This window comes from Onychomys torridus, chromosome 8, assembly GCF_903995425.1.
Source record: "Onychomys torridus chromosome 8, mOncTor1.1, whole genome shotgun sequence".
NCBI classification, from domain to species: domain Eukaryota; kingdom Metazoa; phylum Chordata; class Mammalia; order Rodentia; family Cricetidae; genus Onychomys; species Onychomys torridus.
The window spans coordinates 62,993,178-63,134,741 of record NC_050450.1 but is presented as its reverse complement, the minus strand read 5'-3'; the positions used below and the strand labels follow the sequence as shown (position 1 = coordinate 63,134,741).

At 47.5% G+C, this 141,564-nt stretch overlaps 5 protein-coding genes and 3 non-coding genes across 22 annotated transcripts in view; 3 read left to right on the top strand and 5 right to left on the bottom strand.

Moving 5' to 3' along the window:
- Positions 1-8,780, top strand: part of Srr (serine racemase) — a 22,587-nt gene extending 13,807 nt beyond the window's left edge. For 10 of the 12 annotated variants that reach the window (XM_036196850.1, XM_036196860.1, XM_036196858.1 and 7 more), the window contains 7 exons: positions 1,901-2,072; positions 3,415-3,541; positions 3,728-3,831; positions 5,668-5,787; positions 5,881-5,955; positions 6,362-6,571; positions 6,836-8,780. In XM_036196850.1, the coding sequence (XP_036052743.1) occupies positions 1,901-2,072; positions 3,415-3,541; positions 3,728-3,831; positions 5,668-5,787; positions 5,881-5,955; positions 6,362-6,571; positions 6,836-7,051 (1,024 nt within the window). In that variant the 3' untranslated portion in view covers positions 7,052-8,780. Of the gene's footprint in view, positions 1-1,900; positions 2,073-2,728; positions 2,934-3,414; positions 3,542-3,727; positions 3,832-5,667; positions 5,788-5,880; positions 5,956-6,361; positions 6,572-6,835 lie in introns of those variants that run through there. The other 2 variants (XM_036196862.1, XM_036196861.1) reach the window with 2 other exon arrangements.
- Positions 6,191-20,236, bottom strand: Tsr1 (TSR1 ribosome maturation factor). The gene is made up of 15 exons (XM_036196849.1): positions 19,309-20,236; positions 19,045-19,148; positions 17,985-18,204; positions 17,759-17,893; positions 16,788-17,212; positions 15,111-15,270; positions 14,597-14,754; positions 12,592-12,785; positions 11,359-11,521; positions 11,045-11,155; positions 10,089-10,221; positions 8,303-8,419; positions 7,724-7,864; positions 7,553-7,627; positions 6,191-7,449 (listed from the first exon to the last, which is right to left on the bottom strand). The coding sequence occupies exons 1-15, from the start codon at positions 19,403-19,405 to the stop codon at positions 7,274-7,276; spliced, it is 2,409 nt and encodes an 802-aa protein (XP_036052742.1). The 5' UTR covers positions 19,406-20,236; the 3' UTR covers positions 6,191-7,273.
- On the bottom strand, positions 9,887-9,979 carry LOC118590536. The gene has a single exon (XR_004945825.1). It is a non-coding gene; the product is annotated as a small nucleolar RNA SNORD91 family (small nucleolar RNA).
- On the bottom strand, positions 10,870-10,961 carry LOC118590537. Its single transcript, XR_004945826.1, has one exon. It is a non-coding gene; the product is annotated as a small nucleolar RNA SNORD91 family (small nucleolar RNA).
- On the top strand, positions 19,520-60,828 carry Sgsm2 (small G protein signaling modulator 2). Of its 2 annotated transcripts, XM_036196847.1 has the most exons (24): positions 19,520-20,714; positions 25,301-25,376; positions 39,310-39,472; positions 39,692-39,853; positions 40,151-40,218; positions 40,317-40,462; positions 40,718-40,852; positions 41,351-41,475; positions 41,846-41,913; positions 42,871-43,031; positions 43,182-43,308; positions 44,821-44,955; positions 48,619-48,772; positions 49,797-49,861; positions 49,943-50,088; positions 50,516-50,644; positions 50,931-51,113; positions 54,720-55,109; positions 55,391-55,515; positions 56,100-56,182; positions 56,339-56,448; positions 57,991-58,087; positions 58,852-59,019; positions 59,235-60,828. In XM_036196847.1, exons 1-24 carry the CDS (start codon positions 20,658-20,660, stop codon positions 59,318-59,320), a joined length of 3,159 nt encoding a protein of 1,052 aa, XP_036052740.1. In that variant the 5' UTR covers positions 19,520-20,657; the 3' UTR covers positions 59,321-60,828. The 2 variants fall into 2 exon arrangements, with proteins under 2 accessions (XP_036052740.1, XP_036052741.1); XM_036196848.1 differs by lacking the exon at positions 44,821-44,955.
- Positions 60,829-66,483: 5,655 nt separating this feature from the next.
- Positions 66,484-79,496, bottom strand: Mnt (MAX network transcriptional repressor). Of its 2 annotated transcripts, XM_036196378.1 has the most exons (6): positions 79,193-79,496; positions 73,606-74,167; positions 73,059-73,100; positions 72,789-72,900; positions 67,549-67,741; positions 66,484-67,358 (listed from the first exon to the last, which is right to left on the bottom strand). In XM_036196378.1, the coding sequence occupies exons 1-6, from the start codon at positions 79,263-79,265 to the stop codon at positions 66,556-66,558; spliced, it is 1,785 nt and encodes a 594-aa protein (XP_036052271.1). In that variant the 5' UTR covers positions 79,266-79,496; the 3' UTR covers positions 66,484-66,555. The 2 variants fall into 2 exon arrangements, with proteins under 2 accessions (XP_036052271.1, XP_036052272.1); XM_036196379.1 differs by lacking the exon at positions 73,059-73,100.
- A 13,189-nt stretch (positions 79,497-92,685) lies between these two features.
- Mettl16 (methyltransferase like 16) lies at positions 92,686-139,848 on the bottom strand. 2 transcript variants are annotated; one of them, XM_036197902.1, is made up of 10 exons: positions 139,718-139,848; positions 137,198-137,325; positions 127,717-127,916; positions 123,444-123,584; positions 115,526-115,641; positions 112,428-112,570; positions 103,119-103,188; positions 101,535-101,624; positions 94,602-94,775; positions 92,686-94,472 (listed from the first exon to the last, which is right to left on the bottom strand). In XM_036197902.1, exons 2-10 carry the CDS (start codon positions 137,323-137,325, stop codon positions 93,873-93,875), a joined length of 1,662 nt encoding a protein of 553 aa, XP_036053795.1. In that variant the 5' UTR covers positions 139,718-139,848; the 3' UTR covers positions 92,686-93,872. The 2 variants fall into 2 exon arrangements, with proteins under 2 accessions (XP_036053795.1, XP_036053796.1); XM_036197903.1 differs by lacking the exon at positions 139,718-139,848 and adding an exon at positions 138,378-138,429.
- LOC118590464 lies at positions 97,405-97,511 on the top strand. The gene has a single exon (XR_004945766.1). It is a non-coding gene; the product is annotated as a U6 spliceosomal RNA (small nuclear RNA).
- Positions 139,849-141,564: the final 1,716 nt, after the last annotated feature.

Below are 141,564 nucleotides of genomic sequence, written 5' to 3'. Positions count from 1 at the left end.
AATCCCAGGGATCGGGAGGCCAAGGCAAGAGGACTTCTGTCAATTCAAGGACACCCTGGTCTACACAGTAAGTTGTAAGCTAGCCTGGACTACAGAAGCAAGGCCCTTTCCCAAATGAATAAAATTTAATAATATAGCCAGGCTTGGTGGCACATGCTTGTAATCCTAGCATCTGAAAGAAGGCAGAATGATCAGGAATTAAAGGTTGTCCTTGGCTACATATCAAGTTTGAGGCCATCCTGGGCTATAAGAGACAAAACAAAAACAAACCTGTGAACCAGAAATACTGGCCCATGCTGTAATTCCGGCTATCAGGAGGTGGAAGCAGGAGGGTTGTGAGTTGAGGATCATACAGTGAATTACATGCCAGAATCATCCAAAAAGTAAAAATGAGATTGGGAGTACTCGCTGCCACTCCTGGTGACATGAGTTCCCAGCAACCATACCGGGCAGCTCAACACTAGCTCCAGAAATCCCTTGGCCTCAGTGGGCACATGTGCACATGTAGCATACATTCACATAGACACATACAATTTTACAGCTCAACACTAGCTCCAGAAATCCCTTGGCCTCAGTGGGCACATGTGCACATGTAGCATACATTCACATAGACACATACAATTTTACATCTTTTTTAGTATATGTGCTGCCAAAGTGAGCACAAAATTTTTACATCTTTTAAAAATAAAAATCAGCCAGGCAGTGGTGGCTCATGCCTTTAATCCTAGCACTTCTAAGACAGAAGCTGGCAGATCTCTGAGTTAAAGGCCAGCCTGATCTACAAAGGGAGTTCCAGGACAGCCAGGCCGAGAGAGAGAGAGAGAGAGAGAGAGAGAGAGAGAGAGAGAGAGAGAGAGAGAGAGACCTCGACCCTGTCAAAAAACCAAGGAAAAAAAATAATTTTCTTTTCTCAAAATAACTTTTGTTCATTTATTTACTCAGAGTCTCACTGTGTAACCCTAGCTAATCTGAAACTTACTTTGTTGGCCAAACTGGCCTTGGACTCACAGAGATCGACCTGCCACTGCCTCCAGAGTGCTAGGATAAAAAACATGTGCCACCGTGCCTGGATACGTTTGTGTGAGTGTGTGTATGTGTTGGCCATGCATCCCAAGGCACATGTGTAGAAGTCAGAAGGCAACTTGAGTCACTTCTTCCATCCTGTGAGTCCTGGGGACCAAACTTAGGTTACCAGGCCTGGTAGTAAGTAAGTACCTTAAGCTGCTGAGCCACCTTGCCAATCCCAATATTTGTTAATTTTTGAAATAAAAATATAAGCCAGGTACAGTGGCACACATGAGTAACCCAGGAATCAGAAGGCTGTGACACGAGGATCCCTTGGTTTTGTTTTTTGTTTTTTTTTTCCTTTGAGACAGGATTTCTCTGTGAAGTTCAGGTGCCTGTCCTGGATCTCACTCTGTAGGCGAGGCTGGCCTTGAACTCACAGAGATCTGCCTGGCCTTGCCTCCCGAGTGCTGGGATCAAAGGCATGTGCCACCACTGCCCCACTCCCTTGGGTCTTATACCAGCCTGGACAACATAGTGAAACTTGAGACTCTGAAAACAGAAGATGGAGTGGCACAGGCCTCTAATCCCAGTACTTAGGAGGCAGAGACAGGTGCATCTCTGTAAGTTCAAGGCCTGGCTATACAATGATGAAAAGGTACATACCTGTAGCAGTGCCAAGAGGTGTGAGTGGAGGCTGATAACTTCAATTTCAGTAGGCACAAAAATACATAGTTGTACTACAGCTGTAAAGAAGCTCCTCTGAACAGAAATCCTAGCATGCTAGTAATAGGAACAGATCTGCACAGCACCTCAGCCCCCAGCTAGTCTCAGTGCTTTGAATAGACATTGTTTGGCCTATGCTTTACCCCCTTGTCTTGTTCCTGGGTTTCAGAACCATGTGTGCTCAGTACTGCATCTCCTTTGCTGATGTTGAAAAAGCTCATATCAACATTCGAGATTCTGTCTACCTCACGCCGGTGCTAACAAGCTCCATTTTAAATCAAATATCAGGGCGCAGTCTTTTCTTCAAGTGTGAACTCTTCCAGAAAACTGGGTCTTTTAAGGTAACAATCCATTTTGTTTATCGTATTGTTTTCCAAATCTGTTTGTTTTATTCTCCTGTCAATTAATGGGGTGGCTGGAAGTAAACAAATGTCTTTTTGCAGTTGGAAACAAAAGGTTGCACTGTTTTCATGTCCTGGGTGCTAGGCTTATAACATTGATATGACACTTCTTTCACACATCCTAAAATGCCTTATGATTATGGTCCCATGAATCTTGTCTAAATAAGTTAAACGTATGCACCATCACACCTGGCTGTATTTTTGCACAGCTGTACAAAGTTTTTGTATTTTAAACAGAAGAGTCAGAAATAAGATTGTCCTGGGCCACATGAGATCCTGTCTTCAATTTTTTTTTTTTTTTTAAACAGGATTTCACTGTGTAGTCCTGGCTGTCCTAGAACTCACTCTGTAGACCAGGCTGTGTTTGAACTCAGAGATTCACCTGCCTCTGTTTCCCAAATATTGAGATTAACCCAGCTAAAAAAATTTTTTAACAAAGTAAAGCAGTTATAATAATTTACTATTGTTAAAAATACTCTTTAAACTTGGTATAGTTCAAGTGTACAATGTTTAGTTTACAGTACTATATAGCAATGTCTTTAGATCTTCCCAGATCTATCTTCTGTCCCACAAAACTCTCACTAAATGTTCTTTAGAGGCAGGTGTGGCAGCTCATCCCTGTAATCTAGCACGTGTGAGACTGAGGAAAGAGGATCGGCATGAGGTCAAAGCTATTCTGGACTACTGGGTTAAGTTCTAGCCCAGCTGAGGCAACAGAGTAAGACTCAAACAGAAGCGGGCATGGAGGCCCATGGTCCTGCAGTGGAGAGTACTTGTTCTTCCAGAGGACCTGGGTTTCAAGTACGTACTCACACAGTGGCTCACAACCATTTATAACCCAGCTCCAGAGAATCAAACAGGCTCACACATCATATAAATAAATAAAATAATAATAATAATAAAGGGGAGAAATGCCCTGTGTAAGTATTATAGCATGTAGTATTGCTATTTCTTTTCCCCCCTTTGGTTTTTTGAGACCTGTCCTGGAACTTAACTCTGTAGCCCAGGCTGGCCTGGAACTCACAGAGGTCTGCCTGCCTCTGCCTCCTAAGTGCTGAGATTAAAGGCGTGCACCACCACCGCCACCACTGCCTGGCATTGCTCAGTATTTTTAACATGCTTCAGCTTATTGCTTAGGAGCAATAGGCTCTATCACATAGCCTGGGTGCATAGCAGGCTGTTTGTGTAAAAACTGTCTACAGTTTGCACAATGAACAGATGTTCTCTGAACATGTCCCCATTGTTAAATGAGGCACCATTTATAATTCACCATCTCTTCCAGATTCGTGGTGCCCTTAATGCCATCAGAAGCTTAATTCCTGACACTTTGGAAGGGAAGCCCAAAGCTGTTGTTACTCACAGCAGTGGAAACCATGGCCAGGCTCTCACCTTTGCTGCCAGACTGGAAGGTACTTCATTTTGTCAGGGTGCATGATAGTGCCAAAGGGGAGTGGGGAAATACTCTGATTTCAGTAACAGCGATGACAGCTGTGGAAAGGAAGTTCCAAAGGAATCCTTGTTTGCTCATAGGAAATGATCCAAGTTTCTATCCTAGAAGCTCCTCATACTATCTAATCATGTTCTTCCCCTCCCAGGGATTCCTGCTTACATAGTGGTGCCTCAAACAGCTCCCAACTGCAAGAAACTGGCAATTCAAGCCTATGGAGCCTCTATAGTATATAGTGAACAGAGTGATGAGGTAAGGAGGAAGTGTTCAGCATCACTTACTAGCTTCACTTGACAGACTGCCTCCCTCCCTTACTGGAGGCTTCCTCTTTGCCTTAGCATGGCCAACCTTTCCCATCTATCCTTACTTGATGTCATCAGTCTCAGCTTAATGCCACTAAAGCCAGGCATGGTGGCATATGCCTAGTCTAGTGTTCAGGAGTAAGAGACAGAGTGGCAACTTCCAAACCAGCCTGAGCTACAAAGGAAGACTTCTCGAAAAATTTAGCAGCTGGAGCTACATGCCTGTAGTCTCAGTACTTGAGAAGTACAGGCAGGCAGGTCAGGATTTCAAGGTCATCCTTGGACCCAAGTTCTAAGACTAACCTGAGGACAGACAGACACGGGTAATTTTATTTTTAGACAGGAGTCTGTCTACATAGAGCTGTCCTGAAACTCTATATAGCCCAAGACAGTCTTGATTTGAGATCCACCTGCCTCTGCCTCCAGAGTCCTGGGATTAAAGTCATGTGCATCATGCCCAATCAGAAATTAAACTTTCTTTTTATGTGCAGTTGTGTTTTGCCTGCGTGTATTATGTCTGAGGGTGTCATTCCCTAGAACTAGAGCTACAGTTGTGAGCTACTGTGTGGCTGCTGGGAATTGAACGCGGGTTCTCTGTAATTACATACAGCCAGTGCTCTTAACCACTGAGCCATCTCTCCAGTCCCAGAAATTAATTTTTTTTTTTAAGTTTTTCAAAACAAGGTTTCTCTGTGTAGCTTTGCGCCTTTCCTGGAACTCACTTTGTAGACCAGGCTGGCCCCGATCTACCTGCCTCTGCCTCCACGCCAGAAATTTAAATTTTAAATAAGTTTCACCTATGCTCTAGCAATGCAGCTAGCTCTCCTCCCTGGACATCAATGATTTTGTCTAACACCAGTGTCCTGACCTTATTCCCTACTCCCCATTCCAGTCTTCCTCAGCTCAGCAAATAGAAACATTTATCTTTCTAGTTTCTCAAGAAAAAAAACCAATTCTTTGATAAATTCCAAACACCACATTCAGATCTGTCCTCTCAAATTAAACACACACACACACACACACACACACACACACACACACACACACACACACACACACACACACGGGCTGTGAAGGTGGCTGGCGAGTAAACACCTGCTGTCAAACTTGATAACCCAAGTTTAATTCCTGAACTAAACAGCGTTAAGACGGAACTGACTCCGGTTATCCTCTGACTTCTGCACACATGCCAAATTGTGTCTGATAAAATAAGTTTTACAGTCCAATCCCTTAACAGCCTTTACCATTATCACCCTGGTTCCATCCAGCATCAGTTCTCACATAGACTTAGTAGCCTAATTTGTCTCTGCTCCCACCCAAGCCCCCTACAGTATGTTTTCAATAGCAACCAACTTGTCCATTCAGACTGTTTCTCACCTCGAAGTTTGAGGGTTGTTTTTGATTTGGTACTGGTACCTTGTACATACCAAGCACTCACTCACTATCCCCAGTCACCAAAGTTCCTAGGATGATTTCACCATTCCACCTTTCTGCCAGACCACTTCCTATATTATCGTCTCCCTTAATAATTCTTTAGAAAAGCCAAATATTTCTATCTTGTATACCTTCAAACATTTTTTAAAAGATGCATCGCTTGTTCTTGTCACATAATTAGAAGCCCCTCAGCCAACCAATGAAAAATCTATTTTTTCTCACAAGTACTCAGACATTCCATTTATTAATAAAGAAATATGAAAACCTCATTCTCTTTGAAGTGTTAAGCGACTGAATTGTATTTGGGGGACTCACTGTAAGTCACGTAAGCTACATTAATGCTACCTTTTAGTCCAGAGAAAAGGTCACTCAAAGAATTATGCAAGAAACAGAAGGTATCTTGGTCCATCCCAACCAGGAGCCTGCAGTGATAGCCGGACAAGGGACAATTGCCCTGGAAGTGCTGAACCAGGTAAAATGCCATCATCCTGTCTAGCCACCAGGAAAGTGGTCTTGCTGCATATATAAAACTTTATTAACTGGCCTATTTATAATCTTACTCCAGGTTCCCTTGGTGGACGCACTGGTGGTGCCAGTCGGGGGAGGCGGAATGATTGCTGGAATCGCCATTACAATTAAGGTGAGCCAACAGTTAGAGCACTTCCTGGATCAGGAACATAGGACCTATATCACACCGCACTGTGGAAAGTCTCCATTCCACCAAAATACCATCTGTTCATGGCCTCCTGTGCTTCACTGTCCTTTTCATCTATGATATCACAACATGAAAGCAGCTGACCATGGGTGGCACCCTCGCTTCCTCCCAAGTCCACTTCACTAAACTATCAGAACCAGTCATAACTTAAGACAATTAAGTCAGTTATCAGGTATTTATTAAAATGCTTCAAGGTCATATCCCCATTTCCGTATATAAGGAAAGACCCTCTGTAACACAAAAAAGATGTGTTGTATGCCTCCTTTATTGCAGGCATAGGTTTGCAGGCAAAGACTGCCAGTCTGTGTACAGTCTCTGTTCCTCTTGGCAGGCCCTGAAACCCAGTGTGAAGGTCTATGCTGCCGAACCCTTGAATGCAGATGACTGCTACCGGTCCAAACTGAAAGGGGAACTGACTCCCAATCTTCATCCTCCAGAGACCATAGCAGACGGCGTCAAGTCTAGCATTGGCTTAAACACCTGGCCTATTATCAGAGACCTTGTAGACGATGTCTTCACTGTCACAGAGGACGAAATCAAGGTAAGACTGGGAGGAGAAAAACAGTGAGTCTAACTTCCTAGGCGAAAGAAACTATTACGAACAGATAATCAACCAGGCGACCTGTGATACATGGGCACCCCGACAGTAGCAGAGCTAGGCCAAGTTGTATATGCATACTTTATTAGCAAGCACATACTCATCGCAACAAACCCAAACATCTCTTTCATTTGGTGTTCAGCATTTAACCCACTAAACTCCAGCTCTGTCTGTTTCATTAGTCCTTCCTCCTTTCTGTTCCAACAGTATGCAACCCAGCTGGTGTGGGAGAGGATGAAGCTGCTCATTGAGCCTACTGCTGGTGTTGGACTGGCTGCAGTGCTGTCACAGCATTTCCAAACCGTCTCTCCAGAAGTGAAGAACATCTGTATTGTACTCAGTGGTGGGAATGTAGACTTAACCTCTCTAAGCTGGGTGAAGCAGGCTGAAAGGCCAGCTCCTTACCAGACTATTTCTGTTTAAATTCATGAAAGAAGTTGTCTCTAGATGAAAAAAAAATTGTTTCCCATCTTCACTTTTTTAATGGTTTTCAAAGTCCTAACGGAGTATTTTCAGTAAGAGTTAGAATTTGGAGACATGAGCAGCTGAAATAGAAATGCACAAACTGCCTAGTCACAAGCCAGACTCCCACCCACACTGGAGTCCTGACCACAGTAGAGACGGAACCACACTGACTCCATTATTTTACTCCATGTCCACTTCAGAGGCTGTTGAGATCTCACTTTTCACCCATGGTAGTGGTTCTGGTACATATGGATCATAAGTCCATTTGGGGAAAACTCGCTTATAGAGGTTCATTAATACTGTATCCTGAGATTTTAGCTTCCCATCAAAACTGCACTTCATATGGCCATGGGTACCTAGAAGGAAAACAGCAAATTGGTCAAAGTAGACACTTTTAAACAGTGAACTTTACAGCCCAGTATAGTCCACTGGTAACACCGGGGAATCCCAGACTCTTACCTAGAGGTTCCTTGATGTGTCCCCTGCGGCCCCACTTGGTTCTCAGTTCCACAGGCTTAAACCACATCACGTCCTCTTAGAATGAACAGAGACACAAAATAAAACCCACAGCATCACGCCAGCCCTCCTACCATGGGGAGTCAGATCCCACTCTCCTTCATCCGTGCCTACCTCTGCTGAAGAACATGTAGCGCACTACTGCCATCTTAGTAAGAATTTTGAAAGGATGACCACTCAGAACAACTCTCTTGATGACCATCCTGTCTGGATCCACTGATAACAGATGGCCTGTAGCAATGAGACTGTGCATTCCTAGGAAAGGAGAGCAGCTGTTAATACACAGGCCAAACCCTTCAGCTACTGCTCTAATCTATTTGTTGTTGTTTTGGTTTTTCAAGATAGGGTTTCTCTGTGTAGCTTTGCTCTAATCTATTTTAAAGACCCATGCAAGATTATCTTGGAGAAATGCACTGTTACCTTTCTGAGGCCACAAGGACTACTGGAAGGTATTACTATTGAGCCAGCCCCCCAAAACCCACCTTAAATGTAATACTCCAAGCAACCCCTACTGAAGTGTGCCAACAGTTAAGAACTAGTTATCACCCTGGGCTTACATATACCCTCAATGAGTTTGAAATTGGTATTTTTGAAAAACCACCAGTACACCTTAATACAGTTAGACCCCAGGTTTAATTACAGAAAAGTAACGGTCTAGTAGGTTCAATATTTACCATTTAGAAATCAACATACCATTGCTTCTCTGCTTGAAAAGCAGCACAGATGCAGGAGGAAAAGTGATTGGCGCAAACACTGTCACCACTACGGCCGCATCAGCAGTCAAGAATCTCTGAAATTTATGTTTATCAGCTTCCAACGTAAGGGTCCCAAATAAATAGAAAGAAGAGTGAAAAGCCTTTTGAGAAACCGTAAAGCAATCCAAAGGCTGTTAGGAGCCATGATGCTGCCACACATAGCTCCACCTTTTACAATTAGAGTAAAGGAGACCAAGCACAGGGCCGTGTACACACTAAGTGCTCTGCCATAGTTCTGTCGTATTCTCAGCCTAACTGTAACTTAACCAAAAGCAGTGGTGTTTAAGATTCATGTTTTTGTCTCGGTATATCCTCATGGTGTGTGGGTATGCATGTGCAGATGCCTCTAAGCTGACCAGTGTAGCTACTGGGAATTGAACCCAGGTCCTCTGTAAGCCCTAGTCTGTTTTGTTTTGTTTTGAGGCAGGGCTCATGTATTGCAATGTACCTTCCTCCATCTCTCAAGGGCTAAATTACCAGCCTCATCTTGTGTTTCTTTACACTACTAACTCTCGGACATTTTTCCCCTGCATCAATACAACTAAAAAGAGAAAACCTAGTCCCATCAGTGATTTTTCAACTAGAGACAGAATTAGAGCTTAGACTATGGTTGGCATTGAAAGAGTCATCCAGGTGATCTGATATCACTACAACCGATACTTTTACTCAGACTGACTGTGCAGCAACTCAGTCTTGAGCAGAAATATTTTCTACCCAGAAAGCCAAGCTCTTGTGTGCTGGATACAGGACAGTAAGCTAGCAGGAAAGCTCTGTTCATCTGTAACACAGCTATTACATTCTTAAAGTAATAAAAGCTTTCTAATACATTTTGGTTTTATTTTTTTTGGGGGGAGGGGGTTGGCATATTGCTACAGCACTAGAGTAGAAGTCAGGGGACAGTTCTTCCCTTCCATCATACAGGGTCAGGGTACCCACTGAATGTTAGGTCCTCAGGTTCAGCAGCAAGTGCTGAGCACCTGACCAGCTTCCAGTTACTTTCTATTCCAGCTACTCAGGTATCTCAGTGTGCCTTCATAACACCATGCCAGCTGGGCATGGTGGTGTACCCCTCCCCACAGTCCACCATTCTGAAGGTCAAGGAAGGCCAGCTTGGGCTACATATTAAAACCTTGCCTCTCAACTCTCACAAGACAACCATACACAATATAGTTAGATACTTAATAACAAACAGGCAAAAAAGAAAAAAAAGAAAAAGAAAAAGAAAAAGAAATACTGGGAGGTAAAGGTTGGAGAACCCAAAGTTCAAAGCCCTCTTAACCCTGTTTCAAAGAGCATCCCCTCCACCTCAAAAATCAAAAGACATGCCATGTTTCAGTAAAACTGTTTACAAAATGATGTGATGGATGAGAAAATTGACCCAGAGCACCAATTATGCTGTCACCATCTGTCTCCTGTCACTGAAAGGCAAGTGAGCTATGATACTGTTCAAAAGCAGGCAACACGTATTCCTACTCCTAAAGCTACCAACTCTGGTTTAAAACCTACTCTAGAACAATACTCAGAGCAGAGAAGCCTCAGCACAGCACAGTTTGCATCACTGGGATGCTTCAGACAGGTTCAGACATTTTGAAGAAAAACATCATTGGCTCCTAAGTCAGAGTACTGAAACTCTCTCACCCTAGAGACTTCAGAGTTTCACACTGTATTCTGCCTTCAACCATGAAAGACAACAGGTGACAGACCCCAGCAGCTTCTGTGCTAACCTGCTGTGTGCTGAGAGAATAAAGGCGAGGCCCGGAAGCGCCTGAATCCACAATGGAAGATCAATTCTTCTTTGGCCTTCACGGGTTCTGTGTTGCCAGGGTTCCGACTCACCACCATGTTCAATACTGACATCTGAGGACCAAATAAAAAAACGTTTCATAGTCTACGCATACAACGGCCTAACCTGAAAGGCAAGCCAAACAAACATCAGTTTCACTCTAAGAACTGACTGTGCTAGTTACTGACATCATACAGATGTCATATAAATAGTCCTTTTTACCCACTACCAACTGACATTACAGGTGACATAGGTCTTATCAGTGCTTCCACACACATGTCTAAGCTAACTTACTGGTCCACTTCTAACATAAAAGCTAAGCCATAGTCAATGACCTTCACATTACCGATCACCATACAGCCTCCCAAGGCCATAATCATCCAAGCCTCCACACCTTTATAGCAGCTGCCCACTCCTAGTGGCCATGACTACTGGCCACCTAGAGAGAACAGATCTTTACACTGGCATAAACATTTACTTTCAAGACTGCTAGCCCCGGGCAGGCTCAGAGGTTAAGAGCAAAGAGGTTAAGTGCACAGACTGCTCCTCTAGAGGTCCTGAGTTCAACTCAACTCCCAGCAACCACACAGTGGTTCACAACCATCTATATAATAAGATCTGGTGTCCTCTTCTGGCCTGCAGGCAAAACACTTATACAGTATACCTAATGAAATCTTGAGGGGGGGAAAAAAAAAGACTGCCATTCTGATCTGAAAAAACATACTTAGGGAAGTCTCAGAACCACACAGACTGCATCACTGAGATGCTTCAGACAGGTTCAGACATCTTGGTATAACCATCATTGACTTCTCTCTATTCTGATTCCTCAATCAAAATGGCAGCCTTTCACCCCAATGAGCAAAATGTTGTACACCTTGGAAAAAAACACTGATTTACCTTCTGTTCATAAGGTAGTAAAGAAAATGCAATCAAGGGCGCTCCTTGCCTGAAATACTTAACCACTGAGACAGGGACATCAGAGACATGAAGTGTGACATACCAGCCAACCTGCCAGAAAGACACACACAACAATCACAGAGTTACCCTTAATGTCCCAATAATGGTAAAACCTTTCTCCAAGTGCATGCCAAGTGTCATCATTCATAGATGTGTCAACTATCCAGATCTACCTTCTCAGTTAATTATCTCTGATCCCTCTGTTCCCAAACGAGGAAAAAAACAAATGACAAGGTGGACAAGAAGGCAGTTACCTCAGCTCCTTCAGCTTCTTTTTCTTCAATTTGTTTAAAGATTCTTTTTCTAGTATTAATAAAATTCTGAAACTGAAAGATCCGAGCATAATCTCGAGGAAGGTTTTCCTTAGGGTCCCAAGGAGATGTCCTGAAGCTCTTGAGGCCTCTATATTTCTGAAATCTAGAACACATATTTTTGAAGAAAGAGGTTTAGATGGTGCTACATAAGACTCACCTCACTTCTAAAATGGTCAATGCTCTTCTAGCTTTTTCTTTTTTTAAGATTTATTTATTATGTATACAGTGTTCTGCCGGCATATATCCCTACAGGCCAGAAGAGGGCACCAGATCACATTACAGATGGTTGTGAGCCACCATGTGGTTGCTGGGAATTGAACTCAGGACCTCTGGAAGAACAGCCAGTGCTCTTAACCCCTGAGCCATCTCTCCAGTCCTCTAGCTTTTTCAAAGTACTCTTATCTAGGAAAGTAACTCAGTGGTATAATGCTTACTTAGTATACACACCCTGGGTTCCCCGCACAGCACAAACACAACAAACCACACATGCCTTTAAAGTCTTTTATATACCTGTAGTACCATCACTGGGGAGACTGGGACAGGATCATGTGTTCATGTCTGCCTGAGCTACAAAGGAAAACAGTCTGAAACTAGAAATTACTCACTAGAAATCAAAATATCCTAATGAGCTAAAACTGGGCATGGAAATATACAGGAAGATCCAGAATACCTTGCTCTACATGAGACCTTATCCTCCAAACAAACAACTACAAACGAATAGCTTTAGCAAAAACCATGTCCTAAAACAGCTTCTAACAAGTATTGCAGAACCAACTCAGGCTTTCCACAGGGGACAAAAATTTATAATGCCCGCCTGGTGCCTGCCTATCAGGGAATGTGGCTCTTCAACCTGCCTTAGAACTCTAATACCCAACACTCACACTCGCTTTTAGTCAGGCTTACTTCAAGAAAAATCACCTGTATTTTCTTGCCTTTTTTTTTTCTCCCAGTTTTTCAAGACAGGGTTTCTCTGTGTAGTCCTGGCTGACCTCAAACTCAGAGAACCGCATGCCTTTGCCTCCCGAGTGCTGGGATTTAAAGGTGTGTGGCATCACTGCTCTGCCTTCTTGCTTTTACTTTTATGAGCGTTGCTGCTTTTCAGATAGCATGTTTTCTCTTCAAGGACAAGGACAATGTTTTTCTTCATTTACTTCCCACTCCCATAGTACTAACCGAATCCTAGCGGCCACATCACGGGGGGTATCGATTTCATCTGGAAACATCTCTTCCAATCTTTCTTGTTTATATTTCTCCAACATTCTCTCCTCGGCCTCTTCATCTACTTTCTCATCATAGAGATCATCACGCACAGACTCCCCTAGAGTCATAGTTTCACAGTCCTCCTCCTCTTCCTCACCACTCTCATCCTGTAAAACGAGGGATTACAACTATGCATTATGAAACACACTTATAGTCTTAGCATTTGGGAAGGTGAGGCAGGAGATTCATGAGGAGTTTGATGGCAGCTTCGTGACGGAGTAAGTAACAAAACCCAAACAAGGCAAAGGACATAGCTCAATTAGTAGAGTGCTTTCCTAGCACACATAAAGCTCTTGGTTGAATCCCCAGCACTGCCTAAAACTGGGCAGATTTCACATGCCTGCATGATCAACACTTGGGTTCAAGGTCATTCTCAGCGAGAGTTCTAGACGAGCCTGAGATTCATAAGACTATACCCTCTCCCTCCCGCCGCCCCTCCAAAAAACAAAAATCATAGCACCAACAAGGTGGCTCAGTGAGTAAAGGCACTTGTTTCCAAATGCCCTTATTTCTAGACCTGAGTTCTATACAGAGAACCCAAATATGGAAAGGGAGAAATGACTCAGAAAGCTGTCCCTGACTGCCTCCCTCCCGCCACACACAAGAAAGCACTGGATGTAGTAATAAAACTTAGGAAGCAGAGGAAGGTGGATCTCTGTGAGTTTTAGGTCAGCCTGGTCTACACAGTGAGTTCTAGAACAGAGCAAAATAATGAAACTCTACCTCAAACACCGCCTGCCAAAGACATACACCCTAAAAACAATGTGGGGGCCATGGTTCCTGGGGATGTGGTTCATCTGGTAAAGTACTTCCCTAGCATTTGTGAAGCCCTGGGAATTGATATCAACACACAAAAACTAAGACACAGGATGCCAGAGTATAATCCAGGCACTTGGGGACGTAGAGGCAGAGGCAAATTAAGGAGTTCAAAATCATTCTCTGCTACACATTGAGTTCAGGGCTAATACATGGGATACATGAAAACTTGTCAGGAAAAAAGGGCAAAACTACCCAACAACAATAATAAAATGATGTGCCAAAGTCTTCAACAACAACAAAACCAAACAAACAATCACATGCCTATGATCCCAGCTCTGGGAAGATGAAGGGAGAAAGATCGCTTGAGTTCAAGGTCAGTTATGGGCTAATAAGACTATCTAAAAAAATTGCAGGTATTTCAGCAGAAACCTACCCATCTCTACCCCAAAAGCAATTAAACAAAGATTAATTTTCCTAGACACCTATCTGTAAGCAGTATATGAATGAGTACAGGCACATGTGGAGGCAGAGGACATTTTTGATTGTCCTCACCTTCCACCTTGAGACAGGATTGTGAGAGACCAACCCCCATACTTCTTTACCCCAGGAACTCTTGAGGATAAAGGGATAAAAGACTTAGAAATAAAGGGGAGAAAAACAGAGAAAAACACAGGATAGATCCTTATCCACTGGCCGGCCCAGAGCTTTACTCCAAAGGTCTGTTATAACAATGCCAAGGGATGGAGCAGAAGCCCTCCCCCTTGCTAGTTACAGTCAAGTGTAGACAAACACCTGTACCCAGGCCCGTGGTCCAATCAACCTCCTATGCAGTCCTGCTGGGGACAGCCCCCACTAGGAAACCCAGTGGGCGCCAACACAGGATATTTTTGTTGTTTGTTAAATCATGTTTCACATGGGCCCTTAACTCCTAACATTTATGTGGCAAGCACTTTATACAAAACAAACTAACAAGAGAGGAAGTCACGAAAACATCCTTTCCATAATTATAGCCATTCTTTTTTGGGGATTTTTTTTTGTTTTGTTTTAGACAGGATTTCTCTATAGCTTTGGAAATTACAGCCATTCTTAAGCAGCTGACTTCACACAGCCATGTTTTTGAAGTTGTTCACATAAGTGGCCCAATGGCCCATTGTCTTACCTGAGACTCCTCTTCCATAAAGCCTTCATGTTGTAGATCATCATACTCATCACCTTCCCCACCACTTTCATCTCCTTCGTCCAAAATCCATTCAGCCTGGTAACTGGATGTTCCTTTAGGGACCTTCTTTACCACCCTGGAACGTTGCTTCAGTAAGTCTGTAAAACCCAAACAATTCACTAATTCATATTATTTATATATTAATTACACTGCCTTTCTGTGTTCTCACCTATGCAGACACTGCTACCAACACGAGACTAGCAGTTACAGACTACTTCCAAATAATATACTTCAGTTAGCAACCAATACTCAGCTAAATAAACCCTGTAGTGGATTTAGCATCATTTATTATTTAAAAAGGCTAGCCTCTAGTGATTTGGAGACAGGAAGTAGAGCTGTGCCCAGTGTTTGCTTAGTACAGTCATGGTATCTGAACCTCAGTCATTTCTTCATCTAGCCGTATAGGCAGGCAGTGACCAAGTAAATAACTACTAACACATTGGCTACCACTGACCATTTGCCTCATCCAGTTCCTCCTCAGTAGGCCAGGTTTGTTCCCCTTCCATTGGATCTGGAAAAACCTCTGTTTGTAAAGTTTCCTGTTGATCAGGGTCTGCTTTCATCAGAACCTTAAGGTCTTCTTCCATGTCAGCTACAGCATCTGTAGCACAAATCTAAACCAAAAGCAGGTAACAGCGTGTCAGACATTAACCAAGTCCGGTAAATCTAACAATAACCTGAGAGATCCACAAATTAAACAGAAACATACTGAAATTTCCAAATGGCTGTCTTCTAGCATTTCAACTCTGCTCCCCTGCTTAACTCTTGAGATCATTTCTAAGAAAATCTGACAACACTCTCCTACCTGCTTATTACATACACTCCCTTTCAAACTGCTCTCTTCACAATTCAAGCAAACCCTGCATGATGTTGCACACCTTTTATGTCAACACTTAACTGGCAGAAGCAGGCTGATCTCTGCAAAGTTTTTGGTCAGCCTGTTCTATACAGTAAGTTCCAGGCCAGCCACTGCTACAATGGTGAGGTCCAGTCTTTAAAAAGTTCAAAGAAATCCTCTATTCCATCACTATACCTAGGCTCACATACTCCCCAGATATTCTTTCACCTCTGTGGAGTTTACAAGTTAGTCATTCTTCCAAACACCAGGTTGACTGCTCTCTCCTGTGTAGCTGCTAGTCTAGTGTACTCTCAATTTCCACAGCAGGTCTGCACCTGCGCGCGCGCTACTATAATTCTTAAATTCACAAGTGTTCGTTACTTTTTTCCCAATTCCAATAAATTCTGAGTAGAGTCCACATCTGCCACAAAGGAAGAGCCAACTGTGCAGAATACCTAGAAAGTACTGGATAAATACAACTGATCAACATGTCTAATTGTCCACTGCCTTACACTTCAAACTAGCAGTCTCCTCACTTGCCTAAGTGTGCAAACTATCTTCTCTAAAAATTAAATTTTCCATCCTGTGCCAAGTTATATATACAAATCTACATTCTTTAAAAAAAAAAAAAAAAAGCCGGGTGCTGGTGGCAGCGAACACCTTTAATCCCAGCACTTGGGAGGCAGAGGCAGGCGAATCTTTGTGAGTGCAAGGCCAGCCTGATCTACAGGGCAAGATCCAGGAAAGGCTCAAAGCTACACAGAGAAACTCTGTCTCGAAAAACCAAACACAACACACACACACACACACACACACAAACACGAAGCCAGGCAGTGGTAGCACACACCTTTAGTCCTAGAACTTGTAAGGCTGAGGCAGGTGGATCTGTGTGAGTTCAAGGCCAGCCTTGTCTACAGACCAAGTTCCAGGACAGCCAGAGCTATACAGAGAAACCCTGTCTTTAAAACAACAACCAAAAAAAAACAAAACAAAACAAAAACAACAAGAACAACAACAAAAAAGTCTGGGCCCCAAACTCAATAACCTGAGTCTAATCCTCTGGGCCCACGAGGTAGGAGAGAACCAAACCCTGGCAAGTTGTCCCCTGCCCTCCACACCAGTAATATGCTCCCTCTCCAGCATACAAAAACAAATTCTGTAAACAAACAAACAAACAAACAAAAAAAAAAATAGTTAAAGCCAACAATCTCGGGCAAGGAATGTAGCCAAGTAGTAGAGTGCCTGCCGAGGCCTGGGTTCAATTCACAGGAATGAAAACCCTATCAACCTTACCTCCATTGCCATGCTTGGTTTCTTCTGGGATTTAATCACTCTAGGATTTAAAGGGAAGGGGTCCACAGGGGCATCTATCTGATTCATTTGGAAATCACCATGTCCGACAATATGCAGCAAACTGTTTACATTCAGAGTCCTCCCACGAACATAGCCTGAGATCTTCAAGGTGCCCACTAAGTTGCTCTCCTCACTAGGCACAAAGTCAGCAACATGGGCAAACAAGTACGCTCGCCGATCTCGAAAAGCAAGATGCCGCTGCTTCTGGTTAGCCAACTGTCTAAGCAACACTGCTGCTTGCTGTGGGGTGTCTAGCAACAGGATTTCATCCTCGGAAAAGCGTTTCAGCACTATTTTACTTAGCTTCTTCCTGGCATCTATGTGTTTCTTTAGTGGGAGGCCAGAAAGCCCCTGGACAGCAAGTGCTGAAAGAAGAGAAAGGAAGAATTTAGTGACGTACTGCTTCACCACTGAAAAATTCATTCCCAATCACAACAACCAAATGGTCACTGGGAAACTCAAGACTTAGCTAACACTAATGAAACGTCAAAATGAAGTACATCCTCCCAGTTTTTCCCTGGGCAAAACCAGCCCAGATATAAAAGTTCTCTTTAAGCCAGATGGTGGTGGCACACGCCTTTAACACCATTGCACGAGAGGCAGAGGCAGGCGGATCTCTAAGTTCAAGGCCAGCCTGGTCTACAAAGTAAGTTCCAGGACAGCCAGGACTGTTACACAGAGAAACTCTGTGTCAAAACAATATAATAATAACAATAATAATAATAAAATTTTTTAAAGTAATAAAAATAAATGTGGGGTTGGGGATTTAGCTCAGTGGTAGAGCGTTTGCCTAGCAAGCACAAGGCCCTGAGTTCGGTCCTCAGCTCTGGCAAAAACAAAACAAAACAAAAAACAAAAACAACAACAAAAAAAGCTAACTAACTTTCTTTGCTGGTCTCCAACACACTTACTATAGGTGGGAAGGCCCTGAGCAAAGAGGCAAGACAGACAGTATTCCCCAGTGCTGTCCCAGCCCTCTAGTGGATCCAGGAGGAACAGGATGGTATCAGCAACTTTAGCCAGATCTAAGACAGTATGCAGATCCCCTGGAAACAAGCAGAGGAGGTAGTTAGCACATTATAATCAAGAAATAGAACTACTTAAACATAATGTCAGAAAAATATTGGATATTCTAACCTGGTCTTGCACATGTAAAAAACCACCGATGTCTCACTACGTGGCTTAGAAGCATAAAGCCTCGGGTGCTTCCGCATTCGTTCAAGTACACTGTTCCCAAGATTTCATTCTGAAGTAGTGTAAATGCCTCTGGAAGGGAAATCTTGTTGTGGAGAGGCACCACAAGCACCTGATGAGGAGGCCCATCCTTGCTGCCCAGCTGCCTTTTCTCTGCCAGAACCTAGCAAAACAAAGGTTCAGAGACTATCTCATTCATTTGCTTCACTATTACATCTCCAAAAACACAGATGTTGCCATGCCAAAGCACAACCCCCCAACCTCTTTGTTGGCTAGTAGAAGTAGCAAGGGAACTTGAACGTAAAACATTATAAAACATCAGAAAAGCTGGGTGTGGTGGGCCAGGCCTTTAAATTGAGTGCTCAAGGAGGCAAGGTCAATCAACATACTTGACAGTTCTAGACCAGCAAGGGCTACATAGTGAGACCCTTTGTTTAAAAAAAAAAAAAAAAAAAAAAAAAAGCCACAACAACAAGCCGGGCGGTGGTGGTGCACACCTTTAATCCCAGCACTCTGAGGCAGAGGCAAGACGATCTCTGTGAGTTCGAGGTTAGCCTGGTCTACAGAGTTGAGTTCCAGGACAGGCTCCAAAGCTCCATAACGACAACAAAAAGCCCAGTAGTGGTGACGCACGCCTTTAATCCCAGCACCTGGGAGGCAGAGTCGAGTTCGATGTCAGCCTGGCCGACAAAACTAGTTCCAGGACAGCTAAGGCTGTTACACAGTGAAACCGTCTCGGAAAAAACGGGGGGAAGGGAAAAAAGAAAACATAATAATCAGAATGCCCTGCAAAAGAAGAGCAGGCCAAATAAATGAAGATGCCCAGGAAAAAGGGCCACGTATACGCGTTGTCAAGTTTGGCAGGGCCTCGGACTAAAAAGAACATGGCCTGAAGGTACCCTGGGTTTACTCTCCATTTTCCGCCCATTTCTAGTGTGAGGCATAATGACCCACGTAAAACCCTTCAGAAGCCGCACCGTTTCCCAACCCCCACTCCTCTCACCGCCTCCCGTTTCTGCTTGCGGAGCTGGTTGGCACGATGCCTCTGGTCTACTCGGCTGAGCTGCTTCTTCACCTTCTTGCACAAGACTTTCGGTCCTACACGGCCTGGAAGGCAGATCAGAGGTGGCTGCTTCTGTTCCGCACCATGAGATTAGCGAACAGGAACCTTTCTGCGCTCCTTAAAAAGAGCCTTTGGCAAGGGTCCCAAGTCCAGCCCGGGTCTAGGCACGGCTAAGCAGCCCTCCCTCCTCCTCTGACTACTCACCTTTGCTGCCCACTTGTGCGGACCCACCACCGCTGTGCCGCCCGCCTTTATGAGCTTTATTCTGCTGCTTCAGCGGGCCGGAGCGGTGAGCCGCCATGCCGCGGCCCACATGCACCGAGGAAGCACTACTTCCGGGAGGAGCCGAGCGCTTCCGGCCCCGGGGCAGGACCTCAGTCCTGGACGGACTCTCGCGCCTTCTCGCGAGGTTTTTTCCGCTAGCCAGTGAGCCCCGGGTGCTTGAGTCCCCGCAAATACGTCGTGGCAACTTTTCCCACGCTGCAGTCCACTGGTGAGGGCTGCCTGAAAGACTCCGGATGTAGCCTCCAGGCTCCGGCCCTTGATACAGGGGCCTACTTTGCGACCATATTTCATATTTTTGCACGCTAAAGTGGTATCACGTGGGAAGAAATAAAAGTCCTCCTGTCACGTAGATTTTGCACGCCGATCTCTCCGGTCCCATTGATTTCTATAAGGTGGTAAAGTTTTATGACTGCGTAACCTTGTCTTTCCCCGATTACTCTAATTTCCAACGCGAACCACTCAAAAAGGGTTTCGCCTCACCCTCGCCGGCTCCGTTCCAGCCAGTCTCTTACTCCAACTCGTGCCCCCTCTTCCCACAAATCTGCAAGGTGTGCCAAACGGGACGTGAAGAAGAGGGTGAGAGCTTCCTCTTGCGCTCGGGCTCCGGTTCTCCGTAGCTCGCGGCTGGATTCTTGCTTTTCTCCCGCAAGCTTTGCAACTAAGAGCGGCAGACAGGCCACGGGATTCGGAGGAGTGAGAAGACCAGATTCGAACCACAGGAACGCAGGGCCGGGAACCCTGGTCTCCTAGCTCCTCTCCGAGGGGCCAGAAGTCGGGAGCAGTCACTGAGGTTGAAGCCCGTCCAGACACAAGCACCTTTCCAGAAGTCCGTCTGTCTGGCTCCGCAGCCTCTGGCCGAGGAGCTGGCGGCTCCCAGCGCTCACAATGCGGGTTCGCGCCCTCGGGGCGGGAGCCTGCCCGTCGCCATGACAACCGTCCCTGCGGCGCGCGCCCGGGCCCGACGCCCCCAGGCGTCCGCACCCGCCCTGACCCCCCCTCCCCACCCAGTCGCGGCGCACACACCCCCTCCCTGCCGGCTGCTGTGGGAAGGGGCCGGGCCTGCTGCCTGACGTCTGCGGGGCTCGGAAGATGGCTGCGGAGCTGAGCACCGGGCAGTGGCTGCGGCGGCGGCGAGCGGGGAGCGCGGCGGGCGGGGGCTCCGCCTCACGCGTGGGGCGCTGAGCCGGGAGGCGCGGAGGCGGCGAGGGCAAGCGGGGGACCGGACCGGGGGGCCCGCTGGGCGCCGCCTGCCCGCCACCTGCCGCACCATGGGCAGCGCCGAGGACGCAGTCAAAGAAAAGCTGCTGTGGAACGTGAAAAAGGAGGTACGGTCGGGGGGCACGGACTCCGGGGCTCGCGCCGCCCCCCGCGCTGCCCGGGGAGCAGAGGGGTCACGGTTCCCACGCCCGCGGCCGCCAGCCCACCGTGCTGGGGGGCCAGGCGGGGGCGGGTCCGGTGCGGGCCGGGCCTCACGCCCCTCTCGGCGCCCCGGGGCAGCGCCCTCGCCCTGGGTCAAGCAGGCGCCCTGGGGCTTGTTTGCTTCGCGGTCCTCCCGCTCCCCGCCCTGTGACGGCAGCAGCGCGGGGGGACCGCGGTCGGGGGAGGGGAGGCGGCGATCGCAGGAGAACCCGAGTTGCCCATTCATTGCCGGTACTGCCCGGGGGAGGGGGCGGGGTCCCCGCGGGCCTGCGGCGGCTTGGAGCCCGAGAACTAGGGGCTTCGCTCGCTGCTGTCCTACACCGCCCTCTTGTATTCCTCTGGCAAGTGAGTCGTGGCTGGCGGAGGGTTCGCCGCACACCTCCCTGCCTCTCCCTCCACGCCCACCTCCTTCCCCAGGAACCCGGGTATTTTTAAGAATGGTTTTTAAGACTTCGATTGTTTTTCCTCTTTTGAAGGAAATCCTTCAGAAACAAGAATGTTTCTCTCTACAAATCCCCTTTACCTTGACCCTGCATAAAGCTCATTTCAATTTCGGGGGTGTGTTGAGGGGGGGGCGGGGAGGATTGCCCATATGAATGACTCACCAGCTTGTGAGAGAGCCTGCAGTGTAGATGAAATGAATGAGGAGGCCTCCTTCTCCAGCCTGCCTCTGTGGCTAGGTCTGCCGGGTGTGAACTACATGAGGGGAAGGAACCTGTCTGCTTGGTCACTATTACATATCCAGGGCTTGGCACACTTGTGGGCGCTCTATTTGGTAAATATATCTGCTGACCTTGGAAATTGAGATCTGGTGGGAAAGTCTTGAATAGTCCAGACTTCTGTGTGAACTTGAGTAAAGTTATTTAAACTCTTTCAAGTCTTGGTTTCCTCATCTCTTTTTAAAATAGGATAATGCTATTTATCTCGGATATATAATATACCATATTGTCTCATTCACCCTTAGCGTTTCAGGCTTTGAGAAGACTAAGCTCGCATTCTGCATTAACCCTTAGCTTGTGTGAGCAATGTCAATGTGCTTTTGCTGTGAAGTGGCCAAGGGAGGGTTTCTTAGCACCAACCTTGTCCCCAAAGAGAAGAGAAATCTCAGTGATTATCCCCAGGAAGAAGACAGTGTAAACAGAGTTGGGGCAGTGTAGGTGTACAAGAACTATGTGCGGGTTGCTAGCATTATTTGAGACCCAAATTTGAGAATTGGTTAGGTGTATTGGGAAATACTTTTGAGAACATGATTTTCTTCCCAGTGCTTAAAGACTCTATTTCAAGAGTGATTCCTTTGAAAACTGAATGTGTGCCACAAGGATGTATCTTCCTGGCAAAGGCTGACCTGCTCTGAACTCCACGAATTTCCCCCATAGTGCTTGGCTTAGAGAAAAACCATACTCTTTCTCTCCTACAAGAAGAGACAGCTGAGAACTGTAGGCAAGCTTGTTCTTACAGAGGACCTCTGGATTAATCCAGAAAGAATCAGCAGGTCCTCCTAACCCAATGTGTCCCTCCAGCTGCCTCAGGTACCTGTAGATCTTTAGTTGTGAGTTTCTGCAGTGACCCCCTGGGAAGTAATCGAGGAAGCTTTTAACAGCTTGCAGTGTAAGAATCGATCAAATCTGATCCTCATTTATGTAACCACTAACCATGAGCAGTCCCAGAAGGAAGAACCTCCAGGTCCATCTTCCTTCTTAGGCCTTAGGTGTTCTGCCATTCTCATATAATACAGTGCATGTTAAGAGAGGACCTTGGCCTTGCATGGTTGTGTATGCCTTCAATCCCAGCACTCAGGGCAGATGGATGGATCTCTGTGACACCCAGGCCCAGTCCGGGCTACACAGTGAGATCCTATCTCAAAATAAATAGTAAGTAAATAAAACAAAACAAAATAGTCTGGGAGCCCAGGCACCATCCTGTCCAAAGGATACAGGCAAGGACTGCTGCTGTACACAGGAGCATGTTGCTATAAACCCAGCATCTAACCCAGCATCTGGGAGTCTGAGGCAGAAGAATTACAGGAAGTTTGTGTCAAGGCTAGGCTATACAGTGAGTTTGAGACCAGCCTGGGCTACATAGCGAAACCTTGTTTCAAAAAATAAAAGAGAGAGAGCTGGAGAGCTTGCTCTGTGCTTAAGAGCTCTGACTGTTCTTCCAAGTTTGATTCCCAGAATTAACATGACAGCTAAAAATGTTAGCTCCAGTCCCAGGGGAGCTGATGCCCTTTTCTAGCCTCCTCAGGTACCATGTAAACCTGGTGCACAGACACGCGTGAAATACAAATAAAAATAAAGAAGTCCTTAGAAAGATAAGGCCGGTCCCTGCCATGGCTTACTTTCCTGTGTGTTTATATTTTTTATATTTTCGTTATGCTGTAGTGGAGGACACCCATCTCTGATTCCCGGTGCTGGTTATTTGTCTCCTGGCAGATTCCCCTTGGAATCTGGCGTAAGTGCAACCAGAACCTTAACGCTTGACGGGAGTGTAAATTGCTACAGCCACTTTGGAGAACATTTTGGCACTATCTGGTAAAGCAGAATATATGCATCAGAAATCCCTTGCCTAGAAACATAAATTTTAAACAGCCAGCACATATGTTCACCAGAAGATATGTCCAGGTGTTCATATGATGCATAATAACTCCAAGCTGGGAAATACCCAAATGCTAGTCAACTACAGTATCTTCACACAATTTCGAATGAACAATCTACAGCAATTCACAAGAGAAACAAATCTCACCAACATTCAATCAAGCAAAAGAAAGAAATCACAAAACACTCCATACTGTTATTTTAATTTTTTTTTTTTTTTTTTACTTTTTTTTGAGCTGAGGATTGAACGCAGGGCCTTGCGCTTGCTAGGCAAGCGCTCTACCACTGAGCCAAATCCCCAACCCTTATTTCAATTTTTTAAAGTATAAAACTTGCAAAACTATGGGCTAGAGAGATGGCTCAGAAGTTAAGAGTACTTGGCTGCTCTTCCAGAGGACCTAAGTTCAGTTCCCAGCACCCATATGGTGCTCACAACCATCTGTAACTCCAGTTCCAGAGGATCCAATGCCAGTTCTACTAGTAGTCTTGAATGCATTGGCACAGGAGATCACTTCCTAATATAACACTAGCAGCACAGGCCTCGAACTCTTGATCCTCTTGTCTTCATTTCCCAGCAGTTGGGATTTCAGGCATGTGCCACCCCATCTGGCACTTGTTCTGTTTCCTACTCTAAAAGTATGCAGTGTGTGAAAACTCACCAAGTCTATGAAATTATCATATAAGCTCTTTTCTATATGTTTAATGAATAATAATAAACAATAAGAATCTCTTTTGTGGTCCTAGAAATTAAACCCGAGGACCCTGAATGACAGGCAAGCATTCTCCCATAGCGCTACATCCCCATCCTATAAGTGCCTTTTGGGGGTTGGGAGTTGAGACAGGGTCTCATGTTGTAGCCCAGGTTAGCTTCAGACACAAACCCCCAAACATCAGAGTTTTAGAACTTAGCCAGAAGGAAAGAGAGTTGGTGAGCCATGGATTAACCTACTCCTGACCTCAGAAAAGGAGGGGCAGGTTGTTCATCTGCAGCCTGTCCTGAGCCAATCCATCCCTCAAGCCCTTCTCCAGCTGGGTGTGGATGAGCAAGTAGCCTCCTGTCCTTATTTACTTATTTATGTGTTTGTTTGTTTATTGTGTATACAGAAGAGGGCGCCAGATCTCATTACAGATGGTTGTGAGCCACCATGTGGGTGCTGGGAATTGAACTCAGGACCTCTGGAAGAGCAGTCAGTGCTCTTAACCTCTGAGCTATTCCAACTGCATCGTCTTTATTTTCTAAGCAAAAGGACTCTTTTGTGGAAACTGGGTATCTCGGGCTGGCAGAGATGGCTCAGAGGTTTAGAGCACTGTCTGCTCTTCCTGAGGTCCTGAGTTCAAGTCCCAGCAAGCACATGGTGGCTCATTACCAACTATAATGAGATCTGGTGCCCTCCTCTATCAAGTAGGCAGAACACTGTATAATAATAAATAAATAGGATCTTAAAAAAATTTAAAAAAAAAAGACTTGGGCCACCATGCCCAATTTGTTTAAAAAAAAAGAAAGAAAGAAAGACAGAAAGAAAGAAACTGGTATCTCCACACTGGTTGGTGGGTTTGGCCTAAAGCTTGGGGCAGGCTTTGTTAAGGAGCATTGGTTTCTCCACCCTCCTTCCCATCTTTGTAATCTCTGCAAGTATCTCAAAAACCAGACAGGAGGTCACAGCCAGCTGTTTACCCTCCTAGAGACCTCTTTTGTTGCTAGGTTGAATCTAGAACCTCATGTGTCCAAAACCTGCTCAGCCACTAAGATATACCCTCAAACCCCAGGAGTCCTTTGCTAAGAGGAAAATTAAAAATAATAATGTTAAACACTCAGTGATAGAGTGTTTGCTCTGAGTAATCCGTAGCCCAGCAAACATAAATAAATTAAAATAATGAAGATGCCCATTTATTCACAGGTGAAGCAAATCATGGAGGAGGCTGTCACCAGGAAGTTTGTGCATGAAGACAGCAGCCACATCATTGCTCTGTGTGGTGAGTAAACACCTTACAGTGACGGGTCATATGTGGACTTAGGACTAAGTACTTGGTCCTGGGACCTGGAAAAGATGAGTCCTCTGGTTTAGACCCTCTCAAATATGAATGTGAGTGAGTCCCAATCATCACAAACTCTTTTGAAGTCTGTTTGAGCCCCATCCCAGACCTACTGAATCAGAGTCTTCAGATGGCATGAATTTGTGTATTTTACTATCCTAGGACAGGAGGTCCCAAATTTTGGTAGCACCAGATGCACCTGGGAGCATGTTAAAACATTCACAGCCATGTCGTACCTGGTGTCCCATGCCTGTGATCCTAGCTATTCAGAAGGCTGAAACAGGAGGACCCAAAGTTGAAGGCTTGTTTCATGTATAGAGTACCCAGGGCCAGCCTGGGAAACCTAGTGAGACTTTGCCTCAGAATGAAAAAGAGAAAGAGACGGCTCAGCAGTTAAGAATCCAAGGTGACACACGACACACACTTCCTTTAATCCCAGCACTCAGGAGGCTGAGGCAGGTAGATCTCTGTGAGTTCAAGGACAGCCTGGTCTACGAGTTCCATGACAGCCGGGGCTACACAGAGAAATCCTGTCTCAGAAGAAAAAAAAAAAAAAAACAGAATCCTGGAGCTGGGCATAGTGGTGCATGCCTTTAATCTAAGCACTCAGGAGGCAGAGGCAGGAGGATCTCTGTGAGTTTGAGGCCAGCCTGGTCTACAAAGCAAGTCCCAGGACAGCCAGGACTCTGTTACACAGAGAAACCCAGTCTCAAAAAATGAAAAAACAAAAGAACAACAAAAAAACAAAATCCTGGCTGTTCTTCCAGAAGACCCAGGTTTGATCCCCAGTACCTACATGGTAGCTCTCAAGTGTCTATAACATCAGTCCCAGGGGATCCAACACCATCTTCTAGTCTCCTCTGAAACTGCATGCACATGGTACATAGATAAATATGTGGGCAAAACACCCATACACATAAAGTAAAATTTAATTTTTTGAAAAGAGGATGAGGGGCATAGCTCAGTGGTAGAGCATTTGCCTGGCATGCATGAGGCCCCAGGTCCAAGGCTCAGAATCACGGAACAAAACATACCCGGTCCCCATCAAGGCATTCTGGTTTTAGTAGGTCTGGAGTAGCCAGACTCTGGATTTCTTCTATGTTCACAGAGCAGGCTGAGGTACTGTCCAGGGACTACACTTTAAAGGTGTAGGGGCTGGAGAGATGGCTCAGAGGTTAAGAGCACTGACTGCTCTTGCAGAGGTCCTGAGTTCAGTTCCCAGCAACCACATGGTGGCTCACAACCATCTGAAATGAGATCTGGTGCCCTCTTCTGGCCTGCAGGGATACATGTAGGCAGAACACTGTATACATAATAAATAAATAAATAAATCTTTTTTAAAAAAGGATTTATTTATTTATTAATGTATACAGAAGAGGGCGCCAGATCTCATTACAGATGGTTGTGAGCCACCATGTGGTTGCTGGGAATTCAACTCAGGACCTCTGGAAGAGCAGTCAGTGCTCTTAACCCCTGAGCCCTCTCCCCAGCCCTTTTTTTTTTTTAAAAGACTTATTTATTTATTTATTGGGACTACACTTTAAAAACCTTGCTCTGAGAGCTGTGGAGTTTGGAACCATCCATCTTACCTGTCCCTTTTCACTCTGGAGAAGGATTGGTGCTTTGGGAATGTTTTTATGTGCTTTGGGCTGCCACATTTATCTGGTTGCTCCATTGTCCTGATTCCGCATGCACTTGGTTAGATGCAAAAGAGCATGAACATAGGCAAGGAGGAATAGCCAGAGCCTCTGGCTATAGAGCGGAGTTGTGTGGTAGAAAATCATCTATAACATGAAACAGATATTTGACGTTGTATGAAAAAGCTTCTATCTACACAAAGTTTTCTTTGACTTCCAGAAATCTCGCCATCCTCTAACACCCACTAAGGAGAGGAGGGTACCAGAGCCTAACATGTCCTAGCCTTATTTTTTATTGTTATTACATTATATTTAGGCAGGGTTGGGGATTTAGCTCAGTGGTAGAGCGCTTTAAGGCCCTGGGTTCCGTCCTCAGCTCTGGAAAAAAAAAAAAAAAAACATATTTAGGGTTCAGAAAATAATAGTTGGGAGTCTGATATCTTTCCACTGTGTGGGTCCTAGCCATCAACCTAGCCATCACCCTGCTTTTGGCAACAGTGAGACAGAACTGCCCTTCCCATAAGTCCAGCAACACTCCAGACAATAGTCTCTATGTAGCAGAATGGCAAAGACAAGGTAGACAGTTTCTGCCCCCAGGAAAATACATTCTGTTGAGAGACAGACAGACAAAAACGCTTGAAGAGATGTGATAATATGTAATGACCAGATCTATGGAGAAAAATAAAATAGTTAGAGAGGGTGATTGGGAAAGGCAGCCAGTGAGCAGAGGCTATGGAAATGGGGCTTTGAAAACTACTGGTCTTCCTAATACTAAAGCCATCTTAGATGTTCTCTCTCCCCTCTTCCCCTCTTCCCCTCTCCCTATCCTTGGCTGACCTTGAACACACTGAGTCTCTTGATCTTCCCGCCTCAGCCTCCCAATTACTAGTACCATAAGCATACACTACCATGCCACGCCCGTCTTGGACTAGTTTGTTGATACCTCCAGTATGCTGCTTTAAAATTAGAACAGTGATCGCCACCTCAACTGTTTGGGGGGATTGAGTTTACATCTGTTAGCGTGCCTAGAGTTTTAAGAGCAGATGTTTTTTCTTATCCTTTGGGTGTCAAGGCTAAGGCTAGATTTGCTGCTGCTGCTGCTGCTGCTGCTGCTGCTGCTTCTGCTGCTTCATAGAACCCATGCCCTGGGAAAGAAAAAAGAACAAGCTCCCCAGTGTCGTGATTATTAGCCTAGAAGCATATTAGAATTCTGGCTTGGTGCTAGGCTTTGTCAAAGCACACACTGTGGAAAGCAATCGCGTAGTGAGAACAGCTTGTACATGGGTGCTGTGTGGGGGTAGCCAGGGAAGAACAGGGAAAGAGGGCTGGAGGAGGCCAGCAAGAGAAAAGTACGAGGACCTCACATTCAGCCTGTTGAGGTGAGAAGCACCTGCCAGCTCTCCTGCAGCTGGCCTGGGACTCCCAGTCCCCTGGGAGCTCTGGGCCTCCTGTCTATGGCTCTGGGCTCTTTCATCAGGCCGGAAGATCACACTCCAGGAGAACGGTTTTTCTTTGAATCCTTTTTGATTGTTGTAATAGAGAAAGCCTTCAAGTTTCTAGGCTTTTAAACTGAGTCCAGGAGGAGGAACCATGTCCTGCTGGCCTTCCAAGGCTCCTAAGAGTCATTGATGCAAACATAAACGCCACAGGATCAGACAAAAAAAGTTTGCAAGTGAAGCTGCCCAGATGTGATACAGTAGGCAGTGTCAGGGACCAAAGTGACCCAGATGGCACTTGTTCCGTCTGAGCAGTGTCAGTCCCGACTGAGTTGCTGAAGAAATTCAGGCCCAGGCTTCTCATGGCCTCCCACAACTCTGGAATCTTGTGTGTGTTAGTGAGTATGTTAGCATGTTTGTGGTGTGTGTGGTTGTTTGTAGGTGTGGATATGTGTGAAGGCCAGAGGTCAACCTCAGATGTTGTCCTCAGGAGCCATCTAGCCATCTGCCTTGTTTGTGGGGATAGGGTCTCTTCACTTGGGACTGGAGCTTACTGATTAACTAGGTTGGCTGGCCAGCAATCCCCAGATGGAGCTATCTCCTCTCTTGGTGTGTGTGTGTGTGTGTGTGTGTGTGTGTGTGTGTGTGTGTGTATTTGTGCATTCATGCATGCATGCATGCATGTGGAGCAGGGGAGTTGTTGCTGTTGTTTTTGAGATAGGCCTCACTATGTAGCCCTAACTGGCTTGAAACTCACAATGAAGACCAAGCTAGCCTCAAACTCAGAGGGGTTCTCTTCCTGCCTATACCTCCCAAGTGCTGGCACTAGAGGCATGGACCACCACACCCATCTCATGTAGTGACTTTTTATTAAATTCCTGTCTCAGGAAATGAAAAAAAATAAAGAGCTTAAGGTATGGCTGAAAGATGGCTTAGCAGGTAAAACTGCTCATTGCCAAACCCTGTGACCTAAGTTTTATCCCCAGAATCCACATGGTAGGAGGAAAGAAATGCTCCCCTGGGCCCCACGTGGTAAAAAGTGAGTGCACTGCCTGTCCACACACAAACACACCCACTAAAGAAGTGTTTTAAAACATGGGGGGGGCGGAGTTCAAGACAGGGTGTCTCTGTGTAGCCTTGGCTGTCCTGGAACTCACTCTGTAGATCAAGCTGGCCTCGAACTCACAGAGATTGGCTTGCCTCTGCCTCCTGAGTGCTGAGATTAAAGGCATGCACCACCACCGCCTGGCGTTTTAAAACATTTTAAAGAAAAAAAATGTTTTAAAGAGCTCAAGGTCATCCTCATCGACACAGTGGTTTAGAGGCCAGCCTGGGTTACAGGAGACCCCATTTAAGAGACTTACTGCTGGGCTGGAACTCATTATTAGAATACTTGCTTAGCATGTCTAAGATTCTGCATCCGGTCTCTAGTTGAATCAAATTAACACTTTGTACTTTTTCTGTGGCCTTATGAACAGTTCTTCCACCTCCCAGCCATGACCCCCCATTGACTGGTATATCCTGCTGCCTCCTTCTGTGGTGGGAGGAAAGTGCTTTTAACATGTACTAGACAGGGCACTCTGAGTCAGCACTAAACAGCAAATTGTCTCAAATTATGCCCTTGAACCTTGCATCTGAAATAATAATGCATGTGCTTACAAATAGTTCCTCTCTTACCATCAAGAGATTTGAGTAATTGAGGCATCAGCCCATGGAGCTCTGTTTCTCTGAGCCTGACCTCCCTCTGCGGTATCTTTCTATTTCCTCTTTTCTTGTTGGTTACTACGATTATGGGACAAGGCCTCACTGAGTATCCCTGGCTGGCCTGAAACTCACTATATAGATCAGGCTAACCTTGGACTCACAGAAATCTGCCTGCTTCTTCTGCCTCCTCAGTCCTGGGATTAAAAAGCATATACCTGCCAGGCAGTGGTGGTGTACGCCTGTAATCCTAGCACTCGGGAGGCAGAGGCAGGTGGATCTCTGTGAGTTCCAGGCCAGCCTGGTCTACAGAGCTAGTCCAGGACAGGCTCCAAAGCTACAGAGAAACCCTGTCTGGGGGGGGGGGGGGGGGGGGGCATGTACCACCATGCCTGGCCCCAGGACTGATTGGTGTGTGTGTGTGTGTGTGTGTGTGTGTGTCTATGCTGGGGCTGGGATTGAACCCAGATCTTGAGGCAGGCTAGACAAGCCATCCACCACAGAGTTACACCCTCAGCCCTGTGGATCTTAACTTTAGGTGGCTGAGAGAGGAGTGTGGCTTTGAAGAGCAGTTCTCAGACTCAGTGTATCTTCTCACACCATCACCAGCTGCTAGGCATTGTGGGTGGGGTCTGGGCCAGCCCTGTCTCCTAGTCATCAGCTTTCCTGGGCCAACCTCAGGGTTGCTTGAGGCTGAGGCTGAGCTGTAATGGGAGGTGGGGGTAGAGCCTGGAATTGGGAATAACATGGGGCTTTATTAACCAGCTCCCTGTTGCTAAGCAGCTTTCATTAGCCAGTTAGGTCTCCCCTGCAGTGAGCTCCTTTAGGGAATGGCAAAGAGATACTAATAAGCTGGGAGAGCAGAAGGTTCTGCAGGAGGTTGCATCCCACCTGGGAGATTGCAGCCGGAGATGTTTCTGCACATTGAGTGATTCAGACTCCAGGCAGTTGCTAGCCTGGCTCTTTTTAGCAAAAGGGACTTCTTCCCTCCTGCAGCCAGTGAATAGCTTATTATCAGACTGACTAGCTTTTGCTTTCCACCTAGAAGCGAACAAGTCAGGTAGCTTTTCAGCTGTGATCAGGTAGGAAGGCAGATGTCCAGAGCAACTGGTTTCCCTCCCCCTGTGCTAGGGCCTAGCCAAGAACACATATGTGCTTTGGTCCATTGCCAAGTCCCTGGAGTTAGACAGACCAAGGTTTGCACGCTAGTTGTGTCTTACTCATTTTCATCTCTGAACCTACCCGCACCACCCAAACCACCCGCACCACCCGCACTACCCGCACTACCCGCACTACCCGCAGAAGGTAGATTTGAGCATTGGAAGAGCTGCTTAGGGCTCGGTGTGGGTGGTTAGCCCAGTGGTCAAGCTCAAGATAAAAACCCAAAAGAGCTGCGCATGTAAAGCATGTGACATAGTGTCCAGTGACATCTTGTTCTTGAACCATCTCTGGAAAGCCTCCTCAGACATACCCTAGAATTCCATCTAGAAATCCACATTCTGGCAACCCAAAACATCTAGACAGTTGAGGAAATCTGAAATCTTGGCACTCAGTCAGGAAATCGGATCATGTTAAGTAGTTGTTATTAGAGCTGGACATTATGACGCAACTCTGGTCCTAGCACCTGGTTGGGGGGTTGGGGGGGTAGAAACAGGAGGACTGCTGCACGTTTGAGGCCATCCTGGTCAACATAAGTTCCAGGCTAGCCCAAGTAACATTGGCTCCAAAAAGAAAGAGAAAATGTTATTGTAGGTTCAATAAAGGTGTCAAGAGTCTAAAAGTTACCTCAGATAATCCAAAGATAGGAAAAAATTGGTTGCATATGGTTTAGCTGAAACAAAATTTGGCTGGGACCTGTTAACTATTTAAATGGACAATGGGTATATGGGGGGGGGGGTTGTTATACTATCCTCCTGACTTTTGTGTATGCTTGAAATTTCCCTCAAAAAAATGATTTTCTAAAGAGAAGGATAAGCTAGGATATGCAGCTCAGTGTTTGAACTCACATCTGTCCCGGTCCAAAGATTGTGCTGCACAGAGTTTATTTAGTTGGTGTGCCTGGGGCTGGGGGTGGGGCTACCCTGAGAGGAGTCCAGAGGACTCAGGACATCATGGAGGAGCTGCCTTGTAGAGTCACAGCTCACGTCATCTGACTGAGCTCTAGGGATCCAGACTCTGGGAGATGGTGGGTCTCTGGCAACTGGGTGAATGTGCTCAGCCTTTGTACATGGAGGAAGAGGCTGTCTCTCACCTGGTTCACCAGGAAGGTACAGTATCTCTGCAGGGCAAAGAAAATGAGTATGTGTGGCATGATTCTCATTTCCCTCACCATGGTTCCAGAAAAATGAGACCAGTTCTTTCTCCTTCACATCAGGATCTATGGGGGAATGTTGCTCTTCTTTGGGGAGCTGAGCAAATCTGAAAGCCCCCAGAGTTGAAGTCAAGTCAGCACCCTTGCAAGCCGAGGGAGATGTGTCCCAAATACAGTGGGAATATTCACTGTGAGTGCAGGTATCTGTCATTACCAAACACAGGGTAGAAGTAGGCAGTAAGAGAGACAGGAAGTAGGGAGGAGAGAGGCCCGTGGTGCCTCTGGAAGCCTTTCTGCTCCTCCTACTTCACCTCCAGCAAAGCTCTAACTTCTGGAATCTCAGAAGTTCCACTATGGAGAGCCTCCCCTCTTGCCCTCCCCTTCCAGCCAGGCAGCTCCACCTGTCCCCGCTGTTCACAGGCCTGAACCAGTAGCCCCAAAACTCTGCTCTGAGTGTTGCCCCCACAGCCCCAGGACCAAATCAAACCACCCGTGGATGACTGTTCTCCCTCACTTTGCCTCCCTCGGATTCTCTATGGCAACTGCAGCCCAACTCTCCCACTGGACAGATGGCATTAGGGAGAAAGGTGAAACAGCCACAGGTGGTGCGTCAGCCACTCGCCACACTTGCCTTCCCATCCTCAACTCCTGGTCCTTAGGCCAGCCTCCTGCCATGCTGTGTAATTATGAGTGCTCCACAGTTGCCAGGACTTTGACTGCTGAGCAGAGCTGTGAATATGAATGTCTGTGCACCCGAGACACAAGGTGCACTGGTAGACCTTGCTGGCATCTTCCTTGTTTATGAAGCCCCTTCCCAACCACTGGCTTAGCTTCAGTTCCTTTTTGTGAACTCTTGAGACAGCCAGGCTAGTCATATCACTTAGAATTATTTCTCTGGTTCCTGCCAAGCTCAAGTTACCTGCTGCCGCCCTAGCAGGTTCTGCCTAAGCATGAGGAAGCAATCCATTTGGAGCAGGTGAAAGAGCAGGGACTGTGGACCAACTGGCCATTCTGGGGTTGATGCTCTCCCCAACTGGAGAGGGCCTCCAGCATCACTTCATGCTGGGAACCCTTGGTGGTCACCTACTCATCATTATTGTTATCTTGAACTGGTAATATATCTGTTAATAAAATCAAAACCATGAAAAAGCATTCCCAGGATCTTGCTCCTTTCGGGCACCATTCACCCCCTCCCACACAGGGTACCTTTGGTGTGTGTGTGTTCCCATGGGGGTGGGGGGTTGTTATTGTTTTTAACCTGATAGAGATGTGAGCTAAACACGATGGCACACACCTGTAATGTCAGCACTTGGAAGTAGAAGCAGGAGGATCAGAAGTTCAGGGACATCTAGGCTACGTGAAACCCTGCCTCAGAACAAGAATATGTGACCTTTGCCTGCCTCACCCCCTTTATTTTGAGACAGTTCACACTGAAACTCACTATGTAGCCCAGGCTGGCCTTGAGCTGTGTCATTTATCCTGCCTCTGCTTCCCAAGGGCTGGACGTACAAGCATGAGCCACCACACCTGATTCCTCCCCATTTTGTGATTGAAAGGTGCCATGCAATGATCCTGTCCTACACCTTGCTCTTGGAAGTTAGTTCCTATAGAACATTTCATTGTTTCTGAAAGCTGCACACTGCTCACCTGTGTGAACAAACCATATTTACTTAGCCTGACCCCTGTTGATGGACACATGGGTGGTTTCCAGTTCTTTTCTTATAGCTAATTGTGCCCTTACATCACTAGGAAAAATTCCAGAAGAGGGATTGCTGGGTCAGAGGTTATCTGCACCTTTGATTGAGAGTGCCAAATTGCTTATTAAGAATGACATCATCCAACCCTCCCACCAGCAACATAGTAGCAATATACCTAGCTTCTAGTCTCCCTCCATCTTTTGTGCCATCATATCCACCCACCCCCATACCTACCCCCACCCCGCAGGTCTCCATAGTCTACATTGTAGCCCAGGCAGGGTAAACTTTCAACCCTCCAGCCTTAGTCTCCTGGGTAGCAGGGATTACAGGCTGGTGCCACCAGATCTGACTCAGTGTTTCCACTCTATAAGCAACCACTTGGAATGTTTAAATCAGTATGCAGTGGGTTGAGTCCAAGGCCAATAGGCTCTGTTAGCACTGTGCTCTCCAGCCCCAGGTAGCATTCTCCAAGCTCCAGAACTTTTAAGGCTTTGAAGGACCCAAGGAGCTCCTCAGGCTGGTTCAGCCTGTGGGCTTTAGCTTTCCTTAGGTCAGTATCAGACTTCGGTGAGTGTTCATAGCAAGATGCTAGAGTTAAATTTAGCTGTACTTCTGCTGCCTCTGAGCTTTTCTCTCAGTGTGACAGGATGGCTGACCATGGAGAAGGGTCTCTGGGACCAGCTGACCAAACTCTGAAAACCACCAAAAGATGAAGATGGGTAGTGAGGGTCATGCTTGTTAAGTCTTGTCTCCTTCTCTAACTCTGTTGTCCTTTTTTTTATTTTGTGGGTTTTTTCCCCTGTAAGATTTTTGTTTTTCATTTTCTATTTTTAAGATTTATTTGTCTAAGCCTTTCTATGTTGGCATTTATTGACTAGGACATGTTTTTCTCATATCAAATGAGCCAAAAGATGTCAGGGCTGTCACCTTACGGTATATCCACATGGTGCTAGGATTCACTTAGACAAAGGGCCCTGGAGCCTCCATGGCTGAATGCCCAGAGCTAGGACAGCTCACTTTGCAGGGGGGCGGCCTTACAGCTTGGCACTTTAGTCAAGTGGTAGTCTGTATGGCCTCTACTAAGATGTGGTGCTCTGGTGGCAGGTTCCAGGCAATGAGGACCTGGAGTTGCTTGATGTCCTTGGGCGTGAGGTCACACAGGTCACACCTGAACTTGCCTCTGGGGAATGGGGCTTCACAGTACCCTCCTCAGTCTGTCTGGGGAGCAAATTCAGAACAAGTTAGAATCGTGTTTGGGTTTCTGCTCCACTCAAAAGTCTCCCGAGTATGGGGCCAGCAGGATGGCTCAGCAGGTAAATGTACTTGCTCTCAGGTCTGAGTTCAACTTCTGCCAAGTTGTCCTCTGACCTCTACACACACTAAATAAGTATAAAAAGGATATTTTTTTTTTTTAAAGACAGGTTCTTACTACTTAGCCCTGGCTGGCCATGGAACTCACTGTGTAGACCAGGCTGGCCTTGAATCAAGAGATTTTGCTGCTTTGGCCTCTCAAATGCTGGGATTACAGATGTGTCACCTTGTTGGTCAAAATAAATAAAAAATAAACTTAAGTGCTAGAGAAAAGATTATTAATCTTTTTGGAGTCTGGACCCTCTCTTAGGATCTGGAAGCCACTGATTCCATCCCCTGGGATGGGGGCACTTAAGCATTGTAAAACAAACTAGAAATTTACATTCAAATTATACAGAATTTCCATGCATTTGGAGCCCAAGAGACCCATCCACAAGCCCCTTCAGGTAGTAGTTCTCTGTTGTGATTATTATTGTTTTACCTCCATGCTGCACAGAGTCACATTTTCATCTGCAGTGGGAGTGGGGCAGGATACTCTAGTTTCGGCAATCACTGATCTGGAACTAGGCCAAGAACACCTGGCCTCACAGGTCCCTGAAGACTGTCAGGGTGAGAGGGATTCCTCCTTCCCCAGACATGGCTTGGCAGTTTGCCTGAGTTTCCCAGAAGGAATCAGGAGCCATGGTGCGAAGGAAGGGATGGGCGTGATGTTTGGGCTTCCCTCAGCAATCCCTCCTTGTGATAATTGCTGAGCTCTGCCTCTGCTGGCTCTCAGGAGAACGTGTTCCTGTGCTAAGAGGCTGCTGGCGAGGGGGTGAGGCCAAATGGGGTGGCTGCTCCCCAGCTCCCGGCCTGGCTGCGTTTGCAGTGGCTTGGGGAAGGTGGGAAGGCTAATAACTCATTATCCTCGCCATTAGTCACAGCGTTGAGGCCCATGATCCCTGCAGGGCTGGTGCCACCTGCTGCCACTCTGGCTTTGTTCATTGTGGCTTCTTTTCCCTTCCACACAACGAGGATTCAATATCAGGAAAGGGTGACCACCCTCCCTCCCACCAACGCAGAGCGATAGCTGCAGCAGCCCCAGATTGAAAGACTGAGGCTGGAGAACACTCACCTGGACACCCCAGGGCCACACAAGATCCCCAGAGAGCAGGATTAGCCATGAGGTGGAGCAAATGAATTCTTAAGTCAAAGATTTCCTGTATGTTTGATACATATGTAAGACCATGTCTCTGTACACATATGCACAGATGTATGACCACCCTGGGAAAGAAAAGATGTGCCTTCTAAAACAAAGGCCTTCAAGGCTGGAACAAGAAGCCTGCCTGTTTCCCTTCCCTGGGATATTGTCACTGAGCTGGCAGAAGACTTCAAGGTCCCCTTCCTTCTTGACTGCAGTTCAAGAGAAAGACAGACAAAAATCGTTTATAGGAAAACAGTAACTGCTACTAGCTGCTTAAGTGAAGATAGAAAAACAGGTGAAGAAAAATCTACTTGAGAAGTAATTATTTGCCACACATGGTGCATGCTTATAATCCTAGCACTTGGGCAGTGGAGACAGGAAGATCTCAGAGTTCAAAGCCAGACTGCTATATAGAAAATCTTAGAAGAGTCTGGACTTCATGAGTCTTTGCCTTTAAAATAAATTAGTAGTTACTTCCTGGGCCCAAGCTTCATATCCTGATTGTGATAATCAGAACAATCTTGGGGCTGGATAGATGGCTCAGACATCTAGGAACACTGGATGTGCAATCATGAGGACTAGAGTTTGGACCCCAGCACCAATATAACCAGCCAGGCATTCCAAATGTGCTTATAGCCCATATCTGAGACAGTGGAGTCAGGAGGACAGCTTTCAGCTGAGTCTAGTCTCTTAGGGTTTCTATTGCTGTGAAGATACAATATGACCATGGCAACTCTTATAAAGGAAAACATTTCATTGAGGGCTGGCTTACAGTTCAGAGATTTAGTTCATTATCATCATGGCGGGAAGCATGGCAGCATGCAGGCAGACATGGTGCTGGAGAAGTAGCTGAGAGTTCTACATCTGGATCAGCAGGCAGCAGGAAGAGAGAGTGACACTGGCCTGGCTTGAGCATCTGAAACCTCCAAGCACCTCCCCCAGTGACACACTTCCTGCAACAAGGCCACACCTCCTAATAGTGCCCCTCCCTGTGGGCCTGTGGGGCCATTTTCATTTAGACCACCACATCTAGAAAACATGAGCCTTGAGTTCAGGGAGAGACCCTGCCTCAAAGGAGTAGGTAAAGAGTGATGGAGGAGGACATCCATCTTCCTCTAACGGCTTCAACACAGGTATACATGCTCAAACTAAGTAACGCTTTAAATAAATAAACAAACAAACCATGCCTTTAATCCCAGCATTTTGGAGGCAGAGGTAGGTGGGTCTCTGTGAGTTCAAGGCCAGCCTGGTCTACAAAGTCAGTTCCAAAAGCTACACAGAGAAACCCTGTCTTGAAAAAATAAAACTTAACAAGGCCTCAGTTCCCCATATCAAAGAAAACATCACCTTTACCCACCTCTGGGGCAGCCCATGATCCTCTGATGCATCCATGTCCTACCACACTGGCTCTTACTTGCTTTTGAACAATATTTGAATAGGGAGTGTGAGGGGCAGGAACAGACATGGGCTCATGGGTAAGGAAGTGGTTTCACATGCTGTCTCATGTGACATCACACAATCCTAAGAAGTCTCCCTCATTGCACAAGTGATAAAGCTGAGGCTTAGCGCATGAAGTCAGTTACCAGGTTTCCCAGAAGCATGGAGTCACTATACCAGTCTTAGACCCTGGGCTGTCTATCTCTTTGTCCCCAGCACTGCTTAGTTTGGCCTCAGCAATGGCCGGGCACTGTCTACCACACATGTGCACCATGTTTTCAGAGTCTGTTCATGCCAAGGCCAGCTCCTTGCTTTTCCCTGCCAAGTTCCTTCCTGTGGGGTCTTGGTGGTAAGCAGGGATCCAGAGGGAGACATTAAGTGTGGCCCCTGAAAACATGAATGAATTAAGGAAGTCCTTCAAGTGCTGAAGGGGGAAAAAAATCTCTCATTCCCAACTGCTGTGCTCATTAATAATTCAGAGACTACTGTGAGGGCTGATCTCTGCAGAGGCTTCATCAATATTTCAGCTTCAGAGCCTTGTTCCTTAGCAACCACGTCACCATGCTCTCCAGAAGGGCTGCTGGGCCATGTGCTCTCTGCATCCTCTTCCTGTAGGTGCTGTCTCTGTCCTTGTGGTCAGAGACATTTCATGCCAACTCCAATGAGCAGCTTTGCTCCTCACAGCTCACTGGGATGCTACTGCATACAGAAGGCATGTGTGCATCAGGCCAGAGAGAGAAACAGCTTGGCACGTGACAGCTCTCACAAGTCCACCATGAGCTTGGGGCAGAAGGGCAGGATGGAAAGCTTTGGAGGGAGGTCAAGATACATTTCTTTGGCCTACCCCCAGTTCAGCACAATTCAAAGCTTATCCCAGCCCCTGCCTCTCTACAGGCATGCAGTATTTCCAAGGCAAGAGGGATTTCTCCTTCCTCAGAGGGGTTAGCACTTTACCCGAGTTTACCAGGAAGAATTCAGGTGTGAACAGGCATGATATCGGGGTTCCCTCAGCATTCCTTCCTGGTGATGCCTGCTGAGTTCTGCCGCTGCTGGCTCTCAAGAGAATTCATCCTTATGCTGAGAGGCTGCAGGGGAGCAGAGAAGGCCAAGTGGGGTGACCTCTAACCCAGGCTCAGATACTGTTTGGCCTCGTGTCCCAGGTGCTGTGGAGGCTTGCCTCTTGCATCAGCTAAGGCGCCGTGCCGCTGGCTTCCTGCGCAGTGACAAGATGGCAGCTCTGTTCACCAAAGTGGGGAAGACATGCCCCGTGGCTGGAGAGATTTGCCACAAGGTGCAGGAGCTGCAGCAACAAGTAGAGGGCAGGTGAGGCCCGAGCCAGCCCTTCCGACGTCCTTCTGCTCTGTCCTGGGATTGACCTCCACGGGGGCTTCCAGCCTGAGAGTGGGGGTTGGCCATTTGTGGGTTCCGTATCCTGTCTCCCTACTTCAGCTTCTTATCTTGGCCCACACTCTGAGTTCCTGTTCTCACTCCGGTGCCACCAACCTGGAGCCTGTCTTCTGAAGCCTCCCCTCTTCTCTGCAGGAAACCCTCTGGAGGCTGCCAGGAAGCCCTTCGGAAACAGGGCTCAGGCAGCGGGAAGGCCCCGGCTCTCAGCCAACAGGCCTTGAAACACATCTGGGTACGCACAGCACTCATGGAGAAAGTTCTGGACAGGGTTGTACAGTACCTGGCCGAAAACTGCAGGTGACTGCCCACCCCCATCCTCACCCCCGCTGGTCCTCTCCTTGGCCCACCTCAGCTCATCCCCTCTACGTGCTTAATAGTCCATGACAGTCTGTAGGCATACCTCCAGCCCTCTTTTGGCACCCCAAGAACATAGACCTACTAAGAATCCTACAACACTTCATCCTATTGACTCATTCTTTTTTGGTGACTGACATGAATCTGGTCTCTGGGTGTGCTTCTCCTGAGTGAGCTTGACTACCCTGGCCTGAGTCCAGGAGCCCTGGTAATCACCCTATCTCTGTCTCCTCTTGGCAGCAAGTACTATGAAAAGGAAGCATTATTGGCAGACCCTGTGTTTGGCTCAGTCCTGGCCTGTCTCCTCGGTGAGCTTGAAAACTTAAAGGCCTGTGTTGGTTCAGTGGAGTGAGGAGTGGGCGAGGCAAGACCCCAGCTAAACTAACCATCCCTGTCTCCACCATAGTGGGACCCTGTGCCTTGGAATACACGAAGCTCAAGACAGCTGATCACTACTGGACTGACCCCTCTGCTGACGAGCTAGTCCAGAGGCATCGTATCCGGGGTCCCCCTAATCGACAGGACTCCCCAGCAAAGCGCCCTGCCCTGGGGGTTAGTACCCTTCTCCCCACCTCCTGTGCTCACTTATTCAGACTATACTTATGGGCCGCCAGGTATTGGTCACCCAAGAGGACTGTCTGTCTACACTAGGACCTGCATAAATGCCAGTAGTGGCCTACTGTTGATGAGAGAGCAAAGGGTAACAGAGTCAGCTAGGGAGGGCTGTGGTGCATGGGAGCCTGAAGATTCTCCAGTCCTAAGGCCAGTTGCCCAGGGTGGGGCCTGAGCCGTAACTTTCCCTGGCAGATCCGGAAGCGCCACTCCAGTGGCAGCACGTCAGAAGATCGGCTAGCTGCCTGTGCCCGTGAGTACGTGGAGTCCCTGCACCAGAGCTCAAGAACTCGGCTGCTCTACGGCAAGAACAACGTACTGGTGCAGCCGGTAGGAATGCCTTGTGCCGTCAATCTTCCCTCACTGCCCTCTGTAGACCTGCCTTCCCAGGGCCAGAGGAAGTTTTCAGCCAGCTTCTTCGCTACAGAACTTGACCAGAGAGAAGGGAATACCATCCTACCCATCCCTTATTGTCATATGACTCGTGCCCAGCTTGGAGTTGGCCGGAGACAGGGATGACATCTGTCCTGGCTAGCTGAAATCCAGGCTGTCCAGGGCTAGGATGGCAGCCAGCAGGCAGAGTGAATGCCCAGCATGGGTGTGGCTGGCCAGTGGCACCCAGGCAAACAGGACAGAGCCAATGGCACTAAGCCAGCTGGGAAGAGACATTCAGATGTAGCTTCTGTTTCTCCTTGCTCTGCCCAGCTTCGAGCCCCAGGACCCCCATTGCTGGGCTGGTATGTTCCCACTTGGGCTCATTCTCACAGGCCATCTTATGAGATTCTCAGGCCCATATTGTCTGTCTTTTGGTGTATCTCTTCCCTATAGAAGGAGGACATGGAGGCGGTCCCTGGCTACCTCTCCCTGCACCAGTCTGCAGAGAACCTGACTCTAAAGTGGACTCCCAACCAACTCATGAACGGGACTCTCGGGGACTCTGAGCTGGAAAAGAGGTAAAGGGAAGGGATGGAGCCTTGGTCCCAGGGAAGGAAGTGGATGGAGAAACAAAGCAGACTCCAAGGGCCAACCAAGCCTTACTCCTCATTCAATGCCAAGAGTTACAGGGAGAGGCTGCCTGAGTGGTTCCCAAGCCCTTGAGGCTGAGCCACGCCTGGCCGTGGAGGGGTTTGCACAAGCCAAGTTTGGACAGCTAAGACTGCCAGGCTGTGCCAGGAAAGCAGCATGACACTTGGAGGGTCAGGGCTGGCCGAAGTCACTGCTTGGCTGTGGCCGCCCTCTCTTCAACATAGTTTCAGGGGGTGATAGGACCAGTTGACAGAGGCAAGTCTTAGGAGACAGTGACACCCTATGGTTCCTTTTCAGTGTCTACTGGGACTATGCCCTGGTGGTACCCTTCAGTCAGATCGTCTGCATCCACTGCCACCAGCAGAGTGAGTCTGCCTGCCTGAAGCACAGGGGAGGGAGGGCAGACGCCTCTGTGTTGTTGTGCACCCTGCATGGGCCTGTCAGACTGCGTCCCTCCCAGTGTGCCTGTCTTGCAGTGTTGGGCGTCAGATTTAGGGCACTGGACAGGCTGAGCATGTGTTCTACTGCTGCGTACACGCCCAGACCTCTTGCTGTCCTTAATTTTTGTTTTGTTTTTTGTTTTTGTTTTGTTTTTCGAGACAGGGTTTCTCTGTGTAGCTTTGCGCCTGTCCTGGAACTCGCTTTGGAGACCAGACTGGCCTCGAACTCACAGAGATACGCCTGGCTCTGCCTCCTGAGTGCTGGGATTAAAGGAGTATGCCACCACCGCCCGGCTATTTTTTTAATTTTTAAATTATTACTTTAAAACTTTATGTGCATGGGTGTTCTGCCTCCGTGTATATATGGGCACCATATATGTGCCTGGTGCCCAAGGAAGCCAGAAGAGGGATTGGCTCCCCAGAAGTAGAATTACAGATAGCTGTGACCAACCATATGGGTGCTAGGAATTGAAGCTGGGTCCCCTGCAGAAACACCACGCGCACTTAACCACTGAACCAAACTCTCCAGCTTCATTTTTCTTGACATTATTTAGTGTATGTACATGTGTAAGTACACATGTTGACATCTGCACCACAGTATACACATGGAGACCTGAGGACAGTTTGCAGAAGTCACTTCTCTCCTCCCATCCCAGGGTTGGGAATGAAGCTCAGATTCTTAGGCTTTGTATCAGGCCCCTTTACTCGCTGAGCCATCTGGCCAGCCCTCTACTGTCCCCATTAGTGCACCACCCAAGGCATGTGCTAGCCTGTCTACCCCCCTTCCTAGCCTGGGCAATCTCACCAGTCGGGCCAGGATGATGGGTTGGGAGATCTCAAGGACCCCAGCCTCACTCGTGGGCATTCACCCCCCCCCACCAGAGAGCGGTGGCACGCTTGTGCTGGTGAGCCAGGATGGCATCCAGAGGCCTCCACTGCACTTCCCACAGGGAGGACACCTGCTGTCCTTTCTGTCATGTCTGGAGAACGGGCTGCTGCCTCGCGGACAGCTTGAGCCCCCGCTGTGGACCCAGCAGGGAAAGGTACCTTGGCAGGGGAGGCTCTGGGTGCAGGGCTGGGCGAAGGAAGGCCTCCTCTCTTCCTTTCCAGCATACAGTTCTCAGGAACAGGTTCGGGTGGGCCCTTGGGTGGGTCTGTGCACTGAACAAGCTGACCACCCACTCCCTCCGCAGGGCAAGGTTTTCCCCAAGCTACGGAAACGCAGCAGTGTACGTTCAGTCGATGTGGAGGAGTTGGGTGTAGGACGGGCCACAGACTACGTGTTCCGGATCATCTACCCTGGGCACAGGCATGAACGCAGTGAGTGTCCCCACGTTCCCTGTGGAGAATGCTCAGGGGATGTGGGAGCACTGTGTCACTTAGGCCAGGCAGGCCCACTGGCAGGCCAGGCCAGGTTAAGATAAGAGGTTCATCACTTAGAGCCTCCCCACTGAGTCTTTCACAGAGCATCCCTGTCTTGTACCCAGCTGTCTTCCCCCAATCACCCTGAGACTCTCAGCTCAGCAGACCCAGGCATCACCATACAAGCTTCTTAGTCATATTTCATGTCATGATGCCAGAAAAAAGGAGGCCAGAAATATTAATAGAAGGTGGGAAACTCTCTGTTCCTCTTCAGGCTGAGATAAAAGATGGCGAACTCTCCACCCCTCTTTAGCCTTACCATCCAGCCTCCACAAATTAGCCTGGGTACAGGAACTGCACTTTTTTACAGTGCCAGTTCACTTCTAGAGCCAAAGTCCTCAAGCCAGCTCCCGATACAGAAGCAGAGGCTGCATCTGAAGAGGGTGAAAGCTGAGGCTTGGCTGTTGAGGGCTGGGCTCTGAGGGTCCTGGTGGCACCTGGGCCTCGGGGCATTTGCGGCTAAGTACCTGCCACATTGATGCTTTTTCTGCTCAGTGATGCTACCACATCCCGGTTTCTCTGCACCAGCCTTGCATTTCTTGAAGATGAGGTCAGGGAATCTTGTCAGTCCACAGTCATTGCGGCCAACCAGACCACCTACCCCTCCCTGCATTTCCTTACTTGTGCCAGAAGTTGTCTACAGTTACATGTCTTTGTTGATGGGCAGATGACCCAGACTTCACACAGACGGCTGTAGCACAAATGTTCCAAAGAGGCTTGGGGGACTCCATTCCTGCCAGATGTACCAGAGCAGACAGCTACAGCCAGGGTGCTGTAGGCCGGCATTTCGCCTCAGACTCAGCTTGGTTTTGATTTCGCTCCTTCAGTCCGTGACGTGTTCCGTTCTGGTCACATCACTGTAAAGGACCTCTTCCCTCCCTAGAGTGAGCCAGGCATCAGGAGCTGAAACTCGGTTGGGTGACTCCCGCTCCTCCAAGATGGCTCTGAGGGGACCCTGGAAGAAGGAGGTTGAGTTTATACTCTAAAACGATGGGCTCGGGGTCATCTCTATGTTAAGTTCAGCCTGACCATGGCAGCAGCTAGAGGAAGATTGGGATCCACCTGGCTGGAGTCCTAGCTAGCCTTAGTCAGGGTTGGTGGTCTCCTCGGCACATGTGTGCGCATGTGCACTCACATACGCACACACACACCCCTCTTTTCCATTCTTCCTAGAGAGGACCCCTCCAACAGTGGAGCTCTGTAGCCACTTCCCAGCCCGAGCCTTCCATCCTCTCCTGATAACCAGCAGGAGGTCCTTAGACAACCCCTCCCCCTTCCCTCCTCTGTGCCTTGCAGGTTCAAGGTGATCCCAGTCTCAATGCCTTTCACCTCAAGGAAGGCAGTCGGTCTCTCCTGCCCAGGGACTAGGGTCCTCATGCCTCTGCCTCTCTCGCTATTTTCTTTGAGCAGTCACTATTAACTACCACCACCTAGCGGCCAGCCGTGCGGCCTCGGTGGACGATGATGAGGAAGAGGAGGATAAGCTACATGCGATGCTCTCAATGATCTGCTCGCGGAACCTCACAGCTCCCGGTCTGATGAAAGGTTCTTATCCCTCCCACCCCGGACTCACCTCGTCCTCCACCCTCACCCCCTGGGCCCACCTGCCACCCACTGCAGGGGCTCAGACAGCAGTGTTGGCATTAGGGGACTTGCACGCAGGGCCATCTCCTTCCATCAGAAGGCAGATCAGTGAGGACACAGGGAGGCCAGACAGGTGCTGGCAAGAAGAGAGGATGTTCAGAGCAAATGGCTCTGGCGGGGGAGAGAGGGAGCGCCGCTGGGGGAGGAGGGCTGGCTATCTGATGACCCACCTCTTAGGGGCCTGAACGGCTCCCAGAGTTGCTCCCTAGTCATGCCAGTCATGCTGACAGATGCCAGACAGTGGTCTCTTTCTCTCCTGCTGACAGGAAAGGCCAGCTGCAGCCCTGTGCTTCTAACACTGACTTAACAAGACAGGGGTAAAGATAGGAACTGGACAGGTCAGGTGAAGGGTGAGGGTCACCATGAGAAGAGACCCCAAGGATTGGTCTTCCCAGCATGCATGAGGGCTGTAGTGCTTTAGCATGAAGCTAGATGTACTTACCACAGGGGGTCCAGGAACTGGTACAGGCTCCCAGCAGCAACTTGAATTCCTGCCCCACATGCCCCTGGTTCACTGTCTGGGTTTGAGCAAGTATCTCAACATCTCCAGGCTCAGTTTTCTCACTGGTGCTAGGTGCCATGCCAGTGATGTTAGCCAGGTGTCCTGTACTCTGGACCCCAGCATCCATGGTGGTAGGGATCTCCTTCCCTAGAAACAACACAGCACAGTATTGTCTCAGCATTCATCTGCCCACCACATTCTTTTTAACACAGAGCTCTCTTGGTGAGAAGGAGGCCCACTCTTTGAAAAGCCACCAACCAGGAGCTCTATGAGGGTAGACAGGGGCTCCAGGAAAGGCTGGACAGAGAGGCAGAGACGAGGCTAGCTCTTAGATGCCAGGGAATCCCCAGTCCCCACCATGTGTATAGCAGTGGATTGGTTCTCACTCTTACAGAAAGAGTCTGATGTGTTAACACTCCTACAGAGATGCTGTGCCTTCTAATTCTCTCCTTACACTTCTACAGAGTCCTGCTCAGGGGCACAGCCAAGTCACTCCACCAGTAGTAGTGGCTCCTATTCCTGCCAGCCAGGCCCATGGCTCAGAGCACACCCAGCACCCCTCAGCCAACCCAGCCGGCTGTTCTTCTTCCTGCCACAGGTCTGCCTTCCTTCCCAGTCCTGTAGGCCATGGAGTACCCGACTCTTTAGATTACTGACACACACACCTGCCAGCTAGCTCTTTGCACCGTGGACTTGAACAACACTGCTTGTTTCCTGGTTAACTGGCCTTGAGTAGTATGGGACGGTTGAACTTGTTACCCCGAAAACTGGCCTCTTGGCCACTGACTGCTGGGTGGAATGGTACACACACCTGTAATTGCAGCATTTTGTGAGTAGAGGGAGGAGGGTCTAGGAGGTCCAGGTCAGCCTTAGCTAAATAAGGAGTCTGAAGCTAGCCCAGGCAACTTGAGATCTCAGAAGAAAAAAGAAAGCCCACTGGTATTAGGACTGAGGTCTCGGAGATCAGACAGATTTCCAAGCTCATGGAGTTCAGAGGCCTTGGAAGTAGTCTGGGTATCCTTTTATAGGATTTAGGGATTAGACGAACCCACAGTGTATCCCCCTGCTCCCCCAGTACTTGGGGGAGAAGTGTAGGTATGAGAAGAAAATCCAGAGAAGAGGGGAGTAGTGACGAGAGCCCCCCTCTGCACTCCAGTCCATAATGACAACACTGTTGGGCCCTGCAGCCACTGCTTTTTCGGGCCTGCAACATGCTTGACTTGTGCATGTGATTCAAGTGGCGGGGTGTCCAGGCCTCTTCCCTTCCCCCTCCGGTTCCTGCTGCCCCCACAGAGCAGAGATGCTGTTCACTCTAATTCTGCTCCAGGCCAGGCCCCTTTCACTCGGAGTCCTAGGGGCTGTGGGGTTCACACCCCTCAATTGTTTGCTTTATACTCTCCTCATGCTCAGAGGAGAGAGCAGAGTCAAAGCTGACCCGGCAGACCCCTGTCCAGCCTGTTGCCTCACCAGTCACTCACCCAGTCACTCCAGAGCTCCAGCTGTCTGCACTGGGTGGTCACAGTGTAGAGTGTGCAATGCTGGCTGGTTCAGCTCCTTCCTGGAGAATTAAGGTGAAGAGCATTGACCCAGGAGATGTGCCTTGGTTGGGCCTAGCTTTCTGGGCATGAGCTTGTTTCCCTCTGTGCCCATCCTCCACCCTCTGTACCTGTCACCATTCCTGCCTGCTGCCTGCTGTCTGCCTGGCTGGGCTGACTCCCCTCACCTCCCCCTCCCCCCCCCCCCCCCCTGCTCCTCCCACACCTGGCCTCCTGCCTGCTGCAGGAGCAGGAGCTAGGCTCCCATCCCTACTATCTGCACTTAGCCTCTCCCGCTCTTCCCTACGACTTCAGCATGGCTTGTAACCCCTCACTCCCAGAGCCGCAGCCCCCCTACCAAGTAGATTCCCTTAATTTACCTCCTGGTGGAGCTGAAGGGCCAGATGCTGACACAATCCTACTCATGGGTCTGGGGGGACAAGGCAGGACAGCCCTTGAGGGACTGGAGGGGAATCAGCTCAACCCTCTCCACCAAGGCACACCCAGAACTGGAGTCTGGCTGTCCAAGAACACCAACCAGACCTAGGCCTCCAGACTGTGGGGAGTCAGGGTCTCTTGTTAGATTTACCTAGAAAACCATTGCTGAACAGACTTCAGCACGCAGCTCTCTGTTCTTCACTCTTTCTGCACCTCCTCCCTCACGGTGGTACAGTCTTTCACTTTTCACCTTCACTGTGTTCCATCTCCCTGGCTCCTGGCGAGTATCCACCCTGAACAGTGTTCCGGCCTGAGAAACTTTGAAGAGTCTTGATTCAGTCCTAATTTAGATCAGCAGGGATGGCTGAGACAGCCCCCACCTACAGACAGACAGACAAGCCCAAGGATCTGTCTGTGGTGCTGCACCGTGGCATGCTCAGCTATGACTGGTGTGGTGGATCACTGGGTCCATGTACCCAGGCACCACTTCTACCCTGCCAGCCCTGGGAAGTTCCCCCCATCCCAGCTCACACAAGAGCTACCATGCTGAGTGCCCTCAGAGTAGGCCTCAGGGTGTCTGGTTTGGGCAGGAAGCACTGTTCCTACTTACCCACTGACCACCAGATCTGGGATAGTCAAGGTAGTGAGAAGGATAGCTTGAGGCTTCCTCAGAGATTTTGGTCATTGATACTGAAGCTTCCAAACCCATTCTTGAGCATCTCAGAAGGAAGGCTAACTGGCAGTAGTTCAGGGAGTGGAGGCCTTTGCTCTTCTAACCCTTTTCTCTAGGAAAGCACGTGTTCTCTGCTATTGATGGAGGTGGGTAGACAACTCACCCACAACTCAGTCCGAGTATTCCGTTATATGGAAAAAGCACCTTCTGTCCTCTCCGGGGCCAAGGGAAGCTGGGCAGTGTCAGGCACCCTCTCACTATCTCCAACTCTGGGTTCTCAACCAGGCAGGCACCACCTTGTGAATTTCCACCAATGGGTGATTTCGTCTGCAGCTCTGGGCAGAGGCGGGCATGCTACAGGGCACTTGGGGGAGGCAGCCTAGCGGGCATTGACCTTGGCCCCTTCCTGCCTTCAGATGCTGGTGACATGATTGAGATGCAGGGTTTTGGACCCAGCCTGACGGCCTGGCACCTAGAGCCCCTGTGTAGCCAGGGCTCCTCCTGCCTCTCCTGCTCCTCCAGTAGCTCCCCATATGCAACCCCCAGTCACTGCAGCTGCGTTCCTGACAGGTGAGTAGGAAGGACCGGGAACCAGCCTCCAGTTAATGCGTACCAGTGTGTCCTCCTCTCCTGACGGGCTCCGCTGTCGGCATGTCAGGGTAGCCTCTTTAGATTGGACAGACCTGGATTCAAATGCCATTTGTGCTACCTGAATGACTCCAGCACGTTGCTGAGTCTCTATGAGCCTCTGTTTTCCTTTTTGTTTTGTTTGAGACTGAGTCTCACTATGTAGCTCTGGCTGACCTGGATCTCACTGTGTAAACCAGGCTGGCCTCCAACTTACAGAGATCTGCCTGCCTCTACCTCCCTCCTGAGTGCTGAGATTAAAGGCCTGGCACTTCTGTGTTTCTAAACCTTAGTTTTCTCCCCTGTAAAATGGGGCAATACCACCTCCTTCCTAAAGTAGGTGAGGAGCATGTGAGTACCCAGGGTGATACCTCCACATAATGGATACCATACTCTGCTCCCCTTCCTGTCAGGAGCATATCCCTCTGTCAGGCTGTGTGTCTGGGAACACTCAGTACTGTCGTGGATGAAGGCAGCATGGGGGACAGTTTGGGTCCATTGACTGGATGTTCTCCTTTACCAGTCACTTCATTTTAACCTGCCATTTCTGGTGATCCTGAAGTGTCTCCATTTATACATAAGGAAATCAAGATTCACTGCAGTGCCAGCTGGTGGTGGCACACATCTATAGTCTCAGCACTTGGGAGGCAGAGGCAGGTGGATCTCTGTGAGTTTGAAGCCAACCTGGTCTATAAAGTGAGTTCCAGGACAGCCAGAGTTGTTACGCAGAGAAACCCTGTGTGTGTGTGTGTGTGGGGGGGGTGTTCACTGGAGCAAAGTTAGCTTAAGTTGGGGCCCCAATAGCAACATCAAGGGTAGCCGGCAAGGTGGGGGCAAGTCTTACACTACCAAGCTATATATCCCACTCTCCACACAGCCCCCAGCATCTTGCTGCCCCTGCACCCTCAAGCCACAGTGTCACCAGTAGGCTACAGTCCCCTCCCTCTGAGCCAGGATGTTTCCACAGGTTGCCCCTCAGGCTGCTGTGCGAGAGCATGAAGAGGCAGATTGTGTCCCGGGCCTTCTATGGCTGTGAGTGTATGGTGAGGGGGGCTCTGAGGGGCTGGGGGTGGGGAAGCACCTCAGTCACAGCCTCCTCCTCGCCCGTTGCAGGGCTTGCCTACTGCCGCCACCTGTCCACGGTGAGGACCCACCTGTCAGCACTAGTGCATCACAACATCATTCCACCGGACAGGCCCCCAGGGGCTTCAGGTGGCCTTACCAAGGACGTGTGGAGCAAGTATCAAAAGGACAAAAAGGTGCAAACCGGGCTCCCAAGGGCAGAGGCGTGGGGTGGGGACTTGGGAGGCAACAGTTAGATGTGGCTGCCTGCTCTAAACCGAATGGTCGTCTGGGGTGAAGCGAGGTAGGGAGTTGGGCAGATAGGTGAAACTGGTAGATGTGTGGCTGAATCTCAGATGCATGGGAAGGGACTGGGCTGGGAATCCAGTCTCCTTCCATATTGAGCTGAGATCTGACAAGCGTTGCCCTGTCTGTGAGGAAGGAGGTGAGACAAGATCTCTTATAGCTGTAACCACAGAACAGGAGAATGTGGGACCCCAAGCAGGGTGTGCCTGGGCTCAGTAAAGCCACGAAAACACAGGCCCAGCTCTCGCTGGGGTGTGGCTTGGCTGCTGGGCCACAGCACCTGGAGGCTGCATGGTCTTTCCCCTCTGGATCCCTCAGAACTACGAGGAGCTGGAGCTGCTGCGACAGGTGTACTATGGCGGTGTGGAGCATGAGATTCGCAAGGATGTCTGGCCCTTCCTGCTCGGCCACTACAAGTTTGGCATGAGCAAGAAGGAGATGGAGCAGGTAAGGGAGCCTGCTCCAGCAAAGCCAAGGAAACAGCAGCTGGGCAAGTGACCCCAGAGAGGGAGCCCCGAAGCCTCAGCCCCCCCCCCCCCCAGCTAGAAACTGCAGAGGAAGATGGTAATGGAGCAGCCCCATGGCCCTCACCTCAGGGCCTGCTCCAGGCCAGCCATCCCAGCTTCTGCATTCCCCCGCCCCTTGGCTAAAGTTCCAGTACCTGCTCACTCAGCTCTGAGGGAGGCACGCCTGGGGCGCCCTCCCTCATGGTCATGGTGTGGTCTGAGCACAGGTGGATACAGCCGTGGCAGCGAGGTACCAGCAGGTGCTGGCAGAGTGGAAGGCCTGCGAGGTGGTGGTGAGACAGCGGGAGCGGGAAGCTCATCCAGCCACGCTTCCTAAATTCTCCTCGGGCAGCAGCATCGACAGCCACGTGCAGCGCCTGGTGCACCGAGATTCTACCATCAGCAATGATGTGAGCCATTCTGGGGAAAGGACTTGGTGGGGAGGGCTGTTGGGGCCCAGGAATCTCTCAGGCACCAGGGTCCTGAGCATGGGGCCAGCTCCAAGTACTGGCAGTTGGGTCCTGCTCAGAGGCTTCCTGTGTCAGTGTCTTGAAATTTCAGCTGAAGAATGGGCAACTTCGGGTGCTTTCACAAAAAACCAAGCCATCGCTTTGTGCTGCGCTTGAACAGAATAGTAGGGGCAAATGAGCCTTTTGGGATGTGGGGAAGCTTCTCAAAGGTGAGATAGTCATGGGTTCCCATGAGTTCCAGTACTGCATCTGCTTCTGGGGGATCAGTGTTTCTGAGCAAGAGTGCCCCATATCTGGCCTCCATTTCCAAACTTCTCCGTTCCTGTGACTCTGATCAAAGAGGCTTTATGGAAAGTCATTGGCCAGAGAAAGTTATATAAGCCAGAGTAGCGCGTAGAGAGCCACTGATGTCCACTGGCAGGCCCTCTCACTGCAGTTTTCCGTCACCTTGTCCAAGTATCTGCAGAGGTAGGTAGAGCACCGTGGAATGCTCTTCCTGCTGCCATCTGCCTTGAGAACAGCAGGCAGTGAGCGCTGCCCGCCGCCGCTGCCATCCCACCCATATCTGAGTTTCTTTTTCCTTTTTCTTTTCCTACCTTTCTTCTTTCCTCTCCCCAGCCCTCCTGTCTGTAACTGGCCTTAACTGTCGTACTGCCTCAGCCTCCTTAGCTGGGAGTACAGGCATGCTCTGCATATTTACCTGGAATAAGCTGTTTTTATTCCTGTATTTATTTATTATTGAGACAGGGTCTCCCTTTGTAGATCTGAACATACCATGTAGACCAGGCTGGCCTCGAACTCATAGAGCTCCACCTGCCTCTGCTTCCCAAGTGTTAGGATTAAAGTTATATACAGCAATGTTCAGCCCCTAAGTGGTTCTGGTTTTTGTCGTTGTTGTTTTATTTTTCAAGACAGGGTTTCTCTGTGTAACAGCCCTGGCTGTCCTGGGACTCACTCTGTAGCCCAGGCTGGCCTCGAACTCACAGAGATCCGCCTGCCTCTGTCTCCTCAGTGCTGGGATTAAAGGCGTGTATGAGTGTTTTGACTGCATGTCTGTTTATGTACCACATGTATACCTGGTGCCTGTGGAGGTCAAAAGAGGACATCTCTCTGGAACTGGAATTATGGGTGATTAAGACCTACCATGTGGATGCTGGGAATCTACCCAGGTCCTCTGAAGGGCAACAAGTGTTCTTAACCACTGAGCCATCTCTCCAGCCCCCATTTTGTGATTTTTTTTCCCCTTCAAAATTGTCTTTTTTTTTTTTTTCAGAATGACACATAAATGTGAAGATGCCACAGTGAAGTCCATTACTTTGTATGTTAAACTAACAAATTAATGTTAAAAAGCCAGATGTGAGCTAGAGAGAAGGCTCAGAGGTTAAGAGCGCCAACTGCTCTTCCAAAGGTCCTGAGTTCAATTCCCAGCACCCACATGGTGGCTCACAACCATCTGTAATGAGATCTGGCACCTTCTTCTGTGTACATAACAAATAAATAAATAAATAAATAAATAAATAAATAAATAAATAAATAAATCTTAAAAAAAAAAAAAAGCCAGATGTGTCTCACATCTGAGATCTCAGTGCTGTAGAGGTAGAAGGATCAGGAACTCAAGGCCATCCTTAGCTCCATAGTAGAGTCCGAGCCATCCTGGGTTACATTAGTCCCTATTTCAAAAGAAACACAGAGAGAGAGGCTTTTTTAGATAAAGTTTGTTTTTTATACTTTACTAATCATGAATGTTAACAGAAAATATAAAGTAGAGCAAGACTTAAAGAATATAACTCTAGCCAGAGAGATGGCTCAGCAGTTAGGAGCACTGGCTGCTCTTCCTGAGTTCCTGGGTTCAGTTCCCAGCACCCACGTGGCTGCTCATAACCATCTGTAACTCCAGTTCCAGGGCATCTGGTGCCCTCTTCTGACCTCCATGGGCACTGCATGCATGTGATGCACAGACATACATGTGGACAAAACACCTATATACTTAAAACAAAAATAAATATTTTTTTTAACTGTCTAAACTAACAGGACACCCTCTCCATCCCATGCGCTCTGTTCTTAACCCCTTGATGACATACTTAGTGCTTATAAAAACCTGTGTCTGGGAGGGTGAGACAGTTCAGCAGGTAAAGGCACTTTCTGCACAAGTCTGACGACCTACGTTTGACCCTCCAAACCACTTACAGGTGAAAGGAGAGATTGACTCACAAAACTGTCCTCTGGCCTGTGTGCATTACCGCACATGCATCACTAACCCACATACTCACCATACACACACAGTAATCATAATTACATGAAAACAAGTCTGAGCCGGGCAGTGGTGTGCTCTGGTATTCACAATACTTGGCAGCTGAGGCCAGCCTGGGCTACCAAGTTTCACAAGTATGACTTTACCCAGTGTTTCAGATTTCTTACCCAGAGTGAAGACTTTTAGCATCCCTTTGACTACATTGTCCAGTTAGAAAAAGAAAAGACAAAGGGTGTGTGGCCTGCTGTTTCCCCTGGACTTGTTCTGTGGTGGGCTTCGGCAGGCAGTGGAGTATTTCCCTTCACTGTCTGAAGACTAACATCACTGGCTTGGTGTTGCTACAGAGGTTTCCTGTCTTGTCTGCTCAACATTTGATACCAGGAATAAAGAACTTGCTTTTCCTAAAACCTGCAGTTTGTTCTCCCATCACACCCCAGCAGCCATGTCAAGACACCAGGGCAGCTCTCCCGGGACCCTTTGTGACTTCAGGTCTCTGCAGAAGGACGATGAGCTCAAACTGGCTACCAAGAGTTGGAGCCTTGGGACCAGAGACAGCTCCACTACTGAGATCACATGCTGCGGGGTTGGAGAACATACTGTTTTTGTAGAGGACCTGAGTTTGGTTCCTACTGTCCCTGGCCTCAGCAAGTGCTTACACCCAGGTGCAAAACCCAATATCCAAACACATAATTAAAAATAAAAAAATAGATCTCTTTTTAAAAAGCCAGGTGGTGGTGATGCACGCCTTAAATCCCAGCACTTAGAAGGCAGAGGCAGGTGGATCTCTGTGAGTTCCAGGCCAGCCTGGTCTACAAAGTGAGTCCCAGGACAGACTCCAAAGCTACACAGAGAAACCCTGTCTGGAAAAACAAACAAACAAAAAATGGATGGTGGTGGTGCACGCCTTTAATCCCAGCATTCAGAAGGCAGAGGTAGGCGGATCCTCTGAATTTGAGGCCAGCCTAGGCTACAGATCGAGTTCCAGGACAGCCAGGGCTTCACAGAGAAAAGAAAGACAGGGCCTCTGCTCCCTTCCTATAGCAGTCCCTGGAAGCTGTGCAGTGTACTGCACAGGCACCGCCTGTCGGTTTTTTTGTTTTTTTTTTTTTTTCCCAAAGCCTTGTTTCTTCTTTTGGTTGGCTGGAGTAGAGGCAGGTCTGGTGCCGGAGACTGTAGTGTTGGGAGTTGGGGTTGGGAGGAGGGAATAGGAAGACAGTCCCCTTTCCCAGCTCCGTTCTGATCCAGGGGAGCCCCTGGAGTGTTGGATGGAGTCACCATCTCTTTACTTCCACCAGGTGTTTATCTCTGTGGATGATCTAGAGCCCCCAGGGCCTCAGGACCCTGATGATTCCAGACCAAAGCAGGAGCAGGAACCAGCAACTGGGACTCCAGGCATGGCCGCTGCCGCCGCCGAGCAACAGTCAGTGGAGTTTGACTCCCCAGACTCGGGCCTGCCTTCCTCCCGTAACTACTCGGTGGCCTCCGGCATCCAGTCCAGCCTCGATGAGGCGCAGAGCGTGGGCTTCGAAGAGGATGCCGCTGGGGAAGAAAGCTCCTCCGATGTGCCAGCCACTGCAGCCCACACTTTCTCTGAGCCCCATGACCCAGGCCAGGGGAAGCTTGCACCTGCCAGTGAGCTCGAAGCAGGGGAGGAGCTCGCAGCCGTGTGTGCTGCGGCCTATACTGTACGTGGACGTCCCCTGATGCTCCCTCCCACTACTCCAGTGGCTCTGGAGTCCTGACACCCTAAAACCTGGGCACTGACTGCAAGGGGAGAGGGGGTGTGTGTGTGTCTGTCTGTCTGTCTGTCTGTCTATCCTGAAAGAGCTCTTCGAGCATCACTAAGAGGCCTCTGTTCTCAGAGCTCTGGGGTCCTTGTTGGCTGGGTTTTCTTTGGGTACCACCTCTTGCCCCAACCTAGGAGAGGCTGGCCAGCCTCACCTCTGAGGGACACCCACTTTTCCAGATAGAATTACTGGACACCGTGGCCTTAAATCTGCACCGCATAGACAAGGATGTGCAGAGGTGTGACCGAAATTACTGGTACTTCACGACCCCCAACCTCGAGAGGCTCAGAGACATCATGTGCAGGTGCCATGGGGCCGGCTGCGGGAGGTGTGGGGACCCAGTGCGGGCCATGATTTCACCTATGTACTGTCTCAGGTCTCCTTGCATCCTGTCTGGAACAGTCCCTGCAGCACCCCCACCCCACTGCATCCTCTGTCTAGAACACTGTCCCTGCAGCACCCCCACCCCACTGCATCCTCTGTCTAGAACACTGTCCCTGCAGCACCCCCACCCCACTGCATGCTCTGTCTGGAGCACTGTCCCTGCAGCACCCCCCCCCCCACTGCATCCTGTTTGGAGCACTGTCCCTGCAGCACCCCCACACCACCCTGCATCCAAGGGGTCTTTCAGACACTCACCTGTTCTCACTCCCCTGCCCTTCACACCAGACTGGCGGCCTTCTGTTCCCTCGCCAAGTCCTACTGAAGTGCCTTGGGGGTAAGGGACATTGGTAGTCCCTCTGCCTCACAGGGTAGAACACAGTAAATGTTTTAGAATTGTGGAAAGAAAGACTGACTTGTGGGGAACAGAATGTTTTAGGGGTCATGTCCATGCCAATCCCCAAGAAAAGAGGATGACAGTCACAGTGTTCACCCCTGGCATTTCAGCTACGTGTGGGAGCACCTGGATGTGGGCTACGTGCAGGGCATGTGTGACCTCCTGGCCCCTCTCCTGGTCATCCTCGACAATGGTAAGGGATGGTGTGTGGGCTTCCCAAAGTGGACCTGGGTTCAGAGTGACCAGATGGGAGAAAGGGGATGATGCCTAGGTCTAGGTGTGGGAATATTACCAGTCTGCCCTGGTGTCTGCCCTGCTGTCCCGGGGCCTCACTCCCGTCTCACCACAGACCAGCTGGCCTACAGCTGCTTCAGCCAGCTCATGAAGAGGATGAGCCAGAACTTCCCCAATGGGGGGGCCATGGACACCCACTTTGCCAACATGCGCTCCCTCATCCAGGTGAGTGCTACAGCTGCCTGACTCACTCACTCATCAGCCCCAGGGAGGCTGGAGATGTCCTTTACAAGGAGACTTGATCTCTTAGGGCTGGCCTGGAACTTACGGCAAACCTTCTACCTCTGCTTTGAGGGCAGCCATATTGGCATGCACCACAGCCATAGCTGAACTTCATTTAAAAAACACTGCTGCCAGGCACATGCTGTGTTCCCAGCACTTGGGATGTGGGGGCAGGAAGGTCAAGGCCAGCTTGACTACAGTGAGTTGGAGACCAGCCTTGACTATATGAGATGTCTTAAAATTAATTAAATTAGTACACACACACACACACACACACACACGTATGTATTAGTAAAAGTAGCTGGGTATCACAGTTCATGCCTGAAATCCCATCACTTGGTAGACTAAGGCAAGATCAGGATGGCTGTGAATTGCAGGTGAGCCTAGGCTAGAGTGAGACCCTATCTCAAACAAAATTAAAACTAAGTCAACAGGGCCGGAGAAATTTGCTAGTCAAGGAGCCGGTTTGACTCCCAGGACCAATAGTCTTGTTTTGTTTTTAAAGCCACACAGTGGCTTATGATCCCAGTGCTGGGAAGGGGGAGACAGGTGGATGGATCCCTGGGCATTTCTGGCCAGACAACCTAGTCTACTTGAATTCCAGGCCAGTGAAAGACCTTGTATCCAAAAAGTAACCAAGATAGGTGGATAGCACCAGTGAAATGACATCTGAAGCTGAAGCTGTCCCCTGGTCAGCGCACACACACACACACACACACACACACATATCCCCTGGTCAACACACACACACACACACACACACACACACACACACCCTAGTCAGCACACACACACACACACACACCATAGTCAGCACACACACACACACACATACACACACACACATCCCCTGGTCAGCACACACACCCATGTTCACCCACGAACACTTGTAGGCACATATGTACAAACCCTGAATTAATTAGTTGGGGCTGGGGAGATGGCTCAGCGGGTAAGAGCACTCGCTGCTCTTCTAGAGGACTCAGGTTCAATTCCCAGGACCCACATGGCAGCTCACAACTGTCTGTAACACCAGTTCCAGGAGATCCAACACCCTCACACAGATATACATGCAGGCGAAACAGCATTGTACATAAACTAATTTTTTTTAAAGAATTAATTAATTAAATGTTTACAAGTGAAGGCGCTAGTTCAGGCAGAATGCTGGCCCAGCACACGAAAAGCCCCGGGTTTCTTCCCAGCACCACACAGAAATACTGCTGTGTGTGTTAGAAACTGAGTAGCAGTGGGCACACATGCTTGTCCCTGTGTGTGCTGGTGGGAGGTGGGCTTGGTGACTAAATCAGATGCCCAGAAACTGAAGTAACTACATAAAGAGGGAGACAGAGGGACGGATGAACACGGACAGTGGGACACAGCTGCCAGAGGGTAGACATGGCAGTGCAGGAGAGTGGCTGGGCACCCCGGGGGGCGCGGAGGGTAGCAGGGAGGCAGCTCTGGTCAGTATCTCTCCCTCTCCACCATGAGATCTTGGACTCGGAGCTGTTTGAGCTGATGCATCAAAATGGAGACTATACCCATTTCTACTTCTGTTACCGCTGGTTCCTGCTGGATTTTAAAAGAGGTAAGAAGTGAGTGGGTCCCAGCACTTGGGAGGCAGAGGCAGGTGGATTTCTGTGAGTTCGAAGCCAGCCTGGTCTACAAAGCAAGTTCCAGGACAGGCTCCAAAGCTACAGAGAAGCCCTGTCTCAAAAAACCAAAAAAAAAAAAAAAAAAAAAAAAAGAAAGAAAGAAATGGGTGGGTCTGGGTATCATGGCACATGCCTATAATCCCAGTACTCCAGAGGCTGCAACAGAAGGGTTATCAGGAAGGAGTTCAAGGCCACTGTCAGCTACATAGCAAGGCTGTCTTTAGAAAAAAAAGAAAAAAGAAAAGTAAGATCATGGAATGAGGTCAGGCAGCAGGAGAGCCCTCTTCCCAAGCCAGTGGTCAGTGGTATTCTAATCACTACGTACTGTACTGTGTGTCCTGCCCCTGCCCAGCTTGCGTTTGACTAAGGTGGTCTGGGTCCGTGTTTCCTCACGCCTGTGAGGCATCTCCATCGCACAGGCAGGAGGCTTCCTTTGTCACAGGTGATGGTCTTGGAACCTTGTTCAAACTACAGCTTCCCTGAGCACTAAAAGTGGGGAGTGCCACACAGTCTGGGGAAATGACCAAAGAGAAGGGCAGGGGCTGGGTCTAGGGTAGGGGATAGAACAGCCATTCTGGAGCCAGGCTCAGCCAGGCTGAGTGCAGTGGGGAGAATCCAGCTGCTGAAGCTGGCTCCCATGTGTCTCCATCAAGCCCCGTGCTTGGGACGGTAAGTGCCAGCTCCTTACCGTCCCCAGAGTTGCTGTATGAGGACGTGTTTGCAGTATGGGAGGTGATCTGGGCGGCCAGGCACATCTCTTCAGAGCACTTTGTCCTGTTCATCGCCCTGGCCCTGGTGGAGGCCTACAGAGAGATTATCCGTGACAACAACATGGACTTCACTGACATCATTAAGTTCTTCAATGGTACGAGGTGATCCGGCCATCCTGGCTCCCCCACCCCCACCCCCAGCAGGGCATGGAGGCCAGGTCCTGGACTGGGCGGAGTTGGGTTTTCAGGAATCATAGGGTTTCTGTGAGGACATAGGCAGATGTCAAGAGCACAGCAGGTAGAAACTAAGCAAGATTAGTAGGCACAGGGCCCCTCCTAACCTCCCCATAATTATCCATGTTCCCCCTAGAGCGGGCTGAACATCATGACGCCCAGGAGATCCTGCAAATTGCCCGGGACCTCGTCCACAAGGTGCAGATGCTCATGGACAAGTGAGCTGCCTCCAGGGGCTGAGGAGTGGAGAGCCCGGGAGCAGGCCCCGCACTCCAGCAGGAGAGGTGGGGGTCACCATAGCCAGACTGCCTCACCCCAAGCCAGTCCCCTGCCTCGACCCCTGCCAACCCTGCCCACTCAGCTGTGTAACCTAACAAAGTGACTGTGAGCCTGGCCTGTGAGTGTGGGCAGTGATGGCCCTCCAGGGCAAGTCAGGGTCAGGATGCCTGCAGATCACAACTGGGTGGGAAGGGTTGGCCTCAGGGAGAGGGGCTGCCTTGGGAGACAGCTACCCAGTTTCCCCCTCAAACACCAGAACAGCCCCACTGCCACCTGTAGCCTCAGTTTGGACTGTTTCCCAATGTCTCTTCCAGTCACCCTGGGGCCACATAAGGTTAGTGGGGTCTACAGTGGCCTCAGCCTCATCTAACAGGAGTTGCATGGGGCAAGGAGCTCTGTGCCGTATCTCTCCTGAGACCTTCTGTCGTCTCAACCAGCTGCCTATTCAGGCATGTGTCCTGGGGCCAGGAGACCTGGGCTACCTTCCAGGCTCTCCTGAGACTTGGGAAGCCAGATGTGGGCCCTGGGAGAGCAGTCCACCTCAGCAGCACTGCCATAGTCTCTGGCCACCAGAGTGACCCCATGAGCTCCCCACCCATTGCACAGTGCGCCCACTCATGTCTATACAGTGTCACTCTCCACACCCTGCCCTTGCATTACGCACTAGAGGTCCCCAAGGCTGCGCATAAATAGCACATTCACCCTCTGCGTGGTATGGAGGGCAGTGGGTATTGGTTGCTCTCCAGAGGGACCCTAGGGAGACTCTGTAGGAAAGCAGTCCTGTCACAGCCTGTTTTCAAGGACAGGCCTCTGAGCTTCAGGGTATTTATTACCTGTTCCATTACCTGTTCCAGATATCTATGAGTTCCCAGGACCAAGGGAGGTGGGATTGCCTGGGTATTCTCAGTTCATGCCAGCTCCACTTTCCACATGCTTCTCAGGATACTGAGAGGCCTGGAAACCCAGAAAGGCCCTTGGAAGAGTTTGCAGGGGTGTCACCAAAGGGACACCCCTTGACCCAAGGCATGCTGCTTGTTTTGTCATCTCCGCCCCCCAAGCACATGCAAGCCAGGCCCGGAACCTGGGGGCCACACCTTGCCTGGCTCCTGCCCAGAAGTTACAGGTCCACAGACTTCCTGCATTTGGAAAACACGAGAAAGGGCCAGCCGCCGTCTGCATCTAGCACATGCCCTCCCTAACCCCTGTACTGCACGGCCTGTGTGGGGCCAGCCCGTCCTTGTTCATGATTCCTTGGCCTCCACCAAGCATGGTGGCCAACGTGTGCCTGCCTTAGTGACTCTGGTTCTGTGAGGAGCAGAGTGTATGGGGTTTGAGGTTTATTTTTGTTTTTTGTTTGTTTTTTCATCTGGTTGGTCAGTTGATTTTGTTTTGCTCAGAAACTATACTCTTCAATATAATAGACCAATAAAATTCATTTGGCAATGCCTGCAGCTCTGATGGCTACTTGTGAGACTGGCAGGACACAAAACACACAAAACATGTCCTTCCTTGATCCAGCAGTAAAGAGTGACAGCTTCCAAGACAGCAAGAATGGGATAAGAGAACCACAGTTGTTCCTAAAGGGGCCGCCACGGCGTGGGCTAGATAGAAAGCCAATTACCCAGAATGCCACACACCTCACCCCAGAACCATGATCTTATCTCAGGTCAACCAGCAGAGCCTCCAGCCTGTAGCTGGGAGTAAGTCTTTGGCCTCCCCATGTCTCCACCAGCCTCCCCACACCTCAGCCAGCTTAGCAGAGTGAGTAGACCTTACTGAGGGGTGACATGAGTCTCCAGCTCTCACAGCCCTCTGAGCACATCTCTGAAATGTCCGACTCAGGCTGAGGGAAGTGGCTGGAGGGTACAGCTCCTGTGGAGGCATGGAAAGGACCTGGTTAGAACCCTCTTGTCCTACTCTTCCCTACCCCAGAGAACTTCTGGTCATATCTTTAATAGCTCCCTATCAGCCCTGCTTTGAGCCCTATGGTCCACTGTCAGCTTCTCAAAAGCTAAGGATTCTAGTCCACAGCCCTAGCACTCTGGCCCCAGCCATTAAGACAACACAGGCTATGCCAGGCAGCGGTGGTACACACCTTTAATCCCAATACTCGGGAGGCAGAGCCAGGCGGTTCTCTGTGAGTTCGAGGCCAGCCTGGTCGAAGATCCAGGACAGGAACCAAAACTATGCGGAGAAACCCTGTCTCGAAAAACAAGGAGTTGGGGATTTAGCTCAGTGGTAGAGCGCTCGTCTAGCAAGCGCAAGGCTTTGGGTTCGATCCCCAGCTCAAAAACAAAACAAAAACAAAAAAAAAAACCGCCGGGTGATGGTGGCGCATGCCTTTAATCCCAGCACTGGGGGGGGGGGGGGGGCAGGCAGATCTTTGTGAGTTCGAGACCAGTCTGGTCTACAGAGCGAGATCCAGGAAAGGCGCAAAGCTACACAGAGAAACCCTGTCTTGAAAAACCAAACAACAAAAACAACAGGCTAATGGCCAAAGGTGGCCAGGGAAAACTGTGACATGTGAAGCTTGTACAAAGGGACTTGATAAGCCCTCTGGGGAAACACCCCCCTCCCTAGCAGGTTCTGTGGCCTGGGTGATTATTGAATCCTGCTATGACCACCTTCAGCAAAGGCCTGGCAAACCAACCTGGCTGCTCCATATCCCACCCTCCAAGCTCCATTTGGAGTGCTGCTGGGCATGTAGACCCTACAGGAGACTCCACAGCCAAAAGGGGTCTCTGGAGGGTTGGGCCAGCCTTCTGGTACACTGGGCTTCGTGGATACAGCCTCGGTGAGTAAAAGCAGGAGCTCAGAGTGTAAGGAATCAAGTGGTTTGCTGCTCATCCTGAAGATGCAGCCCCATGTATCAGGTGATATTCCCAGGCCAGGGCTTGATTCTGTTCCCAGTACCCAGTACCCAAGTTCCCAGGCACACTACCAAGACCAAGTGAGCACTCTCCAACTGTTCACCCTAACCCTAGCCTTTCACCTGCTACACCAGTGGACAGGACAAAGCTCTTCTCTCGATGCCACCAGCAGAGAGCGCCCACACCCCATGAGATAGAAGGGCTGATGAGGCTGGCAGTGGGAGATTGGAACTGACATTTCTTAGCACTGGCCCCCCCAGAAAACCAGAATCTAGGTCATTTATGGCCAGCATTTTCTTCCTGAGGGTAAGGACCCAAAACATACTTTCCTAGGAATGAGGCTGCGTGTCAGTTCTAACCAGGGAGAAGCCTGGCAGACACCGGCTCCTTGATCTTGTCCCCCACCACTTGCCCCCCAGACAGCTTTGTCTAAGGCTAAGCTGGGGAGAGACAGGTCAGAAGTCTTCTGTGCTCAGCTGAGATCCTGACCACCAACCTCATCCAGCTTCATAGAGTGGAATAAATTGTCAGGATCCAAGGTGGCTTTGGGGAGCTCCTCACCATCTGCACCCAGGTCCTGGGGGATAGCCTCTGCTATCCGTTCCCCATTCTATTCCCAATGGTTAAGGGAAAATTTACCGAGGTGAGTGAGCAGAACTCAGAATTGCAGTCCTAACCAACGAGGTACAACTGTTTGACTTTAGCAAGTCATTGGCCCTTCCTAATTTGCTCAGGACTAGCTCTTGCCTTATTTACTTCGATGGGCTGTTGAACAACGCGAAACAAGATGTTTTGAAATAATGAAGTATACAGCCTTGTGTAAGCTTAAGGAAGACCTAGAACTTGAGGTGTAGGGGGTCACAACTGTGAGGCCAGATCTTCCCTAAAATTGTCTAGTGGCTGCTTCCCAAACATTTCACGGTAGCCAGGCAGTTGTGGCCACGCCTTTAATCCCAGCACTAAGGAGGCAGAGGCAGGCGGATCTCTGCAAATTCAAGCCCATCCTGGTCTATAGAGGGAGTTTCAGGACAGCCAAGGCTACACAGAGAAACCCTGTCTGGGAAATAAACATCTCAGGGTAAGGGCAGACCACCCCCTGATGTTTTTGTTTGGTTTCCTAAGACAGGGTCTCTCTATGTAGCCCTAGCTGGCCTGAACTGGCTTTGTAGACCAGGCTGGCCTTGAACTCAGAGATCCACTCGCCATTGCCTCTGGTACACACCTCTAGTCCCTGCAGAGGCATGCACCACCACACCACACCCAGCCTGCTTTGTTAAGGGTGTGCGTGTGTTATATCTGCAAGTCTGTCTGTCTGTACCTCATGCGTGCCTGATTCCCACAGACGCCAGGAAAGGGCATCAGATACCCTGGAACTGGAATTCCAGTTGTGAGTCACCATTTGGGAGCTGGCACTCCGGAAGAGCAGACAGTGCTAAGGGCTGAGCCATCTCTCCAGCCCTTAACAAGCTGTCTAAAAAATTTTATTTACATTTATTTGACTGCTTATTGATGTATGCTTATCTGTCACATGCATCCAGTGCCCATGGAGGCCACAAGAGGGAGTCAGAGCCCCTGGAACTGGAGCTACAGGGAGTTGTGAGCCGCGTGATGGGGGTGTTGAGACCCACATTGGTTCCTCTGGAAGTGTAGCCAATACTGTCTGCTAAGCCACCTCTGGAACCCCACTACCAGGTTTTAGTTATGTAACTCAGGCCGCCACCCCATTCTCTTCATTCTCCTGCCTCAGCCTTCAGCTAATAGGTCCCTGTGGGCCTCTCAGAATGAAATGACCCAGATGCTGCAGGCTGGCAGCCCCATGTCACGTTTCAGTGCAGATTTATTTCAGTTTTATATTTTATTCCAGGCAAGTGCTTATTACATGGATAGTATTCATGTCTCAATACCTAAAGTCTCGGAGCATGAACAGCCACTAGTATACAGTTCAATAGTAAAAATACAATATGTACAAAATTAGGGTTTTTGTAGTTTTTTTTTTTTTTTTTTTTTTTTCCCACACAGCAGATGTACCCAAACACATAAAAATCTCTACAGTCTGGGGTCGCTACAATTCATATTTCAGGAAACAGAGACACAGTGACCGAGTCCTCACTGTAAACAAGGGCCACCTCTTTGGGGATTGGGAGTGGGACCCTGGGATTGGGGGGAGAAGCAGCTGTTCCTAGAGAGGCTATGGTGACCCAACTACCCTCTAGGCATTCTCTGCCCTTCTTTGGCCCCCAGGGAACCACTCTCCCCCCTTTTCCTCCCCGAGGTAAAGATCCCAGGCAGTGAGCCACTCCAAACAGCACAGGTAAAACACGCATGAGAGGTAAGGTGTGTGTGTGTGTGTGTGTGTGTGTGTGTCCGTCCCAGGCTGGAAGGGATAGGAAGGGAAGGGCCAGGCGGTCCCACAGGGTGAGGACAGATGTGGTCCTAACAGCTCTCAAAGGGGAGATGCCCACGAAAGGGCTGGGAGGTGGCTGCCCACTCGGGCACACAGCAGTCACAAACAACAAAACAGCAACACCCATCTTCACCAATCTGGACATCGTCACTCGGCACTAGATCTGGAGGAAACCCTGGTGGGGGAGGGGGTGGATGATGAGGTATCTGTGCAGGCCTGCAGGCCAACACAACACGATGGTGTGAGCTCTGGAACTGGCCTCAAGACACAGAGGGACAAAAGGGGTGGGGTGGGGGCTTCATCACGTGGTCTGACTATGCCAGCACCAGACTCTGCTGTCACAACACAGAGCAGAGTGGAGGTGGCCCCCAGAGGCAGGGTGTGGGTAGAGGGGGCCGCAGCAACAGGAAGGCAGCAGCCTGTCGGGTTAGGATTTCTGCGCTGGGATAGAGACCTGGTCCTAGCCACCATTCCCTACCCCAGGAGACATAATAAAGTGCCCTGGAAGTCTCCAGGGCCAGAAGGACCTGTGAGTTCTGAAGCATCTGAGGAGTCACGATTTCAAGGGAGAATGCGTTCAAGACCTTCACTGGCCTCAGTGCCCTGCTCACATGTCATCTGAAGGACCCTGAGCCCTCCTTCTGGCCCCTTGACTTGCAAACTTCACACCTAGGGACACTTGCTTCCTGCCCCACACTGAAAGGCCATTGGTGAGTGTCCAGTGGGGAGCTGTAACTGAGTGTCTGACACAAGGCCACTTAGAATAAATATCCACTTAAAGAAGAAGCCAAAGCGACCTGCAAACGCAGAGGCAGGGGACACAGCATCCCTAAGCACAGGACCCTCACCCACTCTTTCCAGGCCTTGTCTTAGCCCAGCAAAGGCCTTCTCCACAGTGGACAGTGCAGCACCCACCAGGAAGGGCCTCAGAATTGCCACTCAAAGAGGGAGATGGAAAAGCCCCAGGATTTCAGCTCACTGATACCTCAGCAATGCGGCTTAGTTCCTAAAGCCATTGCTGGTCCCTACTTCCCAAGCTAAAGGCAGTACTGAAACCCAGAGGCCTGGGGAAGCAGTGGGCACAGCAAGAAACCAGGACAGTGAGTGCCAAGTCCAAGGATGGAACCTCCCAGGCCTCGTGGGTGGGAGGCAAGACTGCCAGACCCACCTCCCCAGCCGTAAGCTCAGCCTGCTCTTGAGAGGTCAGAAGCCCAGGGGCAGGTGTGGAAAACTTGGCAACAGCCTACATTTTGTTTATTGTTGGTTGAGACTCATTTTAAACAGTTTCTACTGTGACCAATCACAGTGGCTCCAGGTGGATCAGAGAGCCCCAGGCCCAGGTATTCACCTGTCTTCGCCTGACTCCAGATCTTGGGATCTGTCAGCTGTCCTCAGAGCTGGGCCCCTCTCCACCCAGTCCTCACTTTTCTGGGGCTCTGTTTCCTAGACAGAAGTCCCAGAGGACTCTGAGGCTGGGGAGGGAGGCCGGGAAGCTGAGCCACCTCACCAGATAATAGCAGCAGCAGCAGCAGCAGAGGAAGGCAGGCCAGGGGAGGAGAAGCCAGAAAACACAGCCACAATGCAGACTTCGGGGGTGGACAAGGTAGGGAGGCAGGAGTGGCACCAGGCTGGGCAGGCTGGCACCAGGCTGGGCAGGCAAGTATGTCCACCAAAGCGTCCTCATGTCTACCAAGTCCTAGTGCAGCAGGACAACTTCCTGCCTGCCCCCAACTCCCTGGAGGGCCCCTCCCCTGGCTCAGAGTCTCTGCACCCCCTTCCCCTAGGAGGCCTGGGGGTGGTGTGGGTGGGGCGGGCCTGGCTGGAATGTGTGGAGCTGGTGGGTGGGAGAGGGGCAGTCAGGTCCCCCTTCCCTGCCCCCACTGGGGGCCTAAGTGGCCTCATCCTCAAGCCAGCTTGAGTGTGCTGACAGGAAAGGAGGGCATAGTGACCATAGTCACAGGGTTGAGCACTGTCTGGCCCACCAGCTGGGGGTGGTGTACCACCTGGGCCCCCACGGCTGGCTTTGCCATGACAGTGGCCGGAGGCCCCAGCCCGGCTGTGCCATTCACTTGCTGGTGCGAAAGGGTGTGGGCGATGTGGCTTACTGCCACAGGCTGGCTCACCGCCACAGGCTGTGGGTACAAGGGCAGCTGGGAGCCGAGGTGGGCCACATGGTTGAGGGTGGCAGGGTGCACTGTGATGTGGCCAATGGGAGGTGTGGCAGGTGCCAGCTGCACAGCAGGGCTGGGGGCGGAGGGGGCAATGTGGGCGATGTGCTTGCCCCCAGGGCCCTGCAGAACGTGGTTCACAGTCTGGATGACTGAGGCGTGGGTGGTGGCTGTATGGGCGATAACTGTGGAGCCACCTCCAGCCGTGGCCACAAGATGGGCTGGAGCTGGCACTAGCGTCTGGGTCGGGGTGGCTGGTGGGGGAGGAGGGGCTGGCAGAGGGGTTTTTTGCTGTGGCGGCGGCTGCTGCGGCTGCGGCGGCTGCTGCTGCTGCTGCTGCTGCTGCTGCTGCACAGGGAGATGGGCAGGAGACAGGGCCACTTGGTGGGGATGAGGGTGCGGGGGAGTAGGCAGAGGTGCAGAGGCGGTGCTGGGGGTTGGCAGGGTGGATTTCAGCAGCTCCAGCTGGGGACGATGGTTCAGCTTAGGTGGGCCTGCCCGGTCTTCCTCCATATCCTCGTCTATGTTGTCCTCGCCCTCTGTCAGGGAACACAGGGCAGGGAGCAGGTCAGAAGAGCTTGGGGAACAAGTGGCTGGAGGCAAAGGTGTCCCTGGAGGTCAGTATGCTGGAGCTGGGACAGATGGCCTCTGTTCTAGCAGAGGAAAACCTCAGGGCAGCTAAGGGCAACAGTTGAGAGTGACAGGACCAGCGGAGGGGCCCAGGCTCACCAGAGGCTGTGGAGGTGGAGGCTTGGTCATCCTCAGGCTGGCCTGTCTGCCGGAGCACACGGTCAATCTCCAGTACATCCATCCACTGGCTCAGCTCATGCTTGAGCTCTGCCAGGCGCTGCTGCGTGGCAATCTTCTCCCGTGCCAGCCGCTCCATCTCATGCTCGTACTCCTTCTCCTTCCTCTTCAGGGACTGGGGACAGGGTAAGGGACAGCACAGTGCCCTTAGCAGCGGCCACAGGCTCCATGGCCCTCAAAACAGCAGTGGTTCTCAACTTTCCTAAGGCTGCGACCCTTTAACACACTTTCTCATGGTGTGGGGACCCTGCCCAACCATAAAATTATTTCATTGCTACTTCAGAACTAATTTTGCTACTGTTATAAAGTGAATCATAATGTAAACAGCTAATCTGTGATCCCCAAAGGGGTTGCGGCCCACAGGTAAGGAACCACAACCATTCTGCAGTGACCAAAGCAGCTGGGAGGCCACACCTGCCTCCTAATCCATCACTCTGCCCAATAAGGACTACATCTGAGTCCCTGGGTACCTAAGCAGGCACCAATCAAAAGCTAGCACAGATCCCATCCCAGGGGACGGACCCTTCTCCACACTACCCTGACTGGGTCCTCAGGGACTTGATAGTCTCAACCCATCTCATGCCTCTACATCACTCATCTTCACTCACTGAAGTGACTCTCTGGTACCCTCCTACACGCCTCTCGACCCCCGTTCACCGGTTCCCTGCTACCTTGTCCCTGGAACGTTTCTTGTTAGACTGACAGTGCGGTTTCTATCACAAGCTTCTATCTGCCTGGCAGCAATGCTGGACCTGTGTCGTCGTCGTCGTCCCGTCCCCCCCCCCTCCCCCGCCACCTCAGCGGCACCTCAGCCATCTATGCTTCCTCCCCAGCTCGCTGTTCACACTGCTCCCCACTCAGGAGCCGGCCTACAACCCTCCAGACCTCAGAGGCTATTGAAGCTGAAAAACCTGTGCTGTGCTCTACTGGCCAACAATGAAGGATCTTAGGGAGTTCCACAGGACCCCAAGTCTGATTGCACACCTCTAGGGAGTTTTCACCACAAGGTCCAGACCAGCCCATCCTCACCACAGATATCCCTGCTTCCCTCAGAACACAGGAGGGTCTTCCTTCCTGACAATGCCTCTCCAGTGCTCAGCCCTGCCCCAGTCCAAAGCCTCCTGTCTCCTCTGCACACACTCAGGAGCAGCTCATGTCCCAGTTTTCAGCTCCCTCTAAAGTCAAGTGCCTCCGCGACCTCCAGACCCCAACACTTTGGCCCACCTCTTCTGTCTCCCAGCCTAGGAATGTCAACACTGCTGTGTCCATCAGTCAAGGCATGCACTGCTACCCTTGCTGACTCCAGAGTCCATTTCTCAACCTGCTTCCGAACATCTAACTCCAGAACGTGGGGTCACCCGCAGGGGCAGAGGCCACGGGCACGCCACACATTAATTAGCTTGCCTCTGAACCGTCTGCCTTGCTGTTCACACATGGGTGCCCTGCCTTCACTCCCCGACCCCGTGTGTGGAGGTGCTATCTGTCTGTCTGTCTGTCTGTCTGTCTGTCTGTCTGAATGATACTTGCAGGGGAGGGGGCACACTGCTGCAGTGAAAGTCGAGTCAGGCAACTTCTAAGGGTCTTCTCAACTTCTCCAGTGTAGGTCCCAGTTGACATGCTTGACTCCTTCACCCCGAGACACTTCACCAGCCCACCCCTGGTCTCTCGACTCCTAGGCCACACCCAAGTCCCAATCTGCTCCACTAGCCCTCCCCAGCCCAAGGCCTTGTCAGCAGCATACCCCCCTGCCTCAGTCTCTCCCAGTGAACCTACTGTGTATCTGAATGGAGTCTGTCCAATGGGGCTTCATCAGCCCTGGCTCACTGGACCACGGAATAACTGTCTCACCATGCCTGGTCTCTGTCCAATTAGTGAGGGATTATAAGGGCTGTTCTACAGTCAGTTTACACCCTTGACCACCTCAGTGACCAGTAGTATGCTTACTCAGGCCAACAAGGATCTGTAAGTCTGCCACACTCCTATCAGGGTGTCAGCCGCTACCCCATCTTTCCTCCATCAAAGGGAACCCGGCAGACTCATGATCTAGCAGCAGCTCAGCAGTTCCTCCTGACTGGATACAGCATCACATCCAACCCACTCACCACTAGACCCCACGACCCCACACTCCTCCAGTGGCCCCAAGCTCTGGACATTCCTCATGCAGTGAGCACAAGCTTCACACTCTCAATGCCTGCAACACAAGGCCCAGAGTCATACCGTGCTGGCCTCGACATACCTGTCTTTAGTTCCACACCACGGTCCCCCATGTACCACCCCGACTACAATTTAACCTGCTTCTTCTATTTCTGCTAGAAACAGTAGGAAAGACCTTGTCTTTACCCCTAACACACAAACACACATGGCACCTCTGTGTCCTCTCACCTAGCTCTGTCCCTGAGAGCTGCATATGACATCAGAGGAGGCCACATCAAGCACAGGCCCTGGGTGACTTGAACCTTAAGACTGTTGGCTCGAAGTGTCATCCTCAACTCTATCCACTGCTTGCAAGGAGGCTAGACTTTGGGTCAGGGAGATAAAGAATCAGGGGCCAAAACACCCCCTTTTCACAGAGTTCAGCCAACAGGCCTAGAGACCCCTGCAGAGCTCCCCCAGAGTCAAGCGATAGTCCACACCGCTCCACCCTTGCTTTGTGGTGCTAGCAGTTAAGTCCACAGCCACAGGAATGCTAGGCAAGTTCTCTTCTGAGCTAAAGCTCCTTGGCCACCGGACTTTGTTTTAAAACCACTTATTTTAGGTGTCAATCTATATACATGTCTATTCTTCTTGTCTCTGTCCACTTCACTGTGGCCTTCTTCAAGTCCTTCACTACCCCAAGCAACTTTGGAGACCACCTCGACACCCTCCTATAACACCCGCTGCCCTTAGACAAGACAAGGCTGTACTATGCAAGCCCAGCTGGCCTGGAACTCAGATCTGCCTGCCTCTCCCTCCAGAGTGCTGAGATTAAAGGCACATGGCATCGGGCAGGCCTTCCTACAGCCTTTCTCTTCTGAACACACTACCAAAGTCCTAGGTCCCTAAGGCCCCACTGCTCTCCCCAGAACCAACTTTCAACCCTCATCTAGTGCCTGTTGCCTCTGCAAGACAAGACACCCTCCTACCATCTTGTACATCCAAGTATACCTCTTCCGCCGAAGAAACCACCACTCTATCCTCTGCTTTGCCTCACTCCCCCAGATGTAGCTGTCCTGCAGGCCTCTGCAAATGTCCTTCCCTGTGCACTTTCCTAATGCCCCAAAACAGATCCCGCCACCCCTCAAGACACAGTCCTTGGAACATTCACATTCAGGATCTGCTGCAGGGCCTAATAATATACCAGGACAAAACTCATCCCTTTTTCTTTGGTCTCTGGTCCTCAGAAGCAGACCCAGGGCATGGCCAAAAACATTTAATGAAATAAATGGGTACCACACAGGGTTTCCACAGTCTTTTTTGTTTGGTTTTTCAAGACAGGGTCTCTCTATGTAACAGCCCTGGCTGTCCTGGAACTCACTTTGTAGACCAGGCTGGTCTCAAACTCACGATTCACCTGCCTCTGCCTCTCAAGTGCTGGCATTAAAGGCATGAGCCACCCATCACCCCACTGAGTTTCCAGAATCTTGTGACTTCTGTTTCTGCTTCTATGACCAGCACCAAACAAGCATTCTCACGGACAGCTTGGGGCCCTTCCCACTTCCTTGTCAGTTTAGGCCTGATTCTAAGGGAGCTTCCTTCAGCTGCTTCTACAGCCGCTAAGATATTTTCAAATCCACACATTATGCAAAGCTCCCTTCCTCAAGCACACATCTATAAAAAGACACTTGTCTTGCTCCAGCTCCTACTTCGCAGTCACAATCCTATTAATGTTGAGAGACCGCAAGATTTTTGCATAAATTTCAATTCTTCTACCATCTCTATGGTACTATTTCTTTTTTTCTACTTAGCATCACACCAAATGAGGAATCTGATACTCAAAAAAAATGTCACGGCGTAACGGCAGAGGTGTGCTAAGTGACTGCTTTGGTAAAAAAAAAGTGAATTTGGTCTTGGGCGTAATTCCCAAGCCCAAAGTCAGTAAAATTATCACGGAAGTAATAATCTACAGGACATTGCACAGCCTCCACCGGGGCCCCTTGGCCCCGCACGCGAGGCCCCGCCCCTCCGGGGCACGCGCGCACCCACGCGGACCTGCCCGCTGCGTCACCGCGGGCGGCCGGCCCCGCCCCCGGCTGCCGGGAAGCTCCGGGAGGCGGGCAGGGAGGGAGGCGCGCGCGTCGGCTGGCGGCTCAGAGGAGCGGCCCGGGGCCGCAAGCACCAGGTCCGGTTACCTCCAGGCTGTGACCCAGCTACGGAAGCCCTGCTGGAGTACGGGCACCCCTCCCACGGAGGCTGTGATGCAGCCTCGCTCCCGCGAGCATCCCGAGTGGGTGGACGGAAACCCCCGATGCTCGCCCTGCTTCCCACCCCCGCCCGCGCGCGCCGCCGCCGGGAGCGCTAGGTCCCTCCCATTCCCCAACGGTTTGGTCTCCCGCGCCGCCCAGCCTGGCCGCGCCCATCCCCACCACCGCCTCCCGGGCACGCGGAACCCTACGCGGTTTCCAGGGCGACAGCAACTTCGCACCGCTGCAGAGGGCCGCCAGTGTCCGGGGGGTGGGGGGTGAGGAGCGACACCGCCAGCAGGGACCCCCTTCCCAGCACTCGCGGAAAGGAAATAGTTAAGGCTCCCTGGCCCCGCTCGGTCACCCCGGCAGCCTCAGTGCCCCACCCGGACCGTAGTGCTGGGCGCTGCCAGGTGATCGCAGACACCACGTCCCGCTCGCAACTAGTGATCGCCCTTGGCCCGAGTCTGGGTCTCGCCGCCCGGGTCCTGCGGGTTGGGAGGTGGCGGGGCCCGCTTCGTGCCCTGGTTACTCGCGGGCTGGGCAGACGCGGTGCGTGGGGGAGGGGAAGGGCGAAAAGTGCACCGCCGCCGCCGCCGCCCTCTCGCGCAGGCGCCCTCCTGCCCGCCCCCTCCCGGGCTGGGAGCCCCGCTGACGTCAGCCAGGCCATGTGCTGAGCGCCCGCGTGGAGGCGGGCGGGGGAGCCTGCCGGCAGCAGGAGGAAACTGGCGCTGTGGCCGTCTCGGCATCGTCGCCCAGCCCTCCTGCCTCCCTCCCACATACCTGGATGTACCGCAGCGCCGTCCGCAGCACGCTCAGATTCGACGTCTTCTTGTCATCCACGTTGGGGATGTTGCGCTTCAGGGTCTCAAAACATTCCTTCAGATGGGCCCTCCTGGGGAAAAGGGGTGAACGCTGGTCAGCCAGCGCCCGGAGGGCACAGGGGCAGGAGGCAGCAGGGACAAACACAACAGAAGCTCTGGGGGGGACCCGAGGGTGGGTGAGTCCGGGAGGGGCGGGCCCAGAGTCACACTCCCAAGTGTGCACACACACCTGTTTTTCTCCAATTTGTTGTGGACTTCTCTGGTTCCGATCCTGAAACCCAGACAAATAGGAGGCTCAGGGAGGAAGGCCCAGATCCGGCCTTCCGGACCCACACCACCCATACCCCCCACTGACCAGGTGTCTTAGGCTTTTTTTGTCCCCGACATTCTCTCTATAAATTGGAAGTGTTGGCCCTGTGTTGGGCCCATCCACCTCCTGGAGGTGACCTCTGTGATCAAAACCTATGGCCCCTGGAACTCTGCGTCCCACTGGTCCAACTAAGACAGAAGGGATCCTGGAGGGGTTCTAGAATCCACTTCCTGCTATGGCCTGGAAAGGCCTGCCTGCTGTGCTCTCCAGTGATGCTGTGGGTCTGACAGCAGAGCTCAGAACAACCATCAGCAGGACAGTGCTTTATTGCGAGAGGTATTTCTACTTCTACGTGGCACAGGGCATTCCCACAAGGGCTAGCTGGCCAGGGTAGCTCCTCCTGCACTCCCAGCCCACAATGGGCAGTGTCCCATCCAACCGGCCCCTCTGCCGCGCCCCCACTCACCCCCCAGACCTCTTCTTTTGTTCACTGGATTTGGCTTCTTCAGCTGGTGCCAACTTCAGGGTCCCAAGCGTGGGCGGGGGTGGCTGCTGGGGAGCCAGCTGAGGCTGGACTCCAGGGTGTGGCGCGATGGTCAGGATGGGCGTAGGGAGGGGTTGCAAAGGCTTGGGGCTGCCAGTCGGTGCAACTGTGGTCTTCGGGTCAGGCAGTAGGGGAGCAGGGGGGGGCACCTGTGGTCTGGTGGGCAGGGGGACTGGCTCCTTAATGCTGAGTCCAGGGGTGCTGACCAGGGCTGGCTGACGAGGTGCCAGGGGTAGGGGCTGGGCTGCTGGGGGTAGAGGTGGAGGCGGGGGTAGAGACTGTGGGGAGTTGGTCACTACAGGAATAGGGATGACGGTCAGCGGAGCAGGGGCGGGAAGCGGCGGCGGCGGCGGCGGCGGTGGCGGTGCGGGCGGCGGCGCGGGTGGCGACAAGGGCAGCGGTGGGGCCTCGATGCGGGGTTCCTCCACAGGCAGCGCATGGGCCAACCTGGCCAGGCTACTTGCCCTCTTCTGCTCCTGTTCCTCTATGCAGAGAGAACACACAGGGTCTTAGCAGAGCCCAGGGTCCTGGGCCCCCATCTAAACCTGTCCTCCAACCCTACCTTTGCCCCGGTCAGGGCTCAGTGACATCCTGCCCTGCCTGAGACGCCAGACACAGCCAAGCAAGGCAGCACTGACAGACACAGCCTGGTCCCTGGCGCTCCCCCCCTCCCCGCCCCCCCCAGGGGGGGACCTCACATCCTGGGGCAGCAAGTGGGACAGAAAAGGCATAAGGGCACCAGGCTGGCTTCGGGGAAGACAGGGGTTCCTGAATGGGATGCTGGGGAGCCCAGCAACCTAGAGCTGGATGTGGAACTAGATAGGTAACCAACAGGAGTATCCAGAAGGGCATAGTGCTAAGGTGTGCGCAGGGATGGATGAGGTCTGAGCTGGCAACAGGCCAGACCACCATAGGAGCATGGAGAGGCAGGCCTTCCACAGAATTTACCCAGCAGCTGTTAGAGAGCAGGTTTCACAAACAATGAGCAGAGAGACAAAATGATTTGCTGAGTTACACAGCAAGTCTGCCACCCAGCCAGATGCCCTGTTTGTCACTGTACGCTCACTAGGTGTCCTCTCACATCCACACCCCAGTTCTCACAAGGGCCCCCAGGTTCCAGGGCAAACGTCTCCTCACATTTACGTCATGAGAACATGGCCTGTTAAGCCCAAGGCCCCAACTTCTCCTCAGAGAGCAGTGAGTACAGCTGTTCTCCCAACATGTTAGGACCTATTTCTCTCAGGCCAGGCTGTCCCTTGTCCAGGACCACTTACAGCAGGAACAGCACAGTTTAGACAGGGAGAGGCAGGCAGAAAGGAAGACCAGCCGGGTGAAGGCAGCAGAGGTCGAGCAGGGCCACTGAACTCAGGCAACCGTCAGGATCATATCCCTCAGCATCTCTACTGAAAGTGAGACCCACTCAAGAGCTGGACGAAAATGGGACCAGCCCCTGGACACCGGCCTTCTCTCAGGCCCCACCCTTACGTTCCCCAGCCATGGCTTTTGTACAGGCCTGGGTCACCATCTCCCAGGTAAGGGAAGGAGCCCAGACCCTTCTGCTTGTGGTGTTCAAAACTGTTGACAACAGAGAGTGGACACACCCTGAACACGATCATGTGATGTGGGACTGGAGCTAACTCCTCCCTAGGAAGGAGGGGCACAGTCCCCTTCAGGTCTTCATAAAAGACCCCATGGTCTTCTGGGCTTGGAACAATGTAAGGAGCAGGCCCACCTCCAGCCCCACAAGACAAGGAAGGAGTTGAGGAGGAAGCTGAGGGAGGAAGTGTTTGGAAGGAATCATAAACTGTTTCCCAGCAGCCAGAGTTCAGGCCTCTTCCCATCTCCCCTGCCCTTCAGGAAGGGGAGGACAGGCTTACTCCAATGAGGAAGCCTTGCTCACCCAGGCGTCTTTGTCAGCACTGACTTAGGTTACGGCAGCTTCCCACAAACCACAGTGGCAAAGAAGCCTGTGGAGTTCCAACTTCAGAGCCCTTCTCTGGCTGGGCCTGGAACATCTCTGGCCCACACACTTTAAACTCAGGACCTAATAGAGCTCCTTTGACTGGTCCAGTTTTGTTTTGTTTTTTCAACCTTTATTTGTGTGTTAGTGAGGGTACACACAGGTCAGAGGACCACTCTAGGGGTTCTGTCTCTTGTCCACCATGTGTTCGTTCCTAGGATCGACCTCTGTCAGGCTTTCTCTGACACTGCTTGCTCACTGGCCTCGGGACCAGTGTTTTAAGTCACCACAGGTGGAGGGGCCCAAAGCCAGGTACTGGACTGGAAGTCAAGCCTGTATTTAAAAGCTCCCCCAGGAGACAGCAGCACCATCCCCCCCCCCCCCCCAGCCACCATGGAGTGCTTCCCAGATATCAGGAAGGACTCACTGAATGAGGCTCTACCACGCCCAGCATTGTCAACCCTAACCGGACAGCAGAGGCCAGGACCACACCAGTCCACTAGAGCTCCCCGCCCCTAGCTCTGCCTCATTTCCTACCCACAGGGTCCCTCCCCAGTGCACTGGTGGTTCTGGGGCCTCCTGGATGGACAGCCTGTCCTCAGGCCATCTTACGGAACGTGCAGACCCACAGGTGTCCCCCTCTCAAATACACGCACACCCACACCTGCCTCCTCCAGGCACCACCCAGACACTGACCCCAATGAAGTTAGCAAGACCCCCTGGGCTGGGAGAGCACAGGCCTCATGCTGCCTACAACCTTTCTAAGCTACTGTAGCTTGGTGTGTGCAGGGCTTCTCCCCTTCTGATGCTCCCAGAGCTTGGCACAGAGGAGGCAGGCTCAGAGCAGGGCAGGTGTGGGGTACCTCTGCACACACCAGCCAGCTCCCTCCAAGCAAGGTAGGAGACCACTTCAAGTCATCTCCACAAAGGCTGGCAAAGACCAGCTAAGTCCTCCTCCTGGCACCAGCACGGCCTTGCCCTTCCCTCTCTTCTCCCTCACAACTGCTTACATGTGCAGCACATCCTTAGGTTGTCATGTGAGCAAACTGGTCTGCAAGGCTTGACCTTGTAAGATGGAAACGGAGAGGCTGAGAGAATCCCTGCTCAGAGTTGAGCAGTTCTGGTCGGCATGCTGGTGTCAAACTACAGGGGCCTTAACCTGCGGAAACCAAATCTGGCCTTCTCCGTACTTGAGGACGCCTGGGCTTTCCAGTACCCACCCATCTTCTAAGACTCTGTGGTCCAATATCAAGCAGCTGAGCCTTGGGAGCTGAACTCTGCTTCTCCCCAGAGCTCCATCCTCGGAGGGAAGAGAAGGGCTGTGCAATACCCTAAGAGGGCTTTTCCTGGATTCCTCTGCAGAGCTGCACCCACCAGCCCCCTCCAACTTACTGGTCAGCTCTGGACTAATCGAACAAGTGTGAACACAAGGCAGTAGAGGCCTGCTCCTTGTTCTATATACCTAGGAAGGTTAGTGTGAGGTAAGAATTCCCTAGGGGCAACAGTTGGGTCAATCCTGTCCACCTCTATGAGGCTGCCTGGACCACAGTGGGGATATAATGGGTACTACTCCTGAACTGCACGGTGTTGATGTAGCAGCGGGTGACTCGATCTTTCCAAACTCTTCAGGTCGCCCCCTCCCCACATCCGCCGCTGAAACCACACACTTGTCACATTCTGGTTAACCACCAGCACTGTCCATTGCTTCACCCTGCTCTGGGCCCAAAACACAAGGGGGAGGGTCATGAGGGTGGATACCCCAGACCATCTGTTCTGCACAAACCTAAGCACTGGTCTTGCACGACTCCAGTGACTCCTGACCTTGAGAGGCTGGTCTGTCTGACTAGGCCCGCGGACCTGCATCTCCTCCGCCCCTTGCCGGCTACCACTCCTCCCGCCCTACCAAGCGGAACAAGCTGCAGGCGCGCGCGCGCGCGCGCGCACACACACACACACACACACACACACACACACACACACACACTACTACCTCCTGCATGACTCATCATTGAAGCAACAATAGGCAGAAAGAAAGGAAAGGAGGGCGAAGAACTCTCTCCACCACAACATCGCCGACTGAAGGGTTCTGAGGGAGGGCAGGGGAACCAGGAATCCCTGGGAACTGCACACACATTTCAGAACCGGGGCCCTCGCAAGCGTCTGGGAAGCTAAGGTCTTTTCCCTTCAGCCTCTATTTCAGCAGCACTCGAAGGCTAAGGACCACAGCCAAAAGGGGTGGGGGGCCGGATCATAAAACCCTGGTCTATCCTCTCTGAGGGCAAGCCAAAGTTTGCCCTTCTCACCCTGACTTATTCCAATGTGGCCGGGGTGTTGCCAGAAGGGCTCGCGGACACCGTTAGTGGGTCAGCGAGAAGACGTTGGTTGTAGATGTCACCCTGAGATTCTGAGGGTTTCCCTCACTACAGAATCAGAAACAGGAGGATGCAGCGAGAGCCAAGGTGAACGTAGCTCCTCCTACCCCGGGCAAAGGCTCTCCCTGGGAGATGGCCAGCAACCGGAGCCCGAGCCCAACCCGACTCAAGGCCCCTCGCCAGCCCCGCCCAGACCCCGCCTCCCGGCAAGCGCGAGGCGGCGAGGAGGGGCCGGGCCGCTCCGTCCCCAGCGGGAGTGTCCCCCGTGCACGTGGTCGGGGGCGGGACCTGCCTACGTCACCACTCCGTGTAACCAACGGGCTTGGGACGCAGGCACACGCAACATTCCAGCCAAGAGCGGGTTTGAAACGCGCAGACACGCCACATTCCACACCGGCTAAAGCAGGGCAAGGCAGGGGGGCCGGGGGGCTGCCCCCAGCGACCCGCGGGACACTCACATGCACCCAATCAGCGCAGCTTTCAGCCAAACCTAGACGTGCGACCCAGCCCAGCTCGGGGAGGCGGGGTCAGGCGGGGCTGGCCAAGATCATAAGACACGCGATGTCATTTCATTCTGCAAAGGCCGCCTCCGCCCGAAGCAGCGCGTAGATCTGCCGGGAGCGTTTCCCGCACCCTCCTGCCGGGGCCAGGGAATCCGGGGAGCTGCTCCGCGTAGAGTATTCCCCACCCCCACTCAGTTACGCACACGCCCCCTCGTGTGCTGTACAAACACCCGTGTACACGTCCGATCATCCGCTCTCTCCCGGCTCCGATCACACATCTTCATGCACACACGCACGCACACGCGGGTCTGCCACCCCCACACATCAACATCCCTCTCCCCACCCCCCGGTCCACACATCCTCAATGGTATCGAGGGCGCCGCCCGCCCACACCTAAGGAGCCCCCCACTGAAGGTGTGCCGGGGGGTGCCAGGCAGCCAGGGTGGCACCCGCAGAAGCGGGGTCCCTCTCTGCATGTTAATGGATTCATTAATTATTTTCACTGCTGGTATCACTCCTTCGGGACGGCAGCTCTTGCGGGGAGCCCGTGCTCTACCCGGCTTTTTAGGTCGCGCCGTAGAGGGACCTGCCGGCTATTTCCAGCGGGTTTGGGGATCGGGGTCACTGGCCTCCCCTTTTGCCCAGCGCCCCAGGGGCCCAGCCCGGCCGCTCACCACGTGCTCTCTGTTGTTGCTGCGCTTGCCATTCCAGGAAGCGGGCCGCCTCCAGTAGCGTCTCTATGCTCATCGCGCCGAGAGCTGCCGGGGGCGCGCCGGGGCCGAGGCTGCGGCCCGCGAGCCGAGCACAGGTCAGGCTGGCGGGCCGGCAGGAGGGAGGGATCACCTCCGGGGGGCGACAGGGCTGGGCGGCGCAGCGCACTCCTCAGAAAAGAACGGGGGAGCACGGGGAGAAAAATCAATGTCTTCCAAAATATTTGCAAAATAGGAATTTGCAAATTAAAACAATTTTGATGCAGAAAAATAAAAAAGGCGGCACTGCCTTCTTCCTTCCTTCTTCCTCTTCCTCCCTTCCGATGCCTCCCGCCCCGCGGCCCCGGGAGTCCCGCCGACAAGAAAGGGCTTTGCAACAAGATGGCGAGGAGGCACCGACACACACAACAAGGGAAGGAGCCGCGCTGCCCCCGGCCGCCGCCCCCGCTACTACACCGGGGCCGCAGCCAAAGCCCGGACCGGAGCCCCCGCCCGTAGGGCCGCGGCGTCTCGCTGAGGGCGGGGTCGCGCCAGGGATAGCCCCGCCCACCGCGCGCGCACACGTGGCCTGGGTGGGGGTGAGGAGATGGAACCGGGCTTCCGCGCTGTTTCCGCTTTCCCGCCTTGCCCCTCCCTGCTCCGCGGACAGCCACAAGTTAAACGGGGGTTGCGTGCTTGAGGCATTCACGACGAGGTCTGTCTTGCTGAGAGAAAGAACGGGCTTCCGTGAGCTGAGACAGCGGTAGTACGAGTCGGAAACCTACGATCTGACCCTGGGGTCTGCCCGCCCCATGTAGACACGACCTAAATCCTGCAGCCGTCCGGTCTGTCGCAATTCCCCCGGGATCCGCCCCTGGGCGGAGCTGACAGCAAGCAACTAGAGTACTGACAGAGGGACCGGAGAGCTGATCCCGTTCCGTATTTTGTCTCTGTTCCTCCCCCCGCAGTGCGTTCGCATCCTATTAGGCTACATCACCAGGCCGCCCGCCAATGGGCGGGCAGGACAACACGGCATGGAGCAGCTCCACATGGACACCCCGCGCCGCCAGCCTTCTGTTTAAAGGGCCAGTGTCTGCAGGGTCGTTTTAGCGGGTGCGGATAGGGCCACCGGGTGAACATGGGGTGAGACGCCTACAGGGGAATTCCGCAGTCCTGCTCACGCCCATCCCTTGCTTTACATCACCCTCCCATTCAAAACCAAGTATTCCTTCCCTTTCCCTAAATTCTTTGTCCACTCGCGTCTGATATGGGCGGAGACTGAAAACGTGCCATTGCAAAGGACAGCCTTCGTTGCGGTGACGGGACAGCAGTGGTCAAAAGGCGAAGCGTCCACAGCCCAGGCCAAGGAGGCGTAGTCTAAACCAGGAACAACAACGTGGAGGGCGGAAGCTGCGCGCTACCCGGGCTGCCGGCTGTGCGTGGGGCGGGGTTGTTGCCTTGGGTTGGAGGCGCGCTCTCTCCTAGGCTCGCCAGCCAGCCTTTATCCCGGCTCTAGGGCTTAGGACCGTCCTTGGGTACAATCAGAAATATCTTTGAAGTCAGCTTGCCCAAATCCTTGCACTTTACAGATAAGAAAACTGAGGCCCAGAACAGGGACGATTCTAACTGCTCCTTGGGCCGTGAGCAGCTAAGCTTCGAAGTCAGGTGTGAGCGTCTCTCACCACCCCGTCCCGTAGCCCACGTCCCGCAAAAGGTGAGGGAGTATCAAACTGCTGTGTAGAGAGGGGTCTGATTAGGACGACAGAAACGTCCTATACCTAAAACCCAACCACACTGTTTGGGTTCTTTGGTGGAAGCCACACTATCTCCATTAACGGACTAATATGGGCACCATGGAACTGATCCAATTTTGTTGTCCCAGCGCTAGCCATAAACACTTCCCTGTTATTGCCTCAAACTCTTTGCAGAGAGAGTGGAGACATACCAGTGCTTTCAGGATCTCGGGCTCTACCACACAACACCCGAAAGCAAACCTTTGAGACCTTAGAGGCAGGCCACCTTGACAGCCCAACTCACCCACACCGTGCCTACTTCAAGGGCTGCCACAACAGCCAGGATCACGTAACAAAGAGGCTGCCGTCTCTCTTCCCCTTCAGGTTATCTATCCTAGAGACAGACCGACTCCCTGCACAGCTGAATGGAGCTTTGATGTTGGTATGCTGAACTGTAATGTGGAGCTGAGCATGAATCGCCACTTCCATAAATGTCTGGCGTCACCGACTTCATGAAGCTGGAGTAAACCAAACCATGAAAGCCCAGTCCTCTACAGGGTAAGTAGCCTTTTCCTAAGACTATAGGGATGCTAGCTCAAACCCGGTTCCCCTCCCTGGTGTCAGCTACCTGCTCTGGGTGTGCTTGGGTCTGACCTACTACAGAAAATGGAGAGGATACAGATGCAGTAGGTGGAAGGCCTGAGATGGCACTGCCATTTTTGCATGGAGCCAGCACCATAGCCTTCATTCAGACTGCCACTTGTCCTGTCTTCCTCCAGTGGCCCAACACCTGGAGTCTTTTCTACTGGTCAAAGCCCAGTGCTTCTACTCTTGTGAGTGACCAGTTCTGTGCGGAAATTACTTTTCTGAGCAGTATTTTGAAGGCACTTCTCAGGGGAGAGGAAGTGAAAGTGGGGTGAATACAGACTTGATGGCTGGCCTTTCCCTTGCCCCCAATACCCCATCTGCTCCAGAGCTTAGTGGAGATGCTTGCTACTTAAAACAAACAGCCTTACAGGCTTCACATGATGTTTATTTGGGTCACATTGGTACAGCAGCCAGGGGATGTTAGGCAAAAGCAAGGATTTAGAAAGGCTTTTGCTGGGCCTGTTGTTGCCTTTAGGAGCCTAAAAATGGCCACCAGAATTTCTCATCAAGTAATGTTTCTGGAAGTTCAGGAGTGAACAGTGGGAGTGGGAGACACCTATAAGGAGGCACAATAGAGAGAAGTGAATGGGAGGGCTGTTTTAACACGTTTCAGTTTCCTGTTTTAATGGGTGGAGCCAGGGTATAAGTTGGCAAGCACTTTCATTCAAGAGAAAAAGTCTTTTTGATGTTTCAGCAAAAGCTTAGCAGGTTTGGAGAACGATGCCAGAACCAGCCATCTCCTAATACTTATTCTTCAAGTCCTGTTATGGCTTCTACGTGCTGAGGATGGTGAAGAGGGCAACAGGATCTTCCACCACTGTGCACCTTTTCATGAAGATTTCAAACTTCTTCCTCTTGTCTTGTGCGTCTCAATATCTAATCCACACCCCATAGTGCACCCTCCTTCCATGTCTATACTGGCTGACTTCCTATCTGCTCGCCACTCATCCCAACAGAGTCATACATTGACAGCTCCAAGTGCTATGTGAAATCACTTCCGTTGAACACTTCCAAACAATAAGATGTGGGAAAGAGTATGGAACTAAATATACAGATATTCACAGTGGATCCCAAGAGATGCCCCAACCTTTTAGCCTTGACCTGGTACCTTTTACAAGTGGCTTTAGGTAACCTTTCTTTCACAGTCATAATTAACACAAGGGAAACAGCCAGCTATACTGTAAGATAGAGGACATCAGACAGCTATGCCCAGGGACACACTAGGTAATACCCCTTTAACAAGCATGTGCCAGACAACTGGCCTAGTATCTTTATAGGCCAGGCCAGGTGATCTTTGGTAAGCAGAGTGGTGCAGGAAGTGAGAAGGTAGCACTGACTACTACATTCCCACTGGGCAGGGTTCATTTTACTCTTCCAAACTGGATACAGCAAGGGATAACACAATGACACCAGGCACCTAAGGGCTATGAAATACTAAGTCAGGCTCCCAGATCTTAATTTCTCCAAAAGCATAAAAAGAAACCAGTAGCCAGGCAGTGGTGGCACATACCTTTAATCCCAGGACTTGGGAGGCAGAGGCAGGTGGATCTCTGTGAGTTTGAGGCCAGCCTGGGCTACAGAGCGAGTTCCAGGACAGCCAGGGCTACTCAAAGAAACCCTAGCTCAATAAAACAAAAAAGGCAGTCGGGCATGGTGGCTCACTTACAACCTCAAGTAGAGGGATGGTTTCCCAGTTTTAAAGCCCACTTGGGCTACAGAATGACTGTCTCCAAAACAAATCAAATCACCAAAGAAATCAAGGGCACTTAGGGCTGGGCAACAATGAACCCAAGTCTTTGTTTTGTTTTTGAGACAGGGTTTCTCTGTGTAGTCCTAGAACTCACTCCAGACCAGGCTGCCTGGCCTCAAATTCAGGGATCTGCCTGCCTCTTGAACCCAAGTCTTAACAAAGCCATCAGGATAATTCTAAATCCCTGACAGATGTACCCTGCAAGGTTATCTGACCAGTCATCAATGAAGTGGGTTCCCCAGGAGTCTGACTTCCCCTCCCCACTTCTCAGCACCCACCAAACAGGTGCAGTTGAGTTTCTCCTTCTGCCTAAAGTACTTCCTCTCAGCACTACCTCACTGGGTGTCACAGCTGATGAGTTGTGACTACAGGGCCTAAGACCCCAAGAAAAGGTATCTTATCCAAAGGTCACCACGCTGTCGAGTTGTGAAGTGGCCTGATCACCTTCTCTGTCCGCCAGTCTAATCTGGGCAAGTACCATCTGTATAGGGTCCAGAGTCTGCCAAGTCTCCCGGAAGTGAGTGAACAAGGGAAGATAGCACACATGCATGTGCACACACCATTGCTAGAAACAGATAATCATTAACTTTGCTTAGTGCTGCTCCAAACACAGGTTAGTCCATGAGTGAGAAAGCCTCGGGGGAATCTCTAACTGGGCCTGGGAAGGTGACAGGGGAAAAGGGTAGACTTTTATCCAGGCACCACCCTGGGTGTGAACACTGAGTAATAAAGAAAGAAATGCAGTTCAGAAACAAGAAGAAACGAGGAGCTTCAGACAAGGGGCAAGCCTTGCTGTCTTGTCTAGAGTTGGAACTGTAGGTGCTAGGGAGTAGAAGAAGCTGATCCACTAGAAAGGCAAAGAAGCACGAGGACTTCAGACAGTCCTTTGAAGGAGAAAGGATGTGGCTTCCTGGGAGTCAATTAATTCAGGTCAAGGGAGTGGGGCTGGGCAGCGTTATGAGTAAAGAGAGGTGGAGTCTGCAATGTGAGTCAAGAGCCAGCTGGATCACTTGGGTGTGGAGATGTGTTGGGAGATAGGAACTCCTCTCAAGGCAGAGGGTTGGACTGCAGTCAGTACCTGTGGAAAGGCTGACCACCCAGTTCACACCCAGGAGGCGGGCAGTTGGAGCAATTCTCCGCTGGGCAGTGCTGGAGCTGCTCGGCAGAGCTTAGTGGCCACAGCTAGCTTGAGTTTCTACTTCCAGGTTGGGGTGGGGTCAGGTGAGAGAGTGTACATCTCTCTATTCCCTAGTCGGCCCTGCTCCCTATCCCCACTAGTGATCTTCGATGGGGCTTTACTGGCCATTTCTGAAGTCAAACAGACCCTTAAAATCCTATACATTGCTAAGTGCTGTATGAAAAAAATGAAAATAAAACAAGTGAAATGAAAATAATGAAAACTAAGCAATCATTTTCTACTCCAGAACAATGGAGTTTCCTACTCACAAAAAGCAAATAAAACAAATATAAAGGCCCTGTGTGATGGATTTGATTATCTCTAGACATTCCTAACTGTAAAAAATAAAATCATCATTAAAGGTGGGAAAGAAATGATAAAATGGAAGGAAGTCTCACAATGGGAATTTTCAATTTTCAATAGTTAAAAGACAGAAATCTAAATTTTGAAGTAATACATGCATGAAATAGTAGCACATACATAGCTGAAGAGAACTTGTCAATCCCATAATGAGATTCGAACAATGGAACAACTGTTTTGGCCTATCAGTTGATAAAGAACTTTTGAAATAGCTTGTGGGGTGGAGAGCAAAGGCCAGCAGCACGGGCTGCAGTTGCAGAGGACTGAGTGTAGTCCCAGCATCCCTAGCCAGCAGCTCACTCCACCTCTGCCTCCTGGGGCACCAACACTTTCATGTAGATCCAGACAGACAGACGGACCCAAATAAAAATGAATCTTTAAAAAGAAACAACAGCCTTCTAAGAGTATCAAAGGTATGGCAAAAAACAAACAGAACCACTTATTCATGGAAATGTACATTAGCCTTTTTTGTGATCAAATTGGGGAAGCATATTTTCATATTTGGCAACTCCAGGTGAATTTATCCTACAAAAAGAAAACTACACAAGACATGTAGTAAGATGTTATTTACGGCAGTGAAGACCTTTTTCAGGACAATCTAAAGCTCCAACTAGGAACAACCGGGCGGGCACAGTGTGCTTCCAGCACACCAGAGCATGAAGGAGCAGAACAGAACCAGCAGTGGATGGCTTCAGGCAGGGGGGGTTTACAAGTAATTCTTACTTTCACAGCTTCCCTGAAGCAGATTATTAGCCTTCTATTCAGAAAGAAAAATAATAAAGAAATCACAATACACTGCTAAATAAAAGATCATAAAATTATAATTAATGTACAATATGACTGACCCACAGTTGTTTAAAATGCATATGCATACAAACACACTAAGACAACAAAACGTAAAAGAATTTCATTTGAGTAGTGGAATTGTAGGTTATTCATTATTTTCTAAATTTTTATATGAAAACTTATTACAATTATAAAATGAAGTTGTTGAAAGGCTGGAAATGTGGTAGCATGCCAAGGCTGTGGGCAGGAGGGGAAATGTCCCTGGAAGGGAAAGTTGCCTTCGCTGTTCAGGAAAGCCACCCTTTCTCTGGGATATCATGGTTTCCCCTGAAATGAGCCTGTGGCACCATTTTCCACTCTACTTTCTCCTGAAAACTCCCCGCACAGGCTCTTTTCATCTCGCTGCACCCAGATCTAAATGCACCCTGCTGTCCAGCAGGTGCTAAGAGGCTGGTAATCCAAGTTCAGAACCATCCAGATCAGAGGACAATGGGGGCTAACTCATAGGGTGGGTGCCAGCAGCCTGAACACAGAGAGAAGTACGCATAAGAAAACTTATGATACCACCCTTGGGGATTAAGGAATAGGAAGGGCCCCATTAAGAGGGTAGCAGCAACCACACTTCAGAGGTCAAGTGAGCAAGAAAGATCAGGAAAGGTAGAGGCAGAAAGAACTGTTACTTGGTGGAGGTCACAGACTGATGTTTTATTACACTTTGTTTTTTTAAATAAAGTAGTGAGTTACCACGATTCACAATTAAGTATGATTCAAATAAACCTAGATGTTTGGCTTCCCTCCGAGCACCCAACATGATACCACTCAGATCATCAGCAGATGAGGACAAGCCACTCCTTGCTAGTGAGGGAGGGCTGGAGTGCACCCTTTCTTGCTCGACTCCTGTCTCATTGAGGAAGAATGATTTCCTTGTAAATGAAGATCCAATAAGAAGCCCAGGCACACACCCACCCTTAGCCAACCAGGCAGGATCCTGGTACACCTTTGTCCGACAGAGCAGGAATCCTACCTCAGACCAGGCTGACTCCCCCTCTACTAGGAAGAAACACCAGCCTCAGCCACAGTCCCGAGGGTCCTGCTCTCCAGTAGGATGCTCTTTTTGAACAGTTTGGGGGTCCATTATAGCTGCAGAATCCAGCCAAATCCCCAGCTGAGCATCCCTGGCTTTCCTTCTGAACCTCAAGGCCATAATCCCTTTTGAGGGTCAGCCTCACATCTGTGGTTCCTAAAACTACAGTTTCTCTCACCAACCTGGGAAGAGAACTTAATGATTCTCTTGACAGCCCTACCTTCTCTGGCAAGCTTACAAAGTACATGGGTTTTGTGTAGTTCCATAAGTGAAATATTTGGAACTGCAGTATTTAAAACTGAACAAAACCTCCCTTCTATTATTATACAATTAAGTATTGTCATTACCTAATTATCAGTTATTTCACATTGATTCTGGTCCAACGGGCTTTCACTTTATTTTGTGGTTTCATTAACTACTTAATTTTCTACATTACTGCCAAATACAAGATTCTGTGAAGATTTGGTGGCATAAATTAAGAACTAACTGTAAGTAATTTCACTTACTAAATCTCATTCATTGATCACAGGCAAGAAAATGATACTACCTTAAGTGTTGAACTATGAAGGGGTAACACATGTTTGTTCTGGCTTCCCTGTGTTATGGAATTAGTCTCTTCCTGCAGAGGCAGAGCAAAGGGGCCTGAAAGTACATTTTTACCATAAGTACATTATTTGTCATAGAATTTCTAGATTTGGCAATAGAGCTCAGCCTTATCTTCTTGGACCCGAGTTCAAATCCTGCCTCTGTACCTTTGCTCAGTGAATAACATTAAGACAAGTTACTTAAGCTTTTGAAGCTTCCATTACCTTCAGCCGCCACACAACAACACCACATCACCTAGAGGGTTATTAAATGAGACAATCTCTGTAAAAGACGGAAAGCAGAGGTCAGTTCCTAATGTCTCCATAACACAGAAGCTGGCTTCCACTTTTGGTCAATAGGTAGTACTCTATTTAGACAGCCTTAATCAATGTCTTAACCTTCTCAATTGAGTCCAATGGCACGCCTTTTTGACGAAAATTCTAAGAGGCTACACAAAGTAAGGAGAGAAGACAGGTTGTAAGTGTCACTGTTTCTGAATTCCCCTAGATCCTGAGTCCTTCTCTCACTGACATAGTATCTTACTCTGCACTCAGCAGAGCGGGTAGCCCTCAGCTCTCCCAAGGCCAGCCTAGTCAGACTGGTGTCCTATGTAAGGAGGGAGGGGGGAAGCACTGCAAACCTCGGGCTGAGCAACTGCCAAGCCTGGGCTCTCTCCCACTGTTCACTGCCCTAGGGTGAACAGTACCTGAAGCACATGCTGCCCGCCCTCTTCTAAGCATTGGCTCCATGGCATTTCTGTCAAGTGAAGCTGGACTTCCGTCCTCTACCTTCTTTTCTTTTTCAGTTTCCCTGTTGCTAAGGAGCACCCATGATCCTCTACCTCCCAAGGAGAGCCTAGAGGCCCAGAGATTTCTGCTTGGACTGAGACAGGCAGATAGGTTCCATCTCAAAGAGGTAAAAGGTCTTCATTCAGTCACAACATAGTTTCCCAGAGTAAAAGCACAGACTCACAAAGGCAGCATTAGCTGTTCCAACCAGCAATTAAAGAAATGAACCGCTGTTTTAGTCATTTGAGTGAGTCACAGCAGATCTTTCCAGAACAGAATAGGATCTCAGGCATGTATAAATTCTATTGCTATGGGTGTCCTGAGCCAGGCATTTTAACATTACAGTGATATTCACACAAGGCATATGGGATGATTAGCATCATTCAAAACCAGTAATGCCCTCCTTCAAGAGGTAAAAGCTGAATGTTCTATTAATGAACATGACAGCAAATGAAATCTGAGCAAGTTCCCTAGAAACAACGAAGTCACATCCCTCTCCTTAGGGCACCCCTGGCTAGCACGTCTGAGACTTGTCTTTACTCAAAGAGCAATAACTGAAGTTTTTCAAACAGGGTAGAAGGGTCACTGTAGATCTTCACTTTGTACCATAAAGTAAACAGGGAACATTTCTCCTTGAGTCTAAGCCATACAGGGCTAGTCATATGCATGCTCTAATCTATACAGAAACATCCTTCTTAAGAAATAAGGCCCAGCTAGTTTATAGAAACATAAGACAGAACCCTCACAACTGTTCATATGAATAACTCATCACATGCATGTTAGCCTGCCAGTAAGATCAAATACAAAGCAAAATGAAAATGCATTTCTCTAGGAGATCTATATCTTACTAGTCCTGAAATAAAGCTTAAAAAAAAAAAAAAAAAGATCTAAAGGACAGGCCCAATATGAGTACATTCTAGAATAGAAAGATATGACGAAAAGAAAGGCTGGTCGGGTGAGACTATAAAAAAAAAAAAAAAAAAAAAAAACATAAAACATAGCAGTGGCACATACCTTTGATCCCAGGACTTGGGAGACAAGAGAGGCAGGCTGATCTTAGTGAGTTCAGCCTGGTTCACAGAGCAAGTTCCAGGACAGCCAGGACTATACAGAGAAATCATGTCTCAAGAAAAAAAAAAAAGTATAAAGTACAGGTAGTGATTTTTTTTCTACCATATACCTTCATTTTTAATTTTTTCTTTGTTGTTTTGTTGTGTTTTAAATTTTTAAGTGAAAATTTACCATCATAAATACTTATCTGGGTATAACTGAGTATTTCTAGAAAATTCCATAGACACAAATTCATCCATTCCCATTCTCACAATGAAATTCAGGATCGTGATTGAAAGGGCTGAAGGTGCCCCCGTGTGGCTTCAGAAGAAAGTGCTGCAAATTAGAAAGACCAAGGGGCTCCCACAGCCTCTCTCTTCCCCCCTCTCCCTGAAATAGGGTCTCCAACAAACTCTCTCTGGCCCTGAACTCACAATGTGGACAAGACCAACTCTGAACTCAGCCTTGAAATCTCCTCATTCCACATCCCAAATGCTGATCACAGGTGGGGGTCACCATACCCAGCACCCACTTCCTTCTCTTCAAAGTGGGGAGCCCAGGGATGTAGTTCAGTTGGTACAGTGCCTGCCTTGCACGAACAGAGCCCTGGGTTCAATCTCCAGCACCACAGTAGACCAGGTATGAAGGTAACATCTGCAATCCCAGAGGTGGAGACAGGAAAACCAGGAAGTGAACGCCAATCTTGGCTACCTTGAAAGTTCAGGCCCAGCCTGAGCTTCATGAATGAGACCCTGCTTCAAAAACAGCCAAAGTAAAATAAAATAAAACAAAATGGCTTGGATGGCTTCAGCGTGGGATGTTTACATCGTCCCACTCCTGGCCATTTGGCTGTTCCTGTCAGACATCAGAAGTTCTGATTCCCACCAGGAAAAGAGGTTTTGTTTTCTAAACTCTATTAATTGACCAGAACCCTTAAGGTTAGCTGAAACTTCTCCTCCTCCTCAGAGCTGCCAACAGGTAGGGTGAAGGAACCAAACTGACAAAACCCAAGCTATTCTAAACAAAAGCACCTTGTTCCCTCTGGAAAACAAGTTCAGCTTCTGTCCCCACATCAGCCATCGGAGGATCAGAAGCCAACCAGAGAGCAGAACAGAATTTAAGATAATATCACAGAGATTCAATTTCATATCAATCTACCAACACCAACTTGACCTCCAGACATGTAAGCAGAATGCCACTCAATACTGTGACACATGAGCAACCAATTTCTTTAAAAAGCTTCTCTTCAATTACAAAGCACATGTATAACATGTCCCTTTAAAATGTTTTCAATGTCATCTCAATGTTAGAAAAAAATAATGTTCAAATGCAAAGGTACAGCATTAGTTTTTCAGACTGTGAACACCACTCTTGTCAACCTTTTTTTCCCCCCATTCTAAGATCATTATCTTAACACCTACACAACCTTCTCCACAGTAAGTCTCAACCTTAGAGTTGAAACACACAAGAGACACAGATACAACTTTTGTATCTCCATTAATGTTCTCTAAGAATCTCCAGGAACTAGACTTAAACAAAGGTCAACACTGTGCCTGACGGGCATTCTGAATGGGCAAAAGTGTGTGGAAAAAAAAAAATACAATTATCGGGGGTTGGGGATTTAGGCCCTGGGTTTGGTCCTCTGCTGGGGGGAGGGAATATCTAAAAAAAAAAAAAAAATTACAATTACCAAAAAATTTATAAGTTAAACAAGCAAACAAGAAGTCAACAGAAAGTCAAAATTCCAACATAAATACAATCCAAATGAACCACACACACATTTAGCTCAGTGGTAGAGCACTTGCCTAGCAAGTGCAAGGCCCTGGGTTCGATCCTCAGCTCAAAAACAAAACAAAACAAAACAAACCCAAAGACTGGGAGAAAACACAAAACACTAACATAGCTGTGAGAAGGCTGACACCCTGGGTAACAGACATGTCTGTTTTGTTTTTTGTTTTTGTTTTCCGAGACAGGGTTTCTCTGTGTAGTTTGCGCCTTTCTTGGATCTCGCTCTGTAGACCAGGCTGGCCTCGAACTCACAGAGATCCACCTGCCTCTGCCTCCTGAGTGCTGGGATTACAGGCGTGTGCCACCACCTCCTGGCGGCGTGTCTGTTTTGTAATGCTAATGATTGAATTCAGGACCTTGTATTTGCTAGGCAAGTGCTCTACCATGGAGTTACATCTCTAGCCACTTCTGTTTCAAAATCATTGAACATCTGCCAATTTATGATGAGGAAAACATTTATTAATTATTTATTGAATATCTGCCAGGAATTATGGCATTTAACTGCCACTAAACTCAGAGATCCTTAGATTTTATCAAGAAAACTAGATGTGGGGACTGAGGACATGGCTCAGCTGGTAGAGCATTTGTCCAGCACGCAGAGTCCTGGGCTCAAGAGATCATTAGCACCACATAAATCAGGCTTGTGATCCCAGCACTCCAGATAAAGATACTGGAGGAGAAGGATATTAAGTTCATCTCAGTTGCACATGAAGTCTGAGATACGTAAGACCATGACTAAAAACAACAACAGGGCTGGGGAGATGGCTCAATGGTTAAAAGAATGTACTGTTCTTGCAGAGGACCCAAGTTTGGATCCTAGGATCCACATCAGGTGGCTCACAACTACCTGTAACTTCAGCTCCAGAGGATCTGATGCCTCTGCAGGTACCGGCACTCACATACACAGACAGAGATAATTACTGGACATAGGCAATCTAAGGCCTGCATTCAATCTAGACATGGTTGCGGCCCTGAACACTGGTTTCTCTTTGTGCTGTGAAATGAACGAATGGGTTACAACAGTGCTTCTTTTCCTCAGTTAGTTTCTGGTTGCTATGTCATAGATCAGATCTCCAGGGGGAGGAGGTGGGAAGAAGAAAACATACTCCTAGGAGTCTCTGGAAAACCAGAGCTAAAATGTTCTTTCCCAGCTTTCAACCTCACTGCACTATTTGCATTTCCTTAAACTTTGCCTGATTCAGCTGCCATTAAGCTATGCCACCAACACCAATTACCGCTAATCACAGCCACCTTTCAAAAAGGGAGCTTAACTACTCAGCACAAGTCTTTATGGGTGCCAAAGAGCTCAAGCCCTATACCAGAGTCTGTCCATATAGAACCCTAGGCTACTAGTCAAGGATCGAGCACAACAGACTGTTTCTGAGACAGAAAAGAACAAAAATGAGACTTCCAGAAGTATCTGGAAAACCTCGGCATTCCTATTACAAATGTGTTTCAGACATTGTTATCCTGGCCGCAGATAAGTTGACAGAAAATCCACCAGGGTTTGGTCAATAAATTAGAAGGCCACATCAAGGACTCCACTTTACACCACACCAATACCTGTTGAAAATATAATCCAGGAGCCGAGCAATGGTGGGTCATGTCTTTAATCCCAGCACTTGGGAAGCAGAGGCAGGTGGATCTCTGTGAGTTCAAGTCTACAGAGTGAGTTCCAGGACAGCCAGAGTAAAACAGAAAAACCCTGTTTTGAAGGGAGAATAAAAACAAAACAAACCAGGGCCTTCATACATCTAGGTAAATGCTCTACCACAAAGATACACCCTACCTAGAACACACAGGACCTTACTTGCTCATTTGTCATATCAACCGTTTACCTAACTCAAGTACCAGAAAATATTTCCCCCAATTCCAGGATTCAAAGAGGATGAAGTTTCCAATTCTGAAGTCTTCTATTAAAAACCAAACATATTCCATTTCACGTGTTAACAAAGCAGCACAACTGCTACAGAACAATACTGTCAGGGGGCTGGAGGAGGGAGGGAGCACATGTTGATGTGCCTCAGCCACACCTTGCTTCCTCAATTCTGCTTCTGACACAGGCCATGTCAGAACAGCAGCGACTGAGGAATGGACTACGTCCCTGTGTTCCCAGACGAGCCCTCTCCTTAGTCAAGATGTCTCTCTGTGACAGCCTGGCCACCTACCCCTGGCTAGTCATTTCTGAGGGCTGGCTCAATCAACTCTAGGTACCTGAGATAGCAGGTGTCTTGAAGGCAACGATGAGCATTCCCAGACCTCTGCTCTGCTGTACTGCCTCCATTGGAGAACACTGGTAACCTCCTCACCAAACAACTCCTAGTGAAGGACATGTTCTAGGCAGCACTGACCCAGTTCAGATGTCACAAGCAGTGCCTCTGGCCGCACGGAACCAGTGCCAGGCTGAGATGAACTACTGGGAGTAGGATCCAGTTCCTCCTAAGTTTATCTGCTGTTGCATCCGTCATAATTCCTCCTGAGCCACTATACTATACATACAACTCCAAATATCTTTAAAAGGGGAAGGATTAAAAATGGATTCATTTCTGCTTTCTTTTTTCTTCTTTTTATTTAGACAAGTGTCTTTCTCTGTAGCATAGGCTGACCATAAACTCACAGCAATCATCCTACCTCAGCCTTCAAGTACTGGGATTATAAGTGTAAGAGACCACATTCAACTGCATTTCTGCTTTATAACATGATTCCACATGGTGTCACTAATGGACCAGTGCTGAAATTCCTCTGGCTTCCCAATGAGCTTTACCTCCAAAGCTATTTTATAGATTGTTTTTTTGTATTGATGTTAGATGTTAGGGACTCAACAACTCAGGCTGCCTTCTGAATATTAAGCACATATGGTCATTGCACCATATCCCTAGCCCTATACAGACACTTTTCTAACTGTAGAATCAAGAATTAACTAGCAACAAGCCTCAAAATTTGGTTACGTATGTAGGTACAAAGCTGGTTCATCAAATCCCTGTTCTGGCCCTCAACCCAATGCATTTCAACCAAGGCGCCATCCACTTCCTTCTTAATGTTGATTAGGCACTTAAACAGGTACCGTCCGGCTGCTTCGTCCAGGCCGTCTCCTTTCTCAGAAGCCTCTCCATGCTGGGCTCCATTGCTAGAGCCTTTACAAGTCCCCATGACCCCCATCTCTCCCCTCTCCTCACTCCTTTCATCCTCCATGGCTTCTGGAGTTTCCTCCTGGCAAAGTGACTCCTGGCTGAGGCAATGACCACCAACAGCAGCAGACTCGCCTTCCAGCACAGCAAGGCCACACAAGGCACTCTCCTGGGCGCTTGGGACCATGTCCTGGCTACCACTCAGCTCCTTGGGTGCGGCCCTTCTCCCCTCCAAGGCGAGGAGAGCACCCTCGGGAGCTCGGGGCACCTCCCGGAGCTGTCTCACGCGCTCTCTTCTCTTCCGCCTTAGGTGAATCCAAGAGTTCTCCACAGCTGTCAGGAAAAGGCTAACTTCTTCTTTCCCACAAGGAATTCGTTTATGGTGGACCTATGTGGAGGAAAAATCGGAATTTTATAGGAAATCACCTGTCACTGCTTACCAAACTCCTTCACTGAAAGCAAACAAACCGGAAAGGTCATTATGGATAAGTACTCCATCAATATGCTCGGCACACACCTTCAGATCAGTGAGAATTTTTTCTATCCATGTTGTCACAACTGTTATGCCTTCCACTGTCTCGGAGCCCAGTGACAAGGCTTTGAGGGATAATTCTTCCATCACAGACTCGAGCACTACAAACGTAATGGGTTTCCTCGGCTTTTCCAATCGTCTTCGTTTACTTGGTGGTGACTGAAAGAAAAGAAGCAAGCGATCCCAACGATGAAATGCAGTCCACTGTAACGGGCACTAGCAAGGACATTTCCAGGACTTCGGTCCCAACCACAGGGCATGAAACACAAAGGTTTTTGCACGTGTTGTTTTCAATACTGGAGACAGCTCTGGAAGAATGCTCTACCACTTCCTTCACTTTACAAAAAGGAAACCGAGACAGCGGCTAAGTCATTATAGCTCAGTCACACCACTAGTAAGGACAGAATCAGGATTCAAACTCCAATTACAAACTTTCAACCCTATCACCTTGCTCTGCTCTGACTACCGGTATAGACACTCTCCAAGCACTAGATGGCCTTGTGTGTCTGTGGTGCCCCAAGCAGGCCCATAGTGAACTGCACACAGGCAGGAGTGACAACCCAGTTTGTGTTTGTCACACAAGCCTGAAGATGTGCACCTGATCCCAAGAATCCACATTATTTAAAAAAAAAAAAAAAAAAAAAAAAATTATGGTAGCACACTCATTGAGCAGTGAAAACAGGACTATGCCTGGGGCTCACCGGCCAAGCCAGCCTCACTTAATCAGTGAGCCTCACAGGCCAATGAGAAGCCCAATCTCAAAAAGCAAGGTGGATGGCTGCTGAAGAACACTAACTGAGGTAGTCATCTGCTTCCACACCAAGAACTACTACTACTATTACTACTACAGTAAGGCTGATTAGAGATGGAACTCAGCAGTAAAGCACATGCCTAACATAAAATCATCAACTGACAGCTTGCTTGAGTTTAAATATGCTAAGTGCTTGGCAGGGGTGGAGTGGTGATGGCACAGGCTTTTAATCCCAGCACCTGGGAGGCAAAGCAGGATATCAAGTTTGAAGCCAGCCTAAACTACACAGCAAGTTTCAGGTCAGACAGGAAGAAAGCGAGATCATACCAAACGAAACACTTGCTGAGGCTTGAAATACAGCAGCTTACAAAATCACAGGCCAGGAATGATCAGGGACACTGAGAATCACATGGGTGGAAGAAGCTGGGCCCAGACTGTCAGCCAAGGATACTAGCACCAATGAGAACACTACACTAGAAAGCTAGGCCACAGGAATCCAATCACATTACACTTTCTATCTACCTAGGACTTAGGCAGGTCACACTCCACCCACTAGAGGGACTAGAGTCCCACTTAAAACATCAAAATTTACACGATAGTAATTAAATTATCCCGTTAAAGTTAAAACTTTCTACATGGCACTTTTTTTTTTTTTTTTTTTTTAAGATTTATTTATTTATTATGTATAAAGTGTTCTACCTGCATGCCAGAAGAGGGCACCAGATCTCTTTATACAGATGGTTGTGAGCCACCATGTGGTTGCTGGGAATTGAACTCATGACCTCTGGAAGAACAGCCAGTGCTCTTAACAGCTGAACCATCTCTCCAGACCCCTACATGATACTCTTAAAAAGTTACATTTAGCCGGGCAGTGGTGGCGCACCCCTTTAATCCCAGCACTCAAGAGGCAGAAGCAGGCAGATCTCTGTGAGTTCGAGGCCAGCCTGGTCTCCAAAGAGAGTTCCAGGAAAGGCACAAAGCTACACAGAGAAACCCTGTCTCCAAAAGCAAAAAACCAACCAACAACAAAAAAAAAGTTACATTTAGCTGGGCAGTGGTGTCTCAGGCTTTTAATCCCAGAACTTAAGTAGAGGCAGGCCTCTGAGTTCAAGGCCAACCTGGTCTACAGAGTGAGTTTCAGGACAGGCTACACAGAGAAATCCTGTTTTGAAAAATCAAAAACAAACAAAAAAAGAAAGTGATATTAAACCCAACTCTATAGGTCCCTGGCACTAAGACAAGTTTACACCTTATTACAGATACTAATACAGAAAATTATTTTCCCCAACTGAATTAATTTTGTTGTTGTTGTTTCTGAGGCAGGATCTCATATAACCCAGGCTGGTCTCAAAACTCTCAAGGATGAGCTTGAATCTTCAATCCTCCTGCCTACCACATTAGATAGTACCAATCAATTAAGGGGCCATGGAGGATATATACGCTAGTAACAAACTTGAGCCAGGCAGTGGTGGCGCACGCCTTTAATTCCAGCACTTGGGAGGCAGAGCCAGGCAGATCTCTGTGAGTTCAAGGCCAACCTGATCTACAGAGTGAGTTCCAGGACAGGCTCCAAAGCTACAGAGAAGCCTTGTCTCAAGAAACAAACAAACAAACAAAAAAACCACACCTCGGAAAAATTTCATGGCCACAGAGGCAATCACTATGAGAAAGATCTTGTGTGTGAACAGTACAAAGAGGCTGAAATGGGGCCAAACTGTTTTACTCAGAGGAAAAAAAAAAATGGTTTACTCATTCTTCTCTACTATTTAATATGTAACTTTCAATACAGCAAACAGAAACTCTTCTACATCTACTCTAGAAAGTTTGTATCTATATTCTGAATTTTATATCTATAGAAAGTATTGACGTTGTTATTTTTGTGATGTGAGGGATGGAACCTAAGACTATATGCATGCTAGGAAAGCATTCTATCACTGAGCTACATGTCCAGACCACAGACAGGAGCTCTGACCAGAACAGACTTAGGGGAACTCTAATTTTTCCCGGAGGAGAAACTGTTGGGATGATTCAAAACCAGTGCTCACTTCGGCAGCACATACACTAGCACTGGAACCATACAGAGAAGATGTGCAGGGCCCAGGCACAAAGATGACACCCAGATTCGTGAAGCGGTCCATATTTAAAAAAAAAATAAACAAAATACAAGATTCTCCAATAAAGACTGCACAAAGAGGTTATGGTAGCCAGGCTGAGGAAAAGACAAGAGACTTGATAAGCTGAATGAATATTCAAGTGTTTAAAAAGTCTGGACTAGAAAATCAGACTGGGGCTTGACTTTCCGCTGCCTTTCAGAGGCTGGTATTACTGCTCACACAACTGTTTCCTGGTTTAATGAAAAAGAAACAGTAACTGTGTATTCAAATAAGAACGACAACTATATGCAGTACATCAAAGCTTCCAAAACCTATTCACAGGGCTGTGCCTCAGCTTAAGGCCTAAACTATTCCTTTAAACATTCAACAACTTCTTCTTTAGGATAAACAGCCAAGGAAACAAGCAGGTAAATCTTGGTCCCTAAAGTTGTTTCTGACCAGCTTAGCCCCAACTGTTTCTTTTTCTGAAATGCCCTCATCCCTATCATTCATCTCAGCACTTATGAAGGTACAATTTTTATATACATTGTTTCAGCTGTGTTTTGCTTTGCTACAAAACTAACACTTAAGAAACTGTCTTTTCTGATTTCTTTGTTATTACCACAGCAAGGCTCATTCTTTGATTCTGCTCAAAGTTCAGTCCCTAATCACTAACTACATCTGTTTTACAGCCTAATTTAGAGCCTGGTAGAGTTCTGATTCACAAACCATTTTAAAGTTTGGTGTGGTGGCACATACTTGTAATCTCAGAACCAAGAAGATGCAGGAAGAACACCATACCTGATCTACATAACAAGTTCCAGGCCAGTCAGCACCAGAATAGTGAGACCCTACCCCTAAATAAATAACTAAAAACCAAACAAACAAAAAACTCAACTCTCACATATGATAAGCACTAAAGCATCCATCTACTTCCCAAACTATTTCTTTTTTAAATTTATTTTTAGTGCACTGGTACATGGAGACTGTAAGAAGGTATGGGATTCCCTGGAATTGGACTTGTGGTTTGGGAACTGCCACATGGGTACTGGGAACCGAACTTGGGTCCTCTGAGAGTAAGAAGCAACTGTAACCGCCAAGCCATCTCTCCAGCCCTGCACATGCGTTATGATCCAGGGTTCCTAAGCAACATCAAGAGCGCACGATTTACTACAGCTATGTGCCACCCTCCACCCTCCCCCAACCAACATCAACTTCCTGAAAGCAAAGCAGGCCTGAAGCAGCACCTTGCCGACTTAGGGAACTGGGAAAGGGGTTCTAAAAGTGACTTGCCAGCACCCTGTGGAACCTGCTGCTTCCTTCCCCATGCCCTCATCAGTCAGAAATGATGGTACAAACATTCTACCAACATTAAGTAGCTTGTCTTTTCGTTGCTAAAATGAGTCTAGACAATAGCAGTGGGCTCAGTGTAAGCACTAGAATTGACTGAATTAGAATTTTCCGCATTCGGCACCAACAGCAACAAGTCAGTAGGCCTGAGATACATGAAAACAAGTTGCCATAGGAACTTACACATCATGATAAATGGCAGGGTGGGAGTGAGGAAGTAGGTCAATATTCTTGCTTAACCGGTTCTATTCTGTCTTCCTATCTGACTGAAACAGCATTCTAATCCTGCCCGACCCCACCAGGAGCAAGAGAGGAACGTCAGGTGAGTTTTCCAGAAAAACAGTGACTGGGGGAGTCTAAGAAGAAGGAAGGGGAATCAAGAGGAAGGTCAACCCAAACTCTCCCCAAGAGTAACCTGGACCTACCCACAGGGAAAGCAGTCGTTCACCAAGGATGCCAGTGCTAAGAAACTGTTGCTGGGTTACTACAAATCAGAAGCTGTCAGTCTCCTCCCCCCCCCCCCCCCACACACACACCAGCAGTTCAACTGCAGCTAATGGAACACCGGGGAATGCATTGTTAGCAGCTTAGGGGGGACTGCAGTGGTGGGGAGGGAGAAATACTCAGTAGCAGGGGAGGAATCTCAGACCCCTAGCAAGAGGCAAACTTTGACAGATGGAAACTATGCAGGGCTACAAGATACCCTAAAAAGGAGAGAGGGAGGCTCATAGATTCCTTTTCTAAGTAAGCTGATTTTGAAAAAAATAAATAAAAAGCTGATTTTGTACAAAGACACTGCCCTTTAACACTAGTATCTGTGATGACTCCCTCATCCAAGAGGGCAAATAAGAACACCTCTGGGTTATTGTGAGGAATGCCAAAGTCCATTATCAGCTTTTCCCAGCAGTGTCAAAAAAAGTGGGCAGCAGGTGCTGCTCCAATTTCCCACAGCTGTTTGTCTGCACAGGGATAGCTAAGGGCATTGCCAATGATTTTAACCATCTCCTGTGTAAGTCCTAGCAGTCTAGAAAACAATAAGATAATATTCGAGGAGGATGAAGCTATGGAAAGCAGAGGCATCTTTTTAACTAGTAATCAAATTAAACACTGACCTCTGGTACCCTACTGCACAGCCCAGAAGCCAGTCTAGACGTCCATGAAAAGGACACTCTACAGAGGCAATTTCAACCCTGCAGCACATCTAGTTGTGGAGAAAGAATTGGCTCAGCTTCAAATCTGACCCTCGTGTTTTCAAAAACAAGGCAGCATCTGCAAACCATTCCTTGGTGCTCCCACATACATCTATCTACCTCTCTGTCTATAGCAACAGAGAAAGACTCAAAGACAGCAACATCTAGGATAGCTCTAGAGACCAAAAATGGCCAAGTCCTTATAGGAGGAAGCCCCAGAACAAGCCTGCTGTATGGTGTAGTGGGTATTGCCTCCGCCAATGACCTTAGACTACCCTGGCCCAATAGAGGCAGTGCTTCTTGTCTGCCTATGTGACCTCTCAAAAGGGAAGAGAAAGGGGGATCGCATGCTCTCTTGGGTGGTGAAGACCTGGTCAGGTGGTAGGAAGCAGCACGTAATTGGTCTCCAGCTTTCCAAGGACTCTGCAACTGAAATTACCATATCCTTTATTAATGAGTATATTTCCCCATTTCTTATCTTAATAAACCCCAGATTTCCCTTAAACAGACTCTCATGGATTTCGCTAACAATATGGACTGCGATAGAGACCTGTAACAGTCAGTTCTATCCTCCACACACACCATGTAAAGAAAGAACTGAGTAACTGAGCACAGGTTAGAATGTGTGGCTCCAGACAAGGAGCAGACCACTCTTGCAGGAAGATGTAAGAACAGACACGTGCTATTCTATCACTGCCTCCTGGGAGGCCCAGAAAACCACTCAGTCTGCTTGTTTTTTATTAGTGTGCGTGTGCGTGTATCCACACATATGCACACTCGTGTAGGTACCCCCGGGGGCCAGAGGAGTGTATTGGCGCCCTTGGAGCTGGAGTTCCAGGTGTTATCAGCTGGCAGATGTGGAGGGTTAGGATCTGAACTCCAGCACTCTGATAGAGCAGAAAGCACTCTTAACCACTGAGCCATGTCTCCAACTCTTTTTGAGGCAGTTTCTTTGCTGTTACTTCAGGCTGGCCTCAAACTCAGAATTCTTCTGCCTCCACTTTTCAAGTTCTGGGACTGGCACATGCTACCCCCACCCACTTTCTAGTGGTAACCATAAGAGACAAGACGAGCTTTGTCCTGAGATCAGCAGAGATGCTACACTGGAAAAGGAGACAGCCAGAGCTGGGAGTATAGCCTGGGAGACAGCATTGGCCTGCGATGCTTCAGGCACTGGGTTCAAGCTTCAGCAATGAGAGATAACAGGAAAAAGAAAAATGACTTCAACTACAACGACAGCTTTCTAGAAGCTTAGGAAAGCATTAGTGGCCAGGTAGAGAAACAGACTGAAGAATGTCCACCAGAAGTTACACTGGCCAGGTGTTCCTACAGGCTATGCTGACTACACTTCTAACTTCTAAATGACGCTAGGATTAGTTCTTGTTTACAACAATGTTCATTTTGCCATAAACATTTGGAGAAATGGAAATTCTCCAAATAGAAAACGTGACAGTACAGATTGAGTTCATTTATGATCTGTGGAAGCTTATCACGTGATGGGCATTTGGAGAAGCCAAATCAAGTCTTTACTTACCGGTACAGTGACATCGTCATAAAAACTCCAAGCTAAGGCCCATCGCATTGTCCTGCCTTGACAGAACTCCGTGAAAGTGACTTTAGGAACCTGAAACCAGTAAACACAGCATCTCATATCAAAGTTTTGTTGATTTGAGAGAGGATCTCAGGTAGCTAAGGGTGACCATGAACTCCTGATCCTCCTGTCTCAACCTACAGAGTACTAGCAATCAAGTGCATGTCACCATGCCCACCTTCAAACTAAAGTCTTTCTAGTAATGTTTCTGGCTGCTAACTCCTATGGTTGTTTTTTGTAAGTTAACAAACATTATTATTTTTTTAAAAGGTATCTACAGCTGTCTGATTATCTCTATACAGAATTTTTACCTCTCATAAAATATTAGCATTTATAGATGACTCAAAGGTCAAACAGCAAACACCTAAAACAGTTCTCTGGAGTCACTGTAAAATGGTTTAGGTACTTTTTCTTCATTTCTTTGACAGAGGACTTGGCTACCTAGGCCAAACTGGCCTTCAACTTGGAATGCTCTTTCTACCCGCCAGGGGCTAGAATTACAGATGTGGACCACCTTAACAGTGTGGGGCTGAATACAGGGCCTCAAGCATACCAGACAAGCACTCCAGTGCTACTAAGCCTGTGTTTACTATTGTTTTGAGACAGGGTCTCACTCTGTAGCCCTGGCTTGCCTGGAACTTGCTATGGATACCAGGGTGGCCTCAAACTGAAAGCACCTGCTCCTGCTTCATGAGTGCAGGGACTAAAAACATGCACCACATCCAGCCTTTGTTCACTTCTTTAAACACAAGAGCCAATCAAAGTCTGGCCATAAGCAAATGTATAATCCCTTTCATTTAACAGATTTCAAAAGAGGAAAAAGTAGGCAGGCAGTGGTACTGCATGCCTTTATTCCTGGCACTCAGGAGGCAGAGGCAGGCAGATCTCTGTGAGATCCAGGCCAGCCTGTTTACAGAGATAGTTCCAGGATAGCCAGGGCTACACAAAGAAACCCTGTCTTAAAAAACAAACAAACAAACAAACAGGGTTGGGGATTTAGCTCAGTGGTAACAAGTGGCCCTGGGTTTGATCCTCAGCTCCAAACAAACAACAACAACAAAAAAGTAACTATTCTGTAGTTTTTAGTATCTTTTAACAAGAAATACTGGGCTAGAGAGATGGCTCAGCAATTAGGAGCAAGTCTTGCTCTTGCAAAAGCCCCATCTTGAGCCGGGTGGTGGTGGCACATGCCTTTAATTCCAGCACTCTGTGAGTTCGAATACAGCCTGGACTATAGAGTAAGTTCCAGGAAAGGTGCAAAGCTACACAGAGAAACCTTATCTCGAAGAAAAAAAAAAAGTCCCAGCTTGGTTCCAACCCACGGGGTAGATTACAACCATCCGTAACTCCAGAAGAGGATCTGGCCTCTTCTGACTTTTGTGGACACACATATACCTGCAGACAAAACATTCATATACATAACATAAATACATGTTCAAAACACATTTAGCTAAGTGGTATAAAGAAGGCTGCCTTACTCAAACTACATCCTAGAGCACACCCCTGAATGGCAATGACAAAGCTTACCCCCTGGATTCTGAGCTCTTCCTTCAGTGGAGCCAGGCTGCACTTCTTTCCCAGCATACAGCTATACCACCTTGGGGAAATATCAGACAAATGAAGAGCGGTTGTAAGCATCCTTCAGGAGAATAGCAGCAAAAAATATTGAGTTAAGTTACAAGTAACAATAACAAAAATTGTACAAATTAGGCAAATACTGAATCACATAATGGGAAAAGAAGCCCAAGGCAACCTAAAAACAAGCTTGGCTGGCAAATGGCACAGAAGTGACGGCTTGAGTTCAATAACCAGAGCCCGTGGTGGAAAGAGAGCAGCTGCTCTGACTCCACACACTCACCATGGCACCACACATGTGCACACACACAAATAATTTAAAACACCTGCCAGGCAGTGGGGAGCACACCTTTAATCCCAGCCCTCGGGACACTGAGGTAGGAAGATCTCTGTGAGTTCAAGGACAGCCTGGTCTACAGAATGAGTTCCAGACCAGCCAAGGATGCATAGTGAGACCTAGTCATTTAAAAAACAAAAAACAAACGTTGGGGATTTAGCTCAGTGGTAGAGCACTTGCCTAGCAAGTGCAAGGCCCTGGGTTCAATCCTCAGCTCAAACAAACAAACAAAAAAAACAAGTAAGTAAATGAATAAACTCATTGGTTTTCCAATGCTTAAAATGTACGTATCTGGACAGACTTAAAAGAAGACGAGCTCCATCTATCATACGTAGAACAAGGCCACACAGTTTTGGGCAGACATTAGTCAACAATAAAAAGGTAGGCCTGCGGAGATGGTTTTAGAGCACTTGCTGGTCTGGCAGAGGACCCAGGTTCAGTTTCTGAGCACCCAAATGGTAGCTCATAGCTACCAAGGGTTCTGACTCCCTCTTCTGGCCTCCACAGGCCCTGCACAAACACTGTGTACATACATAGAAACAAGAAAAAACGTAAAATAAAATAAATCTTTAAAAAATAACCAAAAGGCACACAAATACCCTCACACTACATTAAGAAAACACAGAATCCTGCCTGAACTTGTGTTGTGAACTACTCTATGCCAGCCAGGCAGTGGTAGAGCACACCTTTAATCCCAGCACTTGGGAGGCAGAGCCAGGAAGATCTCTGTAAATTCAACTCCAGCCTGGTCTACAGAGTGAGTTCCAGGACAGCCAGGACTATATAGAGAAATTCTCTGAAGGAGTGGAGAGAAAATGAGGTGAACTGGTTTAAGGGTAAAAGTGATGTATATCATTTCTTCTGACTATTCTAAAGAGCCTGGAAAATACAAACGGATACAGGATTGTGTTTCAGTAGGATTAGCTAGCGTTGGAACTGCCTTCTACTGCTAAATGAGGAAACTGTCTAAAAGAAGGGAAGAGGAGCGAAGGGACTGCAGGCAGCAAGTCCTTCACCTGCCAGAGGCCCGCATGAAGCATCTTCCCAGCTCCAGTGCAGGGAAAGGATCCTCAAACAGCACAATAATCCTGCTGAGCTGATAGGACTGAGGTGAGAGCTGAGAAGATGAAGCGGGTAGGATCTGTAAAGCAAATGGGGGGGGGGGGGGGCTCAAGAAGAAAGGAAATAAGATTTAAAAAAAAAAAAATCAATAAAAAAGACAAATTATCAGGCTTGAAATTATCATCACAAAACCTACAGACATGATAAGGGGCCCAGAAAGGAGGGAAAGCAAGGGAGATTGGGTAGGAAGAGAGAGAGAGACTGAGATTCTCTCTCTACATTCAGGCTAGTCTCCAGCTTTCTGTGTAGCCTATGCTGAACTTGAACTTCTGATTTCCCTGCCTCCAGCCCCCCACCTCACTCCCAGTGTTAGGATTATAAGCATGTACCACCATGCTGGGTCTATTCAGTGCTGTGGGCTAGAAATTGAACCCAGAGATTCATGCATGCTAGGCAAGCACTCTACCAATGTACCCACATCTCTAGCCTCAAGAGAAAAAATATTTATAAACAAATTTTTTTTTTTCTGGTTTTTCAAAAGAGTTTCTCCAGGTAGTTTTGGTGCCTGTCCTGGATCTCGCTCTGTAGACCAGGTTGGCCTTGAATGCACAGATTTGCCTGGTTCTGCTTCCTGAGTGTTCGGATTACCGCCTGGCATAAACAGCTCTTACTATATAATCTCACAACCAGTTCAAACAAATTCCTTGAAAGACACAAACTACCATACTTACTCCAGAAGTACAAACTCAAATGGTTCTTGTCATCAATTAAAAAAAACGAATTCAGCCAGGAAGTGGTGGTGGTGGTGGTGGTGGTGGTGCACACCTTTAATCCCAGCACTAGGGAGGCAGATACAGGTGGATGGATATCTATATTTGAGGCCAGCCCCTAGAAAGTGAGTTCTAGAACAGCCAAGGCTACACAGAGAAAACCTGCCTTGAAAAACAAGAAAGAAAGGAAGGGAGGGAGGGAGGGAGGGAGGGAGGACAGACTTGTTAAGTACATTTAAAGAAGATGTACAGGCTGGGTATGGTGATGCAAACCTATAACCCCAGCACTCAGAAAGGGGAGCACCAGAGTCAAGACAGTCTCAAATCCACAGTTGGACTATATGAGACTGTCTCAAAAAAGGTGGGATGGGGAGTTCTTGCCAAGCATGCACAAAGCCCTGGGCAAAAGCGTGCATACCTTTGGGAGGTAGAGATAGAAGGATCAGAAATTAAAACTAATCCTCTACTCAACTGATTTCAAAGGCTGGCCTGATGCATGAAAACTGTCTCAAAGGCAACTACAGGCACCCTACCTTGTTTCTAGCTTCCTATGTTCACGTCCTAACCACTAACGCTGGCTGCAATCTCAAGAGACACCCCGTGACAACTAATCAAAGTGCAAGTAGAACAAAAGGAACAAAGGAAGATCGAGTTACCCAAGAGGCTTTGAACCCATTATAGAATTTTAATCTTGAAAGTGGTACTCTACTCATTACAGCATTGAAAAATTCCTCTGAGATGCTCAGTTTCAAGAAAAAATGATTTTGAAATAATTTCTGGCCTGAAAGAGCTGCAAGACTAACACAAATGACTCTCCTGTGCCCTTCGCCCAGATTCACCAGTTAGCAAGCCCCCATGTGTTTGTTCTGTACGTTTTCTAAACCATGTGGGAGACAAACATACAACATTCCTCAATCCTAATATTTCAGCATGCATACTTTACAAAAAGAATATTCCTTCTAGCTGGGCAGGGCTGGCACATGTCTTTAATCCCAGCCTTCGGGAGGCAGAGGCAGGAGGATCTCTGTGAGTTCAGGCCAGTCTGGTCTACAGAGTGAGTTCAGGGCAGCCAAGGCTGTTACACAGAGAAATTCTGCCTGGAAAAACTAAAAGGAACCTTCTTTTTGGTAACAACATTGAACAATTATGAAAATTGGAGAAAATGTAACATGCACATGACATTATGATCTGGACTGGAATATAATCCATATTCACTTTCACAACTATCCGAATTTTCCCTGCACACACACTCCAGTGTAGGGTTGTGCATTTTAGTCATCTGCCATGCCTCTTAGTCTCCTCAATCTGGAATTGTTCCTTGATCATCTTTCACTTTCATGTCAGGATATGAGTTAGATCTGAGTACCTATTTTTGTTGTGAAGGACACAGGTTCTCAGATCAGGAGCTCATTGGGTGGGAACAGTCCAGGCTTCTCTACTTTACACTTCCCACAGTCCTCTTGGAAAGTCAGTCCTATCTGGAGAGACGCTCTGAAACTATGCAAATATTCTGTTCTTTGCTCTTTTTTAATGCTTGCGATTAAACCCAGCATACAAACATGTACCACACACACTGTTGATTTTTCCCACAGATAACTATTACTATGATAACTGACAAATGATGATCTGTCTAACATCCCTGTTTATGGACTTAGTCATTAGAATTTTACTTTGTAAGGAACAATTTTTACTTGAATTGCCCCCAATTGGGTTTAAAGTAGGTCCTATGTCCTAATAAATATCATCTGGGGCAATATTCTTGCAAAACGAGATATCATAGCCTTATGTTTATTTGGACCGAGCTCTGTCATTATAAAGCAATTGTCATTATAAAGACTGACCCATGGAAAATGAAACAATAGGAAATTTGAGGAACTTTGTCTCATTTCAGTAGGGGAAGGTTAGTAGAAAATTCTTTAAGCCAATTTTTAAATTAAGTTGTAATGCAGAAAAGCAAGTTATAAGCAGAAGCCTGGGGTGAAAACACCTTACTACCTATAAATAGACTGCTAGAACAAAGGCCTCCAGTCACCAGAGCAGCCGAATGTTCTGCTTCATCTCAAAAATTCATCATTTAAACTGACATAAATTCTAAATTGTCATGGCTAAAAATAAACTTTTACATTTTCCCCTTGCAATCTTATATAGCACAGGGTGGCTACATGGTCCAAATGTGGTCTATTTAGAAATGAAACTGCAGTACAGATCACTGAGATAGTGGAAGTCTGAAATTAAACTTTCAAGTCAGAAAGTTTCACTTATAAGTGAAACCAAGTTGTACAATTTTACCCTTTAAGGTCCTCTCAACTGCTAACCAAAATCAAGTGGCAATGAACAAAGCTGTTACTGAGCATGGCTTGGGCCTTCTGAGTTTCTGTGTGACTTCAGTAGCAAGAAGAAAAAAATAATATTTAAATGTTTAAAAAGATTTCTTTTCAGAGATGTTCTAAAACAGGAAGTGGTGTTGGTGTCATGGGCCTATGAGGATGCTGGACTAAAGTCTATCAAATTGTGCAAACAGGAAAATTGTACACTATGTGAATTATCTGTCAATAAAGATCTCATAAATACACACACACACACACACACACACACACACCTGTCCCTTTAATGAAGGTGGAGTCTTGAAATCTAATCACTTCCAAGACTGAACCTCACAATACTGTTACATAGCAGATCATTATGCTCTAGATATAAAGGTTTGATGTTGTGGGATAAACTTTTTGTACACTGTGGGGAAAAAAAATTTCTTTTTGCTGGGAGGTGGTAGCGCACGCCTTTAATCCCAGCACTCAGGAGGGCAGAGGCAGGTGGATCTCTGTTAAGTTCGAGGCCAGCCTGGGCTACTGAGCAAGCTCCAGGACAGGCTCCAAAACTACACAGAGAAACCTTGTCTCGAAATCACACCCCCCAAAAGATTTCTTTTACATGTATAGGTGTTTTGGTTACATGTATGTATCATGTGCATGCCTGATGCCTTTTGGGGTCAGAAGAGGCCATTGGGGCCCCTGAAATTGGAGTTCTAGACAGTTAGGAGGCACCAGGTGGGTGCTGGGAACTGATCCTAAGTCCTCTACAAGAGGAACAAGTGCTTTAACCACTAAACCAGTTCTCCAACCCCAGAAAAAATAGTTTAGATAGATAAAATGGCAAATGGTAAGGGATACTTGGAAATTTTTGTTTTTCTTTTCTTTCTTTTGTTTAGAGACAGGGTCTCATGTAGCCAAGGCTGGCCTTGAACTCCTGGATCCTCTCACCTCTACTTCCCAAATGGTAGGATTACAAGGCATGTATTCCACACCTAGCTATTTGTTTCTAATCTCTAATCTTCCTAATGCCTTAGAATCCACACCTTGCACAGCACTCTGAAGGTGGAGTAATTTGTGGTGAAAACATGACAACGACCTCTCAAACCTACCAGAGACCTATGTGGACAAACACTTTCTATAGCAACAGAGAGGCATGACGGCTCTTCCCAGCCAATTTAGACTTCTTATTCAACTTTGGGGCTGCAACAGAGCCACGTATAAGCAGACCTGGCTTTCTATTCCTTAGAATGTTCATTTAAAACTTAAAACAAAACAAAACAAAACCAAAAACCCTCAAGGAAAATTTCATTAGTTTAAAAGAAAAAACCCAGGGCAAGAAGGCAGTAAACCTCAGCAGTATCCCTGAGACAGAGAAGAATTCAGAAGAGCCAGACTTTGTGAAGCTACATGCCTGTGGCTAGGTAAGCCCTGGCTAGAACTTTGTAGTTCAAATGAAGACTCTATGGACATAAATTTAAAATTTTAAAGTCTCCTAACAAGTAACAGCCCCACTCCACTAAACTGTAGCCTAAGAGAACCAGCTATATTTTCTCCCACTTTGTGGGTTGGCCCAGGCCCACTAAAAAGTCAACACACAGCCAGGCATGGTGGTAATTGTCTCTACTCCCAACACTCGGGAGGCAGAGGCAGTCAGATCTCTATAAACTTGAGGCCAGCCTGGTCTAGACAATAAATTCCAGGTCAGAGCTACATAAATGAGACTCCATCTCAAAAGGGGGGGGGGGGCCTGGAGAGATGACTCAGGGGTTAGGAACACTGGCTGTTCTTCCAGAGGACCTGGGTTCAGTTCTCAGCACCCACATGGCAGCTCACCACTATCTGTAACTCCAGTTCCAAGAGATCTGACACCTTCACACCAGTGTACTTAAAATAAAGTTAAGTAAATTATTAAAAAAAAAAAAAAAGAAAAGAAAAGAAAGAAAGAAAGGAAGGAAGGGAGAAGGAAGGAAGGAAAAAGAAACAACAGCCAGCAGATGACAAAATGGTCACAGACTACAAATGTTTGTGTGTGTGTGTGTATGTATGTGTGTGTGTATGTATGTATGTATTTCTTCTTCAAGTTTCAGTGGTCTATTGACTTTCTTTAAATTTACTTCTTTAGCCAAGCAGTGGTGGTGCACGCCTTTAATCCCAGCACTCGGGAGACAGAGGCAAGCAGATCTTTGTGAGTTCGAGGCCAGCCTGGGCTATGAAGTGAGTTCCAGGACAGCCAGGACTGTCACACAGAGAAACCCTGTCTCAAAAACAGAAACAAAACAATTTGCTTCTTTAGACTTTCCCCTAGGCTCCACTTAGCCTGAGCTTCTTTCTCCTTCAATATACTCTAATGTGTCTTTGAAGAAATCAATTGAAGCAAAACCTAGTAACCATAAGCTAAAGGGTTCAGTCATGTTTTGGGCTTCTGTAATGTTTTCAATTTTTCTGAGATGCAGACCACCTATTTCCCTCTTTTTTGTTTGTTTTTTCAAAACATATTTATGTATATATTTGTGTGAGTCTGGGAGGGTGGGTTCCTATGTACATATGAAGAAGCCAGAAGAGGATACCAGGTGTCCTCTATCACATCGCACCTATTCCTTTAAGCAGGCTCTCTCCCTGAACTGAGAGGCAGGTGCTTTCTTGTTAGGCTAAAAGCTATCAAGGCCCTGTAAGCCTTGTGTGGTTCGGCATCCCTCAGAGGTGGGGTTGCTGGTGTGGTCATTCTGTGGGGTCTGGGACAAAAGCTCTGGTCCTTTTTACTACACAACTGAGTGCTCTGAACCGCTGAACCATCTCTACATGCTCCTCAAGCTGCTTCCACAGTACTTAAGTAGTTCACTCTATCAAATCAGAATACTTGTGGTTTTGGAATTTTCTAAATTAAGCATCATTTTTAAAGACAAAGTCTGTCATATACACCAGTCTGACCCTGATCCACAGCCCTCCTGCCTGCCTCTGTAAATGCTAAGATCACAGGTATACCCTTGTACCTGGCTAAAATAAGCAGCGTTAGACACAAATACAAAAGGATGGAAAAATTATTCCCTACCTAGTAATTCCATCTCTGGGTAAACAACCAGGAGAATTTAAAATAGGATCTTGAAAAGGTATCTGTATACTCATCCTACCTCAATGAAGAGCCAAAGAATTTTGAAAAGCAACACAAGTTGCCATGAGATGAATGAATAGATAAAACGTAGTTTACACACGTAACGGAATATTAAAATTGGTTATGGTGGTTCACACCTATAATCCTAGGAGGCAGAGACAGAAACACCGTAAGTCAGCTTGAGCTACACAGCACGTACCAGTCAGTATCTATATCAAGACCTTGTTGCAAACAAACAAACTAAACCAGAATACAACAACAACAAAAAACCCAAAACAGAAAAATATTTGCCTTTTTTCAAAAGGACGAGAACTCTAACAGAATACACATGGATGAAGCATGAAAATATTATGCTAAATGAAATAAGACAATTACAAAAGGACAACTACTGGATGACTTCACGTAGATGAGCTATTCAGAGCAGTTAAATTCATAGAAGACAGTGGCTGAGGTTGCAAGAGAGAAGTAACAGGGAACTGCTTAACAGGTTCAGCTACAGGTGCAGCTTTGGAAAACCACAAGTTCTGGCCCTGCATGGTGGTGCATGACTTTGATCATAGAATTTGGGTGGCAGAAGCAGGTGGATCTCTGTGAGTTTGATTGAGGGCAGCCTGATCTAAAGAGTAAGTTCCAGGATACCCAGGGCTATGTAGAAAGACAGTAGTTCAAAACAAAATGAAAACCAAAAATACTAAGAGGTCTGAAGATTAGTTGCACAACAATGTGAATGCCCTAACACTACTCAACTATAGACTTGATGGGACAGTGTCTGAACGCACTGGCTGTTCTTCCAGAGAACCAGGGTTCGATTCCTAGGACCCACATGAAGTCTCACAATCATTTGTAACTCTACTCTAAGAAATCCAACATCCTCTTCGATCTTCCTCGGGCTGTATACACTCGCGTATATACATGTGCAGGCAAAACAGCCTATACATAAAAAAGATGTGCTATATGAGGACAAAATGATGAAATGCAGCCTAGTGTTGGTGTGTGCCTGACAACATGAGACCCTGAGTTCACTCTCCCCAACATGCCCTCTTCCCTCAAGAAACATTCTAAAAATATTGCATAGTAAATTTTATGTTTTTACCACACACAAAAATAAATACAAATAAACACTTTCTCTCATTCACAAAACTCAACCCTAGGACTGAGAGTGCCACTATCACATTATCTACCCTATCAACAGCATGTGGCAGGGGGCAGAGTGACATGAGACAAGCTGCTCTGTCTGAGTACCTAACACTGCTTGATGACAGGTGTGTTATCCAAAATAATTAGCTTTTAAAACAGAACAGCCCTGACCCATCTCTGGAGATGGTTGGTAATCTGTTTCCTTCATTAAATTCCTGACAACTCAATGTCCTCACATCTGTCACTGTTTAGGAAACTGAGTCCAAGAATCTCAACTACTTCAAGGACTGGGCAACAAAATGACTCTGGTTCATGGGACAGATTTGCACCCATCTGTTTTCTAGTCAAAAGCCATATCTGAGTCCATTTTGTTCCATCCCAGGACCACACTAATGGGAACAATACAATCATTTGGGACTTCCCTCCCTTCATGTGTGCAGTCTGTTGGACAATGCTTATTTTTCAGTCCCAGTAATTATATTTCCTTAAAGTGACATAGCTGCTTTAGGATCATACAAGACAAATATTCCTACTTACCTTAATCTTTTTTTAAGTTGTAAACTGTCATGGATTATCCTCTTAACAAATTCTAGTTCACCTCCTTCAGCCATGATTTCTGTGATGCCCCCAGTATTTACGGAACTAGGTGGAGGTCGTCGAGAGTTCCGAGAGTTCACACCCTGAACAACAACAAAAGCCGCGGTCTTTGAACGTCATCTAGCTATTACTGTGCTACACTGAAGATTTAAAAGGTCACACAGCCAGCTAGGGCTGTAGTTCGGTGATAAAGCACTTGCCTAGCATGCACAAGGCCCTGGGGATTAAATATAAAAACATTTACCTTTTATATAGCCCAATCTGTTGCTTTTCCTTTATGCTTTGTCTTGATAACATGGCCAGGAAATCTACCCAAAGATTAAATCAATATTTACTTATGTTTTCTCCTAATACTTTTATGGGTTTTTTTAATATTTAAGTATTTATTCCATCCTTACCTCACTTCATATGAAAAATTTAACTCAAATGAATCAATGGCATAAATAAGAGGTAAAACTATAAAACTTCCAAGAAGAAAACATAAAAGTAAATTTTCATTAACTTGGATTAGCCAATGGTTTCTTAGATACAACACCAAAAAGCATCAGAACAACACAAAATAGATAAATTGTATTACATCAAAACTAAAATCAGCTTCACTGTAAAGGATACCATCAAAAATTGAAGACAGACCACAGGGTATGGAAAAATGTTTGCAAACACTGTAATTAAGGAACCTGTACTAAGATGTGTAAAGGAAACTTAATAGGAAGAAAAGTAATCCAATTTTAAAATGGACAAAGAGGAGGGTGGGGACATAGTTTAATTGCACAGTGCTTGCCCCGTATGTGCAGGGCCCCAGGTTCAAAAGTCATTTTTGTTGCAAAACAAACAAAAATGGGCAAAGAGGACAGGGCTGCTGATCAGCTCAGTGTAGAGAGCTCAGCCAGAGCTCAAAGGGTCTAAATTATAGCCTCCACACTGGAAAGGGACAGGTGAGGAGGGATCTAAGTGGCATTATTCCATGGAAGATGAGCAAAGGAACACTAACCACATGAAAAGATGTTCAGCTCAGCCAGCCTTCAGGGAAACACCATCCCACACCCACCGGGATGGCAAGCCAAAGCTGCAGATGTTAAGAAGTGCTGAGGAACTGCAACCGTGGCTGGAACAGGAGCAGCTGTCAATGCAGAAAACTGTCTGGCAGGCCAGAGAGACAACTTATTAACACCCGCCTCAAATTTAAAAAGACAGTGAGACAAGGAATCTAGGGGCTGGAAAATGGCTCCACAGGTGAGAGTACCAGCTGCTCTGAGGAGCGTGCTGCCATTGATCTCCCTAGAGCCCTACCTGCATTCTCTGAATGTAGAGAACCAACACTCTTAACAAACGCTACTGCAAGGTATGGTTACTTTTCTTCATAAACTTACATGAAAGCTAACTTTTTAATTGTTTTAAGTGTACTTAACTTTATTTTCTAATCAGGAATGTTAGTGTTTCTAACAAATTTCTGCCCAAATGCCCCCCACTCTGTCAAAAAAATTGTATTTGAAGATGTATTTATTTTTGAGCTGAGACTGATGATGCACACCTTTAATCCCAACAGTTGAGAAAAAGAAGCTTCTGTGAGTCCCAGGCCAGCAGACATGGTGAAACCCTGTCTAAAATAACAATAACAATTTAAAAAATTGTATGTCTATGAGTGTTTGCATGCATGTATGGTAGTACTGGTCCCCAAGGAGTCCAGAAGAAGACGTCAGAGACCCTGGAACTGAACTTAAGTTACAGACAGATTGTGAGCTGCATGTGGGTGCTCAGAACTGAACCAAGGTTCTCTGAAAGAACAGTAAGTATTCTTAACTGCTGAGCCCTCTCTAGGCCCTGTACTGAATTTGTATGTGTTTTGTTTTTGTTTTTGTTTTTTGAGATAGGGTTTCTCTATGTAGCTCTGGCTGTCCTGGAACTGGATCTGTAGACCAGGCTAGCATTGAACTCACAGAGATCCACCTGCCTCCTGAGTGCTGGGATTAAAAGAATGCACCACTACCAAAGCCTGGCTGAATTTTTCAAATACATCATGTTTTGGTTGTTACAGTAAGGTTGTTTTTGTTTTTTTGTTTTTCTTTTCTTTTCTTTTCTTTTTAGCTAAGGCTTATCACATGCTAGGCAAACACTGTACCACTGAGAAATATTCCTAGCCCTCTTTTTTCAATTTTGAGATAGGGTCTCACTAAGTTGCTTCAAATAGGTTTAAACTTACTCCAAGTTCAGACTAGTCTGGAACTTGCAATCCTCCTGCCTCAGTCTCCCATGTACTGGGAAATACAGACTTCCACACATCAGCTCATTTTAACCAAGTTTGTTCAATATCTAAAAGCAAATACATTTTTTTCCACTATTTAGCCATTTATTTACTAACAAATGGCAAAAAAAAAAAAAAAACAGTAACTTTTTGTTACTAAACTGATAAACTCAGTCCAACAGAAACTGGAACCTACCTTGGTTCAATTTTAAAAGTTCAAGGTATGGAGGCTGGAGAAATGGCTCAGTGGTTAAGAACACTGGATGCTCTTCCAGAGGACCTGGGTTCCAACCTCAACACCCACATGGTAGTTCACAACCATATGACCCAGGGGCTAGCCTCTGAAGGCAATAGGCACACATATGGTGCACAAACATTTACGAAGGCAAAACACTCATACACATAAATAATCAATTTACATTTTAAAAATGGTTTTAAGTTCAAGGTTTAGGGAAGAAAGAGCTCTCTCTTTACCCTTTCCCCCCCTAAGTATTGCCTAACCACAACCAAAAAAGCCTAAGAAAACACAGCAGAGAGCCAGGCCAGAGTCAAGGGAAAGGCAGAAACAAAACTTCAGCTTTTACAATACTATGAATGCCTTGATCAAACTGTTCCTGAAGCCTAAATAAATTAGCTTTTTAAACTATGAAGTCCATCTGTACTGAGTTCTTAAATATCTCAAATCAAACAGCATTCTGAATTATACCTACTCTAAAGAAATACTGCCTTTTGCTCATATCTTTGCAAATGAGGTAAATTCACTAAGTGTCCAATGACTTTAAAGGAGGAGCTTTACCTGGGCTTCCAACTGGTTAGCAAAAAAGGGAGGGTTGCACATGCAGAAGTCATAGGCTATCTCAGACTCTTCTTTAAGAGCGTCCATTAGGAGTGTCTTCTGTGGCACTTTCACCACTAGGGTGGAAAACAGGGACTGTTAGTTTCTGTTTATTTTGAAATGGCTTTAAAATAAGGGCACAAAATACACAACTGAGGAGGGAAATGAAGACGAGCATGTGCATATCAATTCCTTCACACCACTCCCAGGAAGAGACAAAACTGCACAAACAGAATTAAGCAGGCGCATTAACCATATAATGTTCCCCTTTACAGTATGTATCAACACTACTAGGAAAAACGTTATTTCTTTTATAAAGAGGCATAGTAAAATCTGCTTAATAAAACAAAATGTTTCTTCCCTGGAAATCCCCCTACTCTTAAGAATTCCCACTTTTGTGTAATAATGTAATTTATATTCATTTTGCTAAAAACTAATTATAATTAACAAATTAGTAAGAAGCTGGAGAGTGGTTAAAAACATACATTTCACTTCCAGGACCCACGTTCCGTTCCTGCACCCACATGGTGGTTCATAATCACCTTGAACTCTAGTTCCAAAGGAGTTCACACCTTCTTCTCCTATCAGAAGGCACCAGGTATGCATGTGGTGCGCAGACATATATGTAGGCAAAACATTTATTCACATAAAATAAATTTCCAAAAAATCTGTGTCAATGTATAATGGTCATAAAATGTAAATGATCACTAGGTGGAGTTGGCCTAGTTGTAGCAAATATCTACACACTAAAATTAAGATAATTTAAAAGGGAATCATGGCCCAAGCCTATAATCTGAGCACATGGGAGGTAGAAGCAGGATAGAGAAATAAGGTATAGGCTGGATTACATACTGTAACTTTTTTTTTAAAGACAGTCTCCCTATGTAGACCGGGTTGGCCTCAAACTCACGGATTCGCTTACCTCTGCCTCCCTAGTGCTGGGATTAAAGGAGCACACCACCACCACCCATAACCTTATGTACTTTATTTTAAAAGTATAATTTAATAAAGAATAGACTAGTGCTCCCCACATCGGTCAGTAAAGTGCCTGCCACACAAACATAAGGACTTGAGCTAGATCCTTAACACCTACATAAAAGCTGGGCATGGCAGCACACCCTGTAACCTCAACAATAAAGAGACAGAAACAATGGATCCCTGGGGCTTTCTGACCAGGCAGCCTAGCTGAACCACTGAGCTCCAGGTCCCATATAAGACCTGTCTCAAAAAATACGGTGAAGGAGCTGGATAAATGGCTTAATGGTTAAGAGCATTAGTTGCTCTTCCAAAGAAGCTGGTTTCTATTCCGATAACCCACATGGTAGTTAACAACCACCAGTAACTTTAGTCCCAAGGGAATCTGACACTTTCTGGCCTCCGAAGGCATTGCACATATGTGGTGCTAAGAAGGGACATAGGCAGAGACAACACTCACACACATAAAGTATTTTTAAAATTTTTTAAAGAAGCCAGGTAATGGTGGCACACCTGGTTAGTCCGAGCACCACTGGAGGCAGAGGCAGGAAGAACTCTATGAGTTCAAGGCCAGCCTGGTCTACAGAGCAAATTCCAGGACAGACTCCAAAGCTACACAGTGAAACCCTGTCTCTAATTAATTAATTAATTAATTAATAAGTTTTAAGTGATAAAGTAGAAAGTGATTGAAGAATACCCTGATGTAGACTTTGGGAGGCTTCCAAAGGCACATGCACACATATACCTGCTCACACAGAAAAAAAAAAATATTGACTAAGTTACTTCATAAATACCTGTTTTTTGGAGGAAGAAGTAACTGCAGCTGGCATGTAAAGTAAGTAAGTATGTAAATGAATGAATACATGCATGCATGCATGCCTTCTTTTTATAATTCATGGTAGCTATAATCTATGAAATCGCCATGAACACTGAACTAGCAAATACAAACTCCTTTGGGAAGTTCAGTGCTAATACAGTTTCTAAAAGCCTGAGATATGTACCCTCATCTTCAGTGTGTTTTGACTTAAAGATAATTCATGCCAGGCGTTGGTGGCACACGCCTTTAATCACAGCACTCGGGAGGCAGAGGATTCAGATCTTTGTGAGTTTGAGGCCAGCCTGGTCTACACAGCGAGATCCAGGAAAGGTGCAAAGCTACACAGAGAAACCCTGTCTTAAAAACCAAAAAAAAAAAAAAGAAAAAAAAGAAAAAGAAAGTTCATTTAATATGCACTGCAGGTCAGGTGTAGTGGCACAATCCTTTAATCCTAGCAATCAGGAGCCAGATGAAGACAGATCTCTATGAGTCTGAAACTAGCCTGGTCTACAAAGAGATTTCCAGCCCGGGCTGTCTAGTGAAACCCTGTCTCAAAAAAGGAGTGTGGGGCAGGGGTGAGAGAGAACTATAAGAAAGAGCTCAGTAGTTAAGAGGACAACTGTTGCAGAATATGTAACTGTGCAAAGATGTGTTACATTTGTTTATGTTGTGGAATATTTAAGTATGTAAAATGTGTTGCATTTGTTTAATGATGTAAAGATGTGTTGCTGTTTTACCTTGCCTGCCTAAGGGACCTGATCATCTAATAAAAAGCTAAACAGCCAATAGCGAGGGAGGAGGTATAGGCAGAACTTCCGGGAAGGGAGTAAGTAGAAGGAATTTCAGCTCCAAAGAGAAAGAAAAAGAAACGCCAGGGAGACACCAGGGGTCAGCCAGATGTGGAGGAAGCAGGAAAGTAGGTCATACAAATTGAAAGAAAGGTAAAAAGACCCAAGGCAAAACATAGATTAATAGAAACCGGTTAAATTAAGTTAAAAGAGCTAATGGGACAAGCCTAAGCTAAGACCAAGCATTTATAATTAATAATAAGTCTCCCTGTCTTTATTTGGGAGGTTGAAGGCCCAAAGAAAATACTGACTACAGACAACGTACTGGATTTGGTTCTCTCCTTTTACCATGTGGGTTCTGGGGCTTGAATTCAGGTCATCATGCTTGGCAACAAGCACTTTTCTTTATCTACTAACCCATCTTGCTGGCTCCCAAATATTCTAATATAATATAATATGATCCAAAATTTTATTAAATTGATACTTATATCCTAGAGAGTAACAATAGAGAAACTCCTTAGTTTTGCTTTTCCATAGTTACAGCATTATTTCTGTAGATACTCAAAAAAAAAAAAAAAAGAGGAAGGAAGGGAGGGAGGGGGAGAGAGAGAGAGAGAGAAAGAAAGAAAGAAAGAAAGAAAGAAAGAAAGAAAGAAAGAAAATCAACCATCACTGCAAGTCCTAACACAACAGTCTGAAATCTGAACCAACTATTTCATGTAGTGGTTTGGTGTTGCCACAGCATGATGGCTTTCACAGTGTCAAGTGCACGTTCTGTGTTCAGAACCAAGGCTACAGTGAAGTCCTATCATGCAACATGGATAGGAGCTTCCAGAAACACCTCAGATTTATGCACTCAATCCTGAATTCTTTCATTACTGGGTGTTCAGAAACCTTTTAAACGACTTCTGTTTTCAACTCCTCCAACATTCAGTTATACTATCCCATGTGAGGTCATGACCCACAGTTTTGAAGCCTTGATCTAGGTGATCTTGTAGGAAAGAGGGGAAGTACTTTCTCTAATGGGGCTGTGATGGTGTGACAGTGCTAAAAAGGTCTAGTTATGATTGGCCCTTTGCTGGCTATATATGCAGGCTGCTCAGGCTCACTTGGTGAGTCAGGTGGGAAACCCTCTCCTATGCTTCCTTACTGGTGTTTCAACATTAGAGCCAATAAAAGGCTCCCCTCAAGTGGTCTTTTCTTGGCAACTTTCAGTAGTATGGGCTGAGCTGGTTAACATAAAGAAGGCAGCAGCAGAGACAGCAGAGCAGGAAACATCAGTTGGGAAAGTCAAAAGGCAAGCCATCAGCCAAAGCAGAAAGAGGGACAGAAGCAGAAAGAGAACAAAAGAGGACATAGCTAAGACTGGAAAAGGAGAAAAGGCTCTAAGAAGTCAGCCAGAGGAGAGCAGTGCAAGCCCTGGTCTGGAAGAATTTCAGTGAAGTGTCAAGCCTTGTAGGCTGTCAGACCGTTGGGCTATGAGTTGTCACACTGGCTGGTGAGGATGGATTAAGGACTCCTAAGAGCCAACTGAGGAACACAGGTTTTCACCTAGGCCTGCACAGGACACTGGAGGACAAACCTGCTGCTGCTCCTGCCACGACTGCTACCCCTCACTATAGCCAAACTTAGGATGGAAACAAAAGCTGCCCAAGACCATCCCAAGAAGACTTCCTTGTCTACCCATGACCTCTACCTAGGTAGAGCAAAAGGATGCAGCCAGCTGATTTAGCCAGGAAGACCCCAAGTCTCAAGCCAATCTATACTACATGGTGTAGATTAGAGAGAAAAGCTGCATGAAAAGAAATGTTTGAAAAGCCTGGAAGGTGAGCCTGGGGATATAGCTCAATGGCAAAATGCTTGCCTAGCATATATAAAGATCTGGGTTCAATCCCCAGAATTTCCTCTCATCCTCCTATCCCAATTAGCTCAAAACACATTACAGGCTGGGAGGTGGTAGCACACGCCTTTAATCACAGCACTCGGGAGGCAGAGCCAGGCAGATCTCTGTGAGTTCGAGGCCAGCCTGGGCTACCAAGTGAGTTCCAGAAAAGGTACAAAGCTATACAGAGAAAAACTTAAAAAAATAATATAAATAAATAAATAAATAAAAATAAATAAATAAAAAACCCATATCACAGACCTAAAAAGAATAAAATTCCTAGAAAATAATATAGGAAAACACAACCTTGGCCAGGTGGTGACTTTATAGATAAGACACCAAGGCATGGTCCATGATGAAAAGCACTGGATTTCACATTAAAACATTTTGCTTTGGAAAACACTTGGCCAAGAGAATGAAAAGCCAGGCGGGCAGTGGTGGTACACACCTTTAATCAAAGCACTCAGGAGGCAGAGGCAGGCAGATCTCTTGTGAGTTTGAGGCCAGCTTGGTCTACAGAGCGAGATCCAGGAAAGGCACAAAGCTACACAGAGAAACCCTGTCTGGAAAAACGAAAAAAAAAAAAAAGGAGAATGAAAAGCCAGGGCTTCAGAGATGGCTCAGTGGTTAAGAGCACTGACTACTCTTCTGGAAGACCCGGCCTGGTTCAATTCCCATCACCCATATGGCAGCTCACAACTGTCTGTAACTACAAGATCTGCCACTCTCACAGACAGACATCCATGCAGGCAAAACACCAATGTACATAAAATAAAAGTAAGTTATTTTAAAAAAGAGAGAGAATGAAAAGCCATAGGCTGTAAGAAAATATTTTCAAAGAACGTATCTTGCAAGCTGTAATGGCATAAATCTTTAATTTCAGTACTCAGAAAGCAGAAGCAAGTAGATCTCTGTGAGTTTGAGGCCAGCCTGGTCTACAGAGGACAGTAAGCACTACATAGTAAGACCAAGTCTCAGAAGGAAAAAAAAAAAAAAAAGTTAAAATACAATTTTGTTTAAAAAACTGAACTAAAAAATGGTACAAAGACCTTAACAAACACTTCATCATAAAAGATACATAGATGGGGCAGGAGAAATGGCTCAGCTGTTAAAAGCACTGGCTACTCTTGGTATCTGGCTTCAGTTCCCAGCACCCATATAGCAGCTCACAATCACCTGTAACTCCACTTCCAGGAGACCTGACACCCTTTTCTGGCCTCCATGGGCACCAGACACACAGAGTAGTGCACAGACATAAACACCTATACACATGGAATAATAAAATAAAATAATTTTTTTTCTTTTTTTTTTTCTTTTCAGAGCTGAAGACCGAACCCAGGGCCTTGCACTTTCTAGGCAAGCACTCTACCACTGAGCTAAATCCCCAACTCCTAAAATAAAAAATTTTAAAGTCTAGGAGTATAGTTCAAGTGCTCAGTGTTTGTCCAGCACCCAAGAGCACCCATAAGTTTCAAGAAAAATAAATGTTTTAAACTACAGACTTAGGGTTTTATATTTTTTGGTTCTTTCCTTTTGTTTAAACATTTACTATGTGTACACATAACTTGCAGAAGTCGGTCATTCTCTCCTTCACCATGTGGGTTCTAGGGTCAAGGGACTGAGCTCAGGTTGTTAGGTTTGGTGACAAGCACCTTACCAGCTGAGACATGTGGCACTCTTAGGCTCTCTCTTGCATGTGTGTGTTTGTGTGTGTGTGTGTATACCCATGCAAGTGTGCATGAACATACCAACCACCAGAAGACAACTTTTCAGGAGTCACTTTTCTCTTTGCGCCATGGATTCTGGGATCAAACTTAGGCCACCAGAACTGCACAGCAAGCTCGTTTACCTACTGAGCCATCTTTCCAGCCCTAAACTATAAACGTTAGATGATAATGACGTGTTAATAAACGTACACTGACTATAACCAATGAAACTCCCCTATGGTCCTGGTTATCAATAATTGAAGATGTTGATTATACATGAGGTCAAGGATGTGCATTCAATCTTGCTGTGAAGAGTTCAAAAACAAGCCCCCCCCCCCAAGGTATATTAAAATACATACCAAAACCACTTTAGACTATACAGTAAAATAATGATGATGATGATGGTAATGATTTAATAGCCATGCATAGTAGCACATGCCTTAACATTTGTTTTAAATTTTATCTGTAACAGTGCTTTGTTAAGCCAGGTGGTGGCGGCGGCGGCGGCAGCAGCGGCAGCGGCGCATGCCCTTTAATCCCAGCACTCAGGAGGCAGAGCCAGGCCTGTGAGTTCGAGGTCTACAGAGCAAGATCCAGGACAGGCACCAAAACTACACAGAGAAACCCTGTCTAGAAAAAGACAAAGAAACAAAACAAAACAAAAGAGCACTTTGTGTGTATATATGTACACCATGTGCGTGCCTATTGTCCTCAGAAGCCAGAGGCATGAGATACCCAGGAATTAAGAGACACAGACAGTTATGAACTACCACGGGAGTGCTGGAAATAGTAAACACTCTCAACCCAAGCCAGCTCTCCCGCCTCAACATAGCAAATACTTTTTTGTTTTGTTTATTTTTGAAAACAAGGTTTCTCTGCGTAGCCCTGGCTGTCTTGCAAGTCGATGTGTAGACCAGGCTGGTCTGGAACTCAGGAGATCTACCTGCCTCTGCCTTCTGAATGTTGGGATTAAAGATGTGAGCCACCATCGCCCGGCATCAACATAGCTAATTTTTAAGAATTACCTACTGGAAAAAAAAAATCTGCTTAACTAACTAAATTAGGTATGATATTTTGAATGAGAATGGCCCTCCCACTCCCCATAGGAATTAGGAGGCGTGGCCTTGTCAGAGAAGGTGGGTCACTGAGGGTGGGCTTTGACGTTTCAAAAGACTTACATCAACCACTGCAGCTGTTTCTCAAGATTCGCTCCAGCACCATGTCTGCCTGTCACCATGCTGGCCACCATTATGTTCATGAACTCTAACCTTCTGAAACATCCCAAATGTACATCCCAAATAAACTCTTCCATAGGCCATCATGTCATCACAACAACAGAACAGTAACAAAACAGAAGCCAAATTCACAAATACAGAAATAATGGGGATCAACTATTAATATCACATTCCTTCTGAGTTAATTCTGGCATCAAAACCAATTAAAATATACCAGATTATTTAAACTTTAAAGGCTATACATTTAAGCAAAAGATACTCATCTTTAATCCCAGCACTCAGGAGGCAGAGGCAGGAGGATCTCTGAGTTCAAGGTCAACCTGGTCTACAAAGTGGGTTGCAGGACAGCCAGATCTACAGAGAAACCCTGTCTCATTTCAAACAAACAAAAAACCCATAGAAGATAATAAGACATTTTAAATTGGGGAAGTTTTAATAAACAAAGCTTGAGGGGATATTTATTCACAAGAACCAACCTTTAATAAGATCAGATAGGTTATTCTGTTCCACATTTTTCTTTGCGTAATTGAAGCACATATCATCCACTTCTGTTGCCAGGAAATACCAGCCATTTAAGGTTGCTCCAAGTAAGGGATAGATGCAGGATGCCCCAGTACCTAGTAAATGAAAATCCAGCACATTCCACATATGAGCCCGGAAGGTGAGAACAATAAAACCCTTTTTCTTCTTAGGAATTCTTGCAAGTCTCCACAGTAGAACTCACAAATGAGGCTATTCTGCGCTACTGGGCTTGCTCCTCATTTCACTCCTGAGTCTGACCCCTAACTTCCTAGAGGACAGAAACCTTCCTGCCCTACTCTTCTATGCTGTGTATAAAATGAAGTACAGACAACTGGAGGCCCAGGAAAGCACAGCTTCTTAACCTAGAGTGGCCAAAATACCTTATTTTACAAAAATTGCTTATAAAAGTCTTTATGTCCCATACAAAACAATTTCCTCAATGCAATGCTATTTATTAAAACACCACAATAAGGCTAGAGAGATGGCTCAGAGGTTAAGAGCACCGTCTGCTCTTCCAGAGGTCCTGAGTTCAATTCCCAGCAACTACATGATGGCTCACAACCATCTGTAATGAGATCTGGTGCCCTCTTCTGGCCTGTAAGCATACATGCTGTATATATAATAAATAACTAAATCTTGAAACACCACAGTAGTATCTTAAAACAAATCAATAAGCTGGGCATAGTGTCACACATCTGTAATTCCAACACAAAAGCTGCAGAGGCAAGACTGTGAGTCTGAGACCCTGCCTCAAAGAAAAGAGAGGAAAACTAAGAAAATATGCAGATAAAAACAGTTTATTCCTGAAAAGCAGAAGTGTGTGTGTATGCATGTGTGTGTGTGATTTCCATGGCATCAAATGGCCTGACTCCTTGTGATCTCTGGTTGTATAGAATGTTAAGTCATTGACTAGCCCGAGCACAGGTTCAAGAGACATAATGAGAAACCAGTGCTTCATGGGGGGGAAAAAATCAGCTTCAGCCAATATTTGTTCCTAAATTTACATGAAGAGCCACTACCCCTGGACTGGTCTACTCTCCTCTCCAAATGCTGCTTTTATAATCACTAACAAATCTTGACCAATTAGATCCCAATGAGTATATCCAAGAGAAGGAAAGCTAGGGTTTCTCCTGATGGCTACAGCCTGGACCACCCACTTCAGGGCTGCTTTCCCCTGACAACAAACTGATTCCATTGTAGCTCTGCAGGTTCTGAAGGTGCTCCTAACCCAGAAGCCCATTCACCCAATCATCCTCATGACTTATTCTCAACAGGCTGAGAAACAGAGACCAAAATTAATGGCTGCAATCCTTAACCTCTTTGTAGCCACAGTTATTGTCTATTGGCCCTGATGCTGTTAGGCAAACACCTCCTTGGGGATGCGGGAGGTAGAAAGGGACAAGGATACACAGCTCCTCAAGAGTCAATGTTTAGGCCTGGGCATTATGGAGAGCTAGAGTCATTTCAGAATGTTTTCACTTCTCAAGAAAAAAAAAATGGGGCCTTCTTTTTAATTTTATATCAAAGTGGGAAAAAAATAAAATCCAAGTAAAAGAACTATCCCCTTACCCTCCTATGATTATTCTCCAATCCTCAAGACCAAGAAACTTGCATCCTGACATTCTGATATCCTCAGAAAACCAAACAAGATTTTAAGTGGGTAATAATGTTATAACGATAAATAAAAATGGAAAGCAGAGTCACAGAATTAGAGCAAACTGACGGAGTCTGGGGAAGAATGACATAGAACCCTAATTAGAAAGAATATGATTTTAGCAAGCGTTGCCCCTTGTGAAGAGCTAAAATCCATTAACCTCGTGTATCCCCAAGTGCTACTTCAGAGGGTTTGGGGCATAATTGAAATGCAATTAGCACCAACTAGGCTAGGGTCCCTTTCCCCACTTCCTCCCTAGTTATGGTCTCACTGCATAACCCAGGCCAACACTGGCCTGCAACTCGCTATCCTACTCTGTCATACCCCAAGTGCTGAGATCACAAATACCTGCTACCACACTTTTCAAGACAAGCTTTTAGCTTTCTAGGACCGTCAGCCATCTTCTACCATGAACAAAAAAGTAAGAGCTTTAAGTGAACTCCATCAGGTCTCCTGTGCTTAGCTCTCATGAAGCACTTAGAATTTGAATGTCAAAAGAATGCCCTTATCCAACAACTTCGCTAGGCCTTGAGATTATTTTAACTAGTTTGCAGTCTAGTGGCATTCTAGTATTATAACCAAGAAAGCAACCTTTCATATTGCAAGGTCAGAGAACACTTTTATAGAGAAAGAAGGCTTTAGTTGACAAGTATAGTATAAATGGGAACTGACAGGACAAAGACAGGAGAAGTCTGAGGCACAGCAAATAACATATACAAGAGACTAAAGGTCTAGAAGACAGTGTAGAAAACAAAAAATCATGTAGGCTGAGGCTTAGAGAACCCAGAGAAGAGGGTAAGGATCAGACAACGGAAATTCTGATGGGCCAAGCCAAGGTTTTAATCCCAGGGGGGAGAGGTAGGCAGATCCCTGTGAGTTCTAGGTCAGCCGGATTTACAGAGCAAGTTCCAGGACAGCCAGGGCTATACAGAGAAACACTGTCTCAAAAAAGAGGGGGAAAAAGTAGCACAAAAGCAATATAAGGAACTACTAAGAGAAGATGTAATCAGATGTGGACATATATGTATTTTCTGGACACAGTGCCAACAATGGAATGTAAGAACAACTGCGTAGAGACGTCAGCAAAGCAGCCGGAAGCTGTTCTCTGCACACGGTAGAGACGGTGATGACGGACTAGATGGAAAGTGGCAGTGAAGATGGACAGTGGTGGAAACCACAGGAAGCTCAGATGGGGCCAAAGACAGGAGTTCAAGAACATGCTGAGCTCCAGGAGACCCTCTGTCAAAAAGTCACAAATAGTGAAAATAAAATCAATAAAAGGACACCACACACACTGAACATGTCTACAATTCCACAGTCCTCAAGAACGTAGGGATGTTGAGGCACATCGATTGAGAAGAGGAGCTGGAGGCCAGAAAGGGCAACAGAGTAAAATCCCAACTCCAAAAAGAAAAGAGAGAATGAGGATGCAGCTCAGTGGTGGAATGCTTGCCTAGCAAAGCCAGTTCAAACCTTAGTGCCACAAATTTTCAAAAGAAAAAGTGATATATAAGAGAAAAATAACAACCAGAAGTGAGTACACTGGCTCACACCTTTAGCCCTCACTAAATGTGAGAATAGCCTGAACAATAGCAAGATTCTATTAAATAAATAGACAGTTAAATAAATAAAACCACAGATTTTGTGATCAACAGTCTCATAGAAAATAAAGAAAAAAGTGCTGTTGTAGAATATCAGTTGAGCTGGGCGGTGGGGGCACATGCCTTTAATCCCAGCACTCAGGAGGCAGAGGCAGGCAGATCTTTGTGAGTTCGAGGCCAGCCTGGGCTACAGAGCAAGATCCAGGAAAGGCGCAAAGCTACACAGAGAAACCCTGTCTCAAAGGAAAAAAAAAGAATATCAGTTGAAGATGTATTACATTTGTTTATGCTGTGGAACATTTGTTTAATGATGCAAAGATGTGTTGCATTCTTTTATGTTGCATTTGTTTAACTCTGAAGCTGTGTTACTGTGCCTGTTTAAAACACCTGATGGTCTAATAAAAAGATGAACAGCCAATAGTGAGGCAGGAGACAGGATAGGCGGGGCTGGCAGGCAGAGAGAAGAAATAGAAGGAGAAATCTGGGAAGAGAAGATCAAGAACAAGAAAAGAAGGAGGACTCCAGGGGCCAAGCACCCAGCTCTCAGGAAGCAGAGGCAGGAGGATCTTTGTGAATCTGAAGAAAGCCTGGTCTACAGAGCTAGTTCCAGAATAGACAGAGTTGACACAGAAAAGCCCTGTCTCAAAAAATAATAATAATAATAAAATAATAATAATAGCAGTAAGACAGAGAACTGTTTAATAACAGAGTAGACAATGCCCAACAGACACAGACATTAAGGTGGAAATTTGAAAGCTAAGTAGACAAGAACCTCTCTCTCCTTCCACACTTCTCTTACCTCCTTTGCCCCTGAACTGACATGGACACTCCTTATCAAGAGAAACCAATGTCCATGTGTAACAGGTAAAAGCTTCTTTCCCAACAACTACTAGAAGAGCTTAAAAGAGTCTGAATGCAAAACCTATGAAACTTACTTTCGGCCCCCAAAAGAAGTAAGAACCCTAAACTTACCTATGTCGATTCCTCTTCGAAGAGTACTTTTATCAGAATCCTGGTGCCCAATCAGATCTTCTACCCAGTGAATATAGTTGAGTCTCAAGGGAACTGTGGGAATTAGTCTCTCTAAAGGAATATCAATAGAAAGTCCAAAGTCTTCTCTTAGGAGAGTACAAGTCAGAGCTCTGACTGCTTCAGGGTCTTTGAAATTAAGACTAAGGAGCAGAGAAAAAGAGCAAGTGATTAATATGTACCACTGGGCTGCACTAGCTCCTTTGCCATTATCAAGCAGCTACACTAGCAACCCAAAGCCCATTTGAATTTCCTAACGTTCAACATTAGGCACAACAGCAGACACACAGGGGTGCTGGACACCTTCCGAGTCTGTGAGCAATCAGTAGAGCTCTAGACCAGAATGGCTGCATCCACACATGCACCACAGCACACAAGTTAAGAGTGCCTCTGTTCCAGTTCCTGTCTTAGCTGTAGGACTCTGGACAAGCCAGGCTGACATTTCTCTCCGCTGTTAAGGGTAAGAGTACCAAAATCAGTGCCATGTGACAGTCTCTGAAAAGAATACAGCTCTTGATACTAAGTGTTTTTGTTTTTTTTTCTCTGTGTAGTTTTGGTGCCTTCCTGGATCTGGCTCTGTAGACCATGCTGGCCTCGAACTCAGAGATCCACCTGGCTCTGCCTCCCAAGTGCTGGGATTAAGGGATTAAGGGCGTGCGCCACCACTGCTCGGGCTGATACTACAAGTGCTATTTTTCCTTTTTTACTATCAACAACATCATTGACCCTAATGAGAAGAAAAAAACAGCATATTGTTCAGTCAGGTGTGGTGGCACACACCTTTAATCTCCCCACTTGGGAGGCAGAAGCAGGCAGATCTGTTAGGTTTGAAGCTAGCTTGGTCTACATACAGGGTTCCAAAGCACAGCTAGGGTACATAACAGAGAGACCCTGTCTCAAAACAAAACAAACAAAAAAGTACCAGGCCTGGTTTGGCACATGCCTTTGATCTCAGCACTCAGGAGGCAGGATCTGTGAGTTCAAGGCCAGCCTGGTCTACAAAGCAAGTTCCAGGACAGCTACAGCTGTTACACAGAGAAACCCTGTCTCGAAAAAACAAAACCAACTCCCTCCCTCCCCCCAAAAAACACAAGACTTAACTAAATATTGCATTTTACTCCTGTGACAGAAATAAAAGTCTATCTTATACATTCAAGAAATCCAGTCAAATAAGACACTAAATATATTCACGTTCTATTCCAATACACTGGCTGATCATCATACTATGTGTGAAGTCTTATATTTTGAAATGTAAAATTTTAGAAATTAAAGAAACCTAATAACCTAAAAACACCTTCTAAAACAAAATTTGAAAGTGTTTTCTGAAGTGCATACCCAGAAACTTGAGTACTGCCTTACAGCTTCTCGATGTTGCTCTGCAGTAGAGCTGTGAAACTTCAGGACTGCAAATCCAGAGAACTCACTAGGACTAGCTTTCAAAATGACGATCCAGGGAAAGAGATAAGAACCAACCAAACTACACAAGTTATTTACACCTGTGGACAGTAACAAATCGTTCAAAGCTGAGCAGCTACTCAGGGACCATGTTCTGAAAGAGCGTTATGCCAGAAAGCCACCACTCTTCCAGGTTGGCCCTGAACCTAGAACCCAAGACTCAGGAATCCTGCTTCTCAGGCAGGGGGATTACAGGAGTACACCATTGCATTAGGCATTTACAAGGATGGTAGGGGAACAACTAAGGTCACTGTGCTTTGAAAGAAAATGGCCCCAAAGGGAGTGGAACTATTAGGTGTGGACTTGTTAGAGTAGGTGAGGCCTTGTTGAAGAAAGTGTGTCACCATGGGGGTGAGCTTTGAGGTCTCCTATGCTCAAGCTTTGCTCAGTGTGACACTCAGACCACGTCCTGCTGCCTGTAAGCTGGAGGACTCTCAGCTACTTCACCAGCATGTCTACCTGCACCTCTCAGCTACCGCCACCATGCCCCACCATGATGATAATGGACTGAACCTCTGAACTGTGAGCCCCAACTAAATGTTTCCTTTGTAAAAGTTGCTGTGGTCATGGTGTCTCTTCACAGCAATAGAAACCCTAAGACAGTCATCATGTTTGCACAGCAAGCATTTTCCTGACTGAGCCAACTTTCCAATCCGCAACTTTTTTCTTTTATACATGCAGTACTGTCATTATATTATGCAGGAATGATGCACTTCTGTAATTTTTTCCATTAAGTGGTCTAGAAGGTATATTTAATCTCAGCAATCTGGAGGCAGAGGCAGGTGGACCTCTGTGAGTTCAAGGCCAGCCTGGTCTACAGAGCTAGTTCTAGTACAGCAAGTAATACACAGAGAAACCCTGTTTCGAAAAAGAACAAAAAAGGAAGCTAGAGGGGTTGGGGATTTAGCTCAGTGGTAGAGTGCTTGCCTAGCAAGTGCAAGGCCCTTGGTTCGGTCCTCAGCTCTGGGGGAAAAAAAAAAAAAAAGGAGGCTGGAGAGATAAGAGCACTGGTTACTCTTCCAGAGCACCCTGGTTCAATTCCCAGCACCCACATGGCATCTCACAACAGCCTGCAACTCCAGTTCCAGGGGATCTGACACTTTCACACCAATGCACATAAAATAAATTTAAATAAATTATTTTTAAAAGGGGTGGGTGGGCTGGAGAGATGGCTTAGCTGTTAAGAGCACTGCTTGCTCTTCCAATGGTTCTGAGTTCAGTTCCCAGCAACCACATAGTGGCTCACAACCATCTATAATGAGATCTGTTACCCTCTTTTGGCCTGCAGGCATACATGCAGACACAGCACTATATACGTAATAAGTAAATTTTTTTTTTAGAAAGGAACAAAATTTTAAAAATTTTTAAAAATTTTCCCCATTTTTATGCTAAGCATATTGAAGCATACCTTTAATCCCAGCACTCAGGAGGCAGAGGCAGGTGGATCTCTGTGAGTTTGAGGCCAGTGAATTCCAGGACAGACAGGACTGTTACACAGAGAAACCCTGTCTCAAAACGAACAAACAAACAACAACAAAAAAAAAAAATACATACACAAATCCCATCATCACCACCAACAACAACAATTAAAAAGAAAGAAGCTGGGCTGGAGAGATGGCTCAGAGGTTAAGAGCACTGACTGCTCTTCCAAAGGTCCTGAGTTCAATTCCCAGCACCCACATGGTGGCTCACAACCATCTGTAATGAGATCTGGCGCCCTCTTCCGCACTAAATAAATAAATAAATAAATCTTAAAGAAAAGAAAGAAAGAAGGCATGAATTGGAGAGAGCAAAGGGTGCATAGGAGAGGAAAGAGAAGGAGGAAAGGGGAACTGATATTATTATACATAATTTAAAAAAAATTATAATTATTGAAAAGTGTCTCCCTGTCTCTCTCTGAAGCCCCCACACACTACAAATACACAGGGTTAGGGATATAGCTCAGCAGTAAAGAGTTTACCTAGTGTGCACAGGAACCCTGGGTTTGACCCTCAGTTGTACAAAACTAAAATCTATGGTCAAGCATGGAAGCATATATCTGCAATCACAATTAAAAGGCAGAGGCAGAAAGATCTTTTCAAGTTCAAGGCCATCCAGGTCTACACAGTGAATCCCAAGCAGCCAGAGATACAGATCAAGACTCTCTAAAACAAGACTCCCCAAACATACAAACATACTCTCTCATTCTAATAGACTACAGCACATGATGTATTAATGAGGAACTATAACCTATCACCAAAAAACACTGCATATGAAGCAGAAGGAAGACCAATGAAAGGAATAAATAGAAACCTATGAAAACAGATTCTTAGATTCTAGTAACAAAATTGACTGTTCATTTTTAGTTCTAAGAAAAGGCAGATAATATCCAAATGTTGGAAATCCTTTGTAGGGCAAAGTCTAGTCACCCAGCTTCACTACTTAAATATCTAGGTCACATTAGCACCTTGGGACACTGCGAATCCTGAACACAGGCAAGATCTGTTTTTATTCTCATTTCCAAGATCACAGGGAGGCCTAGGAACTAAAATTAGCTCTCACGTGAAAATTAGCATTTATTCATTCCATCAGTCCTCGTTGTTTGTTTAATTAACACATGCAGCTTCACAAAACAGCCTATTGTCAACAGACTTCTGATTGCCCAAGAATGATCCCTACTCTGCTGCAAATGAATACTTTATTTGTATCATCACTGGAGATGAGTTTTAGAATATGCATTTCCACTATTCAAGGATGACCTAACAATCATTCTAATACAGCAGAAGCTGATCCTCAAGTGTGTCAATAAACACCAAAGCCTGTTATCCTTGTTGCGACACTGGTCTGGGTCACTGGATCATCAATGAGATGCTAAAACCACCAGTCACCAAGTACAACTAACCTTCAGTGTTGGTCTTTGATTTAAAAAAGAAAAGTTAAATGTCACACTGTGTTCAAGATCAAGAGCTCAAACAAACAGCAGGCTGTTGCTATGGAGTTGGTTCCTATGAAAAAGCAAAACCTAATTAAATTACAATGGTCTGATACAATTTTAACAAATCAGTGACGGGTAGGAAAAAACAGACATCATCACATCCTCAATATTGGCCATCTCAAGCCTATCAGGCTTCCTAACAAAGGGGATATCTACCCCTTAACCAAATGTTTATAATATGCTAATCATTGTGTATAAATTATCACTAACCTTTACGACAGCCATACAAAACTATATTCTTTTACCTACATTTGGATGAGGAGACTCAGTCTCTGTAAAACTAGAAAATTACCTAAAACCTCAGTTGTCAAATACCTTCTTTAAGACTACTATTTGGGCCTAAAGAGATGTCTCAGCCACTAAGTGCACTTGCTGCTCTTCCAAAGGACCTGGGTTCAATTCTCAGCACCCATATGACAGCTCACAGCCACCTACAATCCCAGTTCCTAGGGACCCAACACCCTCTTCGCCTGCATGGGAACTGCATGCACAGGGTACATAGGCACACATGCAGACAAAACACCCATACACATAATATAAATTAAATTTTTTCTTTAAAAAGGATTAAAATGATGTCAGGTGGAGGGAGCACACACCTTTAATCCCAGCCTTTAGGGAGGCAGAGGCAGGTGGTTCTCTATGAGTTCACGACCAGCAGGGTCTACAGAATGAGTTCTAGGGCAGCCAGGCTATACAGAAAAAGCCTTTCTCCAAAAACCAAATATAAATAACTGACATTATCAAAATGAAGTGCCTGCCCTGGGTATGTAACCAGCCTATAACCCCAGCACTCAGAATACTGAGGTAGAAGGATCTCAGGGAATCTGAGGCCCGATGAAGCCAGAATGAGTTTCCGATCACTTTGAGCTAGTGAGATCTTGCCTCAAGAAAATCTAATTTGCCTAGAATACAAGAGGCCCTAGGTTTGAACCCCAGGACTGCAAAAATAAATGAATAAAAAAACTCAGGAGTCTAAGGAAGGAAGAACAGTTCAAGGTCAGATTGGGCTACACAGCAAGACACTGTCTCCAAAGAGAGAGAGCAAGCAAGCAAACACAAATTTGGGGAGTGGAAAGACAATTAAGAATGTGCATTGCTCTTCCAGGAACTGAGTTCAGCCCCTGTACAGGTTGGTTAACTCCAGCTCCAGGAGTTCTGACATCCTCTTCTAGCCTCCTCAGGCAACGCATTCATGTACACAAATCCACAGATACACACACATAACTAAAAATCAAATCATGGGGTAGTGGTGCATACCAAGAGGCAAAGGCAGGCAGATCTCTGTGGTCCGAGGCCAGTCTGCTCTACAGAGCTAGTCCCAGGACAGCCAGGGCTAAGCAAAGAAACCCTGTCCCGAAAGACCTAAATAGACAGACAGACAGACAGATAGATAGAATCATGAAAAAAGGTAAATAGAATCATGAAAAAAGAAAGGAACATTTTATCAATACAGGGAATCCTGACCTCTGACCTAATCAGGCAGGAAAGGACTACTCCAGCTAGAAGCAGCTAGGTCTTTTGACAGAGGAGAGCTGATCTCCCATTTCCTATACCTATATATAACAAATCTCTTCTACATATGCCATATTGTAGTCTGACAGTGCATTCATGAAGCATAATAAATTGTGTTCTTTTTCCTGTAAAAATAAATATACAGTCCAGGAAGATAGCAGGTAAAAGCATTTGTCATGGCTGGGCGATGATGGCGCACACCTTTGATCCCAGCACTCGAGACTCAGAGCCAGGCGGATCTCTGCAAGTTCGAGGCCAGCTTGGTCTACAGAGCAAAACCCAGGACAGGCACCAAACTACACAGAGAAACCCTGTCTGGGGGGGGAAGCATTTGTCACACAAGCCTGATGACCTCGGTTCAATCCTCCACAAGCAATGATGGGAGTAGAGAACCAACTCTCAAAAGCTGTCCTCTGAAGGGCTAGAGAGATGGCTCAATAGCTCTGCTCTTCCAGAGACCTGTGTTTGATTCCCAGCAACCCCATGGCAGTTCACAACCATCTGTAACTCCAGTTCTGGCAAATCTGAGCCCTGTTCTGGCCTCCACCAGCACCAGGAACATGCGGTGCAGACACACATGCAGGCATACACATAAATTAAAATTAAAAATAAACAAAAATTTTAAAAACTTAGTAGGGCCAGGCAGTGGTGGCGCATGCCTTTAGTCCCAGCACTCAGGAGGCAGAGGCAAGCAGATTTGTGAGTTTGAACCCAGCCTGGTCTATAGAGCAAGTTCCAGGACAGCCAGGACTACACACAGGAAACCCTATCTCAAAACACCCCCCAAAACAAATAAAAATAAATAGTTAGTAGACATTAAAAAAAACAGGACATGACATGGCCAGTCTTGTTTTCAAGTATGTTTCCATCCACTCTCCTTAAAAAAGAGTCAGGCGGCAGTGGCGCACACCTTTAATCCCAGCACTCAGGAGGCAGTCAGGCCGATCTCTGTGAGTTTGAGGCCAGCCTGATCTACAGAGCGAGATCCAGGACAGGCACTGAAATCCTTTCTCAAAAAAACAAAAACAAAACAAGTCCATGCAGCAGCATATTCCTGCACACACTCACATCATACATATACACACACAAATAATATTCTCAACTTTAAAGAAAATCGCCCTATCCTGAGCTCTCCCCAACACCACAGACAGGGTAAAAGCACCAGCCACACAGGCTGGGGATCTGAATCTAATAACCCCTGGATGCCACGGTGATAAGACCGATTCCTAAAAACTGTTCTCTGACCTCCACATATGTATCAAGGCACACAAACACACACAGTCGTACATAAATAAAATTAAGGAAATATTAACGATGGCCATGTGTTCTTTTTTATAGGCATATTTGTGAAGCAAAATATTTTTAATTCTTTTTTCAAATGTGCCCTACATGAAACAGCTTTGGCCACCTGAACACCAGGATGAACAAAGGACTGTCATCTATCTGATCTGCCCCGACTGATGTAAGACCACCACTACCAACAAGGTGTCTCTTTGCCCATTGCCAGAGGAGAAATTCTTTTTATCTATTATAAAATATACACTTTCAAGGGCTGGCAAGAAGGCTCAATGTACAAAGCCATTTGCTGCCAAGCCTGACAGTTTGAATTTGAACCGCAGAATTAACCTGCTGGAAAGACAAGACTCCCACAAATTCTCCTCTGATCTCCACACATGCTGTGGCACATGACTGCATTCATACAGGCACACACACAAATGAATAAATGTAACTAAAAACCTTTAATTTGTAAAAATTTATTTTAGTGTATGCATTTTTGCATGCATGTGTGATTGTACAACACATGTATGTATACTGCCCTCAGAGACCAGAAGGAGGCATCAGATCATCTGGAATTGGAATCAGACTACTGTGAGCCACCAAGTGGGTGCTGGGAACCAAACCTTAAGTCCTCTGTAAAAGCAGTAAGTGTTGGCCGGGCAGTGGTAGCACAAGTGGCACACTCAGGAGGCAGAGGTAGACAAATCTCTGTGAATGAGACTAGCCTGGGCTATAGTTAAGTTCCAGGAAGGGCTCCAAAGCTACACAGAGAAACCTTGTCTCCTCACCACCACCACCACCACCACCACCACCACCACCACCACCACCACCCCACCACCACAAAAAAGCAGTAAGTGGTCTTAACCATAAATACAATTAAAAAGTAAGAAACTTAACTTTGCAGACTGGGTATGGTGGCAGGCCAGCCTGGTCTACATAGTGAGTTCCAAAACAACCAAAGCTATATAGCCCTGGGCTGCCCAGGAAACGCATTCTGAAGACCAGGTTAGTCTCAAACTCAGAGTAAAAAAAAAAAGTTTAGTCCCCAGCTTGGCACAATTGGGAAGTGTTGGAACCTTCACAAGGTGGAGAGTGGAAGGGTGTTAAGTCATTAAAGGTAGGAGATCCAGTCGCTTCTCTTTCCCCAGGAGCTATGTGGTGAACTGCTCCTTAGGCACATCTAGTCACAATGTACCGCCTCAGCAACAAAGCCACCTTATCTTAAAGTAAAATCTCCAAAACTACAAGGCAATACCAACCTCTTCTCCTCCTACATTGGTTTCTATTTACCACAGTACTGGGAAGTTGACTAATACACAAAATTATGAAATAGAAGACCGAAGAACAATGTTGGGGGGGGTGGTGGCTAGAGAGATGGCTCTGGGGCTAAGATTACTTGCTGACCAGCCTGTCATGGTCTTACTGTGCATCTGCCCCCTCAGGTATAACATACTTATGTTCTCACATTCTCATACCATTATCGTAATTTCTGCCCTTCTTTGTTTTTGAGATAGTCTCAAATAGCCTCAAAATCATTATGTAGCCAAGGATGTCCTTGAATTGATCCTCCAGCCTCCACCTCCCAAGTGCTGGCATCACAGATGTGTGCTCCATCACACTTTGTTTATTCAGTGCTAGAGATAGAACCCAGGGTTTCATGAATGCCAGGTCAATTCTGTAACAACTAAGCTATATCCCTGGAACAAGCTTTAACATTCTAGTTATTACTTTCCTACTTCACATCAAAACTAACTTTTTTTTTTTTTTTCTTCAAGACAGGGTTTCTCTGTGTAGCCTTAGCTGTCCTAGAACTAGCTCTGTAGACAGGCTGGCCTCAAACTCACAGAGATCCGCTTGCCTCTGCCTACCAAGTGCTGAGATTAAAGTTTGCACATAACGACATTTTACCATTCACTGAGCACTGATCACACAGAGTACAATCCTACTCTCAGTTACTTTGGCATCTCTGTTGTAGAAGCAGTAAGTTGGCCACTAAGAGACTTTCCAATTTTCAGACTTGATAGATCTAAAAACTTGACCCCCAGGATGGATAATTGGTCTGTCCAAGGTCACATAAGATATTCCATGAAATGCACATGGTTAACATTCAGGTCTTCTGTTGGTCTAGCTTGCTTCCCATCACATCAAGCCCACTCAGATCACATTAGAGTGATGCATATTAATAACTTTTCATGTGTTACCTACCTTACTCTCCCATTCAGATTTATCTGAATATGCTGCTTAAAATCTGGATATTTAGATGCCAGATATGCGAAGTCAGGTGGCTTGTCCTTGTATCTATTTCTTGCATGCATTGATTTGCTTAGAGCCATCTTTAAAAAGAAAGGGAAGAAGGGATATAAGAGAGATATGTAAGAAATCAGCGTATTTAGTTTCAAAAGCATTGGTGGGGACAGGAGTACATACATGTCTATAATACCAGTACTTGCAAGGCAGAGGCAGGAGGATCACAGTAAGCTTGAGACCAGCCTGGGCTACAGTGTAAGACCCTGCCTCTAATACAAACACACACACACACAAATAGTAAGGCAAGGAAGCAGTGCTCTTAAGTCCAACTTGCTGCCACATGCAGGTCCCTCAATAAACCTGTTTCCTCCCCCAATAAGGGGATACAGCTCATCATTAGAGCACTTGCCCAACGCACTCAAGGTCCCAAAAGGTGGAAACTCACTATAAAGCAGTTTTTACTCCCTAGGATTCACATGCCTCTTACAGACCTGGTAAAAAGGAGCATAAACTGAGGACAGGGCCCAGACTCCAAGAATATCAAAGGAAAATTTTTTTCATGTAATGCCGTACAGCAACAAAAAGAAAGGCACTCCTCTAACAAGTTCAAGAGATAGTGATACATAGGACTCTGCAACCCATTAAAGAGGGCATGGCTGACAGGCGTGTACTCTGAACATATGTGCAGGTCACTTTCTACACTATTTATTCGGTCATAACAGACGCAGTCAACAGTCACTCCTTTCATTAACTTTTGGAAAAAAAACATTTTTTTTTTTCACTAGGAATTTAACCCAGTGTCTCATGCAAGCTCTACAAGGAGCTGCTACACCCCAGATTAACTAACTTTGGGATTTCTATATTCTAGATATTTCTAGCTATCTATCTATAGCACTCCTCAAAGTCAACTGGGAATCAGCTCTTACCTAGCATAGTATTATCACTTCTCACCCAGTTTACTGTTCTTGCCACACTGAACTATTAGCCATTTCCGAACCAGCCAGGCACATTCATGCCTTAGGGCTATTCATTTGTATTTTGTCCTTTTATTGTCTTTGTTGCTCTTAGACAAGGTCTCCAGCAGCTCAGGCTGGCTAGGAACTCACTATACACCCAAGGGTAGTCATAAGTTCCTTACCCTCCTAAGTGCTGTGGTTCCGGAGTGCACTATCACTCTGAGCTCTCACTTGCTGCTCTTCAGCTGTCATGGTTGGCTCTCCCCCTGAAATGTACACACACTGAACTCATCCCCACCTTGTTAGCTCTTTGGTCAAATGTTCCTCATTAATCTCTTTCCTGAGCACCTCACTAAAACATCCAGTGACCTGAACACACACTATCACCTCCCGAACTCCTGTCTTGACAGTCTATACATGTTTGCTTTAGTTTTTAAATGTTTCCCTACAACTCCATGAGGAAAAACTTAAAAGGAGATCTGAGGCCAGCCTGGTCTACAGAGCGAGATCCAGGACAGGCTCCAAAGCTACAGAGAAACTTCACAGGGATTCAGGGGACAGACACGACCAAGATCTGTAAGAATAGGTACTGTACTATTTGTTGACTGGGAGAATATGAAGTCACCTAGAGATAGTTCAAAGTGAAAGACCATTTGCCTAGCACATGCAAGGCACTGGGTTCAGTCACCAACACCATGAAGCAAATGACTATGGAATACTTTCCACCGTATGAGCCACTGAAACATAACATTCTCTTTCTGAATGGGCTGCCCAGTTGAGTCTCAGCAACAACAACAAAAGGCTCCTCTGAGTGAGTCCAAAAACAAAAGACCTTGAAGGTAGCCTTCTTCATCTTTAACACTCCATGCTTCTTGGTTCCTCTTGACCTTTACCTCCTCAAATATCATTTCTTCTAATGCATAGCCTATAGGATAGTCTAAATTTGGCTTTTAGAACATCAAACTCTGGGGGGCTGTACAGAAGGATGAATGGTTAAGAGCACTGGTTGCTCTTCCAAAGGGCCTGGGTTCGATTCTCAGCACCCACATGGCCGCTCACGACCATGTGTAACTCAGTCCCATGGAATCATCCTCTCCTGGCCCCTGTCGGCACGTGGTGCGGACATACGTGCAGGCAAAACACCCATCCATATAAAGTAAAAACAAGCGAAAACGCGTTTTTAAAAAGAACAACAAACTCAACAGATGCCTCCCACCACGACCCCGACACTTCCGTTTTCTGCCCATGCCCCCGGTTACAAATCGACTTTTCCTCGAGTCCTACCACCTCTCTGGCTCACCCACGCCTGGGTTTCAGCGCTCTCTAAACATCAGCCTAGGCTCGTGGGGGCTGGGGGGGGGTCTCTCCTTCAACTCCTCCCACCTACCCACCCTACCGCCCGCACACACCCGCCCCGGGTCCCCTGAGGAGCCGAGAACCAGAGGATAAAAGCCGGTGAGCCAGTGGTTCAGCGACTCATGAGCGCAACCGGACAAGAGATGTGTGTGTGTCAACCACGTACCTCGAAGGCCAATGTAGTAGCCCGACGGCGTATATGGCTGGGGCCTGCACAAGCCCAGGCTCCTAACCCACTCACACAGCCAAGCGCCTAGAAACGCAGATGCTACGCTCTCAGCGCGCCGCCATCTTGTGAAGCCACTCCGCGCCGTGATTGGACAAGCCACTCTCGCGAGACCTATGGTCTAGTCCGAAGGAAAAAAAGGAACTGTCGCGATACCTGGGGTATGGTGCGCGTTTTCCCCCAGAACGTGGGGGTGTGGCCGTAAGGCGAGTCTTTTCGGTGAACCAGCGGGAAGACGTGCTCAGCAGTCTGCTGGACAGCTTGGCCTTGTTTTGTTGTTTGACTGGTTGTTTCTCGTTTAGTTTTGGTTAAGACGGAGCTCGACTGTTGTCCAGGATGGCTATGGAATCCAGACTGGCCGCGAACTCGGGACCATCCTCCTGCCGTGGCCTTCCTGACTCAGTGCCGGGATTACAGGTGTGATCCTAGCAAAGTGGAAACGTTTTTTATGAGTAGCTTTCTTCAGCTCACTCCAGGCTTACTAAAGCATACTCTCTAGGCTTGGGCCGGGAAAAGGAGGGCTAGAAAAGGAGAATCTTGGGTTTGGTGGCAATTAATACTTATTATACAGCAAGTCTCGGTGATGACACATTGAGTTTTTACAGATAAACCTATGAGGTGGGCAAAATCACAATCATAATAACTGACCCTTAGAAACAGCTTTGGGGTGGGGTGGGGTGGGGGGTAGCCCTGCAGTTAAGAACACTGGCTGCTCTAACAAAAGACCCAGGTTCGATTCCCAGCACCCACATAGTGACTCCAAACGAGTTACAACTCAAGTCCCTAGTGGAGTTCGTCTGGAGGCATGAGGCCTGTATGTGGTGCACAAACATGCAAGCAAACACATAAAAATAAACTTTTTTTTTTAAGCTGAGGATCGAACTAGGCAAGTGCTCTACCACTGAGCTAAATCCCCAACCCTAAATAAACCTTCTTTTAAAAGGGAACTGCTTTGGCTAAAAAGCACTGGGTCCTCTTTGGACTCAAAGTAAAAGGATAAAATCCTGGCATCTTGTCTTCATATTGGATCTTATCACCTTTAGGCATTTAATTGTCAACTTTTACAATGTTCTGTTCCAGACTGCCCAAAAGGTGCTTCACCTGACATAAAACGTCAGTTTTGTATTGCATTCCTGGAACAGCAAGAGTGATCCATAAATACTTTTATGAAGCAGTGCTAGGCCTCAAAGGACAAGACTCCCTCCTCTACACACGCTAGGGGCAATTATCTGCATAGATAAAGCTGTATGCAGCAGCAGGAATAATTGTCTTAAGGGAGCCCAATTGCTTCCCTCAAGCAATAAGGACTTTAAGCCCCCTTGCAGAATAAAACTGAGATCATGACCAACTAGACCACTTTGAGCTCAGCTACTTAATTTTCTATTAGCTTTGTGAATAGCCCCTCAGTCGTTCCACCCTCAGTTCTTCCTTTATCTAACCCTGAGTACGGTGTCCTAGGCCTACAATCCAGCCTTTGGGATATTGAAACGAAAATGAGTTCATCCTGTAATGCATACCAAGTTCAAGGCCAGCCTGATCTACCTGAGACCCTGTTCAAAAAGCATAAGAACAGTACACCATTTTAGGTCAGTGATAGAGTATAAAAGGCCTGTATACACTAACACGAGATATATATATCACAGCTATAAAATGTGGGCTGGAGAGATGGCTTGGCACTTAACACTTGATGATGCACAATCAAAAAGTCCAGAATTTGGACCCTACCATCCACATAACAGGCAAGGGATACCCAGGGCTTGCTGGCTTCCAGCCTAGTTAAGAAAACA

Bases quoted from the DNA above. Each gene is read 5' to 3' on its own strand.
- Tsr1 (XM_036196849.1), bottom strand. From the start codon at position 19,405: ATGGCGGCTCACCGCTCCGGCCCGCTGAAGCAGCAGAATAAAGCTCAT. The intron at 19,149-19,308 runs GTGAGTAGTCAG...TCTGCCTTCCAG, and splicing joins CGCACAAGTGGGCAGCAAAG to GCCGTGTAGGACCGAAAGTC. The intron at 17,894-17,984 runs GTTAGAATATCC...GCTTGTTTCCAG, and splicing joins TTTTACATGTGCAAGACCAG to GGGATCTGCATACTGTCTTA.
- Mnt (XM_036196378.1), bottom strand. From the start codon at position 79,265: ATGAGCATAGAGACGCTACTGGAGGCGGCCCGCTTCCTGGAATGGCAA. The intron at 73,101-73,605 runs GTGAGTGGGGGC...TCTGGGTTTCAG, and splicing joins CAAAAGAAGAGGTCTGGGGG to GATCGGAACCAGAGAAGTCC. The intron at 67,359-67,548 runs GTGAGCCTGGGC...GTTCCCTGACAG, and splicing joins CTCCACCTCCACAGCCTCTG to AGGGCGAGGACAACATAGAC.
- Sgsm2 (XM_036196847.1), top strand. From the start codon at position 20,658: ATGGGCAGCGCCGAGGACGCAGTCAAAGAAAAGCTGCTGTGGAACGTG. The intron at 40,463-40,717 runs GTTAGTACCCTT...TTTCCCTGGCAG, and splicing joins CAAAGCGCCCTGCCCTGGGG to ATCCGGAAGCGCCACTCCAG. The intron at 55,110-55,390 runs GTACGTGGACGT...CCACTTTTCCAG, and splicing joins TGTGTGCTGCGGCCTATACT to ATAGAATTACTGGACACCGT.
- Mettl16 (XM_036197902.1), bottom strand. From the start codon at position 137,325: ATGGCTCTAAGCAAATCAATGCATGCAAGAAATAGATACAAGGACAAG. The intron at 123,585-127,716 runs GTAAGTTTAGGG...TTCATTTACTAG, and splicing joins TCGAAGAGGAATCGACATAG to GTACTGGGGCATCCTGCATC. The intron at 103,189-112,427 runs GTAAGTAGGAAT...TATTTCCCCAAG, and splicing joins CAACTTAAAAAAAGATTAAG to GTGGTATAGCTGTATGCTGG.